This window comes from Zonotrichia leucophrys, chromosome 4 (assembly GCF_028769735.1).
Source record: "Zonotrichia leucophrys gambelii isolate GWCS_2022_RI chromosome 4, RI_Zleu_2.0, whole genome shotgun sequence".
NCBI classification, from domain to species: Eukaryota; Metazoa; Chordata; class Aves; order Passeriformes; family Passerellidae; genus Zonotrichia; species Zonotrichia leucophrys.
This window is the reverse complement of record NC_088173.1, coordinates 7,792,985-7,937,163: the sequence shown is the minus strand read 5'-3', so window position 1 is coordinate 7,937,163 and position 144,179 is coordinate 7,792,985. Positions and strand designations below refer to the sequence as shown.

At 40.0% G+C, this 144,179-nt stretch overlaps 4 protein-coding genes across 19 annotated transcripts; 2 read left to right on the top strand and 2 right to left on the bottom strand.

The window, feature by feature from the left end:
* Nucleotides 1-68,598: 68,598 nt before the first annotated feature.
* Nucleotides 68,599-81,052, bottom strand: SPATA18 (spermatogenesis associated 18). 5 transcript variants are annotated; one of them, XM_064712203.1, is made up of 12 exons: nt 80,079-80,249; nt 79,110-79,216; nt 78,924-79,000; nt 77,399-77,517; nt 75,473-75,595; nt 73,477-74,830; nt 72,816-72,977; nt 72,269-72,444; nt 70,481-70,604; nt 70,063-70,128; nt 69,208-69,247; nt 68,599-68,729 (listed from the first exon to the last, which is right to left on the bottom strand). In XM_064712203.1, the coding sequence occupies exons 4-12, from the start codon at nt 77,407-77,409 to the stop codon at nt 68,719-68,721; spliced, it is 2,067 nt and encodes a 688-aa protein (XP_064568273.1). In that variant the 5' UTR covers nt 77,410-77,517; nt 78,924-79,000; nt 79,110-79,216; nt 80,079-80,249; the 3' UTR covers nt 68,599-68,718. The 5 variants fall into 5 exon arrangements, with proteins under 5 accessions (XP_064568273.1, XP_064568274.1, XP_064568270.1 ...); XM_064712204.1 differs by lacking the exons at nt 78,924-79,000; nt 79,110-79,216; nt 80,079-80,249 and adding an exon at nt 80,800-81,052; XM_064712200.1 differs by lacking the exons at nt 75,473-75,595; nt 78,924-79,000; nt 79,110-79,216; nt 80,079-80,249 and adding an exon at nt 80,800-81,052.
* Nucleotides 81,053-81,148: 96 nt separating this feature from the next.
* On the top strand, nt 81,149-89,072 carry SGCB (sarcoglycan beta). The gene is made up of 6 exons (XM_064710386.1): nt 81,149-81,230; nt 82,703-82,912; nt 83,685-83,870; nt 83,982-84,173; nt 84,664-84,795; nt 86,236-89,072. Exons 1-6 carry the CDS (start codon nt 81,207-81,209, stop codon nt 86,437-86,439), a joined length of 948 nt encoding a protein of 315 aa, XP_064566456.1. The 5' UTR covers nt 81,149-81,206; the 3' UTR covers nt 86,440-89,072.
* A 473-nt stretch (nt 89,073-89,545) lies between these two features.
* LRRC66 (leucine rich repeat containing 66) lies at nt 89,546-98,606 on the top strand. The gene is made up of 6 exons (XM_064712247.1): nt 89,546-90,041; nt 92,421-92,590; nt 93,100-93,430; nt 94,816-96,284; nt 96,558-96,771; nt 97,816-98,606. The coding sequence occupies exons 1-6, from the start codon at nt 89,546-89,548 to the stop codon at nt 98,604-98,606; spliced, it is 3,471 nt and encodes a 1,156-aa protein (XP_064568317.1).
* A 6,991-nt stretch (nt 98,607-105,597) lies between these two features.
* Nucleotides 105,598-143,918, bottom strand: DCUN1D4 (defective in cullin neddylation 1 domain containing 4). 12 transcript variants are annotated; one of them, XM_064710384.1, is made up of 12 exons: nt 143,861-143,918; nt 134,180-134,250; nt 133,196-133,235; nt 127,317-127,346; nt 125,913-126,027; nt 116,487-116,581; nt 114,111-114,181; nt 112,481-112,572; nt 111,483-111,591; nt 107,056-107,160; nt 106,508-106,610; nt 105,598-106,397 (listed from the first exon to the last, which is right to left on the bottom strand). In XM_064710384.1, the coding sequence occupies exons 5-12, from the start codon at nt 125,981-125,983 to the stop codon at nt 106,342-106,344; spliced, it is 702 nt and encodes a 233-aa protein (XP_064566454.1). In that variant the 5' UTR covers nt 125,984-126,027; nt 127,317-127,346; nt 133,196-133,235; nt 134,180-134,250; nt 143,861-143,918; the 3' UTR covers nt 105,598-106,341. The 12 variants fall into 12 exon arrangements, with proteins under 12 accessions (XP_064566454.1, XP_064566444.1, XP_064566455.1 ...); XM_064710374.1 differs by lacking the exon at nt 143,861-143,918 and adding an exon at nt 143,687-143,806; XM_064710385.1 differs by lacking the exon at nt 127,317-127,346.
* Between the last annotated feature and the right edge of the window lie 261 nt (nt 143,919-144,179).

Sequence of the window (144,179 nt, the reverse complement as noted above, 5' to 3'; positions counted from 1 at the left end):
TCCGTTGTCATGGATGTCCTCTACTTTAACTCCAAAGATTCTAAATCCTCATGCAAACCCGTATCTGCAACTCTGTTTGTTGTTGGGGCCCTTGGGTCTTAAAATGTTTACCTAAGGCCCAAAGTCAGGCAAATTTTATCCTTATTTTTCTCAGCCATGTATCCAACTCACTGCTCTTACCTCCTTTCTGTAGAATCAGATGAGTATGTGGTATCACCGATTCCATGTGATAAGGAACCAAAGCATATTATTTTGGGGCCCATGGCATTCATCAAAGCTGTGCTTGTGGCTGGAGACACCAGCAGAGCTGCACACATCACACATGCCATGTGGGCCAGGCAGCCTTGTTGGCATCAATGGTCATTCCACTGCCCTGAAACAACCTGGATCTCACGGTCTTTGTCCAGCTGGGGGCTTGGCTCTGAGTCACTCCTGTCTCATAACAAAATAGTTTCAGGGCTGTAAAGAACCCCTGCCCTTTCTGCTCTGGCTGCCTTGTTGCACCCCTGTCCTTCCTCTGTGCATTTGCAAACAAGCAGCAGACACAGATTACAATTGCCCTAAAGTATTTCTGTACCTTCAGGAGTACTGGTTTGTCACAGGCCTGAGACAAAGCAGATCAACCAGATGATGGAGCACAGCAGGGATTTAGGTCCATCTCCCTAACCCAAAACACTACACAGAGCAAAATGTGCATTTTTATGTTTTCTGGAAGTTCTAGAGCTGTGGAGTTCTTCCCCAGACACATCAGGTCTGCCAGTGTTCTTCCAGTCTTACTCATTGAGTTATTCCTGCTGCTCTCAGGACCTTCAGGATACTTGAAGCTCTGCACTTGAAGAGAGGCTGCTTGAGTTGTTCTCTGCGCATTTAATTTTTACAAGAAATTTAGGGTTGAGGCCAATAATATTATTGGAATCAGCTGAAGATTTCACCAAAAAATTAAATTAGACTATTACTAGAGTACCATGCACTTGCCCAGTGGTGCTTTTCCATTTTCCTTGAAACAAAAGAAGAAAACACCGCCCTTACATCAGATAGAAAGCTAAACAAGTCTAGCAGAGCAGCAAAATATTGCTTCCAACAAATTGCATGGGGTATTTGATGTCCTTGTGCAGTGCCCTGACTGCCTAACCAGTGACACTAAGCACAGCACCATCTGCAGTGCTCCCTGGAAGAGCCCATGGTGCCGTCCTCTGCCTTGCCAATAAGAAATCTTTCCTGAGAGAGCATCGCTGTGGGAGACTGAGGGGCTCTGCTCTCATCACAGCCAGAACTAGAGAGGCAACAGCCCAGGGCTATGCTAAAAGGCTGCTGTGTGTCATATCTGCTGGCTGGGCTGGGCTCACTGAAAACAGCCTGCATTTTGTTCTAATTTAAGTCCACTGGTCTGACTTTGAGGAAGAAAGTTAAAGGGTTTATCAAGTAGTGTCATTCTAGGAATACCATAAAGGTCTAAAGAAATAAATTGGAAAGGAAGATCCTGACTTCTCAATTAAGAACTTGCTTTCCAGGGTGAATAAAATTTGCAGAATTCTCATTGTGCTGCCACAAGCTTATTTCTCCAAAGTCATCACTTGGGACATTTGTTTTAGGAAGGGTTCGCTTTCATATGACACATGATAGGGACAATTTATGAGGAAGAGCTATAGAAAAGTCCAAGGTTTTCAACTATTCCCTCAAATAAAAAATACACCAGATATGACCTTATTTTCCTCAGGAAGGCTACAGGTTTATAAGCCTAAAGAGAAAATGCAGATACATGGGGAAATTATTGAAATTTACTTCAAAGATTCCCATCTGTGTCTCACAGCTGGATCAAAAATACAATGGAAATTGAAAGATACTTATCAAATTCAATATGCTTCAAATACCTGTAAATTTTTTCTAGATAGGAATGCAAATTTGTATAATCAGAATTCTTCCATCCTTTCAGGACAGAATTTCTGCAGAACTTGAGACAGCTTGAGGATAGAAAAGTAAATAGCAAAAAACCTCAAAACAACTGATGCTGCTTCTCCTCAACTAAGACTCTTTAGTCAGTGATTAGGGAACACTACAAATAATTTGCCAAGGAGAATTGAGGAAGGGAAGGTACTTGGGTAAATTTAGGTGCCATTTGAGCACAAAAAATTAGACTGATATGAACACCAGTTCAAAATGAACAAGAAATGGTTAAAATACTTTGCCAAATTATCCTTCAAAGAAAATCCAAAACATAAATTAACATTGATAGAAAAAAATGCCTAATGATGACAGACATTTTATGATGACAGGCATCCTGATGAATTGTATGAGGAGGAAGAACAGAGGGATATTTTTAAAATCTATCATCAATCTGTGCAGGGAGGATTTATTTCCCTCATAAAGACGTGACAAAAATACAGATATGCCTGCAGATTTATGTTTCCTAATCTCCTAATCAAGAAAACACTGAGAGCACAATATTCAAGAATATCAAAGCACAGTTTCAGCTGCACACATAGGTGCTGAAAATACAGGGATCATCCCACAGAGCAGCTGTTACATCAGCAATGCTCACAAAAGTGAGTTCAGGACACACAGGAGTTGAGCCATGAAGCAAAACTCACTGCAGTGTAAGTGCTTTCAACATGTTAATCAAACTGATTACAGTTATCTTAAACCACATAAAAGGAAAGCTCAAAAATGAGGAAACTAATGAAGGTCAGAACCAAGAAAACCAATGGTTTGAACTCTCTGTGGAGCACCAGCAACAGACACAATGCTCACATTCAGGAAGTAAGGGCAGAAGTAAAGTACATGTGCACCGTTAATCTCAGTCCTACTAAAATTATTTGCAGTCCTTATAATCACCACGGTAAGCAAGTACACAATGCACAGCAACACCTCCGATTTGGAACAATTTTTCTGTTTCCAAAATCCATCTACATTTATGGGTTACTACACTGGTCAGTGTACAGAGCAGGGTGGCTGCTCACTACCAGGAAATGATGAGCCACAACCCTGGCACAGGATGTTCCTGGTGCTCTCATTCCCAGTGTCCCTGTGCTGCAGGCTCCCACAGACAGGGCTGGGGTGGCCTCCCCAGCACAGAGGAGCCCTGCATGTCCCAGGAATTCTCAGTGACATGGTCTTTGCAGAGTGACAAATCAACTGCATCTCTGATGAATAGCAACATGCCCTTCCAGAGGTCTGGGCAGTAACTCAGGAGAATGGGTTTCTCCAGAGGAACATTCAAAGGGTGGTTTGATCATGTGAGAAAATAGGACATCCCTGAGGAAAGTGCTTGGCCTCTGATGACATAAAGAATAAAGGTTCTGGATAAAAGACTAAAAGCTTCCAGAGTTTCCAAAATAAAATTATAAAGCAGAGCCAGCTCAAACCTCAGGATCAAATACCAGGTAAGAAGGCTGTGGGGGCTTCAAAATGGGTTCAAACAGCACAATTCATGGAGATTGACTCATTTTAGAGGTTTCAAGTTCTGTGCAGACATGTCTGATCACCACACAAAACCTCATTTTGTTCTGTTTTGATTGACACATTCACAAATTTTTTTTTGTCAGTCTCAAGCAAGGGGTTGAATTGAGCAGGATTAGTACAGTCAGTAAAACTTGGTGGTCTCTGTAATGCATTCTGGACATTTCAGCCCAACCAAGTAAGAGCTATTTCATCAGAACACTCTCCCTTTTGTTCTCAAACAGAGTAACTGCATACAGCTTTACTGGGGATGGATACATGCTACTGAATTTGTATTAAGTAGACACTTTTCCTAAGGGGATGTGTCTAGGTATCAGTCAACTCCATCCCCAAAAACCAAACCTAAAAAACAAAAAACCCCAAAACAGATAAAACAAAACACACTCCCTCCCAAAAAACCCAAAAACAACAACAAAAAAAAAAATCCACTGAAAAAACAATAAAGAAAAAAAGACTAAAACAAATTTTAAAAAATTAAACAAACCACTGAGCAAAGCACTAAGTTAGAAAGAATGGGACTTTTTTAACATGTTGATCTGATGCTTCTTGCCTCTCCTGCTAGGCATCATTTAGCTTGCCCATACAGAAAAGTTCTGCTACATCATTAGTCACCTCCATCTGCCAGCAAATAAATCTGACTCAGCTGTTTGTTGAGCCAGCAGAAATACAGCAGGACTAATGATTTTATTGTTGAAAGAGCCCTGACTGTACCTCCTCATTCAGGCTCCACTTTGTTTGAATGTAAAAGGATTTATCTGGAGAGGAAGTATCCATTTTGTGGCTGCAGATCAGAATTCAAAGACAAGATCTGACAGACAGACTTTTTGAGGCAGGCAAAGTTAGGGATAAAAGTACTAACCACCTAATTCAGACTCAATCTCATTTGTGTAACTGTCTGACCCCTCATATACCCTTTCCCCATGGTTATTATGAACAAGATGCTTGCATGAGTACACAGCAGTAGTTTATGGTGGCACAGATTTTTATTGGTAGTTTTACTTAGGCAACTTGATGTATTGTAATAATGCTAAATTGACTTGATTGTATAAAGCTCAAGTTTTATTGTTTAATTTGTATATATTTTCATCTCTAGTTCTGGTAGGATAATGCATGAAAAAAAATGAGGACAATTTGCCTGTGAAAATCATACAGGATTTAAGCTGAAATTATGACTTTTCATTTCATCATTTTCATTTTTCTAATCAGTAGCTATTTCTTCATCAATTGATATTCTCAAAATTAAATTATCATTAAAGAGTTGTAGTAACGTTAAGCTTAAAGCCCAGGAAAATAAATGTAGTAAACTTACATTAACATGAGAACACTTTAAGCCTGAAAAAATAACCCAGACCCTTAGATTCAGGCCAGTAGTAGTGTTGCATACAAGGATGTATTACAAAGCAATGGAAAAAGATGGCTGTATATCTAACAATGACCAAGCAGAAGAGCGATATTATGCTGTTCTCATTTACCTTGGTGAACACCTGAAAAAAGTTCAGCTACTCTACAAGTTTGCTGATTATATCAGAATTTGGAAGCAGAAACATACTGCAACTCTGTTTCTTTGTAATTTATGTAAAGAACTCCTCTTAAGAGAAAGTAAATAATTTTGTTCCTTTCTGTCAAAAGCAAAGTCCCCAAAATACATTTTAAGGCATGAATTATGGTGCAAGGCAGTTTTCCCCCTATGTTTCTCTTAGTTTATATCCCAGTGGTATAAACTGTTTACAAAGCAAGCAAAATTTGACTAGGTTTCTATCCACCACATAAAATAGCATCTGAAATGTTAGTATACATTATGACCATTATGACATCATTTTTGTAAGGCTTTTCTTTTCAGTAGATCTCTAAAATGACCATTAGATTTGAAGACTAAGTTGTGATGCTCTTCACAGGTTCTCTTTGATTAACATAGTCAGCAAATTGTTTCTCCTCTTTCCCAAAGTTCCTTAGAAAGAAATATCTTACAGAACAAACCTCTATCACCAGCTACATTGTATATTTGAAACCCGTTCAGGACCAAGTTTAATAAATACAATGAATAAAGAAAATGATCCTTTGCAATGAGAAATCCACTTGGCCTGCAGGATGCAATCCTGCCACCCAGCCAAGTACATCCTAGCCCCATGACCTGTTTCTTTCCTCGGCACAAGGAAAAAAATACCTAAAAAACATTTTCCAGAAAAGCTAGGCTTTTCTCATGATTTATTCCACTATTGTTCAAGGCCTTGTCCAGCTGGGAGGTAGCTGGCTGTAATATTTTGAGCTCAGTGAGTGTGAGACATGATACACTCTTTCAGACAAGGACCATCAATCATTCCAACTAAGCAGATATTTTTAGGTTATTAAAGATTGAAAGTTAGACTTTCTGAATATTTAATATTCACCATACCTGGTAAATGGCTGTGCATTTGTTGCTACTATACCTGGCATTTAAACCTTCTTGATTTGAAGATATCAAGCCCATCATTTAAGAGATGTAGACTTTACAACCTTGACAGAGGAGAAAGTGGAAAAAATGTGCTTCAAAAAAAATTGATCACTAATCAAAGTGAATTGTTCCAAGCCCAAGATCTGGAGCACAGAATTAAAACTGACATGCAACACAAATGTAGTTCTAAACTAACAACAAATCTTTTAAGAAGTTTCAAATCTTTAAGAAAAAAAGGGATTTTATATTGGCATAGACCTTAAAATCTTTGATGTCCCTCATTTAAGTGGAAATCCTCATACTTGAATATTACTGGTATTTAATTTCGCTATATTTCCTTTTGTTTAATGGTTGCAAAGATTCTGCTATGCTCTGTGGTATTTTACATGGACATTTCTGTTCCAAGTTTATATTAAGAAGGTATCACACAGAATAATTGTACACAAACTTAAGTGCTGGAGAAGATCCCTTTATTGTCATTCCAGGTAATTTTTATTTTTTCAGCTTAGTTTCCTAAGAAATCCTGTTCTGTTAGCTTGTCTGTCTGTTTCTGTGAGATAACCCTTCCACCTTATCTTATACCAATAGACTTGACCTTGTTAGCCAGTACAAGGATGGTGGTGCTGGTAGCTGTTGGCAGGTGGAAGCCAGCCACAGGATGAAATCCCTCTCTGACCTCTCACAGAGAGAAAAATGAAAGCTGTAAGGATGACCTCCAACATAACCTGGAGCATCCCAACACAAGAAGATTGTTAGAACCAGTCTAACCTCTAACACCTTCGGTCAGGGTTTATATTTTATAACATGAGAACTTCATAACATTATAACTAGAGAATCATTTTTACAAATCAGCAGACAAACCAACTCTTTCAATTTCTCACCCTTATGGGTTTTCCAATGTCTCTGCTCAGTCAGACTGGAATTTTTTCATGTTGCAGTGTTCCTCAAGTCTTGATCCATAGGACTGTGCATATTCCTACTACAGATTCAGCATAATCCCACTGAAATCATGATCCATGAGCACCCTCTGCCCCTCCTTCTATACTGACCTTGGTGTCCGCAGAGTTGACACTGTGCAATTCCTTCAGCACAATAACATTTTTCCCCTTCTTAAATATATTATCCCAGAGGTGCTACCACCATCAGTGATGGGGTCAGCCTTACCCTTGGGAAGTCTGTCTTGGAGCCCCCCGGCATTGCCTCTCTTGGGCACAGGGGGATTTTCTGGCAGTTTTTTAGAGAAGCCTGTAACCCCCCTTCACTATCAAGACCTTGCCATGCAAATCCAATCAAATCCAATGCAAATGGACAACATGAAAAGGAGACAGAAGTGAACTTTACAGAAGCAGAGTCACAAAGGAGCAAGGGCTGGCCAGTGCCACCCCAAGCAAAGGGTATTGGCTGCCAGCACACAACATTCAAAGACAAAGGTCAAGCAGAGGCATGTGAAGTGGGGTTCAAATGGCTTTCTATCTGCAAAGCCTGATTCACCATTCCTGTGCTAAAATGGGAATAATTAAGTTTTGGAAGGATGGCTGCTGGCAAGAGGGAGGAGACCAAATATCTGTTTTTAAAGAGTGAAGGTGGGCTTGAAGGGAAACACACCACATACACACACACTCACCCACACACACCCCCCCAGACAAAGAATAAAAAGCTGCAACAATAGCTCCCCTGTGTAGGAGAGGAGTAAGAACTGGACATGTCATGGGAAGCTGAACAAGCCAAACGGAATGGAGAGATGAATTTGGACAAAAATTAAACTAGCAGACAAAACTCAGAGCTTGTTTTCATCCTCTCTGTATTCATCACAAGTGCTCACGGGGAAATATGCCAAAGAGACCACTGGAAATACTAAGAACAGTATAGGGAGTAAAGAAAGCTGCACTTGTGCAGCAGATTATTTCCTCCTTTTCACCTAAGACAGGGCACCATGGTGAAATAGTTCTCAGGACAGACCAAAAAGCTTCAAAGTGTCAGAAGCCAGAAGCCATCCTCAGAGCCCCATTCTGCAGTCGTTTCAATGCCCCACCACACGTATGGGCAAAATTAGCTGCATCAAAAGGTGATGTCCTCTAAAATAATGCCATGTGTGAACTCAACACTTCTGATATGTTCTGCAAAACAAAAGCTAGTAATTCAGTGGCTCTACAGCAAATAGCCTCTCCCCAGAATGAGCAGTCAGCAAGGCCAGAAAGGTTGTTTGGTGGACAGGACTTAGGACTCGCTGCAGTAAATAAAGGCTGACAGTGAAACTGATAGTGAAAACCCATTATTTTCTTCGAAATTCAGCTTCTCAATAACCATGCCTACTGTAACACCTAGGAATTTTGTCTGCATCCCTTTTCTATGAGAGAAAGGAATAGGTTTCGCTTCTTTTTGAGAGAGCAATAGAGCAGCACTTTGTGCAATTCATTTTCTCCAAACTTACTCATCCAATCTACAACTTCTTTTTTTAAAAAAAATGTCTTCCTCAGCCAAACAAACAAACAAAAAAAAAGAGAATAAAATAAAGCTTATATGCAAAATTAGAGTCTTGCACCCTTACTGGTGTAATTTAGATGCACATAGGTCTGCCAGTCTCTAACATTACAGACCTGGAACTTATAACACTTTCCCAGTATCCATTGAAGTCAGGACATTCCAGTTTCTAACCAAGGGAAGCCTGCTTCTCTATGCCAAAGAGTAAATCTTCATTTTATGAGAACTATACATGAAGGAAATGTGCTACAAAAATAGACTAGAAAGCAGCAGATGTTTGTGGGAAGAAATTAAAGAGGTGCCAAAACTAGAATGCCAGGAATGATAAAAGATAAAGAAAGAAAATATATGGAAAATGAGATGTGAACATCATAGACCTGTTTTCTGAAAATGTATCACCTGTCCTTGCTGATTTTGGAAAGCAATTAATATGGTCTTCTGCTATTACCTTCATTGATTTGTACTGCATCAGCTTTCCTTGTATTTCCCATTGGTCAGCCAACATATATGCTCTTTCACAACATATTGAAAAACCAAGCAAAAAATCTCCCTTCTGTTTTTTGGTTGTTGTTTTTTGCTGTGTTTTTTTTTATTTTTATTTAAAGTGTGTCCTGCCCTCTTCATCAGCGTTGTCTTTCAAATGTGCATGTCAAATGAGCTTCAAAGTCAACACAGGCCAAGAGTAAAAAGTGTGACTAGAATTGTTCCCAGAAAGGAGCTGCAGACCAGATGTGCATCATGCCCCCTATCCAAAACCCACCCCACAGCAGAGGCATTGACTGTTGCTTCACACCACTGCACTTCACAGCTTGCTGCCCCAAAACAGCAGTGCCACTCTAACTCTTGTAAAATAAAGCATCAGTTACGTTAACATTTTACAGGAAAAAGAAAACAAATTTGTTGCAGCCTTTGGAGAGGAGTCCAATGTCATGAGTGATGCTTCACTGCTGACAAAGCTAGTGCCAACCGTTTGGGATGTATTTAAGGAAAAATAGAAATTTGAGACTTTTGTCCGCAGATCAAGCTTTTTTCTTAATAAGGTGTCACTTCCCTTCTCACACAGATTTTTTTTGTTAAAAATCTTTGCTTTTTGCTGAGTGGGAAAAAACCCACAGATTTGCTCCTGTACAGAGGGGAATGCTGCAGGATTTCAGTAGCAGAAGAGTAGGGAATGGCAAAAAAAGCAGTAGTGACTGCCATTATGCATATCACGCATGTTGATAAGGCTGTGGGGCCCACCATGAAAATAAAGCAGGGCCTGAGGGAAGTTTTACAGTCAGTGGTTTGGCAATTGTAGTGGAGAAACAATGAATAAATCCATGGGAGGGGAGAAGTCTGTGGTGGTTCTCAATCTGTTTATAATAAGGGTCTTATTTATAGCATGCACTAGAGAGGTCCTGCTGCCTTGCATAATTACACTGGCAAAAATTTCCAGTGTAGATGCTGTTTTATCTCAGTACCAGTGCTCAGACAAGCATGGCATCCCACCAAAGACTGTGAGAAGGCATAAGAGCTGTTGTAGCTGCACCTGTATAAACTGCCTTATCCACGTGCCACTGGAACAATTCCATGGAAAGGGTCCTGGAGGCCTTGCTTTACTCAGGGCCAAGGGAAATGAAGGATGCAGGTACAGGAAGACAAATGGGTGGAGTCCCACGTGCAGGTGGGACACACACTGAAGCACTTGTGTGAGCATTTTGGCACTGCCCCTATCTGGAATTACACAGCTGATCATGAGTAGGTTGCTGCTTCACCCAAGACCAAGGGGCTGTAAAATCTGAGTGGTTTACAGTGTCTGGTTATACTTGAGGTGATAGTATCCCCCCATGCTACAGCCCAGAAGGCAAGGCCAGGAATGCAGAATGAGTCATAGAGAAAGGGATTGGACACATAGCTATGCCTAGGGGATCTAGATGATTCCACAGCCTAAAATATAACAGAGGGTTTTTAAAGGTAAATATACCGTAAATCCATATAAATCTGCAAACAAAAGCTTTGCAACTACTCCTACCCCACGTGCAGAGCTGCACATTGCACCAAAATTTGATCTGATCCTGGGTTGCTCTTTACCTGAACATTGCATCTGTTGATAAATCTGAGAAATTGAGCAGTCTAGATTAGAGATCTGCTGGAGAACATCTGGTTGACACCAGCATTATTTCTAAAACCAAAAATGTTTTCACAGATTTTCACAGTCAGACCAGAAAATTCGGGTGTGGGCAAAGAACTTGTTTTTCAGTGAGCAGTGCCATGAAGAAAAAGCACCAAGGACAATTTGAAGATTGCAGTCACACTTTCAGCAGTGTTTATGTGGTGGTTAATCAGCCAGGATAGCAAAACTGCAGATGATTTATTACTATTGAGACTCCTTTCTCAGTCTTCCTTTGGCTTTACTCTGTGTCCATATCTAATACATTTCCTTTGGGTGTTATTCAGTGTCCATAATTTTCCCTTCAGCTACATACTAATACAAATTCAGAGAGGGATACAAGGAGGGTTCAGATCTTCATCGCTCCGAGCCCAGCTCTCAGCAGCTGGATGCTCCCTGACCTGGATGCTCACTGGGTGGATCTGCTCTGTGCTCCCACACCACTCATTCTGTGTCCCCAAGAAGGAGGCCAGAAGATGTGCCAAGCTCTGTTCTCAGTTGCTGCTGATGCCAGGAAAGCAGACAAGCTCTAAATAAGAGCAGGGCAGAAAGAGTTCACACAGACAAGGAAACCAAATCTATTTGTTTCCACTGTTTGGCATGTTGGGTGAGATGCATACAATCGTCACCTCACTAGCAGCTGTGGGAGCTCACAAAAATTTTGGGAATGAAAGAGTGAAAAATTAACATTTCAGATGAATCATCCATCAGGGAAAAACCCCCAAAACAAAAGAGACCTCTCAACAGAGTAAAGCAAGTAACTTGAACCAGAACACACTTTCCATTGTCTCTCCTAAAGAAATTTCCTCTCTTTATCTAACATATGCTAGCTTTGGATATCTGAAAAAATTCTAGTCAAGGGCAGAATATAGCCAAATGCTATATCTTGGCAGCAGTTCTTTTTGAACAATAGTGAGACATTTTATTGTATTAAAATATTGTTGTACATATCAGCACCTGCTGCACGTGCATATTTTAAGGTTTATGGTTTTATTGCTTTATTGTGGATTTCCTGCTCTTTCTTTATTGAAAGCAGATAGCTGTGATTTTTCACACCCGTTTTAAAAATAGGTGCAATTATTGTCAAATTTTAGCACTTCAGATGCAAGAATTTCAGCTTCCTGTCTGAAAATCATCCTGAAGATTTTATCACCTTGCAATCCTTTTCATAAGTTTAAAACACAAGTATTCAGCCCAGAGTGGCTGGCAGTTTTTCCTTACAGAGGTTTAAAGAGCCATTGAGCCATGTTGGAGATTTTAATTTTGAGAAACTGCGGTGCATTTTAGCTGTTATTTTTCTTTACATATCTCACTGCTTTCAACAAGAGACTGAAGGAACCCAGGTTGGATATCACTGAGGAGAAACATTACTCCAGAATTAATCAGAATCTGCCATTTTGTCAAAAAGATATGCTGTGATGTATTCCTATTTTAAGATAAATTGACATTGGATTAGCATAATCTAATATTTTAAAATACTAAACTGCTAGATATTTTCTTCACAGCTTTGGCTCCTGTTTAATAGAAAGAGTTGAGCAGATCCATATTCTTTCTAAAATATGGACAGAAAATCTGGTTTTTTTGAAATGGATCATGGGGCTGTTGACATGGTGCCTGTGCCCAAATTACTATCTAGCTGGTAGGCATGTTAAAGATAAATACACGAAACTTTGGCATTAAAAGTAAAATGACCTCATGCAATTTAATACCAAATTGTTAATATCAAAATAACAAGCAAATCTTTACTAATACTCCCAAATTATCTTCAGATAAAACAAACCCACATTCTGTTGATTTCAAATGAATGCTTTAAAAAAAATTAGGCTCTGTAGTAGAAGGCTAAGAAAAATACTACTCTGACTTCTCACAGCTTCTTTTTAGATCAAAATCATCCATGTCGTAATAAAAAAAATTTGTAATGACACCTTTAAAGACACTTCTAACCACTTGTTTCTATCAATGGGCACAGCCTCTTGAGCAAAGCCTCTAACTTCAAGCACAAGGTATTATCCCAACGGTTTGAACCAGCATTTATGAGCTCTCACGTTTGAGTGTGTTGATTTCCAGGTCATAGTTTCTGTCACAGACTGAAAATATTGTCCCAGTGTAGTTCTGATCTGAGATAGAGCTGCTCTCAGTCTTCCCACCAGCAGCAACCTAAAAGAAAAAAAGTAGATGGAAAACCCCATGGTTAAAAAAAATAGGCGTGGCTTTGCTGTTGCTTGTCAGGCTGAGCAGACCCTGGAGAGAGTGGGACAGAAATTCAAACACACTAACTTCCTAATGACTTCTGAGTCCCTTCAGGGTAGCACAGAAAAGAGGAAAAGAAGTGAGGAAGCCAAGCATGGCTGTCCTACATTTTCTGATGGCCCAAAGCAATGGCTGCAGCACTGACTGTGACCCACCATGAAAGCACAGCCACATTCCACCCTCATTCTCCAGCACCAGAGAGTGCAGGAGAAAAGGAAGGAGCAAATTATGCTGCCATGAAGCCTTCTCACAAGCACTCTGGCTGTAATTTGTTGAACTGACCTGCTTTGCCAACGTGGAAGTTTAGGTTTTTACAAGTTACGTGCAACCTGAAGGCAGGAATAGTGCACACCTGTAGGGCAACCTCCTGTCCTTTGGGGTGCTCTCTAAGATAGGACTGCAATCCAGTGAATGCTTCTCTTTTTTTCTTTCCTGTTTTTTATGACTCTAGTTAGGGACTCAGGTCTATACTGTGAGTACAAACATTAAAGACGACAAGAAACTGAACTGGAAAACCAAAAGTCCTACACTTAAAAAAGAACAGTACTGGCTATTCCAAGCAGTCACTTAAAAATACAATTGGGGCAGGAAAGACACAGCATGTGAGTAGACTCTTACAAATGGCTCTACTTAATGCAGGGAAAGAATGAAAAATATAGGTTTTTAAAATAGCCAGGTCAGATATTCCCTTACAGAAAGGATCCCACAGCATGCTCCCAAGATGTCCCATGCCAAGAGCCAGAGCAGGGCTGGTGCTGCCCCTGCAGCCTCTGCTGCGGGAGCTCAGCGCCGTGTCTGGCAAAGCACAGAGTGTGCCATGGGGCTAATGGACTCTACAGCCAGGCAGGGGGCAAGAGGGAGCCAAGCACTCCTAAAGAAAAGAGTACATTTCTGTCTATAGACCCAGAAATTGGGGCAGTCTACCCAAATCCAGTGCCTGTTCTCAGGAAGAAACACTTTCTTTTCTTCTGATTTTACAACCTGCCCATTCTTCCACATGCACTCAAAAAAAGAGAAAACTTGTGGGTGAATGGATGTGGTTTTGTTTCCTAAGCTGGCCTTTGTCTCTTTAATTCCCTTATTTCCTTTTCAGAAAGAAAATTTTCCCTGTGTTACTTAAGACTGGAAAGCATGGAAGAATCTTCATTTCAAACAATACTTTTGGCTACACTACATGTATTTTGTAATTACATTTGTTTTAAATACTGCCCAGCTAATCTGGTTATATCCCGGGGACATTTTCCCTGGTTATAACTCTGAAACAAATGATGATTTATTTTCTGGTTGTTACTTAAGTGCATATAGATGTGATCTTTGAAGGAGCCTCATTTGTCTTTATTCAGGTCATTTGGTAATCAGGCACAAGAAACTAATCAAAGTGACTAAATGATGTCAGCTGACTACAATATTATTTTCCAAAAACTTTTAAGCAGTGCTCTGCAGCTGTATGTAAGTAACCTTTCTGCTGGGAATTGATGTCTTCTAGGGTTCTGTATTTTGGAGGAACATGTGTTCAGGGACCTCACCAGCTGCCTATGGAAACCATTTTGCTCTTAAAGCAAAAACATATGTCAGGCCAAGGTAAGGGAAGCATTTGAAAAGAAGAAAAATGTCTTTAAAAGTGATGCTGAAAAAACTGTCAGACAGCTAGCCATGCACCATGGGATGTGGTAGCACATTAGAGTCCCCCCAGAGCTGCAGGAAGGCAGGGCACTCTGCAAAGGGATTCATTTCCATTGCTAACCTGTGAAGGCAGGAGGCAAGGAAATAGAGCTACAATTAGCAGTTTGGCAGAGGCTCTGTTTTGACTGAACATGGCCCCACAGACTTGTAAGCAGCGTGCCAGCTCAGTCTGCCCACAGGCAGCTTCCCTCGGTGCCACCGGTGTCAGCGCTTCCCGCCGGGCGTGCTCCTGCTCCCAGCAGCCAGCCACGGCTGCTGCCAGCCCCTGCTGCTCCACAGGGCTCCAGCAGCCCCAGGGAGCCCTGCCAAGCCAGCAGAGCATTGCCCTGGGCTGGCAGGGTGCAGTTCTGGTAGCCAGGAGAAGGCTGGCAAACAGACATTAGGAGCTGTAAGACGTGCAGGGTGGCAAAGCAGAACAGAAAAGCCTGGAGGTGTCTTCCCAAAGACCAAGGTCTCAGGAATTGCTGGAACAGCCCTGGGAAACACAACACTGAGCAAGGAGTTTGAGCTTTTAGCACCAACACAAAATAAACACAGCAGAGTGCAGGTGTCCTGAGTAAATGTGGGGGTGGGAGGAGAATCCATGTTGCTATAAATTCACAAAAGCATTTGCAAAGCATGTGCAGTGTCCTGTCCATTCTGCCTCTTGCAATGTGTGCCTGTGTAAACAATACACACACAGATCCCACACACTCTGCTTGTTAACCTTGCTCTTTGGTGATGCTCTTGCAGCAGTGGATATGGTTGCTAGCAGAGGTTAATTATAAGCCAAGTAAGTAATGTATGAATGTAATCTCACACTTCCAAAAGGGGCCAAAACAAGAAAGAAGTTGTTATGGCTGTCATACAAGTCACATACGTGTCAATGATGGAAACAGCAATAAAAAAAACTTAGCTATTGTACCTTCAGGAATACTTATGGACAACCAGTAGTAGGAGAATAATAAATAACAAAAGCAACAATACAGTATCATCCAGATATTGCTGATCAAGCTGACATCAAACAGGGACATGAACTTCTGGAAGGAATATAAATTTGCTCTCCTGAAAAAAATGTATCTACATAGTAGTGCAAGTAGACATTGCACACAGACACACCTCCTTGCACCTGACTTCAAGATCCAGTACCTCCTCAGCACCCTCCCTTCTCCAGCAATTCATCCTAATCACCATGTCCAGCTAGTCCCTTTCTCACCCTACATCCCAGCAAGTCAGCCTCCCCACCTGATTTCAGTCTGTCTGTCTGTATCATTTTTCTTCTTCCAGCCTGCCTGGCTGCACAAGACAAAGGACTCACAAGAAAGACAGGTGTGCCCATCCCTCTTGACCATGTACAGACCAAGCAGTGAGAAATGGGCATCACAGAACCCTTCTGGCAGCATCCCTGAAGCCTGAGCCTGAAGCATGCAATGCCAGGTCTGTCCAGCACAGGAAGCTGTAGACATTCCAACACACCACAAAGATTTTCATTGCTAGATTCTTCTGAGTATGAATAAATTGCAATTTGTCAACTGTTTATGACTTGGCAAAGCATGACTGGGTTTTCCCCAAAGGATTGAAAAACACATCCCTGACAGAAAGGCAGCTCTAGTGCCAAACCAAGAGCTTCTACTGCAAAGCTCCAAGGCACTTGAACTTCCTAAGGAAAAGGTTACTTAACCTTTTTTAGCTTTGGAAACCAGTGCATTGTTTACCCTTTGCCTTTGTTCTCATAAACAGCAGAACTGCTTTGACTGATGTTTTCAGAAACAAAAGCCTGCCCAAGGCATGGAAAAATCTCCTACATGCTGTGGTACACAAAACCCAGAGTTTGACTGTGAGAAATAATAAGCAGCTTGGGTAACAGGGCTGCCATCCCACCTAAAATCCCAGTGAAATACCCAGTGTTACAGTGGCAGGGTAGCTGTACCCCTCTCTGCCTGCTGCTCCTGCACCCAAGCCCAGAGGTTTCCCTGCCCTGGGAGCTGGGATTTGTGCACACAGATTTGCCCTTCCAGCCCCCTCCAGCACAGAGACTGGGACATGTGCACTCAGCAGGCATTGCCTTGGGAGGTGACTGTCACCCACTGCAGAGCATCACATGCTGGTGACACCAGGCCTTGTCTGACAGCTTTCCTTTCCAGCAATCTAATATTTCAAGCCAGCAGCAGGAGGCCAGGAAGGAGCTGGTGTGTCACTGAGGTCCTTGCACTTCCCCCCAGGAGACAGCGCGCACCACGAGCGGCGCGTCCCGACACGACTCACAGAATAAAGAGCTGCACCTCCTCCTTCCCCAGACCTCTCCAGACTCTCAGGGCCATAACACACCTCATCACGGATTCCCACAAAGCCTGCAATAATTCACTTGTCATAATACACCCAGGATACAGGCCAACAAAAGCAGATTTGTGTTTCATCTTACATTCTGATCTCTTAAGTTATGATAAAAGAAAACAAATTGAAATGCAAGGCACTTTTTTTTGGACCTGGTTTCTGGTTTATTATTACAATGAGCTAAACGGGACTAGCAGAAACATTTGATCTACATAGATCAATCTTTCATGTGAGCCAAAAGGCCATTTCTACCACTCAAAAGGATGAATAAGGATCAGGACAGTTCCTAGGGGTGGCAGAGGAAAGATGTAGACCTCAAAGGGTTTGCAAAACCCTCTGCAGGAACAATTAAAAATTCCAAGAACAGTGTCCTCTCCTTTGTTTCCACAAAGGACGCAGTTCAGTAACTTAATTTTCCTTTTCCAAGAAGTAATTAGATCTTAGGTTAAAGTCACATGAGTTAGTATAAAAAACAGTTCACACTATGGAAAAGGTTCTCTTCCATACCAAACAGAAATGCACTTGTGAAAACATATGGCAGGAACAAGTTGGCATATTGGTTCATGCTTACTTATCCTAGCAAAGAGGGGAAGAAGCAAATTATTTATGGTAATTTGTTCTTCATTATAGTGTTTTGCTTTGCATCCCAGATAATTATAATCTATTTTACTTGTTAGCAATTTGCTGAATTCCAACACATAACCTCTTCCTTTGTACCATCCTTTCCACTGTTGGATTCAGGTACATTCTTTACACATACCTTCTGGTTTCCCCTTTTTTTTCCCCTTCATTTTTCAAGTAGTTCTCCTTTACCTATTTTTTAAGCTGGTAGTAACATAGTGTTATTGAACACACCAGCAAGTGTTGTAGCCTGTTAGCAAGGGGTGTTTTCTGAACATGCTGGAGGAGTTGCATTTACATTTCTGTTCACACAGGTGCTTCCACTCCCAATCTCCATGCATGGAACAGCCACATGAACTAAGCCTGAATGCAGCCAATGGAGGCAGCTGCAAGAAGAAAAATATGTCAAAGCTGACAAACAGCCATGCACGGCATCTATAAAAGTATGGCAGGAAGGCAGCAAACCTTATCCACCTCTGCTGGAAGGAAACTGTTCATTGATTTTCCTGGCAGGCTGGGAGAGCTGACTAAGAGAGCTGCTTCCAGCCATGGTGTCTGAGAGCACCCACAAAGTCACACTCACACAGAGGTATCCAAGGAAATGGGCAGGGCAGCCACTCCAGGGAACCTGATAGACATGGTCACTTCTTGGATTTGTTCCTATGCCCCAGCCTACATGTTGGTCTTCATCTTTCATCTTCAACCATAGTGTTTTTTTTCTTTTTTCCTCATCAAAGGAGTGAATGATTTGCTGTCTAAATAGAGATTCAGGTTACAAGAGGGATGGTTACACCAAGTCCTCTTAGCATGTGCAGGATGCATGAGTGCATTTGATGTCTTCACTTCTCTTAGGTTTCCTTCATTCACAAAATTCCTGCAGCTTTATAATTGTAAGGTCTGAGGAAACAGTATTTAGAACATTGTCACGAGTTATTGACTCCATTACATGCCAACATAATGCAAAGACATTGCAGGGGTAAAATTTGCAACTTCCCCACCACTGGTCTCCTTGATAACATGCAGGAAGTTTTTACGTGTTCCTTTCCCATTCCACAATTTAATAATAGCTGACATAATTAAATCCTATAGGTACACAGTTCAGTGAGTGTTCTGCCTAATGGAATTTATAGCAAGTACATATATTACAAGATCTAATTAAATTTTATATGTTGAACAAAGCTTGTGAAAAAATTTTATGTATCTGCCAAAATAAATTTATGTGAGGTGTTCTTCTATACACAGAGACATAAAGGTGAAATTTAGAATTTTGACTTGAGTACAAAATAAGCTGAAGAAAGAAAGTAGCATTCACTTGGTTTTATTCAGGTATTGTTCTTTTTGCAATCATAGCAGAATTTTTTTTCTCTGCGATCTCCAGGGACTGTCTAGAGTTTTAACACAGGAACAGCTACTGGCAGTGTTATTTTCCTGGACTGATTTTATATGCTTTTATAATTCTTCCATCCCTTTAATTAGCATCTTCAGAGGAAGCTGGGGCATGGATCTCACCATTTTGCACTATTTTTCTATTTTCCATAATTTCATTTACAAGACTAACAGTAGTAAGGAATCTGTATTCAATCACTGGCTATTGTGCATCTACAACATCAGAAGATACAGAAGAGAGTAAGTTCAGTGCCAAACAAGACATGTGCATGGTCTCTGGGCCTTTCCCATGAGTACACCTAAGCCTTTATTTATTCCCAGAGAGCCAAATTTTAGGGGAGAATCCTCAAGAAGCCAGCTCCCATAAAAGAATTCAGGGGTAATCTTGCAACTACCAAACCTTAGACTTTACTATACTTGATGGTGGAGATCAACAACCATTGCTGGCTTAAGATTTAGGCATGCTTGTTATTCCCAAAACCTCTTCCTGAAAATTGCTACAGATTGTTGTGCTTATCTTCCATCTATGTGAGTTTGGCTTTTTTGGCTTGGTTTGGAAAAAGTTGCACAATATGTTGTGTGCCTCTTGTCTTGAAAGAGATCACCTTTTTACTGACATCTTTTAACAAAAAGTGCTTATCAATACATTCACATTCTATTTGGGTAACTTAAGGATTCAAGCTACACTTTTCTTCATCCATTCAATCCTTAGACAAAAAATCATGACAAGAATTCAGTTTGTAACTTGAGCTGGAGTATGTTCCTCCTAGATATTCTCAACAGACCTTCTTAATGAATAAAAGTATCACACAAACATTTCCACTAACTTTCCTCCTTTTTCCTATATTAATACAAGGGAACAGTTCATTTCTACTTTAGCCAGGTCACTTTTGCACAATTAAGAGCTAACCAGGAGAAACAACAGGTTTTATGTACAAACAAAAAGTATGCACATGCATGTGTGCATCTATATACAATTACATGTACATTCATACCCCAGAAATGTGACACTTAACTTCTACAAGATTGTTTTCAAAATGAGACCTCACATAACCATCTGCCAACTGGATCTAGATCCTAATAATAGGTTCAGAACACTGTTCTTACAAATAAAAAACTCCCAAGAAGAAACATCTGTTTTAGTGCAAAGTAACTCTAAATGCAAGTTTACTTCCTACCCAGAACACTGCTCTGGTTAGGATTTAATGGGTATAATGGCACAAAAGAAGAAAATCTTTGTTTCCCACAGCATCATGGAATATTACAAATCTTCAAATGAAAATCAGAGCTCTTTGGAATAGAAGCAATTCCACTCTGTCATGGAAGCTACAGTGACACAAGTTTTGAAGCTTTCTCATTTAAACCATGTAGAACATCTCCCTGTGTATTCATCATATAATACATCTGTGGTTCTTAAAAGAAGGCTTTCATATGGCAGGTTTTGGGCAAAACCCAAAGTGTAGAAAGTCTGAATGTGCAAATAGTGAGATGTATTTCTGAGCACTCCAATTAGATGCTTAGATGCTAAAATTTGATTGTATGTCCTATCCCCAAATGCCTCTGTGTAAAATTGCATTTCTAAATATATTGTTGCAAAGCTACTGCAGGTTTCTCACTGAAAAAAAATCTACACAACAGTGGGAAAAAGCCTTCTAGCAAATGTTACAACAGAGCCACAATGACAGTTTTATTAAAACTATATTAAAAAAGTAATAATGTAGGCAAGACATAACAAAAAAAATTAATGAATCAAGCAGTCACTGGAAATCACCAGTGAGAGGATTTTTTTTCCATACAGCAATATCAGGCAGAAAAGACTGCTCCTGTCTGGAGATCACAAGAGCCAGAAGACTGAAATTTTTGTATTAAAATATTATCACATACAATTTCAAATCAAGATATACATTCTGGACTGAATAACTCACTTCGTGCAAAATTTGCTTATAACCTGACAGCTTTGTGTAACAGCCCCAGGCTTAGCAATGCGCCCATCTACACCTCAACAAATTCCTTTCCTTCAACCAGCAGTGGCATGGACAACTCCAGTTCCTCTTGGGTGTGATGCCCAAGTTGATAATGTCTTCCCCTGCTATGCAGCAGACAAGGCAATTATCTGGCTGCAGCTTCTAGCAATGCAAAAGCTGTGCACTGCAAATACATGTGGCACAGGAAAATGTGTTTCTCTGCTTTCTGTGCAACACACAGAGTGTAGCAGAGCGCACGAGGAAAAAAACAAACAAACAAATTCACCTCAAAGTGAGGGGCAGAAGCTTAAATACAATTCTTCTGCCCTAAAATGCAACTCCAAATGTCAGTGTGTGAGACAATAGCTGAGCGTAAATACCACACAGTGCCTCACACAGAGTTTTCAGGGAGGAATAAATGTCAGACAGTCCTAAGGTTGGCTGAGCCTTGACCTCAGCTCTGGCACAATGAAAAGAAAGCCCAAGGAGGAGTCTCCTGGGAAATAACTCCAAGTAGGTTTCAATGCAGTTCATATTTTTTGTGTGGCTACCTGAACTTCAGGCCCAGTGAGACTCCTTGGTCCCAGGTTATGCTTTTGAGGTGATATTTATTCTCCTATACTAAACTAAAGCCAGTCACTTGCTGTTTTCATGCTCCTGGGAAAAAGAAGGGTCCCTGAAGGGGTTTCTGAGATGCACATCCCTCCTGCTGGTTGGCAGCTGCGGCAGGGAAGGTGCAAGACAGCATCTTCTGCCTTCACACTTCTCCTCAGCACTGGCTACTCTATTTTTTCATTTAAATAGAAGATCAACACTGAGCAAATTGGATGTCTCAGACTCTTTTTGGCCTAATATCCTTCTGGTTTTCCTGGAAATGTTCCTTCAAAGGTTACAGTCTGACCCTTAAGTACTGAACGCTGTGTGTGTGTCTAGAAAACATCAAGAGCTTAGAAATATGGAACTGCCTCAAAAATCTTCATGTTTGACAAGCCATATTGTTTTTTCACTTGGAACTTGCTTTTTCTCCCTGAGAGAAATGCACATATTAGAATATAAAATCAGTACAGAGTGTGAACTTCTCTGCTGTTTCCAAAGTGGATTTTAGCTTGTAAAGCATTTTAATATACATATGCATTTATGTGCAAAAAAAGACCTGTCTATTCACATTATAGACAACTCACAAATATAATTTTGACCACTCACTTATGTATTGAATTGCAGCCAGATCTACAAACCAAACTTTGCAGCTGCATCAGTAAAGCAGCAGAACAGTAGCCATAAAGGGGAAACTGTCCTCTTAAGGCTGCACTGTGCTGTGGAGTTAGGGACACAGTTAAAGGTGGATCTGCATGTACTTCATCACAATTCTGTAGGAGGCTTCAGACATTATTCTTCATAATAAATACTTTCAATTTTCATCAGTTTTATCTAAGGGAACTAAGAAGCAAGTATATTCCTACATAGAGAAACATTGCATTTGATGTTTACTCCACATGCACAAGCATCCCAGACACAACAGCTTTTATTTCTGCTGAATCAGGACCAACCCACTCACCCTCCACCACATTTCTGCTAGAGTTGCCTAAATCTCAGACCAGCTTTATACAAAGAATAGAAAACCACAGCACTCTAGATGAGAAGGTTTTGCTGACAAGACTAAAAGCAGTTCTATTTTCCAGGGTGGTATAACTCTTGACAAAAAGTTTATTTCCAGTTTTCTCTGGGGGCAATGAGAGGAGAGTCTGACTCAAAAGCATATTTACTATTTCATGCAAACAAAAATAAACTCAAATGCCTAATTGTTTTCCTTGGGACCTGTCCAAAGTGTTATGCAAGTGCTTAAACAACCAACAAAACCTCTCAGGCTGATCTACTCCAGCTGAACCATGTAGTTTTTCTGACATCTAGTGGCAAGTAACTGCAGAGATTTTTCTTCTTAACAGAAAGTTTAGAATTAATTTACTTCATCCCAGGAATTTTTGGCAGGACTAAGCCTTCAAAACAGCAAATTATATAGGAGAGCCCTAGGCAGCCCCCATGTCCTCCCCTGAAGAACACATTTGCTACAATGGGTACTGAAGACCCATGAGACAAAGCATCAAATCCAGAAGGTATTAGAGTTTGTTCTGCAGGCCTTATGAATGTTTTCTTTCCAGATGCAAGCTCTAACATGGCTTGTGGGCTTCTCCCCCCATCTTTAAGAGATTCTGCAGCTAGTCTCTGCAAGCACCTCACTTAAAAAGCCGTGCTCTTGGTCTGGAGAACTTCTCCTCTGCTGTTGTTGGATGATTAAAGACAAACCTTTCACAGAACTGGCTTCATGTGAGTTGTAAGTTGTTCAAATAATGTGCAATTGTTGCAAAGAAGCTGAGGGAATTTTCCTTTCTCCTGGAAGAACATCTTAAGGCAGTAATGAAGCATTTTAAAATAGTACAGTAATTATTCCTCAGGTTCCTGGAGCTCAGTAATTGCCCGGACATTTTTAAGAAGGAACTATTGAAATGTAGCCCACTAGAAATTCTTGGATTAATTCACTGTATCAAGAGGAGTTTCATGGGGAATGAGAAAATGACCACAAAGTTCTTCATCTTTAAGATTTAACTTTCTGTATTCCACACATTTCCCATGTTTTGAGCCCAGTGACTTCAGTGGGACTTTGCATACATGAGTAGGTAAAGCTGCACTTCAGAAACAGGCCTGTATAAAGGAAAATAGCCAGTCCCAAGGATGTGACATTCATACAATCCCCAGTTCATCAGGGACCACCTCAGAGAAGGTCCAGCTGCACAGACAGGACTGCCACCAGTGGCCACAGCGCAAGAAGTGCTCCCCTCATGCACACTTTCCCACTCCTCCTCCCCAAAGGGATGCAGTTTGCATACTCTGAGGCTAAAATGGTAATGTGGATGTATTTTACTCTACTTTCTTTATGCATGAGTACTTTTCTTTCCTGAATATCACTCATCTGCTTGTAGCACGCCAGGAGGGTGAGCCACCTGTGATCCTCCTGTGCATTTCCTGTCTCTGGTCACACACAGCACTAGCAGCTGCTGGGTCTTCTGCCTCTGTATTGACCTGTTCTGTGAAATGCCTTGAATTCTATGGATTAAAAATATTAGACTGAAGCCATAGCTCTTCAACAGAAACAACAGAAATATTTCTTCCATCAGAAAAAATACCCACTGTGGATAAAGAAACATTGAAAGGCAAAAGTTTTCTGTGAGACTGAACGTTACCAGAAAGATGGCCCTCATTATGCACATGACTGCCAAGCAGTAAGATAAATGGTGACTTTGAATTCCCTGAGCAAAACTGCAGCCCAGGTTTACATGCACTTGTGTCTCATTGTGCCTCTGTCCTATACTCCTCAGGGACCTTGGCAGGACAAACCTCTGCCTTTCCAGCTGCCATTCCTCGCTCCCTGCCCTTTTCTACCAGCTTCACTTTGAGCTTCCTTTACAAAACAAAACAGAGAAGCAATCTGCTCCTCTATTACTCAGCAGTTATTGGTCAAAACTAAGTGGTTTTTGGCAGAATTAAAAATAGATTCTGGGTCTCTTAAGTAGTCCCCCTGTAGTCAACAGAATTGTTAATGCCAAATATTTACAAGATGTAGATGTAGAAACAAAGTCTTATCTTTCAAATACTCTCCCTAATTTCTCTCATTTCTAATGCTGGCTGCTAGTTTTGCACATAATCAACATTGTTTAATTTTTTCTTTGTCTCAACACACAAATACATGACAAACAAATATTAGGGTTCCTTTTCCCCTAAAATGATATTCCATTTGCATCATAATTGTTTTATCATCTAGAAGAACCTTCCACCCATATGCAACTGTGGAATGTGTGACAGACTAACTACAGTATCAGAAATATTTTTCAGAGGAGCAATGCTGATGTGAGGGTTGCAACAGGACAGAGCACCAAGAATCACCTTCTTTCTAAAGAGACAATTTAAAATTACCATTTTGGCAGATGCAAAGCATGGGAGACTTTTCAGCATCCCATCCTCCAACAAAACATGCAGATGGTGCATAGGGAATTAGAAGCTTCAGAATTCAGACATTTTTGTGCACATAAAATACAGAACATAAAGTACTTCATAGTGGGAAGGAAAAGAAATCTCCCTTCCAAAAGAGACCTGTCCCCATGACAAAGATGTATTGCCTGCACTGCATGAATGTATGCAACACCACTTAAATACAGAGCATGTAATGAGTCCTGCAGTCAAACTGAAGGGAACATCCTGGTTTATTTTTCATACAAGGCCTGATTCTGTATTGAAGGCTACAGGGCAATATTCATTGAAATGTTGGGTACCCTTCGCTCATTTGGCTGAATAGGATCTGAGTGTTTCAGGTTTTATGCATGGCCCTTTCCCTAAAGTATACACTCTGCAAGAGAAAGGAAGTTTAAAGCCACCTTACTGCTAAAACCACAGTGCCAAGAAATATGCCTTCCATTAACTTTGGGTCTGTGAAATGACACCTATTTCAAATGGACAGGAAATTTAAACACTTCTTCCAAGAACTTTTTTCCTTAGTATCCTTCTGAGAACAATTTAACCTCAGATGCTGGAAAATCCATGCATTATTACAAACTGGGAATTTTCTTTGCATGATGAGTTGGTTTTGCACACATTAACTGAAATTTCACAATTCCCAGTGTAGCAATAGGATTAAGAAAGCACCTGCACTGCAAAATCTCCAAACCTGACAAAATTTTGCTTGATTTTTGGGTATTGACAATTATTTGAAGTGCAAACTGTGCAATAATCAATTCCACTTAGTTCTGATCCTACTTTTAGGGAGCCAGATATTATTTCAAAGTTCATATTTACAGTATCTCTGAACGGTGTAAGTGCCATCTGGAAGTTAGGAGTCAAAAGTCTTATGTGGACAGGTACAAACTCAACAAATATGCCTTTTAAGAACTTCCTGAAAACACTGGCAAAAAAACCAACAACAAATCGACCTCAGTGCCAATGTAAGGTAATTTAAATAACATCATAAATTTATTTATAAACTTATAATTTTAAACAATATCTTCTAACATGACACCATTTGCAGTAGGTCTGGGACAGTACACCAAATTTTTGTGTAAATAAGATTAACTCCTTTAACCTCACCTCAGTTGTTATCTACTCACACTGGGGCTGAATTTCTCCTGTGGGTTCCTGTTTATTTCTAGGAAATGTATGTACATGCCATGTCCATTCAAAATAAGAGGTTTGCTGGAGCATTATACATCTACCTGAGCAGCTTGTTCCCCATCCTCCATTAGAGCAGGGAAGCAGATTCACACTCAAGGACATATAACTTGCATTTGCTCCTTTTTGCTCATCTGTAGCAAGAACACGCTACCACCAAAGTTTAAGAAACAGTTATGTTGAAAAGGTGCCTATGGCCCATTCCCAGGAAACTGGTGAGTGTTACAAAGACCATACAGCCAGTGTGACTCACAAGGGAGGGCAAGACCCATTTTCCAGCAGAAAAGTGCTACTGAGATCCACACTGTTGCACAGCACTTTGAACCTTGAAGGCATCTTAGAGAATAGTACAAAGATTGTTTTCTATTCTCAGTCTTGCTTTCAGTCAGTCATATCCCCCGGTAAATAATCACTAGTTTTACCTTCCAAAAAGCCAGAGATGAATGTTAGAATGGGCTCTGGATAACACATTACCTAATGTTGTTCAAGACTAGGAGAATTACCTGTTGGAAATTATCTGGAAGGGTCTTAATGAATACCACAAGTTTTCTGCTAAACAGACACTCTTAGCCAGTCTGGAGAGATCCTACCTCGGATCACGATTAATTGCTTGGATTTCATAAGGTGCACCAGATGTCAGGGTCAGCAAGTCCTCTTGCTGTTTCAGGAACACTGCCAAAAATATTGGCTGGCTCTGTTCCAGGGGACTGACTTCATGCAGCAGCAGGATAGCAGTCACTGGTTGTCCTATAAACGTTTAATTTCAATCCTGATTTCTAAATGGTGAGAATCTTAGCTAAACAGGAAACAAGAATTTTTTATGCCTAGAGGAACACACCTACCCAAATTATTTCAAGCATGGCAAAGGACATTTAAGATCCATCATCTAAGGGATGGCATGAATGCTGACCATGAAGAAAAGCAGACAGGAAAGCAAGGAAGCTGTTGTATTTATTCACACTCAGACATGCATTGGTGCTGTTTACTGTCTTTTGTCTGCCTGGAGAGTTCATTTTGGCAATTCCAACATAAAATATTGCAGCCCTTGAACTGTAAGCTCTCCTGCTGCCAGAGGTCAACTCTCATCAAGCTGGTAAGTCTCTGGGAGAGTCAGAGAAAGCTGCCCACCCTTTCCATCTCAGCAAAAGGTGGGGGTGGCTCAAAGCAGAGAAAGGCAGGAGGGCAGGTGATTTCTTATGACAACAGAAATCAGTATTTCCTTTACCTTTCTCACACAAGAATAAGCTTTTGTTTCCCCTTTTTTTTTTTTTACTTTTATCATTCAAAATTTAATGGCTTAGGTCCAAAACTGTCCCTCAGCTTCTGTTTGTGAAGTTTCTGGAGACAGATGCTGTGGATCAGTCTTTCTCTATACCAAAATAAAGTTGTTGGTAATGATGAGAACCAACTTGATGTCAGGTTTTGAGGGCTAAGAGGGGTTAAAGAGGTTAAGAAAGACCTCAGGATTAGTTTAGAGAAAAATGTAGTACCTACAAGCATAAGCTAAGACAGGTGTAGGGAACTAAAACAGTCAAACTATTGTAACAATTGCATAGTGACAGCTTCTTACAGCTTATGAAAGCCTAGAGGGAGAAAGTCTGGAAGGGAAGGCTGCAGATGGCTGCTGATATGCCTGCTAAGTCTTTTTCTGGCAGTGGTCTAAAGCCAAGGAAAAGGGTAACAAGAAACCATGTCCATTGTTACCGTGTGCACAGAAAGCTGAGCTGTAGCTAGACAGCTCTGGTCAGCTGAGACAAAGTGTTCCTCGTAGATCTTCTGATATTTTTCAGCCATCTATTCTCCAAGAGCTTGTCTTTAGTGCTTCAGGCTGGTTTACCCCTGGAGAGCCTCAACCATCTGTAACTAAGTTTGTCATTGGAGAATTTGCTGTAGGTAAAATGAAGGAGGAAAATGCTTGGAGAAAAGTAGAAATGCCCTCACTGGACAGTTTACTTTCACTGGAAAAGTCATCCATTTCCTCTAATGCTCACGAGTCATTTACTAGACTAGATTATTTTTAGTTTGGGTGGTTGTTAAAGATAGGATTATAAATAAATGTATGCCTGAGTGCTATTCCAACCACTTTTCCTTGACTCTGTGAATTGATATTGCAGGCATCATTACATGGTTTGTACTCTGTGGGGTGGGAGGGCTCTGTTAATAAAAGTATGCTTTATACACAGCCTTTATGTTAGTCTTCTTAGACTCAGTTATGACTGACCTTAAGCTAAGAAAATCTCTGGAAAATATTCAAAAATATCCATTGCCTTTTCAGCTGAAACAGGAATCTTCTGTAAATTAGGTCTCTAAGGAAGGAAAAGACCAGGGGAATTGAGTGTGTCATTCTACAGTTACCCAGGCATAACAAGCCTGTCTCAGTAAATAACAGTAGACATCAGCTGATAAGTCTAGTATGAAGGGGACATTAAAATATTAAAGCTAGTAATCCACCCATTTAGAAAGGAAAGGTAAGCAGCACTTAACAGTGCTAAAGATTGTGCTACAATTTATGAGTCAGGATTTTTACCCATTTCAAAATGGGCTTACTGAAGGTTTTCAGTGTGTTATATTAGACTGGTGCTCAGAAAAATAAGGGCATGCATGCTCTACTGAGAGCAAAAATAATAGGAATGATGGTTATCAGGTTGGTACAAATATTCATGAATTTATAGTTAACTTTAATTTCTATTCTCTTGGCTTTCAACTAACTCTTGTTGTTAATGTTTTATTTCATACTTTTTTGCTAATGAATAGTGTCATAGTGGCAAATAAAGATGAAAGAAGATTCTAGAGGTCATCTAAGACATTGACATATTAAGAGAATTGACTGACATTTTGGATTGGGGAGAGCATGATCAATCAAATAGTAGACTGATTTAATCAAATTGATTGACATACCTTATTGTTTAACATTTGCCAGGAAAGATCATTGCATAGTTTACACTAATAAGCTATTTTACAGTCACGTTTTCATTCCTATAAATAAGATTACAAATGCAATTAATCGAAATATTTTAAGAGTGCTCTCAAATCTGCATGTCTGTAATGGTTGATTATGACTGAAGCATTCAATTCACAGCAATGCTTTCATGTACCACCTTTGATACTTCGTGGACCACAAGCCCATGAAAGACACACCATAATTCTAGTCTAATCCATGCTCCTGCAAGACAAAACCAACAGCATGTACACCCCTTCCCAACTTGGTGCAAACATCCTGTTTGTAAATTGATGATTTCAAGTAACACTGCTGTTTGTGTATAAATATTCTTGCTAAACCATTCAGGAGGCTGAAATCTCTCTATAGGGCAAGATCAGTACTTACATCTATAGCTAATCTGGGTACCTCCTGCTAGGTTTCCTAATAACTTCAAACAGCACCCAGAGGCACCATTCTTTCTTCCTGTGACAATCACCTTCAAGACAGCCTGCTCTCAAAACTGATACCAATAGCATTGGTAGAGCTGTATCTGAACATTTATTACTTTTATTGATCATATTGAATCCCTGGATAAAACAGCAACACAAGAAAACCACATTTAATGAAATCTAGGTGATACAATTCAGGCTTTAGAAATGCAGCATTAAGATTCTAAACTTGAGAAACAACTTACCTGGGACACATTCTGATCCCCATGGAGTCCTAGCCTTCAGAACCTGTTTTTATACAGCTAAGAAAGGGGTTTTTTTCCAGATCTGCAGTGTTTAAAGGCAAACAGTTTTGTTCAAGCTTACTCTTGATAATTCTTTTAAAATAAACCAAGGTGTGATCAAAGGGGACTGCAGTGCAAATTTTAATGGACTCTTAACTAAGATGTCTGTTACAAAATTATTGACAGCATAGTGAGGAATATAATACAGCAGAAGAGCTTCTTAGTGGCAACTAAGAGTGAAGGCACAGATTGAAAATCTGATGGAATACTTATCTGGTGGAAGTCTGAAAAGAGTACAGATTCTAAGCTTTTTTTTTTTTGCACAACTTCTTTCATTTGATGAGGTCCATTTTAATAATGAATTAATTTGGTTCAAATTACCTACAACTAAACCCAAGGTCTGGATTGTTCAGTCAATAAAAAGGAAGATTGCCACCACATATCCTACTAGTTAATCCAGAAATGTTACCACAATTTACAACTTATATTGGTTCTGCAGATTGCCACAGGCTCCTGCAGCAGCTCACACAAAAGCTCCTTTGTGTGCTTTTGTGTGAGCTGCTTGTGCTTCTTATCTGGGCACAGATAAGAAGTCATAAGAAATTTAACAAAATGAAAAAATCTCATGCTATGTGAAGGTTGTATCTTACTTAGCAAACTGCTGAGCAAACATTTCTCTTCAATTCAACCAGTAATTGTGACTAGTAGAATTCATATAAATGCTTTTAATAATGAAAAACCAGCTCAGACATTCAGATTTTCTAACAATAGGTAGACATCAATGTTGGAAGTATTTCTGGTTTCTAATATCAGATAATTATTTAAATTTTAGAGAATTCTTTGTCAGAAGAAAAATCAGTAAGTCTCAGTTAAGTTCTCAACAGAGAAGTTTGCGACCAAATATATACCTGAATATCTGCTGCTGAGAGAAACCTTAGGGCTGTACAGTGGCCCACACCACAGTCTGAAATAAGTGTGTGTAAGCCTGAAAAATCAGCTTTAGGCCCATAATGGGGACAGACGTGTACATGGATTCTCACATGGATGGTCTCATGGGCAACAACTTGCCACCAGGAGCGCCTGATCCTTACTGGGTTCAGACCCAGCAAAGCTCAGCTTCGCTTAAATCCTGCTCTGTCCCTGATGCACACCAGCCAAGGACCAACCAGCAGGCCATTTTGGAAACAAATACTTTCCTTACCCCTGGGCCGCTGCTGAAGCAACCCTAGCAAGCTGAGGGGCTGCCTGATACCTTTTACTGTGTTTGCTGAAGGAACTCAGCACCTGATAACTAACAAGACAGGGCAAGAGTCAGCAGCTGCCACTGACATATCCCTCGTGATGTGAGTGCTTTGAACTCATCACAAGAGCAAAGCATGCTGGCAGCTCTGACACAACACAAATGCAGGTAAATTCGACTGTAAATAGAAAAAGAAAAAAAAAATAAAAGCCCTGAAAAGCTCCTTTGCATACTCATAACAGCATGGAAAGAGGAGAAGCAGAAAAAACAGGGCCAGACTCTCAGTCGTGCTGAGCAAGGAGATGGAAGACTTCAAGCCAGCTAATTCTGTAATGTAAAACCACTTGAAAACTTAAAGGATTAATACATTATTACTGATATACTGTTACCTGCAGATTTATGGTCTTCAGTTCTAAACATCTGTAGTCCTCCCTTGCCACAAAAGAACAGATGGGAAAAACAATTGTGACAAACTAGAAGAAGCATCAAAGTGTTAGATATTTATTGTGGTAGGAGGAAAGCCCCTGCTCTTACTTACTTTCTATTCAGGCAAATTTTTTTTGCCTGAAGTTAGAGGTTTGTTGGACAGACAGAAAGAAGATGGATAAATTAGATTTACATTTGTTTTTTAGGTTTTTGGCCTTGGCCAGGATTGTTTGCTGACAACCAAATCCCCTTTGGTAGAATTAGGTAGTTATCATTAATGGTTTAGTCACATCAGGGAGATGGGAGGAAGGAGAGTTACGTAGCTTATCATTTGATGTAGCTGTCTGGCAGGATGACCTCATTTTTCACTGTCAAGAATAGCTTTAAGAATTTGTATTTAATGTTCTCTGCTAATGATGAAGCTGGTTAAGTTTCAAATTAAGGTTAATTGGAGAGGCTACAACTCAGTTCTTGTACACGACATTTGATCAGGACTTCAGGACTGAAAGCAGTTGGTTAATATCTACTATTTCCTCTTCATTTAAACACAGGATTAATTTCTTGTCTGTGCAGTGAAGCTGTTGAGGCTGTCTGTAAATTAAATTCATCAATCTAAAAGAAGCAGCAGCAACTGAACAACTACATCAAACTCAAATATAGCTGACAAAATTAAATGCTAGGTGAATTGCTGTTGAACATAACAATAGTACCCACCAATTTAAGCTTATGGGGAAGGACTCAGGACATCTAAATAACAATTATGACAGGATACATTTCAGTTACTTTTGTCAGCATCCTAAATGACAGGCTGGCCTCTCAAAAAATCCCTGCACAATTGTGGAGGTGACTAAATCCATTAGCTGTCTTACCTGAAGACATTTGCCTATCAGTCCAAGGCAGACAGACCCCTGAGCAACACTTCACTGTGGCCTGGTGATCAGGGCAGCTGGGATGGGACACAGCCTTAATTCATTTTGGGGTCAGCTGAAAGGAGAAACCTGTGCTGGGACCAGTGGAACAATACTCTAGCGACAACAGCAGCCTCACCACCACGTGGACTGGCTCCTATCAGGACAGACATGTGCCACATTTTACAGTTCCCTACACTCTAAATTGAGAGCTAGATCTCTTCTTCAGAAGAGCCAGGGCACCCTCAGGAGGAGTCTCAAACCCAAGTGTTGCCAGGGGAGCAGAAGGCAGGAATCTCTGCAGATCCACACAGGAGACGTGATGTGAGTGTGTGATGGCACATGGCTGGAGCTTGGGAGCATGTGTGTGTGCATGCACTTTGGTTTTTTTTTAAACAAACTCTTCAAATGAAGGAAAAACAAGTTACAAAGTCAAACCTGGGATACACAAAGAAAACCACATGAAGAACTCATATGTGAGACACAGGTGATTGCTGTGCAAGCATTTTTTTCTTGCCTATGGCAAGGAGATGTAGTGAATGAGATTTTGTATCTCCAGATATTAGTACAATCAAGATAAATTTCTGAAACTTGGGACAGCATCCATTGTACACCTGATGACAGCCCAAAAGACAGTGTGAATGGCAAGGAAGTGACAGAGCCCTGGCAGATGTGCTAGACTACCAAGATTGCTTTTGTTTAAATTACAAGCAAGAAGAAGAAAAATATAGAGACTAAAAGTCAAGTCAGCACAGATAACGCAGAAGTTCATACTTGAGGCTAATGATATTGAAGTGTGGTCAAAACAAGCCTCACAAGACAGGTGAAAAAATAGTCACTCTCAAAAGCTGCTGAAGATTTTCTACCCTATGTTATTTCCTAAGATAACGAAGCCAGGTTAATTCAGAAGCTAAGTGAGTTGCCACCAGGACATCAGGTGCTTTTATATGTCTTATTTTCCAACACTTTGCTACATGACCATTTGGGCAGAGAGATTTCATGCAAGTCCCCAAGTACCTAAGTCAGACTGGTTATACGCCTAGAGTCAGAGTCACTAACACTTTATTATGGTTTTGGTTTTGTCTTTTTAAAATACAGGTTACTATGTGTACAATGCACTTATGGAGTCCACAGTACTAAATTAAATATTATTAAATACTATTAATTAAATATTAATATTATATTTGATATTTAATACTAGTTACTTGTACAGTCCTAGTTGGATTCATCCATGAAGGCATCAGTATTTGTTGGGACTGTAAACATTGCAACCTAAACAAGCCATTTGAATTCTCACCCCTTTCCATTTTTGCAACAAGCCTTGCAATGAGGTAGCTGAGTAAAAGTGGTGTGTCAGATACGAAAGCCAAGGTAAGCTGTATTAATAAAGCTGACACTACAGAGATTAATCTTCATTCTCCACTGTATTATAACTCATGACAGACAACATGAGTACTGTCATTGCAGCCAGTTTAACAGCAGCTTCTGCCTTTCAGAAAACTGAGGCTTCTTCTTCTCTAAGTCAAGGTCTTATTTGATTTTTCTTGCATGTTTAAATCTTTTAAGTATAATTTCTTTGGTCAAATAGAGCTTTTCACATCAAAGGGAAAAACCACAATCTTTTCTGCCAAGACCCTACTCTAGTTGCTCCCACTCACTGTAGTTACTTGTCTCCAATTGAGTCTGTAAGAACATTTTCATGGCTCTTCAACTGTAGGAGCATTGATTTCCTTGTAGGGACTGCCTAGCTTGGCTTCCTACTTATCACCTGAGACAACACTGCCATCATCCCAAGAAATACACCTCACCTGAAGGACTTCAATCCATCATGCACAGATCTGGCAAAATCTCCAGATGCCATTGACTTGGACGCATTACTGTTGTTAGCATAAAACACAAGCTGGCCATATGACCATGGGGTAACTTGAGTTGGAAGGACCCACAGGAGGTCTCCAGCCCAGTCCCCTGCACAGGCAGAGCCAGCTGTAAGTTTAGAGCAGACAGCTCAGGGTCTGCTCCTGTTAGGCTTTCTAAACTCCAGTGATAGAGCCTGCCCAGTCCAATACCTTACTGCTCCCATGGGATGTCTTGTATCCCTTCAGCTAACCTCCCCACAGGCACTGTGGTCTGCAGATGGCTCCCTCTGAAACCCCCTCTCCTCCAGGCTGAGCAGGCTCTTGTCTGCCAGAATCCTCTCACAGGGCAAGTGCCCCGCATGACCAGTTTGGTAGCTTTCCCCTGAACTTGTTCCAGCTTGCTAACACTTTTTTCTGTATTGGCTGGGGAGCTGAAAGGAGAAACAAACCCAGAAGTTGTACCCAGATTTGGTCAATAAAGTGCTGAACAGGTGGAACGATCACCTTCCTGGCTTAGGCTATTCTCCTGTTAATGCAGCCCACAATGCTGATGCCCCTCTCTGCTGTGAGAGCACACAACTCCTCACACCCAGCTTGCTCCTCAGCCAGCCAATATTCAGCTTTTAAAATTTAAAAGTTTAGTCCTTCCCAGGGTTTTGGGGGTTGTTTTATTACATTAAATTTATTACACCTCAGCCTTTGCTTGACTTGAATATCTAAACATGTTAAAAAACAAAAACAATTCAACAACAAAATCCAAGCAAACAAAAAACCTCAAACAGCAAAAGCTCCTATTAATTATCCCATTAGGTCACTCAGTGTTGTCATTGTATTGCAAGAGTTCTATTGTCATTACATTGCAAAGGTTCCACATTACTAGAGTTTCATACCTCCTTGATGTTTCTCGTAGGCAGCTCCTCTAGGCACTGACTCTTCCTTATCCTCACAGCCACCAACAAGCTCCAGCTCCCCTCAACCAACCAATCCACTCTTTTATAACACTCTTCTGATTGGCTACAGCTGCAGCCTGTTAAAGTCAGGCCTGCTCCTAATCTTTAATAATTAACCCAGCTGCAACTCTTTAGGGGGTAAGGTTACTTTCTAGACTACCTTTATTTACTTATATTTTATCCCCCTACAACTCAGTAGTGCTGTTTGCATAAGAATAAGTTTTATATGTAGCCTTTTCTCTGAAAAAATAACCATTTACGTAAAAAATCCAATAAACGTAGATGCAAACAGAGGATGGACTTCAGTGGAAATTCTCCTGCTTCAGGCAGACATCCAGCTGCCCCTAGTATGAAGTGTTTTAGTACAAAGTGCTTCCACACCTTCAGCCTAAGGGAAACCAAAGCTGATCCTTAGAGAATGGATAATTGCCTTGAGAACTGATAAGCAAGAGCCCAGTATCTCCTTTATTTCATATCCCAAGAGGCCACACATCCTGAGTGGTACAGTACTTTTTATTTTGCCTTTTGTTCCACATTAAATGTACCATATTGCATACAGCCACAAGTACCTCTCAACATTTGTCTTAGAGAGCTACCAGCTGGTCTGCAGAATTTCAGCTGTGGGGGCAGTTCATACATAACCCTAAGCCAGGGGGAGCCTTGGTGATCCATCCCTTACACACTGAGATACCTTGCTTTTTGTGTAGCCACAAATATGTCACTCCAGACAAAAATCTTACATACAATTCTTTCTCTATACTTTGTGCTAAAAAGGGGTACTAAGGTCCCCTATTTGCCACCCTTCTAGCGGGAAGAAGCATGTGACCTGGTTCAGGCATGACCCCTCAGTGCTGTTATGTACAACTCACAGCTGAATGGCTTCTCCCCATCCTATCCTTACTTTGGCATGACAGGTATGTCATAGAAGGCCCTAGATAACTGAAATAATTTTGCAGCATGAATACCTCTTGCTCCTGGTGTGTCTCATAGGATGCTGAGGTCTGTCATGAAAGTACACCTGAACCAGTGAAGTTTCCAGCAGGATCTGGGCCTCTGCATCTAAATGGCAATGGGGACTGTGTTGAAAAACAGTCAGCCCATTCCAGGAACTCTTCCTCCTACAGAACAGAAGTGCATGGTCCTTGATCAGTGGTACCATTTCACAGACAAGAGTGTTAGTGATTCCTCATGCAGGGCAAGCACATGGTAAGACTTAACAAGCTACATCTGAAACCCAGATGCATTTGCAGGTTGGCTAGATATCATCAATACAAGCAGGCTTTCAAATAACCTTAATCAATTATTAAATATCATTAAATAAGTAATTCACTAGGCACTGGATAGAAGGAGCAGGCAGAAAGGAGTATCCTAATGCTCTGCAGGGCCTTTGTCGTTTTTGATCTCAAGATACTGATCCAGTAGCATGAGATTCTGGCTCACTATATTTAGATAGGGATGGATTGTTTACATAGAGCCACGACTAGGGTTAGAAGCTTCCAGAAATAATTTTCAAGTACAAAGGATATGTGCATTTAATCAGTTCTTCCACATCTGTTTCATAACATTGCATAATTTTTCTGCGTGGCTCCACAGTTTTATTTCTCCTGTTTGTAGCAATTGATCAACCAAGACACTGTCAGGTTAATAACTTCATTTTCTTCTTACCATACCCCATTTTAGTGCTTTGTTTTGACTCCTGTGACTAAGCAAATTAATATTATGATTCTGCTTTGCCCCAGGAAAGTAACCGAGACCTGTAATTCCAGCTTTTGATGAGATTTGTACAAGATGTTTGCAGAAGTCTCCTAGAGAACTGTATCAGACTTAACTTTTCTATTAAGTTCATCATGTTTCAGTTTATCATTCCAAATGCTCAAAATGAAAGTGCCTCTCATTTGTTTACAAAGGCTGCATCCTTTGATGAGAACCAGCAGCTCTTCACAGATACCAGAGCCATGCCCTAGCCAGAAGCCACAGGGCAGGCGGGAATGGAATGGGACTGAGCAGAAACTTCCCTTTTCCAAAGGAGGGAAAGCCAGGCAGACAGCCTGAAGAGAACCAGTCCTCAGGGAAGCAGAGCTCACTTACAGATGCTTGCAGCTTAAGAAATATTACCTTGTCTTTTGTAAAGCCAAGAATAATCCCAGAATCTAACAAAGGAAGATGTAACAAAAGCCACACTGTCAGAAGATCGACTATTTCATGGAATATAATCACTTCAGTATTATCAAGCAGTAACAAGTAGTTGGGAAGGCTGTTTCAGATTAAATTTGCATGTCATGCTTATTAACTTCATTAGTCACAAAATCTCCCTTGGATCTGCATGCAGTTTGACAGCCCATCTGAATGTCATTGGCTGAACAGTTAGAGCCAGCCTTTCAAGCCCCTGACAGATTATGACCACCCCTTCTTTCTGCCAGTGTCTGCTAACATTAAAGAGACAAAACACAAGATAAATTTTGGCTTGCCAGCAAAGCCCCATGAGACGTTTCCTGTCATCTCAATGTATGGCCCTCAGGAAGCAGAAGCAGCACAGTAGTTACAGGGAAGCATTAAAGCAGGCCCAGTACATAGTCCAGCTGGATATCTCCACTCCAATCTTTCATGCTAGGTATGCTTCAAACCCTCCTCTCCTCTTTCTTCCATCTTAATCACATCCTCTCTCTCCCACATCCCCAAAATTAACAACTCTAATAGTACCTCTGCAGGTCTGCAATGTGAAGTGCAACATACTGCTTGGGATTGAGCATCAAAAGTGTTCTTGTACACTTTTAGGTTACTTTTCTGAGGGTTGCTAAAGAACACCTATGAATAAAAGAACCCATTGGCATTTCAGTCAGATGGAAATTGAACAAGAAACAAACAAGTCTGGTTCATACATTGCATAATTCAACTTCAGAATTTGTGGCCAAACAATCAGCAAGATTCAAGAAGATGAATATTTATATGAAAAGCCAGAATTTCCTTTAGCTACTTATTTAGTTAGAGACATTAAATATTTTACTTTATTACATTCTTCATTTCAAGATTTAAGCTAAACATAAAACCAAAATGGAATTAAATAATGCACATCAGCACTTCAAACAGCTTTCAGTAAATCATTTGTATTGGCTTGATCCAGGGATGAAATATTGAATATTATGGACATTTGGTACCATTAGTTCAAACTTCAGGAATTGCCCTGATTTTCTGTACATCAAAACATATTAACAATGTGGAAGGTAGAGGTATTCATTATTACAGTTTTGCATATATGAAAATAATCTACCAAAGAGAAAGAACTTACAGCTTCATGCAGGACATAGCATGAAAGATTTTGTTATCAAACCTCTACTCTAACCATCTCCTAAATGCAATTCCAAACCACAGTGCTGTGATGCACTTTCTTAAAGAAATTGGCTGACACAATGAAGGGTCTATTTTCAGTGTGGTTTATGCTTGGTGTGTGCTGAAGTCAGACTGCTGCAGCTGTCCCTAAACAGGACTACATTTCAATGTGCTTTGCTACCCACAGAATAAACTATCCACCTTATTTCTTAAGCCCTCTCATTACTGTTTCTTCTTGTTACCTTCTAATACCAAATTAAAATACAGCTTCATTATTAACTGTTCCATGTTATGACAGCATTTCTGCTACCTTGTCTTTTCAAAGGGGACAACATTCAGAAAATGCACTGTGAATGTGTTTCAAGCATCACTCCTCTTAAGGCTTTCCAAAGTTATCTGCAAGACATCATGTGAATCTTTCCTGCCTTCACATTGGAAGAGCAGCAGCAAAACTTTGTGGCAGCCCGACAGAGCAGTGTTCAAGTTTTTTCAGCTCAACAAAACACAGTTTACTTGGTCAACCCTGCCCTAAACAACTCATCCAAAGTATTTGATTCTTGTCTCTCTGATGGGATGAATCTGGATCTCAGTTCAGCAGGTCACTCTACACCAGCACTGGATTATAACTGTGACACAAGGTAATGGGCACATCTACTATTCAGGATCCAATGGTGTCCAGGTGTGGTTGGAGGTGACTGCAGAACAGCTGCTAGCCAAAATAAATCTGTGAGGTTTATTTCTCCAAAGAGTTATGGAGACTCCATCCCCTAGAGCTGCAGTTCAAAGCTCAAAACCTCAGATTTGTGAGAAATTACAAACCCTGCTTAAAGAATAATGCTGAGTGATACTAGATAAACCATAATTTCTTGCCTAGCAGCATCTAGAAATATTCCTGCTGCCAGTTGTCTGCAACACTTAGGCTGAAAATTTAACGGAGCAGTACATCCTAAAGAACATGGTGATCACAACATACTATTGTTATTGACAATAGTAAGGAAAAACACACAGCTCTTAAAAGGGAGTTAGGAGAGTGGTAGATGTACCAGTGCCTTGAAAACAGCTTTAAAAATGGATGACAGCTGGCAAACTCCAAGTTGGTTTGTGGTACAGCAATCATAAATCTTTTTTTTTCTTCACCTTTTACAACTTCTAAAGAGCCACAGCTGGCTTCTGAAGCCTTCAAATTGATCCAGTCCCTGAGAATTGAAGCCATTCAAAGGTAAGGTGTATGGACTCAAAGCTTTGATTTCATCTGGCTCAGATCAGGTGTCTTAGTACAGGTTTAATTTGTATGTGAGTTCCTAAGGGAAATAAGGCCCTTTATAGTCTTATTTAACTGAAAACTGCATGCCAGATGCTATGGAAATCCAAATGATCTGTGCCAAAAAATAGGAAAGGAGAATGGAAGAGTAATAATAATTATTATTATTATAACAGGAGTTTCAATAGTATCCTGGAAATTTCTTCTCTTTGGTGATTTAAAAAAAATTAGGTATGCACGCTCAGTTTCATAATAATAATTAGTTACTTTTCACTGATTAAAATTTTTCTTCAAGAGCTAAAGTTTGGCAAGGGCCCAAGCCAGACAGCTACACATGACACATAAGCTTCCAGGACACCATCATGAGGATCAAAGAACCTGTGTCAGATTTTGTCAGCTGGCTCCATATTTCCATTTGGACTTGTAACTGACACTGTATATAGTGCAGAAGTACCCCAAGGGCCCCTGAGCAAGTCACACCATCCAGTTCACGGTCTAAGGGCTCACAGATCCTAAGCAAACAGTCAGGCAGTTCTTGTGTGAGAACACTGAGAGGCAGAGAAGTCTCCCCATCCCCTGTTGGAGCCATGGGCACAAAGGGGCCATGCAGAGGAACCTTGACAGGCTTAAGAGGTGAGCTGGTGCAAACCTCATCAACAACACCACGTACAAAGTCCTGCAACCGGATCAGGGCAAACACAAATACAGATTGTGTGTGGAATGGATTGAGATCACTCCAGAGGAGAAAGATTTGTGGATGTTCATGGACAAGAAGCTTGACATGACCCAGCAATGTGCACTTGAAGCCCACAAAGCCTGGGCTGCATCCAAAGCAGCATGGCCAGCAGGTCAGGAGAGGTCCTCCCTTCGCTATGGTGAGACCCCACCTTGAAGGGTGCACCCAACTTTGGGGCCCTCAGCATAAGAAGGATATAAACCTGCTGGAGTGTGTCCAGGGGAGGTATCAGAGGACTGGAGCACTGCTCCTCTGAAGACAGGATGAGAGAGCTGGGGCTGTTCAGCCTGAAAAGGGGGCTACAAGGAGACCCTACACACCTTTCAATGCCTAAAGGAGACATGTAAGGAAGCCAGAGAGGGACACTTTACAAGTTACGCTGATAAAACAACAGGGGATGGCTTTAAACTAAAAGCAAATGTGTCTAGGTGGGATTTAAGAAGAATTTCTTTACTGTGGGAGTGGTGGGGCATGGGCACAGGTTTCCCAGAGCAGCTGTGGATGTCCCATTCCTGGAAATGTAATGGAATGGGGCTCTGAGTAACCTGCTCTAGTGGAGGATGTCCCTGCCCTTGGAAGTGGGGCTGGAACTAGGCGATCTTTAAGATCCATTCCAACTTTCCTGATTAACAATTGTGGTGACCATTCACTTTTTTTCCCTCCAAAGTGCTATTCCACTTGCAGCACAAGAGAGGAAGCCAGAATCAATTCTTCCATATCACAGGTCTGAGCAGACAGGATGACCACACCTCTTAGCCTTAGTCCTCACCTTTTAGCCACTCAGCTGCTCTCCACCTCAGGGTAATCACTCGTTGCCTCTGTCAAAAATTAGTTAAAGTACCGCACTTATTCATAATAAGGCAACCCTCTTCTCACATATCCATGCTCAGCTGCATACCTATCCCACAGTTTCTCAATCCAGAACACTCTTCCTCCAGGAAGTGGAAGCCCCAGGCAAACACACATAACAACCTTATCCTGCAAAGTATCCTTTCCCTTGTACCCTTCCTAGCAGCTGCCTTCTGTAGCCCCATTTTGACATTAATTAGATCATTCTGGTGCATAACTGTGGTGGAGTAAGGGAGTCCCCAAGAGGCTCAGCTGCTTGCCGAATCAAAATCCCCGTCCTTGCAATGCTGCTAACTGCTAGAAAAATACAAGTGAAGGTGGCTAGTTGATAATAGACATTTGGATGTGGGATGTCTCCTTCATTCATCGGTTCTCTCAAGCTGAAAACCAAGTGTGAGGACTTTGTCCCAGAACTACCACATCGTTCTCTCATAATTAAATTTCTTTTCCAAATTTCAGAAAACAAATGTTTTCAAAAATTATCAGTGCAAGGGTGACTATCCCTGTATAGGAGCAGCAGTTCACTAGTTTACCTCAGCAGTGACAGGTGAATGATGGACAACTGTGATGCTCATGCTGAAGGTAAAGGACTGGCATAGTGACTATGGCACACCAAGTAAAACCATCCATGTCTGGAACACCAAATAGGAAAAATCTGGGTTCTGTGCTGGCCATTACCTTTAAAAGACAAAACAAGAGGTTTTTGTACTTAATGAGCAGTCTTGTAGCATAAGGAATGAGATTTCTGGGTTGTTGGAAATTAAAAACATCTTTAAAGTTTTCCTCCATAACTGGAATGAAGACCCTGAATTTGTTAATTTCTTTCTTATTCTGTTAATAAAAGAAGTGTTTTTTCAGAAAGTATAAAAATGTTTTTGTAGACCTTTTTGAAATCACAGTGATTCGGGTTTCACCTTGAGTCCCTGGGACTTTTCTCAGACCCCTGGGAGATCCATCCCCCAGGCCACATTTCCTGGTGTGGTGAGCTCAAAAACCCATTTTTCCTCTGGAAATTTCTGCCTCTCTTTGGAGAGCTGAGGTCACCTCTGCAGAGCCGTGGTCTCCTATGAGTCACATTAATTGCTCAAAGAATCAACATCCTCCTACACATCTATTTGAGTTCTAGCACTGTAGTTAGGAAAACCTGTTAAGGAGTTATGAGCTGTAACTATATGAATTCTTCTCTCTGCAGCACATGAGGTTATAAATAGAATAGGAAACATATAAGAGTTTCATGTCTTACCCAGGTCCTTTAGCTGGCAAAATTCCATGTCCACAGAACATGTTTCTTCTTTAGTCTTTGACTCTTTCACTGTGTAGCTGACATTTTGGCTCTTGTGCTCTTTGTTCACATTGGCTGACAAGCTCCAAATTGGCCAGAGCAAATTTGATCATATTTTGCTTAAAAAGCTTCCAGTCCATGGCAGCCAGGATGCTGATCACTTCATCAGTCCATCTTGGTGAGCCAGAGGTGTCACAACTGCACTTCTCATCTAGCCAACTGTTCCTTCACAAATAAATGGTTTTATTGTGCCTGGAAGTATTTTATCTGGTCTTTCTGGGGAACCTCCAAAACCCAAAGCTCCTTCAGTCCTGTGAAGGTTTACTCTTCAGTACTAGCCTTAACTACTTTTGCAAAGTTTCAAATAATTCACGTGCTATTTCCATCCCTTAGATCTTCATTGGTTGCTGCAAGCACTCCCAATTTTTGTCCCACCTCATCTGAACAGGAATATCCCAGAAATATCCTAGTTCAATTTCCTTCTCAAATGTCTCCTCTTCCTCCAAAGACACAGCAGTTTATTTAGCTGCCCCTTTCTCCTGGTTCTCTTGCTCATTGTCCCATCGGGCAGGTGTTCTGGGCTGCTGCTTTAGCTCAGCTGTTCAGACATGGTGCTAGTATCACCCAGGTTATGGGACTGGTCCCCAAATGGGCCATTCACTTAAGAAATGGACTCGAGGATCCCTGTGGGTCCCCTTTCAACTCAGAATATTCTGTGATTTTGTGAAAACCATCTTCAGACACAGCAATCTCCTGGCAATCACAGCAAGCCTCCAGTGCTTCCCACCTCTTGGCCAAAAAGATGGGAGATGCTGCATCACACAGGGGCCTGTCCATTCTTTTGCTACCATCCCCAGGACTCCTGTGTTCATGCACCCTTTCAGGGAGACAAAGGCACCTCTTGGAATGAGATTTCCCATCAACAGGGCTGTGCCAGGAACATCTGAACGTTCTGCCTAATGTATTTGCAGGTGTAACCAAGTGAGGGAAGAACACAAAGGAGCTCTGCAGCCAAAGTGTTAGGGGCCAGCTCTCAGCTATTCTGAATCCCAAACCTCCCAGTTCATCCCCCAGTCTCTCAGAGGCTGCCTGCTTCCCACATAAGCTACTCATTTGCCCTTGGAGGTGTGAATATGCTGCCCATGCAGAGGCTGAACACAGCTGAGTTGAACACCTGCAGCCCATAGGCAATAAGGGCATAACACACCTAAACACACCTAGGGAACTCACCCAGAGAACAGATATGTGTTTTAAAGCAGAAAACACCTAGTGCTGGCTGCTGCAAACACCTCTTTATTTTGCTAAATGAGAGCAGCCACAGGGGCCCTGCATAGAAGCTGCTGGGCAAGGCATTAGTCCAGGCAGTCATTCCACACTTTCCAACACTATGGGGAGCACCTGCCTCAGAGACTGGGAAGAAAATGAGTATTGAGTGTCAGCCCTTGCACCAGCACTACTGGTAAACTGCTTGTCCTGTACACTGGAGCCAGGGCTCAAGGCATGGAGTCCTTGGCTGGAGTCACACTTCTTCACCAAAGCTAGATTAGATGCAAATCTAAACACTGAGGTGATGTCTATACAGCTGGGCACATATGCTCACAGCAAGCTCACTTATCTCTGCTGGCCAAAAGAAATAACGTACAGCCTGTCCCAGGGGCAGATCCTTTTAGACAGACCTCTCCCACCCTGGTGGGGCCTCCTGGAACCCCTCTGAGTCTGTCAGCCTTCAAGGACATCCATATGATATGAGATGAGATAAGCCCTCCATATGAGGCAGATAAGCCCGAGAACAACAGCCTATGCGGTGATCTGGCCTTTAAAGGCAGTGGGGACCAAAAGGTGATGGCACAGTGAGCCAGCCCTGAGGTGTTCTGCGGAATTCACAGCATGACACAATTAGCATCAGTCCCCTGGAGCTCACCACAGGATTCATCAAGTCTCTGTCATCACAACATGTACATTTGTGGCTGCGACAGCCCCACCTCACAAAGGCAAAAGCAACGAAAAAAAAAATCACTGCCAGGATCCCCTCTCAGCTTCCACATCCAGCAGCTTCTTCATTACCCAGATCCATTATTGCCAAGGGATATCCTTGGGAGATTACCCTCCAGAAAGGCAGACAACATTGCAGATGTTTCCTCATCCATCTGCTAAAGGTAAATCCATCTGTTGGAACAGCTTAGGAGCCAGTGAACTCAGGGAGCAAGATGGCTAGCTTGCCCAGATGGCTGCTTGGCAAAGACACAGGAATTGTCAGCTTGGTAGCTGGCAATCCCACTGCACCCACAAGCTGCTGAGTGTGCTGACCCCATGCCAGGCTTCTCTGCAGACACACCTGAGGCTCCCATTCCCATTTTCCTTCCAGGCAGCAGCCATCCTAATTTCCTTCTGCAGCAGGAGGGCTGGGAATTGCAGATATTCCATCTGATCCTCTGCCCTGCTCCTCAGGCACATGCAGGAGGGAATGGCCAGCTTGTTGCTCTCCTCCATCCATTCTGACCTGATAGTATCCAGGTGGGCTTACCGGCAGACACAGGCAGCTTCTGTGTGCAGCCTGAGACCCATTCACAGACTGCAAGTGCTGTGTGGTCCAGCAGAAGGGTTCATTCTGGGAAAGGATGTTAGCACAAGCTTGAGAACAAAAGCTGGGCCTAGCATTGTGACCTGGGTTTGCCTCTATCCTACTTGGATAACTGAAGGGCAGGACTCCAGTGGTCCCTCTAATGTTGCACCTCTTTCCTTCAGGTTTAGGAGATCCCAGTAATGACTCAGATAAACCACTCATTGTGCCAGGTCTCCCTCTGACAACATCAGTCTCGAGGAGCACATCACCCACAAAACTCTTGCCATGTATCATGCTGCCACACCAGCAAGGGGACATGACAGGGCTGACAAGCTGGCCACAGTGTCATCCCCACACACACAGCAGTGGCAGCCTGGGACATGCTCAGGAAGGTGAGCTAAACACCAAACACCAGACATGGCCTCTAGGATTCCTGCCCTGGTGCTCTCACCAGCACTGGGACACTGGCAAAACTGCACCTCATGAGAAAACAGGCACAACTGAGGACTGGGCTGAAATAATACTTGATTTAAGCCCAAGTTTGAATAAAGTCTCCACATGCATTTTTTAAATTATAAAATATACCTTTTTCTACAACCTTTTCTGCAAGTTTGAATTTTTCCTTAAAAAAAAAGCCTTGAAATAGTTTTTGTGATATTCATTTTGACCAGAAGATGAGCTGGCATAAGTTACTCAGAAGGAACATGTTTTAGTAAAGGGAACACATAAAAATAAAAAGGCATAGATAAAAGTTTCATGATCTCATTTGGACCATCTTATGTGAGTTACTGCCCTGGAAAGCAGAAAGTCTTTGCTACTGAATGTAGGTGGAAAACATAATTTGCCAAAAAATCCTATTGAAAGATGAAATAAAATTCCTCAAGCTAAAAGAACTCAGATGTTAGAGAATTTGTATGTATTACTTATTTTGGCAAAAATTATATAGCTGACTAAAGCTTTTAAACAAATACTGAAGAAAACAGTGTACGTCTTTATAATACTCCCTTTCATGAACAAAAGGGGATTTGTTCCCATTTGGATCCCAAATAAAGCATTTGCCATTGTTTAGCAAGCACGTTTTCAGCTGCTTTTGAACAAATAGGCATATCCAAGGCGTTTATCCCAGAATCACACAACCACAAGGTAAACCGAGTTGGAAGGCACCCTCAAGGTTCATTAAGTCCAACTCCTAGTCCTGCACAGGACACCCTCAAGAGTCACACCATGTGTCTGAGAGCAAAATCTCCTCGAACTCTGTCAGGCTTGGTGCTGTGACCTCTTCCCTGGGGACCCTTGTCAAATTATGCTTGTCCAAGTTTGCCTCAAACATCTCCCCCCTCCAAAAGTCTCATCATGAGAACTGCAATTTGCTCTACAAGTCCTCCTGGAACTAGCAGAGTTTAGCTTGGTTGTAAGCTCCCATAATCTATTCCCTGCCCTGAGACACTGGAGGTTGCCCCAGCACACACAGAGAAAAGCATTGTAAGCTGCAGTTCTTGGGAACAGGAGGTTAAATCCATTGCCAAAGCAGTCAAATCAGGGAGCAGCACAGGTCCTTGATGGACATCAGAGTCTAAGTGGGGCCTGTTCAGATGGCTGAGACCACTCATGAGATGGAACCAATATCCTATTTTTTCCAAAGTGATTTAACCATAACCAAATATAAATAGGAGTATCTGCTCCTCTCAATCTCAGACATTCTACAGACGATAAAACTTGTCAGACTTCAGTTGTTTTATTTCAGTCACATATGACTCTCGATTTATCTCACAGCCTGAATAATTTCTGATGACTATAACAGGCCTTATGATAAAGACAAAAATAAAAAAGGAAAAAGATAAAATTTTGAATTCCAGTTATGAAAATACTATATTCTCAGTTAATTTCAGGTTTTAAGATTGGTGAAGGAATTTTTGGTTTTATACTGTGATGATCATTTAAAATAATCAATCCAACAAACAACGAGGAATCAAAATACCTTTGAGGGGAAATCTCTCTTGCTTGGCAAGCCACTGTGACATCTCAGTGGTATCATTAACTTACCTCGTTCTTTATACTGCATGCAACATGAGCATGACAAATATCAGCCTCATCAAAATTTTAAACAGCAAAGAACCCCAGCATTTCCTACATCATACTGCACTGTCCATAATGAAACCTAAGCTACAGATTGCTGATTTTTTCTGGGTAAAGATTTTCCTATTTAATCTCTTCTTTCATCACAGAGGTCATTTATGTCTTCGTGGTGTCTCATCTGCAAGACTGGAAAATAATTAACTCCTATTCTGATCACTGCATTTTCTTCACACTCTGTGAATGGAGATTCCTGAGGGCTGTCTTAAGCTGATGTGTCTGCTCACAGTGGAGGCTCTCCTGAAGTGAGAAGGGAATTTCTGGCCATGCTCATCTTCTGCACAGAATACTTCCATAATGATGTCCTGTCTCCCTTCAGCCAGAGTCTCACACTTCATTTTCAGATGTTCACCCTTCCAACCCAAGACCAAATCCTCTGTGGAGAGACCACACAGACAGAAACAGCAGAATTTCCTCCACTGACCATGCCAGGCACAGCTGGTAGACCCAAACTTGGCTTCTAACCTCCAGCTGGGGGTGTGATTAAAGCCAGATGCCCTGCCAAGCACGCTGTCTACATTGAACTGCACTAACCTGCTTCCTGTCCACTTTCCTCTGCCCTCTTTCCAGACAGCAGCAGCAGCTTCCCAGGGGCTTTCTCAGGAGGGATTTGCTGGTAAGGCACAGCTCACACAGATCTCTCAGCTACACAAGGCTGAAAACCCTATTGTTTCCTCCAGATCTTCATGATGGAGAACAGAGTACAGCCTGGGAGCCAATAAGGTATTTCTGGGTTTCAGCTTTCCAGCAATTCACTTTCAGTCAGGGGTTGTGGTAGTGAAGAATACCATATTTTGCTTTCTCTTCTTGATATTTATTTAAGAGAGTTTTGTATTATCCAAAAAATCAGTAATCTGATTCTTGAGAGGCAGTGACCCTCACGGCACTTGTATTGCCTGTCACCATAGAAAATGTAGCCACTGAAGTCTGTGGTGAGTTTTACTTTCAAACATTTTTCAGTCTAAAAGTATAAATAATAACTGCTTCCGGTGTCCTCTGGCATCCATGTGGCCATCCATGAACTGCTTCTTGCACCTGGAACATGTGAAAATCTGATTTCAAAAGTTACTGCTCATGTATGGACTAGGTTGCTGGTCTCAAACTAGTCAGTGGATTGCTTCCAGTCCACCTTTCAGCTAAAAATAAAAAAATGTTCAGAACAAAATTTTCCTCCACTTGCTGTAGATTGCTAAGTAGATGTGCTGAAGTACTATGACTTTCTCTCCAAGACTCACCTGAGAGTGAGAATGAAGTATATGTTAAGCCTTGAGAATGACACCAAAGCATAAGATAGCTTATTATTCTTTAATTTGTTGTAGGACCTTTGAAGGCACCTAACTACATCACTCCCTCTTATTCTGGGACACCTCTCCCCAGGTGAGATAGGCTCACAGCCCTTAGGTGTTAAGCAGAGACATAATCAATGTAGAATTAGAAGAAGAGACAGGAACTTTCTGAGTGTGAAGTTTACTTATCTTTATAAAAAATGCCTTACATAAGCCAGATCTATGCCCAGAGCTGCATCTCAGTTCGTAGTAAGCCCTTAGGAAAGCATATGTGCAGCTAATGGGAAACAAATGTCTATTTTGGCAGGGCCTGCAGCTAACGTCAGTTTTTTTCTCCCTTTGCTAAATAAATAAAAAAATCGTCACAATGAAACAGGCTGACTGAAATACTTTGGTTCTCTCTTAACCGTTTGAGTGCTCCTCTGATACACAACATATGTGACAGACCATATCTCTGTGGTTCACGAAGAGGAAAAAATCCTGAAGAAATCATGTTCATTTTCATTAAAACCTATAATGTCCTCAGGAAGGAAGTTCAGAGTTGAAAACATAGATATGCTTCTTGGCTTGATAGCTCTCAGTAAGGACTGTTTTAATTAGTGTAATTTCTAGACTTTGTTTTGCTGGAGTCTGGCCAAAAACAGAACAAGAGCACCACATAATCTTTAAACTGTTTTCTAAAGAAAACAAAAACCTAGAGAGGGCAGAATTATTAGCTGTGGCTAATACCTCAAAGCAAATTAACATAAAGTATAGCTATTGTTCGTTTCTAGGGCAAGAGCAGTACTGTCAACACAAGCATAGAAACCACCAAAAAGCAATTCATCATCAGGATTATGGTCACTAACTCATAGAAACCATACCAAACCACAACCCAGAACAAAAGTCAGAGTCTGACTTTAGCTCAGTAACAGCGTGAATTGAGGGTCACCAAACAGCCTGTAGGATGCTGGCTCATACCATAGCTGAGAAATCAGTAATATGGAAATACCAGGGCTGGTAGGAAATTCTGTAAATTTTAGCTTTCTTGGGCCTGAAGGATCTGATTTCCCAAAGCTTTGTCTCTTCTGGAACAACAGATCCCAAAGGCTGCAAGGGTTTTCTGAAGAATCACTCCTCTGCCATGCTCCTGTTCTTTAAGAAGCTGCTGGAAGCACGGTTTCAGGGAGACCAGACTGGTCTTGGTTTCACCAAGCCATTGCAGTCTTCCACTCTTCCCCAGGCAGGCAGCTGAGGAGGCTCCCTCCTGAACCCAGGTGCAGCACCTTGCCCTTGGGCTTCCTAATTCTCATGAGATTTCCACACACCCACTTCTTGAGCCTGTCAAACATAACTCAGCCAGAGCCACAGAGTGACACTGGGAGAAAGGCACCAGAGTGTTTTCTGGGATAGGTATTACAAAATGTGTCTTATGACTGTATGAAAATAAACAGTCATCTGTTTTTTGACTACTTTCATGTTAAAGCCAATAAGCCTCTTTGGCCCTTTAAAATAAGGGGATTTCACTAGAGAAAGCAGTAAGGCAAGTAGGCATATCTCTCAGATTTGAGGAGAAATTCAAACCACTGGCATGACCTAACTTCTGAGGAACAGACTTTTCAAGAAACAAAAGAGGCCAGGAGCTTGTAAACTGATCTGGAAGTTGCTAACATGAGTCTTGCTGGAGTGACTGATAGGCAGCCATTTCTCTACCTTCAATACAAGGAGTAGTCTTCCACGAAATAACAACTCACAGCCAGCAATGGCCAAATGAATCTTCTTGTAATAATCTCTCTGTCTGCCCAAAAATTGTCTTTGTTCCGAACTTCCATCTTTTTTCTTCAGCCCAAATGCTTTTGTGCATCAGTTTCCTGGCTCCACTGACTGAGGCTTTGTTTAGCCTTTACTGTAAGGTCTAAGACCCTGGTCTTCAGTCTTAAAGGGGAACACTGAGCTGAAGCAACTCGCTGCCCCTGAGTCTCTGCTGATCTCCCTGCTTCTCTCTTCACTCATTCACAAATTTCACCTCAGATTGCCAGTCTGCTGGGCTTCTCTGCATGTGTGCCAGCCAAGACCTGCCAATAAAATGATTGTTGTAAGATGCGTTAGATCCACAAATAAACCTAATGTTAGGACTTCAGTCAAAATTCACCACCTGGGTAGTGAATTGTACCCACCAGACAACTTTGATACAACAGGAATTTCACAACCTTTTTGTGGCCTATACCGGTTCAGGAAGTGCAGTTCAGATTGCTTCAGTTCAAATAAGAAAAACAACTGTTTAGGAAGACCATTTGCTAAGAAGCCTATTTCTCTCAATTATCCAGCCACATGGATTGTTGGGAAGATGAACAAAAAGGTGTCTCTATCTTGAAAATGACAACTCTGAAAGACATAAAACAATGAAGAATATTCTAGGCTAGAAGCTCCCTGCATTTATTTGGATTCAGTGTGGTTCAGTATAGCATGGGGTGGATCTTAAATTAATGCCTCCAACACAGTTTGAAGATACCTTTTGCTTGGGAAGATTAATTTCTGTCTCAGAAATTATCAGTCATAGAGCATCAGTCCAAAAAAGTCTGATGCAGAGGGAAAAGGCTCTAGAAGCAGCCACTTCATCATTTGGTAATTGCAAAGGACAGAATCATCTTACAAGCCATTAAAGATTGTTCAGATACTTTGGCCATCGCTTAGCAAAAGAAAAAGGCATCAGAGACCGTCTAGATCTGGCCACAGTGGAGTTACCAAAGTCACCATGAAGGAATATCGTATTCCACACACACATCGATGTTATCCCTATCTTGGGTGCAAGAGTGGAGCCAGTAATTTTTCTGTGCTGGATTTTAAGCAAGCAATGACAAATGGGCTCAGAAGATGGGGGAAAGTCTACAGCACAGAGTCTGAGTCAACACAAAAGACTGAGGTTGCAACAGCTTGTAGAACACAGATGATCCTGGAATAGCTGGCAGACCTCTCTAACCATCTTGGCTAAATCTAAATTCCAACATGTTGCATGCTAAAAAAACCCCAAATCAACAGAGAAGCAAAATCAGCAAGGATGGAATTTCCATCAACAAAAACAAAATAAGACATGCAAAACCAGTCAAATTTCCAGCTTTACAGATGTGCAGAGTTCTGTAGGACTTTGCCATGACAGAAAGTACATTTGGAGCTTCTACAGGATCCTGGAAAAGCTCCTCATACCTAATGGAAACAGAAGAATATTTCTCTGGTCACCTGAATGCAATGAAAATTTTCTGGAATTTTAAGAATCCCTCATGACCCCTTTTGTTTTGGTTTTCTTGTATCTCAAAATTCCTCATACTGGACAGAGATGTTACTGCACACAGTTTGGGGACAGCATTATGACACAAGCAGACAAAAAATATCCCATGAAATAATGCTGGTCTGGTACATGATAACTTAAGACCTTACAGATAAACAATTACTTTATCCATTAATATAAATTGTCCTTGGCACAGCTCTCTGGTGTTTTCTAGCAATCACAGCTACTTCAGAAACAAAGTTTCAAACACACAAATTGGGAAATAGAGACACTGTCAGCAGCCAAAATTCTCATTAAGAGACGTTGTGCCTATCCCAGGGTCTTCTGTGCATTCTCCCTTGGACTGTGCATGTGCTTTGCATTAAATATGACCATAGTGATTTAGAAAATCTCACTATTTCTTTTTCCTATAATAATTTTGCCTCAGAAACCTACTAATGTGCCCATAATCCAATGGGAAGTCACTGGAATTCAAATCAGAGTTTTAACTTCCCGTAATAGTGTTTCTCAGGGATTTAGCTCCAATCAACATCCCTGTACAGCTGGCTTGCAATGGATTTGCAAAGTGGTAACAACACCAGGACCTCTTCTGGCTCAGCAAGGACCAAGATCTGATCACCCAAATGATTTTATTTCCTGGAACCTGATAGAGTATGATAGGAAATAACAGTCATTGTAGGAGCTCACGCTCTCCAGTCACCATCTTCCTGGGCTTCTTTGAGTCTTCCTGCATTACCTGGTGAGTGCTTCCAGATGTTCTGCAGACCTCAAGGCAGCATAACCCCAGCATGGAGCGGGTACCAGTGGGAGCACAAGGCAAAATTGCACTCAGCCATGACTGACAGGAGTGCTGAGACACCCCCTGAGTAGCACTTCTGGCTACACCAGACCACATGTTCTGCTGACATTAGCCAAGGTTTTCCGTGTCAACCCAGATTTCTTTCAAACACTGCCCTTGGGCTGGTACCTCTCCTTCCATGTCCAAGTGCAAACAGGTAGAGAGGGGACAGAACTTTTGCTCAGAGAAGAATAATACTGGGAAGGACTAGGTGGTTAAATTTTCTGACTAAGCAAGCAACTCCATTATTCTCAAAATAAGACATGGGAACTTTTTTATGGAGAAGAGCAGATGATTAAAAAACTGCATGCCTCTTCATTTTTTTAATCTGGAAAGTTTTATGGAAAAGGCAAAATCACTTTTTTCATGTTGTTAAAACCAAAAGGTCTTTGTTCTTTTATTCCCCTATCAAAGATAAGACAGAATGTATCAAAAGATCTTTCCATCTTGTCTTCTGCCTCCCACCTCTTTCCCTGCCTATGCGTCTGTGGCCTTGTGGAATCCTGCTAATCCAGCCTTTTGCATGGAGGTGAAGAGATCATTCATAACTGTGCACTTAGAGCAGCACTCAGTTTCCAGCAACCCATCCACTACAGTCCTCTGAAAAAGATGCATTAAATAATCTCTCCATGTTAGTATTATATTATTTATGCCTCATTCCAGCTATCTCCTTATTTCCTGTGGACAGCATGTTGATTTATTCATGCTGTCAGCCAGCCTCCTCTGACTGTGTTTTCAGTAAAAAAAACTGAAAGGGAGATTTAGCCAACTACTCCCCAGATGTGCAGTGGCTCCAGCTCTATGGCATCTGTGTAAACATCAGCAATAAACTTATAATTTAGAGATTAAATATGGAAAGTTTTCCTTTTACCTCACATTCAGGCCCCTTGCATTGAAATATTTTAAAGGCATCTCTGGCATTTTTTGTTATGAAAGCATTTTTCATGCTATTCGTCAAGGAAGTATGTCCCCTGAAAACCATCCACAACTGGGAGACATAAAGTCATAGGACAACCAGTCATGGTGTCAAGGCTGTGATGTTCCCACCAGGGAACATGCAAAGGAAAAGCAGAGCTCTGAGCTGTGCAGGTGTTAGACAGGAATGCCAAGTTTTGGTTGAGCTGTGGAGGTGTCACTGCTGTCACATAAATCAGGATGCTATAAGAGAGCTTGTCCTAGGGTATTTAAATATGATGAAGTTAAGCATGCTATTTAACTAATGATACTATTATTATTATTATTTCTATTTGTTTTTCTTCCTTATTAATGTATAGGAAGAAAAACAAATAGAAAAAAAATATCAGCAACTTGCTGCTTATCAACAACTTGCTGCTTATCAACATAGTGATTAATTCCCTGAAATCAGTGTTCTGTTGAGAATCCTATAGGAATCAAAGCAATGTTCATATTTCGCAAAATACTACAGAAATGGCCTAGAGGAAGGGCACCAGTGGAGCATAGCGGCCGTGAGAAGTGCATCATCTGGAAAGCTCCTTTTCAAATGAGACAAGCTCTGTTCATTACCCTAATGACATATTTTTGTTCTACTCAGCTTGTACAAAACACACCACTGTAGCTGGGTCCACAATTTGCTGGGGGATAGAAGAAGGGCTGGATAAGGACACAGCAGCCTGGTTCACACTGACACCAGCATTTTTTAATTGTAGCTTACTGCAGTGGTGGATTTTGACCTGCAGGACTCTGAAAGGGAAGTGCCCTCTCTTATCTTCCACATCACTCACTTTTGACTAGGTTTACATATGCTGGCAAAGGGGGCTTTGGCTGGGGGCTGCTCTGGTTTTCCTGCTGGTTCAGTGCTTGACTTCTCAAACATGGAAATATTTTAAATATATTTTAATATATAAGAACTGGAGCAGTTTCTCATTAAAACCCACTTAAATTGCCCTCTTCAATGATGAGTTGAATCCTTGAATTATTAATATCCACCAATGAAAGACAGGAGATTGATGTTATTTCCCTGAGTTAGTGATGTTGCTGGAAGAAAACATTACACAAACAGACAACAGACAGAAGACAAAGGGCTGTAGAATTAGCTTATGTGGCTGGTTTTTCAGTTCAGCAACAGCTGATTTCAATCACTTCTAAACAAACTTCTGAAGTGTTTTGTTCAACTGGCTAATGCCTCTATAAATATCTTCTGTTTAATTATGGACAAATTAACTCCCAGCTTGAAAAGCTAACCAAGATTTGTTGAGGGTTTTCTTCATCTGTCTATGACAAATACTTATCAATAACAGACAAACCATTGCTTTGGAGCTCAAGGGAGCTCAGTTGAAACCTGCCATGTGTTCTGTGTAGCTATAGAATACAGAACCACCGTGTCCTATTTATCTTTGTAACTGTGGAAAACTCCTGCAGCCTTACAACTAAACTTCCTGCCTTGTTAGGGGTTACTTTCTGAGTCAAACATCAAAACTCAAAAGCACCCCAAACATCAATGCAATGAGGGGAGTCTTTTGGACTTACTTCACTTTGGAGTGGAGCCTAAGATCCCAGGCAATGCAGGGTCTCCTTGGGCCAGAGCATGTTTTTGGCCAGTGGACTGTCGCGTAGAAGGAGCTGCTGACCATCTGCATCCTATCAAAACCCATTGGAAATTGCTCAAGATAATGTCCCTCTGAGTTAACCTCAGCTTTGTGGAGCTGTCCAGAGAGCTGCTGGGCTAAAGCACAGGCTTCTGGGAGCTTTGGACACTATTTGTCCCTTAGATGTTTTCTGTCTGTCTGTGTGCCCATCCCACGTGTGACCCCAGCACCAGGTGAGCTGTGGACAGGAGTTTCCCTTCAAAGCACCCAACAGGCAGGCCAAAGAAGACAGGGAGCCAGGACTCATCTGGCTGGTGCAGGGCAGGGCTCAGTGGCGAACAGCAATGGTCAGGGATCTCTCACTTTTCACAGCCTCAAACCTGCTGCTTGTGTCATCCTCGGAGGAAGATTCCCACTGGGAAAGGGAAGATGGTATAACACAGGCAATATCCTCCTGCAACCCTTTGCATTCACCTTGGTCCCCTCTTTCCTCTCCTGTGCCAGCAGGCATGAGAACGTAGGTTGGGTTTTCTGACTCAAACACACATTTCTTGCCATGCTTTGTTGTAGGCATTTAAAACTAAGAAGGGCATTTAAAACTATTTTCATAAAAGCTGATTTGGCTGTGAGAGTCATTATATATTTGAGTGAAAGCCATTCTTCCTTTGGTAAACAAAAACCTCCTTAAATATCCTGATGGGAACTACTCTCAGGAAGCTGGTGCATTGTACATACCAGCCAAGGCAGAGAGAGCCTGAACAAGCCCAGCTCTGAACAAATGACTTCTTTCAAATTTTCCACTAGGAACTGTGGGTGTGCCATAAAATGTGGCTCCTGACAAAGGAATTCATCATTCAAAAAAAAAACCCCAAACACCACTGGGGCTTAGGTATGAGACAAAATGAAAGCATTTACATTTCTGTCTTTCATAAATTCAAAATACATAATGTTTTGAAAGCGACATATCAAAATTTAAAGGAATTGTTGAAATCTCGATTTATGCAACTCTTAAACTCAGCTTTGGAACATCTGCTTGTCAATGACTGCATCATTATGAGCAGATGCTGTCTTCAAAGACTCAGACAACACAAGGGGAGGAGATATTTCTTTTTTTCTCTCTCCTGTGTATGTGTATGTACACCCATATACAACAATCCAGAGAAATTGCACTTGAAGAAAAATATGGAGCTACACCACAGCACCCTGGCATAATGAACATATATATGTCTACAGCCATCCATTACACATGACTACTATGGCACAGATCTGTAATTTTATCACCATGCAATTCCCCTTGATTATACTGACAGCTTTAATAAGTTCCAAAGAATTTGGCTTCCATTATATCCTGCAGCTGAAAAAGCTTGGCAAGAAATAACTTAGCAGTAAACTTCACTTTTCCCCTACCTTAAAAAAATTCTTAAAAGAAAAGAAAGATGGAAAAGGAAATTTTTGGTATAATATCCAGGTGTAAAAATAATGGCATAATGGTAGTGAAACCATTTTGCTGTTATCTGCTGGCAATCAGAGAGGTAGCAAAAATACAGTCTGTGTATGTATCACTGTTTTCTTCCTTTTAAAGACATGTAAGACAATCCTCCTAGCAAGATAATAAAGAAAAAATATACCTGAACCACCTCCTTTGCAAGCAGGAAATTGTTATATAGTTGAAAGTCCCTGTGCACATCTATTACTAGAATTTTGCTAATATTATCATTATCTCAGAGTTATCTGGGGAATGCAGTGATTACCAAGCAGCAAGGAACACATCTGGAGTATGTCTACACAAAGGGTCCAAAAAACAGATACCTTGATGCTCTGTGTTCAGAAGAAAACCTTCTCAGTTACTGTTCATTAACAACCTTTTATGAAGAGCACAGTCAGAGGGTTCACATATGAGGTCCTCACTGTGATTTGTGGATGACATGTAGCCAGCACCCCAGTGGTATTTACATCACCACAAGTAATCAGGGGCCATGGAAAAGACTGCCAGCACCACGTGCAAGAAAAGTGGGTTTGGAGTTTGATATTGTGACTCAGAGTTGGTACAACGGGAATGTAGAAGATGATTTACACAAGCAGGAAAAAACATACCCTGACAGGATCTCAAAATCACCTACAAATGAGACAAAGAAATGATTGCTGTTGCTGGCAAGGGGCAAACTGACTCACACTTCATTCATGTGGCTGCACTCTCTTCTGCAGGATCTGGGTTTCCCATGAGAAATAACTGAGTAAAGGAACAGCTAAATACAGCTCAGGAGGTTCTGGTTTTACCAATTTGTGTTGGAACACTGGATGCTGAGAAATTTAAACTTTCTGTTCTGAAAGGCACAGACCCACAAGAGAATACTATATTTGACCTAAGGCCATAGAGAAGGCTTCTAAAATTGAATTATACAACTATGATACAACTAGGATTATGAGTGTGTAGTTTGATTAGAAATGTGTAATATCACATGGTGGAAAACTTAAAGTTTTAGAACATAATATTATATGTGAAACAAGATAGAAGTTTTAAGGCAGTAGCTAGTTCTTCTTTTTCACCTTCTTCATGAGTTTGTGGTGTTTTGTAATTAAACAGAAAAGTCCACATTGCAAGTCACAAGAGATTACTGAGTTAAAAGTAAAAATAATTTAGGTGTCATTTCTTAATTAGATAGTTGCTTAAAAGACCTTGTAGAGAAAAATAGTTAACCATTTTGTAACTTATTAATACTGTGGAACTCACGACTTGTAAGACTGTGATATAGATAAGAAATAACAAACACCTGTGTCTGAACACAAAATACCATCCCTAGTGCTTTCAATCCCAACCTTAACAGAAGTAGAAAAAGAAACCATAAACCAGCTAATTTGATCTTGTGAATTACTATGTCTCTGTCCTTCATGAATGAACTTGCTCTCTCCAAACGACATAGGTCTGCTTTTTTCAATGTAACCTGATTTAATATTATTACTGTGGTTTCCTCTAAGCTGCCACAAGACAAGGCATTCAATTTTAGAAAAAAACCCACTTCCTCCACTGTACACAGAACTTGAATACTCACCATTAATACAAGTGCACAGGCAAAATTTTTTTTATCCTTGCAAGGCAATCTAGATATTGACTCAATTATTTTCTGTATGAAAGTACCTGGAGTGCTCCTTTTTGTTTCCCCTTTACAAAATGAAAGGGCACAAGTCAATGAGGTTCTCTCCGAAGCCAGGTGCATTCACATATAAAATATTCTCCCCTGCACCCATTTTTATGGATAGCCTACCAAGTGTCACTTCTTCAGCATCCATGGAGAATGGCTTTTCTCTTCAAATAGATTTTTAATCTACAGGCTTTTTCCATTACATGAGTCCTCTCAATACAAAATTTGGTGCTCAGATGTAAAATTGTCTTCTGCTGTCCAACATGCCCTGGCCTCTAGAGCAACAGGAAGACACCACAAGTCAGGTTGCAAATCAGTCCCTGGTGACACCCTTCAAATATTGACCAAATTTGTGCATAATCCAGGATTACAGTTTTAATAATAATTTCCTAGAAAAGCGTTCACATTTTATTCCAATCCAGTGCAACAGGCATTATTAAACCCCTTAAAAGCCTTTGTATTAATAGAGTAACACAATTGCTTCTGAGTCATCTTTTCTGTCCACAGTGAAAAGCAGTCTTGCTAAAAAGTCATCCAGAGGGTTCTAATGGTTTCCCCTTCTTCATAAAGAGGTTAAAAACACTCTACCAAATTCTGATACCAAAAATAAAGGTGGTTTTATAAAATGTCAACACGTCCATATTTTTAGAAAATGAAAAGGTAAGTATCCAAAGGAATTTGATTTATACTGACTGCATAGCTGTTCTCATGCCAAAACTGGATAGTACTCACAAAAAATAATAAAAAGATCCTACATAATTTTAAAGCAAGATAATGTTTTGTCTATAATCATCCACCCTTCCAAAAGCAAGTTATGCTTCAATGCATTGTGCTGAGAGATATTAAACTTGGAAAACCTGTCAAATGGCCACAACATATTTTAAAAAAATAAACAACAATAGTGTCTGCAGAGAGCAGTGAAAAATAATTACATCAAACCAAATACATGGGCCATGCAGTTAATACATTTTTCTGTGTGCTACCTTTGTACAAAGTAAAGAGCACAAAAAAAAAAAGGCAAACAACAAAAACAAAAACCACCATAAAATCTCAGTTAAACAGACCCTGAATCAAAATTGCAGATATGAAAACACTGAGCGTCCATGAAAAATCCAAACAGTCTAATCGATGCAGATGAAGTAAAATTTCACTGTTTACTCAGTGAAAGTCACTAGAAGAAGCAACAAACCAAAATTAATTTGGTATCAGTTTTACATCCACCCAAATCACTCTATGGCTATCAAACATGACCATGTAGCACTTGGTGTAACTTGGTGTAATGTCTTGGTCTTGTTACAACTTTCTGTGGGCAATGCCTTCCTGCACTGTGTGGCACATGGACCTCAAATAACACTGAATCCCAAGAGCTCTACTCGATGTGTTCTGCACTATGGTAAAGGACACAAGCATGTTTATTTGACCAGAAATAAAAACCTATTAGTCTGCTAAAAATCTATTAGGCTTGTTTTGAAAGAATCATTTCCTTCCAAATCACTGGGTGACAACAAAGAGGGGATTGCAAAAACCCAAGTCAATAGCCCCTTTGGACAAGAGCTGTGCTTGAAGGAATCTCAGCCCATGGGCTGAAATGTCTCCTCTAGGCGTATTGCAAGAGGTAATTTGGGACTTTTAGGCAAAAGAAATTGTCATCACCCTAAAATCATTAAGGCAATACAGCAGGAGCTAAACTGTGGCTTCAGCATAGAATAGATGATCTATCTCAAAAATCAAAAGGTTTAAGGAAACCAGGTGGACCATATTATACACACTGTGGCCAGTGCAGGCTGTCTGCTACCAGATAAGATTTTCAGTCACGCAACAGTTCAACAGAGAAACTGGAAACACTGAAATCTAAATTAGGCAGGAAAGCTCACAATCTAAAGCTGCCTGATGTCTCTCCAGCTTCAGACAAACTTAAGGTCTCTGTTAGAAGGGGAAGGTTAAACAGACTGACACCTCCTGAATGAGGGTTTTACCATTCCTCCATCTTGGCTCAGTCCTGGAGATTTCCTTCCCCTTCTTCCTTGTTTTGGGCAGAAATGCTTTCTGCTTGCAGCACCTCACCATCTGGTCCAGCCCAAAGGTACATCCCTGCTTTATCAGTTCAGCACCTCTTTTCACAATTTCACTTGAAAATACACAAGCCAGATAAGGAGAAATTACTTCCAGATGTCAGGAACTGAACATGAACTTATACAGAGAGAGGTGATATTATGTGATGAGAACACTGTGGGATGATTAGAAATAGAAAAAAAGTCTTCTTTTAGAGGTCAGTGGTGAGCTGTCTGTCAAAACATTTTAAGTATTTATTGTCTCCGCAGAATCCCCCACTCTAACTATGCTGTCCAGAATTCATCTAAACAAAGACTTGGGAACATTTCAGAAATATGGTCTATGTATGAAGAAAAAAACTTAAAAAGATGATAAAGACAAATCTCCCTTAAATCCAGCTTGGTCCTAGGATTTGTCCTATCCAGCTCCAAGGGAGTGCCTTCCACACCCACAGCTTCCCTAACAGAACTGGGTGCACCCCACCATGAGATATCAACTCAGCATTCCCCACTGTGGGGACAAAAGTGAAGAGACACCCTTTGAGTTGGAGCTACAAACTCCAAGTTACACAAGTGGGGCATTTTCTAGATGCAAGGAATGTTTTCTCAGCTCCTCACCACTACAACTTTCTGTACAATGGGAACAAAACAAATACACCCCTTGTTCCAAAATCCAAGTGTGGTACATGCACATGATTGAATGCTTGCTGCCATAGTAATGGTTTATGACTTACTACATTTAGCCTGGTTCTTTGTAGCTGCATAATATATATTATTTTGCTTCACAAGAAACTAAGTCTGGTTTTGATTAGGCTTGTAGAGAGCTGTCAGAAAGTCAGACTCAAGCAAATAAGCCCCTGTAGGTTCTCTTGGAAAAGCCCATAAAATGTCTGCTGTTCATTTAAATTAGGCTCAGAAAGAAACACAAACCTGAAGGCTGCCAGTGTTTATACATTTGTTTAAGAATTTTTTTTTCTTGTGGGGCAGAGGAGGCTGGGAGAGGAGTTATTCTGGGAATAAGCCTAGTCAGAGAGCAGCCGTGGGCCCAGACCCTCATTGCTGCACACAAAGCAAAGGAAAAACAGGCTTATGCAGGCACCCTGAGCTGTAGCATAAATCCCTCCCGTGAATTTAAGCCCAGCAGTGGAGGAGCAGCACAACTACTTTGCAGACATTTCTGAAACCACTAGGTTGTGGCCATGGTTAAAGCAAGTTCTGAGAATACTTTCCTGTACATGGCTTGCTTAATCACAGTTTTTCTACACATCTCTGAGCCTTAGTTAAGCAAATCTGCCTGGGCCACAGCCCAGATGGCAAGGCAAGATTTCCCTCCACATCTAGCTCAGGCTGCCATGGGGCTGCTGCTCCCAGAATGTGGTGCCTGTCCTACACTTAAATGCCCATACACACAGTAAGATTGCTTAGAATGGGGATGTCAACGGCCCCTTTACCTTGTAGTGTACTTTTATTTTCTTAAGTGCTCACTGGTTTCTATTTCCATGCTTTAGCTGCCAGGGGTGAGGGCTGCAGCACCAGCTGAGATGATGACATTGCTCTGTCATCTTCAACTCTCACTCTGAGCTGTCTGAAACTCTCCTTACAGTTGGGATTACTTTGGAGGCATCGCTTGAGAGCCTGTCTCTGCTGTTTCTGAGCCAAGCAGGCTGGCTGCTCCCTGCCCTTCTCCCCTTCATGCATGCACATGTGGATCATCAGCTCTCCCACACCCCTGACTCATACATTCTCCATATGAAGAAAATAGGCTCAAAACTTCATTTCTTTGCTCTGTCTCATCTGGGTCCCACAGCCTCCAGCACGTCCCTTCCCCATGTGCATATCCATGGCTGTCCTCCAGAGCCTTTCTCCAGGCGCCTGCCTGTACATTTTCCCACCCAGCACCATCCCTCAGGTTTTGGGGTCACATCTCCTACTGCTGGGCTGCCATAAATCCAGCATTGCCTCCCACAGCCTCTGGTTGCATGTTTTTTTCTGGGGCATTCACCTGACCACTGCACTCATGAGCACACACTGGTTTTGTCTGCAGCTCCTGCTTGGCACTTTCTCAACATATTTTTGACTTCCCAAGCCAGAACAGAGGACAGGAACAACCTCTGAGGTCTCTGAGGGTGCAGAGCTTCCCCCAGGACCTCCACCAGCTGCTAGTCCTGACCTCTGCCACTCTACGGGGCAGAGAGCACAGATTTCCTCAGGATTTTGATGACTTCTAATTATATTACAGTTTGAGAAATAAGTTAATCTAAACAGAACTTGGAGGTCCTACACACCTGTCTTTGACCACTCCAGATCAGCACTGAAGTCCCCAGCAGGGAAATTAGTATCTTGGACCCCAGCAGGAGAGAATTCATCTTTCCTTTCTTTTTTCTGTCTGGCCATCCACTCAAATGCTTACAGAGGTGTTCTAGCTGCTGCATCTAAGCTACCAGAACAAGGTCCCTTGCTGCCCACTGCAGGGTCCTGGGGACAGTTTGGGGTTCTCTCAGTACTGAAACTTTCTACTAATTGTTCTTATTGTTGTTAGCAGGAAGGTGAGAAGGCACTGGTTGGCTTAGCAGGGCAAGAGAGAGGTGCTGCCTTCCATTCACTCCAAACCTCTCCTTCCCACCATATCAGGGTCAGGCTGCATTTGGCTGAACACACACATGCTAATTGTAGAAAGAAATTAATAGGCACAAAACATTATCTGTATCTTATCTAGTGTCAGCGTTTGATTAATTGTTCCCAAAGACTGAGGCTTCTCAGACTTTCATTTTAATTAGGAGGAACAGTTGCCAAAAGCAATTTCTCTGAGGCAACTTTCACCATTTGTTGAAGTATTAATTTATGATATTATTCCAAGGCCGGGTTTAAAAAAAAAAGCCAAACCCAAAACAACAACAGCAACAAAAACCACCCTATAAGAACAGCCCATCTATTGAAATTCTGAGAAGTCTCCTAGACAGCAGCTAGGGGGGAAGAGCTGACCTTATGAAAAATCTCCTCTCCTTGGCCCAGCCGAATCTGCCAAGCAGCTTTGCTCCCTGTGTGCACTCCATGCTTTAGGGAGATAAGGAGGAAGCTACTTTTAAGCCTATTCAAAAATAAGGGAAAAGTGTACAATTACCTTCAAGAACACTTAAAGGCCCACATATTTTAGGGGTGACTTAGGAAGGCTCTTATTCTAAGAGCCTTTCTGATCATATTCCCTCTAATCCTTCCTCCCTGTCTTTATTACACATAGGAATTTGTGCATGTAAACATTCATTCGGATGCCTGGGTTGTTTTTATTTATATGAGATGATGGAGCTGCTCTAACTGCGCAATACTTGGGCACAGAGAGTGATTCATGCTGTGCAACAGGAGTGTGGATGGGTCCACAGCTGACTCATGGCTCCAGGGGAGCACGTTGCACCAAGCACTGATATGGTAAGGCTGCATCTGCCTTGCAGACACATCACCTGTGAAACCCAGCCCTGCTGCACAAAAGGTAATAAACTGTTCCTGACCCAAAGATTTTAGTCTGAAAGCTGCACAGTAGATGAACTGTGAAGGAAGAACCATGGGAACAATGACCACATCCTGTGGGTGCACAGAGATTTAGATACATGAACAGGGTATTTCAGTGACAGAGGCACCTGTACATGTTGACTGCTTGCCTGTTACTGTTTGCATGATTCAGACAAGAAGCAATGGCACAAAATAGCCTGGGGAAAGTGCCATTCAACCAAGAGAGCAGACTTCAAAACTCTGGATGACCCAGGACTTACAGATAAACAGCACAAATCCAGAATCATGGCAGAAATTATTTTTAGCAGGGTCATTTTTTCTCTGACAAGTGTTATACATATATTTTGGAGATGCCTAGTAAGGCCCTCATCAAATCTAAGGGGTAGGCAAATACAACTAAGAAAAAAATCATGTCTCATGAAATGAGAGCCATGTCATCAATAAATCAAAAGGCAAGTTTAGATGACTTATAAAATATTTCAATGTTACTTGCTGCAAACCATCAGGTATATAGCTTCTATTCTTTTCATGAGGAATTTCTAGTATTTCATTCTGTTAATATTGACAGAGAGGTGTCCATTGAATGGTCTCCAGTATTTCAACAAGTTTCTAGTGATACTCTTCACATTTATTTCTTCTCTTGTTAAAGTGGACATAAATAGAGTTAAGTAAGATATTTTCTTTTGCATCATCAAGCGCCAAGTAGCTACTCTGAAACTTTGTAAGGCTGGTTACTAAAATCTGTTCAGGCTGCTTAATGCATAGAATCACCCTGCAGTAAGTTTTAGCAATAGAGGAACACACCACGATGCACTGTGGCATTCACATTGTCATGGTATGTGTGCAAATGGATGCCCAAAGCTCCGCATTTCTAAAACAACTGTGCCATTCATATGAAAAGCATTTAGACATCAAGAGTCCGCCAAAAATGTGTGGATGAATTAAGTTCTAGGGGGGAAAGGACTCATCAATTTGAAACAACTGAGGATAATAAAGCTTCTTAACTGATCACAGATAATGAGCCACTTGCCACAGACATGCTACAATGGTACAATGAAAATGATAAGTGTATGATATAAAGCTGTTGTCAGGCCTTATCCTGAATACTGGGCACCATTTCTAGTCATCTGTACTCAAGAAAGAGGAACGAAACAGAAATAAACCCAGAGCCACCCAAAAAGGATAATCAAGGCAATGAAAAACCTCTCTTCAGAGGAGATGGAAAGATTTGGTGGTTTTAGTTCAGAGGAGAAAAGATTATTGCTCTCAACAGTAGGGCAAATACCAAAGGCAGGGAATGAGGACTTCTGAAGATAATCACACTGGCAGAAGAACAAAGAGGTATAGCCTCTTTGGCTATAGGAAATTAATACATTTGGGCGGGATACAGAAGAAAACTTCCAAGCATTAGAGAAATGACACTCTGGACCAACACTGCAATTAAAGATAGAGCATGATGCTAAACAAACTTTCTTTTAAAAAGATAATTAATAAGTTGAAGAACATAATTACCCAAACCAGTCGCTGTGACAGCAGCCTTCCCTCCAGCTGTATCCTGAGGGTTCAGCAGGTGCAATTGACTCTGTCTTTGATTAGAAAATGAACAGAGGTGCAGCTAAAAGCAGGGAGTACCTTCCTGATTCAAAGACTTAGCAGACTTCATTTAAAAGTCTGCAGTGTTCAAAAACATCTATTTCAGTCATAGACAAAGGAAATAGCGAAGCAACTTGCCAGTCAGCCATTGCAACAGAAAAATCACACACAAGATAACAATTTTGCAAGCCGCCATTTTCTTTAACTAGATAGAAAATTTAAAAGAACTAGAGTAATTTTCTTGAACTGAAAGTAATTTTAAAAGAACAAATGTTAAGAGAAGTTAATTTTCAATTTGAATTTCAGTTTGGGATTTGTTTTTATATATGTTCTTTGAGAAGATTGGTCAGAATATAAGCAGATAAAAACCATTCAGTTTGAAAAGACTCATTAAAGTAATTTTGAAAAATTGACCCCTCAACAGGAAAATACCTAAACTCAAACAGTTTCTCCAATAATGTATTGATAGTCATGTTCATCTTACAATACCTAAGGATTTTCATATTCTTATCAGGCAGCAAACTTCAATTGTGCTATCAGCAAGCTAATTTGACATCATAATTCTCCATCTGACGTCTGTTGATATTGCTTCAATCTGTGGCTATTATGCATTTACTGGCAAACCTCATTATGGCAATAGCTGTTAAAACTGCAGTTGAAATTAAAACCCGATTTTTCTGTTCTTAAGGCAATAGTGCCATCTAGTGGGAAATGTTCAGTTTTTTGTCTTGTTCTGGGCAAAGGAGCTCAGAGCCTTTCTTAGACAAACAATTCCTCAAGAAAAAGAGATGTAATTTTTTTTCCCCCCTAAGTTGGCTCCCTCAGGTTAATACATAAACTTTCATCTAAAATGCCCACTATCCCTTTCTAGTCACTCTGGTAAGGTTTCATAAGATTTTTGCTCTGCTCTGAGGTGTTCTACAAACCACAGCCCCTGTCTGGGTGTGTGCCTAGGGACCACAAGTCCTGCATCCTGCCAGGAAGGTCCCATGGGCATGAGGCAGAGCACTCAGCCCAACTGCAAGCAGTGCTACTCTGCATTGTCCAGCAAGAATAGCCTCACCAACCAAGTCCATGCTGTGAGTCCTCGGCTCTGCCGCGCGTTACACACACACAGTGGCCAGTCCTATCTTAACCCTGCCTCTTCTGGCAACCTTTTCAGACTCTTTTATCTGATTTTGTGCCTCCTCTCCTTTTAATGGCTTTTTCCCTCAGTTTCTGCAGAGTCAAAAACATCTCACAAGCCAGAGAGCACCTGACACCTTTTTACATTTAAAATGTCTATCTGTTCTGCAGAGTGTAAACAATGAGGATGTATCTGGTTTTCCCACAAGCAGTTGGTCTTCTTTCTTTCCTTTTTAATAATGGGGGTTATGCTTGCCCTTTTCCAGTCTATGTGAACTTCATGGGACTGCCATGACTTCTCAAACACGATGGATAGTGGCCTATCACTTCCTTGGCTAGTTCCTGTGGATGTTACTCACCACATCAGGGACTTGTGCACCTTCGGGTTCCTGAGATGGTCTCAAACTCATTCTCCTCCTACAGCAGACAGTTCTTTGTGGAATCTCATCCTGCTAAGATCTTTACCTCAGATGCTTTTACAGAGAGTTTTGACCTCAGACCATGGCAGATAGTGTACTGAGGGGGTGACCTAATTAGGTCACAGTGGGAACTATAGGTTCTTGTGAGTAGTATGTAATAGAACCTTCCTATATTTGGTCATTTCCAGTTTTCCTTCTCTGTTGGGTCAGAATTTTTTTCTTATAAGGTCATGTTCTGAGTTCACCTTCCTGATTGGACCTGTGCCCCTATACCTGGCTGCATTTGCCCCATCCAAAAGGTTTTTGGAATCTAGCCTCTGTACCCTGTGCCACCGTTATTTTCATTATTAAAGGTTTAATTTTCCAGGCTATTCCATCATTCCCGTTCCTCTTTATTAGCCAGCTCCTCCCAGCTAAGCCAAGTAGGGGTATCACAGTGGGCTGCAGTGGGCCTCATTGACTCAGTCTTTCTGGCCAAGTGGCCTGCAGCAGTTCCCCACTAATAATGACACCTGTTCCAGCCCTCCCTTTGATCCTTACCCAGTCAGCTCCTCACCCATGCCCAGGCCAAGCTCCATGCACTCCAGCTGGTCGACAGAGAGGACAATACCATTCATCTCCCATGCCTTTCCTTCATAAAGTGCCCCTGCCCTTCCATTCCAGCCCTCCAGACACAGGAACCATCCCACCACTTCTCAGGATGCCAATATGGTCCATAGCCCTGCAGGCTCCTGTTTACTTCCCATCCTACCCGCTTTTTTTAGAATAGAGGATTTAAGCTGGGCCCCTGGTGAAACTCTGACTGCAGTGGCTGGAATTCCTTGGTGCTATTCCTTCAGGTGTTCACTGAACTGCACACCTTCTCCAGGCTCTGGTCATCTCTTTCTGGGTCAGAGAGCCAACTAGTATGAATGGGATGGCATGTCATCCCACATCTTATCACTGTTACATCTCTTCAGGTCTCTCCAATTTTTACACTTAAAGTGCAATAAATGCCTACAGTAAGAAATAACTAGACAGGATTTTTTCACTGTATTCACAATCACTGATCTATCAATACAGTATGAAAGCCCACTAAGTGTGATACTGAAGAGGCCTCACATATTTCAAGCCTACAAATACTCAGTGGCACACTTTCAAAATACTTCTAGTATCAAACTACAAATTTTTATTATAATAATTTCTAAGTTAGAATGTATTTAAACCAGGACTATTACTGGCCTTGCTAAAGAACATGTGAGCATTCATCCATAAATGTCAATAAAGCCCTGGGGATTGCTGGAGTATTGGCAGTTTATGACTGCTCTGTGCAATTTCTGCATTGCAGTTAGAAAATTCACTTTATCACAGGGATCTATTAAAAGGCTGCTGTGTGAGACTGCCACATCCTATGATTATTGCTATTTTCTAAAATTGTAAACAAGAACCAATTAATTACATTGTGTTCAAGTAACAGCTAACCTCAACATTCTGCAACATTCACCATTTAGGTTATATTAAACATCCTATAAAGATGTTTAATATAAGCAAACATTCTAGATGCAATAACTCTATCTCCACCTGCAAGATTACATCATGGCTTCCTGACCGCTTTGCAAATTTTGCCAAATGATCCTGTACTGAATGCACTTTCTTTAAATCAAAAGTGTTTCGTTTCTAAAATGATAAATAAGCCTTCTATAATTCTAAAAATCACACTGAATACAAACTCCATTTGGAGTGACAACCGCCATTTATTGAGAGATTTGAGGTATTTCCGAAGAGAAACGACACCAGCAAAGTTGTTGAATCCAGTTGTGTTGCACTGCAGGAAGATGTCCAGTTAGCAGCGCCCTATGGAAGAAAAAGGTACATTTCAGTGCAACTATATTTTCTAAATCTCTAAGTTGGGTTGGCTTCAAGATAGGCACACACTCATACTGCCTGAAATCCCACACTTCACTGTCACAACTTAGCCATCTCTTTGGAATTTGAAAGGTTGGATGGAAGACAGCAGATGTACAGTAGCAAACTGTCTCTTGTGTAAGGAAGGAAGCAAGTTTTACTTACTACAGCACTGGCCACAGTGAAGGCAACCAGCAGAGAGAAATCATGACAATGGTCCAAGTAGAGTGAAAAAACAAGCTTTCCTCCAAGTAAAAAATCTCAGCCTTTTTCCACCCATAAAAAAAAAAGGGGGGCTATCCAATTTAACACTTCGGCAAGTATTTTAGAATCAGAGACATTCAACATGTAATTTTGTTCTTTTGTTCAGCCCTTCAAGGGCTTGATGTGAAAACCATGAGTCACTAGGAACCAATATGCCACTTACTTCTGACCCTCACTGTTGAAAGACTGCGGCTTCGAGGCACCTGCAAGACAAAGAGAAAAGGAAAATCAGGTGTGCTAAAGAACTGTAACCAAACAAGTCACCTGGGCACCCATCAACATTCAGAAAATCTGCACATCTATCATTGCAGCTCTACTGTTACAAAGTCAAGTTCAACAACTTTCTAGTTTTCTTTCACATCCTGCACACACACAAAAAAGGGAGCCCTACCCAAAGCCTCTCACATTTTCAATATTCATATTTTAAGTTGAGGGCACCTATGTCCATTTAATAAGATGGGCCAACAACTAGAAAAATATACACATTTTTAACAGAAATAATTAAAAAACATTTTGTAACCACACAATATGCAGAACTCTGCTGAAGTTTCACATATCTTATTTGTACCACCTTCCCTTCCTGCTCACCCTACATTTCTTTTTGGCCCCTTTGATGCATTTCATAAATTAGGAGTAAATTCAGGTCAATAAGTCCAGGAGGCAGGAACTATATGTTGTATATGTACTCCAAAATTACTGAAACACTTCCAGATGATGCAATTATTTATTCGGAAGGGCACTAAAGCAGAGTAGGGGCAAACCATTCCAAGATACACAATTGATGCTTCTGAGAATTTAACTATGATCTACTTCTCATACAGTATCTCTACTGATCATTATACCAGGCAATAACTATCTGTCAGTTCAGCTTCACCTCATTCGAGACCATCAAGCAAAGGCACTTATTCCCAGTGTTAAAATGTACATGTGGCACATCAGCATTTTTAACAGGTTGCCTACATTCCTAGTTAAAAATACTTGATGCTGTTAACACTACAAACATTTAGCTGAGGCTTACTTGACCACACAGCAGAGGACGGCCACAGCTGCAGCTTCTGCTTCTAATCCTGCATCTGCGAGGACACTACAAGAGAAAAGTAGGCTCTTGTAAGTAAACCTCTTCTGAGAGAGAAGGCTTAATAAAGACACACTTTGCAAGCCATACTGGAGACAAGGTTTGAAGACAGAGAGGAAACACAGTAAGCTTTCTGCTTAGAACAGGTTCTGACAACAACCATATATCTGCATAATTAATACATGAAGGAAAATGGAACTATTCATCCTATATACAGGATGAGGCACTAAAACCTATTTGATGTTTGATATACTACTCCACCCATATAGGGGACAGTTAAAAACTTATCTTTTTAAATTTTAAAAACAGTGTTGAGATCCACTGACTTTCCCTTAACATTTTTCTTTAACAAAATACGTACCATAACCATTTTTTTAGTGACTACTTCTCCTTTCACAATAACAGTGCCATCTTCTACCAGAGGAGGCCAGACGTGATAGGCCACAAAGGGAGCTGCGAAATCAGAGTCAAAGCTACGATAGTACCTGTTGAAACAAACAGCACAAGAAATGTCTGCATTAAGTGCCTAAAGAGAAATATGTTCCAAATCATCAATGTTGATAAAAAGCAGCTACTAGTATCTTTCCACATCACAAAAATATGTATTCTTTATGTGATCCTGTAAAAGAAATGGACTTGGAAGACAGACTTAGCAGAACATACTGTTTACTTATCCTGACAGACATTCTAATAAAGCCATTTAACACTTCAGAAGGCCACTAGACCTTAATTTTTGCATAAGCCCCACACAAGCCAGGGCCCCTGTGTCCACTGACAGATTAAACCTTCTGAGCAGCAATTTGGCAGACACAGTCATCCCCGCTTCCTGGAATATCTTGCTAGAACAAGCCCCCTATAAGGACAAATAACACATCTGGCTTTATGGATTCAAACTCACAACAAATACCAAATAACATAAATTGTATTAAAAGCAATGCATCTATACTTAAGTAATCTGTTACAATAGTAAGTTATATAAAACAATGTCATAATCTGAGGCACAAAGCAAGGTATAGGGTACAACGATGTTTGGCTGGCTCTTTGTAGAATGCTATCACATGTAATAAACAGATATATTTTAATTTCTACAACTTTTATTTGCTCCATCTCTGTGTACCACATCCAAATCCTATACATGTAAGCACATACATATGCCACATTTATCTAGCTAGATAGACAGATGTACATGTCTCCCACAGCAGCACACAAAAACATAATAAATGTTGTTTCTTAAGGCCATACACACCAAGTAGGTGGAGAAAGCATCTCAAGACTATATTACAGTGTTCATGCTTCCTAATTTAGCCAATAGTTTTGAGTGTCAAAAGCTAACTGTCCTATATTCAGATAGGATCACTGAGTAGTCCTGTATGATTTTGCACTCCCCTGTCGAGAGTCTACTTTCATATTCTCTATTTCTCTCCTTGACTTCTCAAGCTCTTCATGACCTGGGTTCCATTCTATTCTAAATTATTACTAGAAACCCTCTTAGTGATGTAAGGTGTTTTGCTTTTTAGAGCAATTTTTATGACTTATCAATTCCAATTATTTTCTAGACAACATGGAAGCACACTACAGCTCTCTGCTAAAAAAGCAACTTGACCCTATAGAAAAAAGAAAAATTATTAACAAAATTCTCATTTTTAAGAGGCAGTTTTGGTTTTGACCACCTCTAAACCAGAAGAGATGGGAGCATATTAACAGTCGTATGTTGTACAGTAGCCACAGCCTGGAGGTTGCAGCAAACATTGTTGATGACCCTGGTAATGACACCAACTGCAAGATCTCAGTAAATATGACTTTTACAGAACAGGCCAGTAAGGAGGAACAAGATGCAAACATTTTTTAAAAGGTAGATAGAGACTAAGCAGGGAAAGCTGATAATCATTTTCTTCTTAAATAATAAATTAAATATGCTCTTGAGAGTGAAGTTTATCCAGAAAATTGCTCTGCTGTTGACTAAAAAAAAAAATTGCTGACGCTTATGTACATGCTAGTATTTACCTTAAAGACATACCAAATTCACTACAGGCCAGGGGGTTTTGCCCTAAATTCATGTTTAGCAATCGTGAACTGCTATATTAATTAGGAAACAAGTAGACTACAAAACTTTTAATGGTAAGTCTGACTGAATATAGAAATTTCTTACATGTTCCTATTGAAGCATTCTCCATCAACACCATAGGCAATATCAAGAGGAGGAATGAGAGTCTGCATTGAATAAGCCAAACAGCACACCTCTCGAATCAAATTGCTGATCACAACGAAATCCAGTTCTCCTGGACATGGAAGCTTTGGGTTCCTGTTCATGCAGCAAACTACTTCCTGAAAATAAACATATATGAGTAATTTGCACTCACTAACAATTTTTTCACAAGCAACTGCAGAAATCCCCCCTAAATATGCCTCTCAGCTTTCTACATTTAAAAATCAGTATAAAAAACTCATAGTAATGTTGGCCTGGACTATTCCAGAAAACAACAACTTCAGAAAGAATATGCTGCTATGAACAAACCAAGCAAGCCATTACTAAGTCATACATATACTAGTCCTAGCAATGTTGTTCTAGAAAACAAACTGCTACAAGACAAAGTCCATACAGTAACTATTTTCTCCTTCAGGTTACAGTGCATTTCTAATTTACATATTCTGAATTTACTAGCTCCTGAAAGAGATCACCACTGCCCTTGACTTACATGGATACTGCAACAAACGTCATACAGATCCTTGTGGCAAGCTATATAATCCAGGACAGCAACTTCAAGTGACGTAGGTCCCCCTCTGAAACATATACCCAAAGTGTCTTTTACGTTTATTTTCACCCTCCAGAAGGCCATCTTTGCCGCACGGAAAGATTCCTGCAAAAGTAAAGAACATCAAGTTAAATAACAGCAGACCCAGTTTAATCTGATATCTGAGAAAATTAATAATTTAACCCACTATCATCAAAACAAGGAGGTTTTGATACATTGCTGTAGAGGAGAAAATTAACTCATGAGGAAGGAATTCTCTGATTGAGTGTAATTTATTTGCAGAAGGCAATGTTGATCACTGCAGATACCATGTACTTTTCAGACCAAAGCACTTGACCAATTTCAGACTAAATTTCACTCTTTTAGTATGCGTACAATAAATCATTGACCCTGTTCCCATCTTGGGACAGGTCAGGTAGGACACTACATTGAGAGTTCAATGTAGAAATGTGAGGGGAAGAAAGAAAAATCAAAATAAAAAAGAAAGCTTTCTTCTCTGCACTTGACAGAAATGCTAATTTACCCACAATTTAAACCACTGCAGACATAGTATTTTACAACACACAACCAGCCTGTAAAATAAGAAATAATATTTCTTTCTCACCACACATGCAATGTATACTATCCTCTGCACCGTCTCCAAGTTACAGACGTATCGCCTCAAAATGCACTCTGCCTCCAAGCGTTCTTTAGCGTAAATGAAGTTATAGCGAGCTATGAGGCAGGCACGGTGTGAAGCACTGCCCCGCCTGATCCGGGGAGGTGTACAGGGCCTTGGGCAAAGGGCACGGCACTTGGGAGGACAGGGCCTCACGCAGGGTCTCACGCAGGGTCTCACGCAGGGCCTTACGCAGGGCCTCAAACGGCACGGCAGAGGAGAGATACAGGGCCTCACACAGGGCCTGGCACAGGGCCTCATACAGGCCCTTGGACGACATGGTAGGCACGGTGGAGAGAGACACTTCAGACGGCATGGAGAGCCCGCCCGTGGAGCACAGGGTACGCATGGAGAGCAGGCCCTTGGACGGCAGGGTATGCATGGAGAGCAGGCTCTTGGACGGCAGGGTATGCATGGAGAGCAGACCCTTGGACGGCAGGGTATGCATGGAGAGCAGGGCCTTGGACCACAGGGTCCACAGGGACCACAGGGTCCACACGGACCACAGGGTCCGCAGGGACCACAGGGTCCGCAGGGACCACAGGGACCACAGGGTCCGCATGGACCACAGGGTCCACAGGGACCACAGGGTCCGCAGGGACCACAAGGTCCGCATGGACCACAGGGTCCACAGGGACCACAGGGTCCACAGGGACCACAGGGTCCGCAGGGACCACAGGGACCACAGGGTCCACAGGGACTACAGGGTCCACAGGGACCACAGGGTCCACAGGGACCACAGGGACCACAGGGACCGCATGGAGAGCAGGCCCTTGGACGGCAGGGTCCGCATGGAGGGCAGGGTCCGCATGGAGAGCAGGCCCTTGGACGGCAGGGTATGCATGGAGAGCAGGCCCTCGGAAGGCACGGAGAGCAGGCCCTTGGACGGCAGGGTCCGCATGGAGAGCAGCCCCTCACAGGGCATGGAGAGCAGGCCCTCGGAAGGCATGGAGAGCAGGCCCTCGGACGGCAGGGTCCACATGGAGAGCAGCCCCTCACAGGGCATGGTGAGCAGGCCCTTGGACGGCATGGAGAGCAGGCCCTCACAGGGCATGGAGAGCAGGCACTTGGACGGCAGGGTCCGCATGGAGAGCAGGCCCTCACAGGGCATGGAGAGCAGGCCCTCGGAAGGCATGGAGAGCAGCCCCTTGGACGGCATGGAGAGCAGGCCCTAGGAAGGCATGCTGGAGGAGAAATACAGCCCCTTGGAACGCACGGTGGAGGAGAGACACAGCCCCTCAGACGGCACGGTGGAGAGAAACACCTCCGACGGCATGGCGGAGGAGTGCAGCGGGAAAGCCTACGACACACAAGCAAAGAAGCTTCATGTCACTTTACCATCCTCAGATGCTTTCCCTATGGCAGACTTCTTCGTCAATTTCATTTTTACAAGGGTAAGGTGAGTTTTGAGCCAAGTAATTAAAGAAGCTACAGCTGGTTAGTCTAATATGAAGGCATTTTCATAGAATGTTTTATGGCCTACAGCATATACAGTAAAAGAAAAGTTACATGTAAAGCATATAAGGCCAAGCACTTTGTTCCTAGGAAACACACTTTTCACTAGTAATATTTTGGAGATTTGTTCCTCTTTTAGTACCACCGAAGAGTACTGCTGAAGTCAAACAAGTAAAAATTGAATACTACAACTACAGAGCAGAACTCTATAAAAGTACTCATCAACAAAAGAACTATTTCATACAGTTGCCCTCCATGTATTTTGTAAAGGTGCATTATTTGCTGTTTTGTCTGAAACCTAACATAACTGCTTTAAAATAAAATACTTGGGCACTAGAACAAATAACCTAAAGAGTTTATGTTCCTTCATAACAAAGCAAAAAACCTTGGCTTTTGTTTATATTTCAATTTAAATGAGGAAGAAATTCATGCTACCTAACATGACCAATTTCTATGATTCAGTGACTTCTCTGAGTAAGGTCTCTACCTGCTCTGGATAATAGACTTTTTGCAATCCAGCATAGCAATCTCATCCCGCAAGTTCTCAATCTTCTGCTCGTACTCATCTAGTTCCTCTAGCCTCCTTATGTTGCACCGGGAAGCCTTCAGACTTAATGACACAGAACAGTCAGTCACAAGATGTCCTTCTATCAACGTAAACTATCTATCAATTAATCCTCATCATCAAACAAAAGGAGCAAAAAAAATAGGAATATTATTGACCAAGCTCCTTATGCTTGCTGAATAATTTCAGCATGCTTTCCTTATACTGAAATACAGGAAAAATCCAGAGTTTAAAAACAAATGAAACAAAGCAGACCCTTGATCTTACTTTAAATTGTGTAAGTGTATTGTGGCAGGAAAGTGGATATAGCACTGTGTGCTATAGGAACAATTACTGGTTAACATTTGGCATCCTTATACTAGCTCAGATGATCAGGTCTAAAAGAAACTAATTTCATTCTCACATTTAAGACATTAACTAAACCATCTCAGTTTTCTTTCCTATAGATTAAGAACCTATGTATTGTCTCCTACCAGGTTCTTGGGCTCTTTTTCTTTGCAGAAATATATTAGTCAGTCAAAAGACATCAGAGATGCTAGTCAAGTAATACCAAAAGCTAACAATTCCTCTCCTGCTGTCCCCAAAAGCGGGAGTGATTCTTAAAGATTGGCAGACAACCAGTGAAACAAACAAGTTTATCTTCTGTCCTTTACTCTTAGTTAATAATAAAAACTATCCCAAAATCTCTGCTTTCCATCCAAATACCAGTATTACTGTTGCTTTTCTCTTACCAGAAGTGGAAGGCAAAAAGAAAATATGTTTTCTATTTATTTTGAAGGTATTCACTCTGTCCTTCCTTTTCCTTACTGGAGGACCCTGGTGAGATTTTTTTGAGACTCTGAATCAACAAAAGCTCTAACACTTATCAATAGGATTCTTGTTCCACCTTTTTAAGGAACAAGCTGACTGAGATGACCACAGGTAATAAGGCCAGCAACATCTGCTAAGAGGAAAGACTGCCCAGTTCCATCCATCAGCTCCTTCAGGAAGGACTTCTAGCAGAACAGTAGTAAAAGAGGGTTAAAGAATTCTACTACAAAGGACAATTGGGAAAGAAAAGCAGATTTGGGAAGATGAGCTCTAGAAGTAGGCATGGGGGAAATCCAAAATTATATTCTTGGAATCACTTAGTAAGGGCATGAAATTATATCACCTGATGTACTTACCCAAGACTTCCAGAACGTTCATTGTTCTCATGGTAATAGGATGCATGAGAATGTGTCTGCCACTTCGAGCTGCCTCTTAACTGGTAATAACTGCACTAACTTGTATCTGAAGCAATTTTCTAACTTTTATATTATAATGCTCCATAAAATATGTTTTATGCAACTAGACAAAAACTCTTCAGGTCTAGTCACTGATCTGGTGATGATGAGTGACTTCCTCCATCTTATGACAGTGGCTTTTATCTTCTTGGACATTTATGTATCAATTACATTGTATAATTAATTGTGACATGTTGTAGGTCCTTTAATAAATGTTACACTGTAGCTACTCAATTGATTTTTTTTATTTAGGGTTTGCTTAGTATGCAACATTTCATAGACTATAACTCCACAAGGGATTGTCATGGGCTATACAAAACCTTTTTATGTAGAATACTGGCATGTCTTTCAACACCTCTGTCAAAAGCGAAACTTACCAAGTGAATTTATGAATGTGGGTGTGACTGTATCATTTGTACCCCACTTTGGATATATACACACAATACAGAGCTCAATGCATTTTGAAACTCTGGTTTTAGGCCAGAAATAAAACATTTTACAAATCTCCATCAATATTTAGACATCAAGGGAAAAGAAAAAAAAACAAAATTAAACAGAAAAAAATTGCAGTTAATCTCCCTACTCTCGTTCCATCTGGTTGATCTGCACACGAGTTTCACTTAGTTTGTCCTCCAGTTCTTGCAGCTCACACCTTGGTTTGCAGGACAAATCTCTCAGCTGTAGCTCTCCTTCAGCTGACTCCTACCAGGAAATGAAGTCACACTGCTTGAATATTCTACTTTATAAATTCCCTCAGTAAAGTACTAGAGCATAAAGGGCAGATGTATTTCTAAATATTTCAGCAATGACCATTTTTAAAGAAACTGAGAAAAAAAGCTATTGCGTTCTCTCTGAGACATAAGCAATACCCTTCAGGCCAAAGAAAGACTCAGTTATAGAGAGTAAAATATTCACTTATTTTATACTTCATGGTAGAAATTATGGAAGGTCAGCATATGCAGATTTACTGCCCGAATCATCAGAACAAAGCCTTTTGCAGATGTGTTGCATAGTTGGTTTTTTTCAGTTAGTCAACTCCTGATTGACTAAATGACCAACTCAAGTAAACTTTTTGGGAATTCGTGTATACAAAACAACGAAAAGTTATTAGAACACAGAAGGCAAGTATCATTCCAGAAAGCACACTACTATACATGCAGCTGCCTTTAACAACCCATAAAATGGCCAGCTAGTACTGGAATTAAATTAGTAACTGTGCAACGGGCTTTTCTTTAAATTTTGAATGTCACATGCAATTACAAACCTGCAACTGGTATTCCTGGTGTACTGTCATTTAATAACTTTCTTGTTTTATATTTTGGGAGGGTTTCGGCACACCACCACTCCTGATTCATAATAGACTCTAACTCTTAAGGGATATCACTTTTTATTTGTCCTATTTTAATTGTGAAATATTTTGACAGATGAGGTGTAAAAATGAGGAACCAAAGAACATGGAGACATCACTATCAAATCTCAGGATCTTGAAGATCTTCCCCTAGCCTGAATTAGCAAAGTCTCTTATTTTCATTCAAACCATAAAGCCACAACAGATCTGTCTTTTCTGTTAGTATCAAACTGTTAGTATTACAACCCCTTCAGTGAATACCAAATATATATGAACTCCAAATATCATGGCAGGAGCATAGTGCTTTCATGACACACATGAACACTTTTTTTTAAACACTCCAGGATATAATACAATGTTAAGATATCCTTAGAGTTTTTTCCTTAAAAAAAAAAAAAGGAGCTCACAGATTAATGCATGGAGTTTATGCACACCTTCAGCTTACACATGTATTTTCACAGTGCTCTTTTTTTCTAAAAGAGATATGGCATAAATACTGCTATTATGGCTCTGAAATATAAATGTAAATGGCAAATCTGTACCTAGAAAAGGAAAGCAGTACAATAACACAGACTTCTTATACAAAGCAAATCCCTCCATAATAGCATAGTTGTCTCCATAGGTGTCTCCATAAGCAATTAAGGATATATTTCATTATGTAAAATCTGAGGGAGGCTAATATTAACAGAAAGTCATTAAAACGCTTCCGCAGGTATAAATTCACCTAGTTCTATTCCCTTAAAATGAGTTTCTTACACACCTGAGTGAGGTTGTCACTTCCTGAAGCAGTACATATACTTGGCAGGAGACAGCCTTTTAATTTTGCTGCACAATCCTCTAAAAACACAAACATTAAGAAATGCTAAGAACACGTACAGAAAAAGCCAGAGTTGGAAAAAATGGCACATGTGAAATGTGTAAGTAATTGGACAAGGCATCAATTTACCTCCTTGGGATGTTTCATTGAGAATTGAGAAGAGCTGCTTTTGAATTGCCTTGTTCAGGTTCTAACACTTGACAGCATCGGCTCAGATTTTCCTCAGCAGAATTCCCCTGTTAATAATGTGCATTATGACAGCTGTGTGGGCTTTCTCACTTAAAGTTACTCCTGTTACAATCATGGCACATTCTCCCCCATAATTACATCTTCCCAACCTTCTCCTACTGGATCCATTAGAATACTCATTTTTGAATACTCATTTCTAATAGGCCAATGAGCAAAACACGACTTCTATGACCCACTTCATTCACTACTTGAGAAAGCATACTCCTTTTCCATCATAAAGAGGATGCAACCACAAGTTGAGTTAAAATCTTCCAACAGTTATTAAAATAATAATCCAGCAGATTGTTGGATTTTAAAAAATAGCCCAAAATCTGGTTTTCCATATTAGCTGAAATAATACATATAAGGCTCTTATCTTGCTTTGTCTATTCCTAACCAACTTTTGATGGAGAGGTCAGCTCCCACTGCCGCTCGGCCCTCCTAAGGCCTACCTCCAACAACCATGTGCAAGAGTTTGAAATACACGACACTGTTCCTTCTCCGGCCTCCTCTGTGGTAGCTTTACCGGCTACTCCCAACCCCCCTAAAACCGCCCTTTGCCTTGAATCTTGCCGACAGTTACACCGGTTATGTAACTGTAACTCCTATTCAACCATGAAGTAAAAGAAAAAAACTAATTTCCCCTGAAAACACTGCATTTCTTTTCTCACCAGCCACAGCATACACAGTAGGTAGTTACAAGTTCGTGACAAACTAGCTGCATCCTGAAGGTACATCTGGGGATGCCGGACCGAAAATTCTATCAAGATTTTTTTTCCACTGAGCAAAGTCACTGCTGTGAAGTCTCACCTTTCCCTAATTTTACACTTTCTCTACTGCTTCCACTGTTTTTTCACCCCCTCAGCTCACCTCCGGTCACTCCTGGATGGACTCCATCTCACCCCTTCGGCAGCTCTTCTTCAACTAACGGCGCTCCGCCCGTACCGCCTGCCGTTTCTGAAACCGTTTGCCGTCAACGGCCGCTAGCCGGCCGCGCCGCGCGCTGCCCGGTAACCGCCTCTCTCGCGCACAAGCTGCTTCTCCCCCCCCAAAAGAGCCGCGATGCTGGGTAACCCCGTCCCACTTCCAGCAGCCGTTTCCCTCACTCTCACTCCTCACTCAACTCTGGCTTTTTCTGTACGTGTTCTTAGCATTTCTTAATGTTTGTGTTTTCTTAGATGATTGTGCAGCAAAAATAAAAGGCTGTCTGCTGCCGAGTATATGCTGTACTGCTTCAGGAAGTGACAACCTCACTCAGGTGTGTAAGAAACTTATTTTAAGGGAATAGAACTAGGTGAATTTTTTCCAGACTGTTCCTAGGCCCCAACCGTAGTCCTTCCACCGGCCGTTTTTCAACGCTCTCCTCCCTTCTAAGCACAGCCAGTACCGATCAAATCTCACTTTTAACCTCCAACCCTTCTTTTCAGGGAACCTTGCCACGGACAAAAAGCGAAACAACTGAAGCTGTGGGAGTTTAACAGGTCTTAAAAGTGCGCTAACTGGACGCGCGTTCCGGGCAGTGTCCCAGACCGCCCCGTGGACCGCCGAGCGAGGGCGGCTGCCCCTGGCCCCGAGGAGTGGCAGGACTCACCTCAAAGTCCTGCCCTTCCCGAGTGTTTCCCCCGCCCACGAGGCTGTTTAATTCTTTGGCCATGGCTAGATGTCAGCTCGCTCTGCTGTCCCCTCGGCAGAGTATTCTTCGGGCGGCGCAGGTGTAATGGAGATGGTAATGCCAGCCCGGGCCCCTTCCCTGGGCTTGGCCGCGTCCGAGGGCTTCCACAGCCGCGGTGGTGTCTTAACGGCTGGCGCGGCGATGGCGGTGCCACGGGACTGGGGGGGGAGGCGAGGCGCCTCGCGGGGCGCGTGGACGGTTCGCGGCCGCCAGGTGACGCTGCCGGATAACGACGGTGCGCGCGAGCCGCGGGGACCCGGCGCGCGGAGCGGCACGTGGGGGCGCTCGCGGGCCCCGCGCAGCGGCGGCGGCGGCGGCGGGGAAAGATGGCGGCGGCCGCCCCCGAGCAGGTCCGTCCGCAGCGGGACGCGGGCACGGCGAGGCGCGGCGCCGTCTCCGCCGGGGCCAGGGGGGAGCGGGGCCGCGGGGAGCAGGCGGTCCGGCCGGGGGTGCTGCTCGCGGAGGGGAAGCGCGGGCGGGGGCGCCATTTTCTCCGCGGTGGGCGAGGCTGGTGTGGTGCCGGAGTGCTCCGGCTGGGGAGGAGAGAAACGGCGCTCGGGCGGCCCTTCCCGCCTTGTGCCCGGACAGTGTTCGGACGGGACGGGCTCGGGGAGAGACGGCCCGAGCCTGCTGTCCGGGCGGGGCCCGGAGCGGCGCCGTTCTGCCCGCAGGCGTGGGTGTGTGACAGACAGAAACACTTTGTGCTCGGTGTGAGGCGCCTGGCGTTGGAGCGGTGCGCGGACGCCGCCGCCGCGCCTGTCGGGGCGCTTGGCGCTGCCGAGGGGGCGGGAGGCACTGTGGGTGCCTGCGGGGCTCCGCAGCTCCTGTGGCCTCGGCAGGGTCACAGGGAGTCCAGAACATCTCCGAGGCAGCGAAGCCTCCACAGACTCGTCCAGGTCAAGCACCTTTGTCAACACAATCTCTTTCTTCAACAGCAGAAGAAAATACGGTGTTGTTACTCGTTGCATCAGTGTGGATATGTGCAAGTGTAGTTACTTAAGGAGTAGTTTTAGGGTTCATTTCAAGTGAACAAACTTAATTCCATCCAAAAGATCAAACTCCTTCTTTGAAGATGTGAATCCGTAAATAACAAACCGTTCCATTCAAGGGAAGTGGAACAAAATTTTGGACAGCTACGAAAATACATTAAAGGTTTATTTTTACTATGAATACCTACAAGAGTTTCCTCTATTACTTTGTTACGTTGACAGGATATCCCTTACAATCTCATAAATTCAGATTATGAAAGCTTCTCTGGCCAAGTTCTCCATGCCAGGTTTGAAGCCTCACAGTATTTTTATCCATGCTGCATGCAAGCAACAGGAGTTGAACGCAAACCCTGTGATGTCGAACTAATTTAAAAATTCTATCCACCACACTGTTTTTGAATAGTCACTGCGAGTCTGTCACATATGAGCACAACTAAAATCCTCTGTATTGGCAGATGACCTGCCAGTTATGTCCTCTATCATCCCTGAGAGGTAAACAATACCCTGAGAGGTAATTAATTTCTTGGTAGCTGGTTTTAGTTTATTAACTGTAACAATATAATTAATAATTCCTATCTGCCATGATAAAAATGAGATATAAAGCCATATATTGTCTGAAAGTATCTGAATTTTAAACTTAAGTCATTGTGCTAGCAGAGGTTGCTGTGGTTCTAAGTGTTTATTCTGACAGCCAGGTGCCAGACTTAAATCTAATACTGAACGTAATATCCAATATATCCCACTAGTCAATTTACATTTGTTGCATACATATGTGTGTGCCATTGTAGCTAATTTGCATGCCTTTTAAAGCTGACCCGTGCCTTGTGTTACAGCAAAGCTCTAACGGCCCGGTGAAGAAGTCTATGCGAGAGAAGGCTGTGGAACGCAGGAATGTTAATAAGGAGCACAACAGTAACTTCAAAGCAGGATACATCCCAATTGATGAAGACCGTCTCCATAAGACAGGGTTACGTGGCAGGAAAGGCAACTTGGCCATATGTGTGATTGTTGTTCTTTTTATTTTGGCCGTCATCAATCTGATTGTGAGTATAATAGCTATAGTGTGAGCAACATTAGGTCGTATTTCATTTTGACAGTTCAGTAAAAAAAAGTTTCCAGTATGGCTGAGGACTTAAAACATACTGAAGGAGATTCTCATTTTTCTTCTCTCTTTTTAGTTCTTTTTTAGTCTGAGCAAGGTTAGATGGAAGAGTGGTGTAAGTTCAGGCATGAGTATTTAATGGTCACCTCATGAGAAGTGTTATTAGTACATATGCATTCAGGATTATATGGCATATAAAACATGGTTATATTATATGTTACAGAGCTGTATGTGAACATTCAGAATTAACAAGCCACTATACTTTAAAGCTTCATTGTTCTAATCATCACATTTTTATTGCGTGTTCAATGAGAAGTAACAAATTATTTTTCATAATTGCACATCCATCTGGGAGGATGCATTCTTGCAGTTCAACATATTATATATATGCCAAGCTGAACTGTTCAGGAAATTTGTTTAATTAATTATTACCCTTAAACAGAAAAAATATATAAGTATGGATTGATTTAATATTTCATATATATAATATATATATAAATCATTTCAGTTACTGTTTCAAGTAAGTCTAAAACTAATTTAAAATGCTTTTCATAATTAAATGTGTTATGATGTTTTCAGTAGGAACAAACTAAAGTCAACTCACACTTAAAGCTCACTTTAACACTGGCATTAATATTTGTTCAAATAAAACATCTAATTAATAAAATAATTGAACAATCAACATAGTCCTTGAAAATGTGTTTCTCTTTCAGATTACCCTGGTTATCTGGGCAGTGATAAGAATTGGTCCCAATGGTTGTGACAGCATGGAATTCCATGAGAGTGGCCTGCTGCGGTTCAAGCAGGTGTCTGACATGGGCGTTATCCATCCCTTATATAAGAGCACTGTGGGAGGGAGACGGAACGAAGACTTGGTGATCACCGGCAATAATCAGCCTGTAAGTTATACCATGAATTGAAAGTGTGTGAGCAACACTAGAGAATTACACTCACACTGCTGATAAATGTTACATTTGAAACATCATTAAATTCATGCCTTTGTTCTGAAGATTGTATTTCAGCAAGGAACAACCAAGCTTAGCGTGGAAAAAGACAAAACTTCTATCACCAGTGATATTGGCATGGAATTTGTTGACCCACGAACACAAAATACTTTGTTCAGCACCGACTATGAAACTCATGAGTTTCATCTGCCAAATGGAGTTAAAATCTTGAATGTACAAAAGGCCTCTACAGAGAGGGTATGTTTCTTATGTTTTGTAAGTAATGAGAATACAGCCCATTGTTTGTTTGTGTAAGAGTAGAGTTAGTGGTTTTATAGGGGGTTGAGTGTGCCTTTGGAAGCACTGAGCAACCCTGTTGCAGAAAAAACACACACAACTATAAATAGATAGGAGGCACAGATTCAGTGAAAACAGAGGGGTAAATTTACATAATCTGTTTTAGCAGGAAGCCCATATTTGGTACAAGTGTTAGCTGTGTATCCCATAAAATTGTCATATGAATTGTTGTCTTTATACAAAAAATTAATTTTACATACCTTCCAAAAATTCTGTTTTGAAATTCACCATGGAAAATAACAAATATGCAGAAGCTAGTGGGCAGAAGGGAAATTCAAGTTTTTTATTAAATTGCACAGCACTGCTTTCAGGGTAATTAAAGTTACTCAGACAAACACAAGTGGCACATTTTCACTAATCCATAATACAGTTTTTTTGGTTGTGTTCTTAGATTACCAGCAATGCAACCAGTGACCTAAACATAAAGGTTGATGGTCGTGCCATTGTCCGGGGGAATGAAGGTGTTTTCATCACAGGCAAGACAATTGAGTTTCGAATGGGTGGAAACATGGAACTTAAAGCAGTAAGTACTTCAAATCGAAGCAATTTTTTTTTAACAGCTTAGTTTCAAATTTAGGCTGATAGTAAACTGATGTAGCTTTATATGGCTTCAAATTTTATATAAATTACTCATGCATAAAAGTCAGTATATTTAGTAGGATTTAAATAGATGATTTATTACTTTGCTGTTAAGTAGTGGTTGAGTAGCTTCAGGTAACACTGATTTACTACTGTTAAGACACCAAAAACCTACTATGCAGTTAAAGCTAAGCTATTGACATCAATACCAAAGGGAGTAAATCTCCTCTGGAAGCTTAACCGGGATTGACAACCTTTGCCAGATGAGCAGTGCGTATAGTTTGGAGCATTACCTTCTGTGCTGCTGCTCTAAGACTCACTAGCATTCCGTTAAGATTTTTGGAGATTAAGTTGGCAGTATATATGGAGTGATGGAAAAAAATAAAAATAGAGGTATCTGCACTTTCAAGTGTGAATGAATTTCATGTATGAATTTGTGGGATCTCAGCACCTCAAGACTGAGGTGCCGAGTCACCGAGACCACCCTTGGGGGGCTCGAGAGTCCTGGAATGTTGCCAGAAGTGTCTGGTGGCTGGACTTTAATCCTACACAAGAGACGACACCTGTATGAAGATAAGAAGATTTCACCAGAGTGAATAGTGAAGAGATAAGTTAATTAGAGAGTGAAACACAGAGTTTAAGATTTCTGTACAAGAGGGTTTAGAGAAGTAAGATAGAAGAATTGGGGCGTGTCCTGTCCTTCTTCTTCTTCTCCTCCATCTTCTGTGGTGATAGTGGCACTTTAAGATTAGTTATTACTAAAAGTGCACTAGTTAATAAGAGTAAAAAGTATTAGAGAAAAATGATAAATATTGTATACGTAACTTTGAGTATAAAGATAGGTGACCGCCCCAGAGAGCAAAAGAGTGTGCTCATGGCTGGCTGCTGAGCAGACCTCTGTCGGGCCAAAAGAAAATCTTTTAAATAAGCAATTAATAAACACCGAAACCAAGAAAAGATTTGAAGCCTCTTCTCGTCCTTTGAAGCGCGGGCTGCCCCAAAGCCACCCCGAGCCTTTCCAAGCTTTCAAGACAGCCAAGAATCCAACATGAATTCAATTGCCTGTTTCATGTCCATATTTTACATTTACTGCAATTGCTAATAAGAATGTAACGTGAAAAGTCACCCTACTGCTGTCTTTCTCCATATCAATCCACCACTGGAATAGCAAAGTACATTGCTGACTAGAAATCCATAGGCATCACTATAATTTTCATTAAAAAATTAAACATTTGTACACATACCTTTTTTATTATTGTTGATTCTACAGCCATCCTAGAGATGTTACTTCTCCATTAAAGCAGTTTGTCCTTCTCAAAAACAATCTGCCTTATTTACATTAGAAGTTGTAATTCTCCAATGTATTTTTTTTCTCTCCCAATAGGAGAACAGCATCATCCTGAACGGAAGTGTGATGGTCAGCCCGACGCGGCTGCCGAGCTCCTCCTACGGGGATCAGTTCAGCAACGGCAACTGGCTGCGCTTCAAGCTGTGCATGTGCGCCGACGGGACGCTCTTCAAGGTGCAGGTCACCGGGCACAACATGGGCTGCCAGACCTCTGCCAACCCCTGCGGAGCCACGCACTGACACAGCTGCTCCTGGCACAGCCTCGTGGTGTTTGCACACAGCCGTAGGATGTAATTGCATGCCTTCCAGGGTTTCTTTTTTTACAGCGGTTTATACTAACATTTCTTACACAGTATTTTTAAGGAAAGGCTGTTACGATCAGCAGTGTTAGGTCATCGTGCTGTTAGCTGCAGTAGTGGCACTGAATCTGTAAGCTTTCAGTGTACATGCATACTGAAGTACCTTCTTGAATTGGGATCAGTAGAATATATGTAAAGAACATGATCTTGGCAACAGCTCTACTGCCTACAGTTGGCTCTAGAGGAGGTTTTTGTCCTACGTCCCAAGACCTTGCAGACTGCTGAGAATACAACTGCAGTCTCAAGTACTTCCACAGAAATGTCAACTTTTTGTTCGAAATAGATTTTCCTAGGATGGCTGAAGTGGCAGACTTTTCTTTCTTTTTGATACATTGATTTACCCCAAACTTAGGTGGCTTACCAAATGTGTACTAAGAGGGGTAGTGGCAGATTCACTTTAAAATATCGCATTATTTCTGCCATGTATTTGTTCTCACGTTGTTAAAAAATTATGCTATCATAAATAATATTTGCAAAGTAATACAGAGTATGGAAATTTAACTTGCATTTTGAAGTAGTCTTGTGGTTATGGAAGTGTTGCTTGAACTTTCATTCTATCTGTGCAGTTAATGCATTCTGCAGTTGCTTAATTTATGTGAAGTACTTACAAAACGTGTTTATAGTAAAAGTACATTTTTAAAAATGTACTTACAACTTGCTTACTACCCAAAAATAGTGTTTTCCTGGGTGTTCTAATGTGAGTAGTTTCTGAGTCCATTAATCAATAGGTAATAATCTGTGTATAACTGTTGCAGCAGTGTCTGAGATAGATCTCTCCTTCCTCATAAATGTCAGTACTGATGCATTACTGAGAAAATCAAAACTTTAAATTCTGAAGTTAAACTGCAGGTCTGTAATAATAAATGAGGTTGTAGGACCTCATTTATTGTAGGACCTCAGGGTAAATACATGTGTACCAGAATTTGTTAGCAGTGAAACTGTGGTGAACTGGGGCCTATTAGAGTCTTGCAACTGCTTTGGCAGCAGTGAGGTGTTTTGTGCTAAAAATAGACCTGCTATTTATAAGATTCCCTCTTTCCTCACCCCATGTATTTCTTCAGTTTAAAACAACTTTGTTTTACAGTAGCGTCAAGTAACCTTGGAGGTCTCAAAGTGATTTTGTAACAGCTTTTTGACAAGTTTTTTAATAAGCACGCACTTCTTTACCTAAAAATTATGTGTTTTACACATTAACTTCAGAATTGATTATTTGTTATAGGAAGATAAACTATCTACCCACGTTTTACAGCACTCAAAGTACATAGGATTCCATAAATCACAAATCAGCTCCTGCTGTAACAAGAAATTAATATCCAAGGTCCCAGTTTCTGAATTTAGTGGCAGGCAGTAAGCACTCATGCAGAATGTGTATGGGTGGAAGTGATTTTTGGAGTGGTGTTCATCAGTCAGGCATTATGGCACATGGGGGAGGTCAGAGGAGTCATATTTCCCTCACTGCTCAAAGGCAAAGCCAGATTTTGATGCTCAGTAGTTGTTGCATTTTTGGGGCTGGACAGCAGTGGAGCTGTTCTGACAAACAGAATAAGCAGAATATAACGTAGCAAAAACCACGGAGTTCTCACGTTAAAGATTGTGGGGAAGTACTAACATTTTGCATACTTCCATCATGGACCTCATAGTTTTATCAGAGTTAATAGTTACTAAACACTTCAACACTCATTTTGCTGCTTTACACCCACCTCTGCTGCTAAGCAGTGCCTCAATTAGTATCTGTTAGAGTTAGGAGGAGGAAATGAACTAACGTTTTTAGAATTTTCACTCTCATGCTAATGGAAGTTTGTCACTTTATGTATACAAATGCAAACACATATTAAAAAATATGAAGAGCAGTATCCTCAAAGCTGAAGTACAGGTTGAAAATAACAGATACTACCTTGGTCAAGTAGGTTAAACGCATATTAAAGCTCTTCTCTGATTAATACTGACATGCCTATATGCTAGTATTGGATTCTTGTAATTATCAAGAGTTCTTTTTAAAATACTGTGTGCAATGTACAGCTGAAAGATTTGTCACAAAGGTACTCTTAAATCATGATCTGCAGAATTGTTTTTGAAGTGTGGATTTTTTTGGTCAAAATGTAGCAAAACCAATCATAAAAATACCAAATGAAATAAATTATCAAATTTGCTAGCCACTATGTATTGTTAATATATTTTATATTTATATTATACAGTTTGAGAAATGTTGGTACCACACATGCCTCTGTTGAGCATTTACTTGTTTATCTTCTAACTGCCTAAGGTACATTTTTCTATATGTATTTAAAACATTGAGTGGAACACTGTTTATTTCAGTCCCACAGATGCACTTAAGATTCTGCATGTATAAAGTGTATTCTACATGCCTCTGTAAAATGCCATGCTGGGTATGCTGAAACAACTTGCATGTGAAGAGCTCTCACCATCTCAAAGTGTGGTGGTTGTTCCAGTGGGTGAAAGGCAGTAGAATTTCAAATGCTTGTTTTGAAATAAAACAATAAATTCTAAGATGCAGCTGCAGTCCAGAAGTGTTATTTGTAAGAATATAGTTTTTCATTTAAAATACATTGTTGTATTATTGATATGACAGCTGGAAGTATAAAAATTGTTCCACACCTGTTTGTCATAGATTGTACGTGGTGGACTTTGCTCAGAGTAATTGTGTGCAATACCTGAAGCAGAGTTCAAAAGTCTCCACTGTTGTTAGATCTCCAGCTCCCAAGAAGTTGTGTTTCTCGTCCAAAAGGCTGGAAAAGGAAAAAAAGGTTCTAATTGTTTTTTGGGATAGATGGGGGGAGGAGGGAGGTTACCAGTTTATGAATGCTCTTTTTGAAAATAAGACTCCAAAACTGAATGATCAAGGCAGAATGTTGGTAATGCTGTGGTTATTCGGTGTTGATTTTTTTTTTTTAATGTCAAACTCTTTATGCTTTCTATCCTTGTTGTGCTGAATTTAACCATAATTCTACATTTTACATATAGATACTATGGATAACTATCACTTGCATGTCATAGCTGTGGTCCTTTACTTTAATCTTCCTGGATCAGTGGGAGCCAGGTCCCAGCGGATCCTTCCTGCTACACATCGCCGTTCTGAGTGCCGGTGGGATGGGCAGCTCTTGCTCAATTGCTCTTTTACCAGAATGTCTGCTGTTCCAGAAGATACATCACAAACAGCAGTAACAGCTGATTTGAGTTACAATAATATTAAAACTTTTGTGTGCTCTGATGGAAGAAATGAAGAGTGGATGCTAAAACACCTGAACCTCAGTAACAACCTGATTTCTGAACTCACCTTAACTACTTGTACAAATTTACCCAATTTAGAAACTCTAAACCTCAGTGGTAATGCCATCCACACCCTCACACTGGAAATGCCTGCACCTGCACACGGGTCTAAAAAGTACAGCCTTGTTCATCGTCTCCTGCCTGCTTTGAAAGTATTGTCACTTGAAAGAAATAATCTTAATATGGTTCCAAGAGGTAAGCATTTCAAAAATCTTTAAAGACTTGATTTCCAAGGGGTAGGTTGGCTTTGGATATAATTCATACATCTTACTGAATCCAGAATGTGACTTTCTCATTTTATTATACTTCAGGTGAGGGGAAGTTCCACTGGCAAATACAGAGGCGGAAGTAAATCGGTTGTTTGTTTACTTTGTTAGGTTTTTTATTACAGTGTTAGCAACTGTACTGCATTAACAGCAGTCAAATACAACCAGTTTTATCCTGTAAGAGCCCAAGCAGTATTCTTACTTGTTGTATAGAAAGGGGGAGTATGGATCTTTGGAAAGCTACCAGCCTCCACATACCAGTCATGGACTTTAACACCAAAAAAATTACAGATCATTAATTCATACTACCCTTCAGAAGGAAATCAACACTCTTAAATAAAACTTGCTGTAGTTTAGGTATTTCAGAGACAGGAAAACATATTTTGTTTATTACTAACAGTTTTGCTCAGTGCCGTTTAATACTCAATCACAGTGAGTAACAGGAGAGGGCTGCAAGGCTTCGAGAGACTTGGAGAAGGGCTTTGCTGGTCACTGAACTATGCTGGGCAGCTCAGCCTCATCCAGGGATGAGTCACAGTGACCAAACAGTTTAAACGAAGCAGAAGCTACCAGATGAGCAGCCCTGTCCTATACAATATGTAGAATTTATTGATGTCTGATAACACCATCAGATTAATGAGAGTTTGAAAATACAGGAGGACAAGTGATGACAAACAAAAATGCCACTTATCCCACAAAGTCACACAAAGATAATATATTTGCCCCTACACAGGATCATGAAAGTTCAGTTTTTCTCCTTTTCTGCTATTAAATAATTCTCTGGCACACAGGAAACCCATTTCATTTAATGATTTTGTAGTGTCTGTATAGACAAGGTATCTGAATAGACAGTACAGAAAAGCTTACATTTTAAAATATATCTATTAAGATTTGATTTGTTTTAATATAGATAAAAATTTTTTCGTTGGATTTAGATAAATATGACTGCCCATTATAGGATGCCTCAGAAGGTCAGACAGATCAGTCCTCTTCTATAAGAGACTCAGTTTTTTAAGTTCAAAGTGCTATGCATGGTACCACCATATTTCAAGTTATACTTAAATCCTATATTCATTTAAATACATGTTCAGAATCTTATTCTTGTCTAAAGTACTTCACTAAAATTCTGAGGTTTAAGCTCTGGAAAGAAAACACAATATGCAGTTCTATACCAGAGGTTTCCCACAGCAAAACCCTTCCCCTACCTCCCCCCAGGAGTAAGGCTGCTGCCCACTGCTGCCATACCAGTGTATATTTTTGGCACAAACTTAAATTCAGGGAAGTAGCCACAGTACATTTCCTCACGTAGGTACACTGATGAATTTATGAAGTGCCAGAACTTCTGCATGCCTTTCCTATCACCCACCTCTAGTTTAATACCAGGAATGAATCATCCTCTCTGCTTTTCACAATAAACCCAGTTACTCAGCAAACAGAACTGCTGTCTGAGAAAAGAGGTTTCTGGAAAACAAGGTGACACCAAGGGCAAAAGAGTTAAGAACTAGTAGCTTCTCAACAATAGTGTATGATCAAAAATCACTTCAGAGTGGCACTGTGGTGTTGAATATCAGTGGGCATGCTGAGTGTTCAAGGGCCTGCCTTTCCACTGGACCCTGCAGGCTGGAGCTTCAGGGGCTGCCTTCACAGCACCTCAAAACAATTAGGTGTCTCCAGCAAACAAAAGTGTTCCTTATGCAAGGTGGATGTCACTGTAGCTGGGATGCACTGAAGAATTCACTGTCATTCTTCATAATTCACAGGCAGATAGGCATAGACAACAACATGGTTTTGTTTTCATTTGGTTTTACATCCTAGGAATACAGTTCAAGTAATTCCACATATGAAAAACTCCCATGAAACTGCACAGGCAAGTGGATAGGAGATACTGTATCACCTTTTGCATCTCTGTCTTTTACTTGCAATTAGCATATTTGGATCTTGTCAACTCAATATACTCTAGCCTTTTCACACTCCTCTCCTACCTCCAGTTCTCCAGAGAAGCTTGCTCAAAGTACAGAGATCAAAGTCAGAACCATTGTTATAAGAAACGCTAGTGGCTTTTATGAAAATGTCAATTTTTAAGACATCCATTGACTGTGAATGTTTTAATGTGCCAGCTGTTGACGCTATGCAGCTTTTAGAATGGGACAACCCCTGACTAGGAAAGCCATAACACAAAGGCTGCAGCCACTCATTGCAATAGTGAGGAATGGAAGGAATTTTGTGGCAAAGAATTTTATAAAGACACTTGATGCAGTTTAGAAAACAAGAATATGAAATGTAAAATAGGGATTTTTTTTCTTCCTAGGGCTAGGCCTCCTGCAGTCTTTACAAACTGTCCATATGTCATCCAATGCCATAGAACAGATTGACCCAAAGGATTTTCAGAACTGCTCACAGCTGAAGGACATTGACCTGCGAAACAACAAGATAACTAAAATTCATCCAGATGCCTTCAGAGATCTCAACAAATTACAGGTTTTAAAGCAATACAGCTGTTTCAATATTTTATGGTAATCATTACAGATATTATTTACCAACTATTCAGCATGATTATATGGTTCTGATTATAATACTAGTGTAGCATTTAAAAACTAGAGAAAATGGTGAAAATAATATTTTATATATTTCCTTTTTATATGTAGAAAAACACACATGCTGAAATGTAATAGATATAACCATAAAATCACAATTTCTCTATGCCACAAACCAATCCATAACAATACATGTCCTTTTCTACTCCCACTCCTTCCATGGCAAGAGCTCTGCAGCTCCCTATTTAAACAGAGGTAAGTCTACAATGGGAGAAATCTAAACACCACCATTTAAACTTTTCATCTATATTAAAAAGTTTAGAATATTACTGAAATCCTAAGCAGATTCACAGAAATCAGAAGTGCTTGTACACTGAAACACTGTTGTAAGATGTTGCAATAAGAATTCCATTGTAAGCCTTATCAAATTAATTCTGTGTTGTTTCCAAATAGGTCGTGGATCTCCGTGAAAATGCTCTGACAATCCCTCTACCACAGATACTAGTCAGTTTGAACTTTTTTCAACTTGAAGTGTATTTCTCAAAGAATGCCTGGATATTTAACTACAGGCTAAATGCTTTTAAAGAGTTCTTTCATTTTGTCTTTGACTCCACAAGGCAGAAATGGAGCCTTTCCTACAATAAGTCTGCCAACAACTCCCAGAAACCTCTCCTGTATCTTTCAAGTTTCCATTTAAACTGCAGGGACAATGTTTTGCTCAAAAGGGCTACAATCCCAACAGGGAACACATCAGTGCTGACCTGTAACTTGGACAACACAAGGGGTATGTAAATCAGGCACTCCATTCAAATGCTACTAAAATCCAAAAGAATGCAAAATAATCAAATAAATCTGGTTTTAAAAGTGTCTTTCTAAAGACACTGTTTAAAAATAACAGTTTAACATGCAAAAATATTTCATTAGAAAGTAGCATTCTGCTTAGAACATTTGAAATTTAGGTTTCCTGAGTCTTCATCCCCTTCCTTACATTAAAGGAGGAAGTGATGCTGAATTCCATACAAATATGTTTCAGTAAGAAATGCATTGCAAATGTATTGGTTCATTTTGGACTGAAACGAAGGACCAAACAGCAAGGTGGCACTTCTGAGGCATGTAGAAAACCAAGAAGGATGCAATAGTTTTCAGTGTTCAGTTACAGCAAAATTAATTGAAGGTTTATTTGCAGGGAAAAAGATTTCTAGCTCTTCTAAAGAAGTACAGCCACTGTAGCGCACACTTCACTTACATTTAAAATTAATAGAGAACATTGAGAATATAAGCAACAAAATCTAAAGAGCCAAGTCTTACTATGCAGATGGAAAACTAAGACCAAACTCAGAGCAGAAGGTGTATTTGCCATGTGCCATAAGGCAAAATGGTTTAACTCTAATGGCCTAACAGCACTTGGAGGTGGTAAGGCTTTCCCCCTGGGAATAATTCATCCCCAATGAAAATATGCAGGACCTACCAGAAATGCCACCTGCTCTGTTTACAAGAAAAGTCACAGAAACCTGGATTAAATCAACACATTGCATTGCAGCAAAACTCAGCTGGGAACAAAAGCTGATGCAAAGACAAAGCCAAAAATGCAACTTTAAAACAAATTGCTAAAAGACAACAACCAGCCATGGCCCACACAAACTCAAGTTTGGAACAATTGCTCAGTCTGTATAAATTCCCTTGATTTACAGACTTTTTTTGCTGCAGTCAGATGAGGAACTAGAGGAAAATCACAGTGGTTGAAACACTGGCAATTAGGAGGTGATGTTTTATCCCCCAGCTGCACACAGTGACCATGGCCAGGCTGCAGAGCAGCTGGCTGTAGATGTCTCTTCCACAAGGAAGATCAGGAGGTGTTTCTAGAACAACTCTGAACTTGCTTAGATTATTTCAGTGACCTCCTTCCTCACATTACCATTTTTCTGGTAAAGTCTATGATTAAGACCCCACATGTACTGTGTTTTTAGATGGGAGGCAGTTGGGATAGGCCTGTGATATGCTTTAACAGACTTCATACCATGTAAAATTACTTAGGATGGATAAAAGGAAAATGAGGCTTATAATAAACTGTTAAAATTATGAAAGATACTCCAGAGTATATTCTTAACAACATGCCCAAGTATACTATGCTTTTAACAAAGACTGAGTTTGTATTTTCTTTCATTTCAGGCAATGGAGTCTCTTGGTGGACACCTAAGGGCAGAATTTCAAAAACTCACAGTCTTTCTCATATGACACTGGATAAAATGAATAATTTAGTGATATACAATGCTGAGAAAACTGCTGAAGGATTATATTTGTGTCTTTTTAATACAACAAAAGAGAAATATCTGATTTACAATATAGAGGTGAAAGAAGGAGTGTCAGCATTTTTGGTTAGAAAAACCAGGGACACCCTTTTTAGAGAGAAAAATACAGAGCCAAACTTTGCACTGGCTGTCTCCCTCTCTGTGGTCATTACATTTGTTTGTGCTTTTTGTCTGGGTGCTTTTGCTAGACCCTACCTGGAGAGGCTGTGGAGACTCATGCGCAGGAACAAAAATTCAGGTTCAGAACACACGTATTCTAACCAAGCTTTTTCAGATGAAACCTTGAGCAGAGACTCTTCTGCAAGCAAGCCAACAAATATGCAGCGTAATACGTTCAACTGTGATAAGAATTCTTTAAGAAACACGTGGACTTTTCCTACAGAAGCTTCTACTGTGTATGAAAATGTCACTGGCAGTGGTGTACATTCACCAAATCCCAAAGCAGAGTACAAGAAACAAAGCAATACTGAGATCAACATGAAGAAAATGCCAGTGTTTTCAAAAGACCAAACTAGTACTGACAGTAATGAAAGCATAAATGTTTATGATACTGGACTGTTTTTTGTAAGGACGGATTACCAGAACAGCAACGAAATAACACCAAAGAGCAAAGTAAGAAACAACTCTGGTCTGCTGCACTCTGAGATCACAAAAGCTACACCAGATTCTCCAGAAAGAAAAGGTGCTCTTTCACATAAAAAACCCAGGCACGCTAGAAAATTTATGCAGGGAAGGCAAAGTTGTGAAGAACAACTTTGTCCAAATGGCAACAAAAATATACCTAGTGATGTTGGAGATTTTATTTCACCCAGTAGCTTCAGAAGAGATGCAGATATTGAGAAGCTAGACATCTATGAAACTATAGACAACTTTGCCACAACAGAGCATGACTGTAAAAGGACACATTCAGATGAAAAAGATGCTGCAGCTGATATATTTGGTGACAGTTCTTCAGCTGAAGGGGCTCCATTCACAATGAGTGACTGTAGCTCTTTAGCAGACTTTGAAGTGGAACACCCTGGTGTCAGTAACAACCTGCCAGTGTGCCAGTCACCTCTAGATGAAGCCAACACAGACAGTGGAACTGACAAATTTGTAACACCACCAGAGTCTCCAAACAATAGTGCTGAACTTCAGCAGACTGGGAAAAATGAAGATGAGAACAGTGCCTATTTTGAAACCACTATTAATTATGGATCAGACACCACCATGCAGGAAACAGCATCCACTTACACCGATAAAAGCAGTGGCCACGTGAGTGTGTCAGATCCAGATACAGTTAGTTCTTCAAGTCAAGAAATTCCAGTTACATTTGATTATTTTACTAATGCAGAGTCAACAGAAGAAAACTCTATTTCTGATTCTTTCCACAGTCAAAGAACAGATTTTGGTAACATGGTACTTAAATTAAAACCTTCTCCCAAATATGAGACAGAGAAAACTTCTGAAGAGGATGAACTGCAGCTTTCTCTGTTTCCCAGAGAACAGCATTCCCTCACCTTCAGTAACACAGAACAAAAAGAAAATGCACCAGCAGAAAGTACAGATGAGCACACAGCCAGGAACTCCCCTGAAAAGAGTCATGGTGAAGCAGACATTAAGGCAGAGTCAACAGAAGAAAACTCTATTTCTGATTCTTTCCACAGTCAAAGAACAGATTTTGGTAACATGGTACATAAGTTAAAACCTTTTCCCAAATATGAGACAGAAAAAACTTCTATAGAGGACGAACTGCAGCTTTCTCTTCTTCCCAGAGAACCACAGCACTTCCTCAGCTTCAGTCACACAGAACAAAAAGAAAATGCACCAGCAGAAAGTACAGATGAGCACACAGCCAGGAACTCCCCTGAAGAGAGTCATGGTGAAGCAGACATTAAGGCAGAGTCAACAAAAGAAAACTCTATTTCTGATTCTTTCCACAGTCAAAGAACAGATTTTGGTAACATGGTACTTAAGACAGAGAAAACTTCTATAGAGGATGAACTGCAGCTTTCTCTTCTTCCCAGAGAACCACAGCATTCTCCCTTCAGTCACACAGAACAAAAAGAAAATGCACCAGCAGAAAGTACAGATGAGCACACAGCCAGGAACTCCCTTGAAAAGAATCATGGTGAAGCAGACATTAATGCAGAGTCCACTGTTTCTGATTATTTCCACAATCAAAGTAAAGATTTTGGTACCATGGCACCTAAATTAAAACCTTTTCCCAAATATGAGACAGAGAAAACTTCTGAAGAGGATGAACTGCAGCTTTCTCTGCTTCCCAGAGAACAGCATTCCCTCACCTTCAGTCACACAGAACAAAAAGAAAATGCACCAGCAGAAAGTACAGATGAGCACACAGCCAGGAACTCCCCTGAAAAGAGTCATGGTGAAGCAGACATTAAGGCAGAGTCAACAGAAGAAAACTCTATTTCTGATTCTTTCCACAGTCAAAGAACAGATTTTGGTAACATGGTACTTAAGTTAAAAAAACCTTTTCCCAAATATGAGACAGAAAAAACTTCTATAGAGGACGAACTGCAGCTTTCTCTTCTTCCCAGAGAACCACAGCACTTCCTCAGCTTCAGTCACACAGAACAAAAAGAAAATGCACCAGCAGAAAGTACAGATGAGCACACAGCCAGGAACTCCCTTGAAAAGAATCATGGTGAAGCAGACATTAATGCAGAGTCCACTGTTTCTGATTATTTCCACAATCAAAGTAAAGATTTTGGTACCATGGCACCTAAATTAAAACCTTTTCCCAAATATGAGACAGAGAAAACTTCTGAAGAGGATGAACTGCAGCTTTCTCTGCTTCCCAGAGAACAGCATTCCCTCACCTTCAGTCCCACAGAACAAAAAGGAAACGCACCAGCAGGAAGCACAGATGAGCACACAGCCAGGAACTCCCCTGAAAAGAGTCATGGTGAAGCAGACATTACATTACAAAGAAACACGAGTACATCTGAGGACAAAGGCTTTATTTTTGCTCCCATTGATACTGGTTTGAATGAGGTTGTAAGAAAACCATCACTGCTGCATTCCAGCCAAGAATCATCTCTTCAACTGCTGCCTGAACACACAGCTAAAAAACATTTCATGTTTGTTACACAGGAAGATGACTTGCTACCACAAGAGAAGCAGGCTTGTGCAGATGAAATGCAAGGAGGTTCTGATGAGAAAAATTCTGATGGATTCACAGAATTGCAGGAAAGCAGCAATCACAGCCTGCCTGAAGAAAAGCAGTCTTGTAGTCCTACAGCAGTTCTGCTGCATCTTCACAGTTCTGGGAAAACACAATCAGAATTCGCAAAAAATGATCCCTTCCAACTGGATCATGGTGATGAGGATGCATATTCTTTCTCAATTCCACAAGGTTTCTTCAATGAAAGCACACCATACAGCTCATGTTCCTTCCCACAAAAGCCTACAGGAAATACAATCTCTGAAAGCACCGATTCCAGCAAGATGAAGGATCACACTACTTTGTCCGAACTGGAGAACCACTCTGCAATAACTGGAGAACACTTCCAAAATTCCAGTGAAAATCTCAGCCAAAAAAGTCAGACAAATTCGAGACAGGACCAGTTTTTTGTTAAGAAGAAAAGAGCATTTGATGGATTTGCTAATATTTTGCAAAGCAGGAGAACAAACTTCAATAGCTGAAACACAAAATGGTAATACTAAGCTCCCACAGTGTTTATGTCACTACAGCAGGTGCAAACATTTTGTTTTGAAGTGAAATTACTTTTGTTTAGAAAGGTACCCATAAAAAAACCTAATAACAGACTTTATAAAAAGCTACTCCAGAATATTAATAAACCTTTTGCTGAATTATGTTTACTTTCGCATTATTGGTAGTTGATACTACTACATCATTTCCCTTGGAATTTGCTTCAGATACTCAGTTTTGTCTTTTTGTCTAAAATAAATGCAATATGGAAATTTACATTATTACTATTACTGTGCTTTCTTACGGGACTCAAACTATATATACAGTGTGTGTATATATATATATATATATATATATATAGTGAAAGAGTACTACTGTCTTCTGCTTTTTGAGCCAGATTTGTGGATTATCTCTGAATTCCTAGTGTTGCAAAAATAAGTAAAGTCCAAGTAGTATTCAATTACATTTCAAAAATTACATTTTAACTTAGCAAAAGAGAGAAAACCACCTTTCTCAAAGACACAGAATAGAGTTCAATTCTCCAGAAACATCAGTTATAGAAATGTAGCTATAATGAGACATCACCTGAAGTTTGCAGATGTGGCGACACAGGCAGGGTAATTTTAAAAGAGATAAAGTATCCTATATCCATTTGAGAATTTTATTTAAGAGGGGAAAATCAAGAGCAGTTGAAAACTGCTATTTTAAAACATCAGTAGCCAATAGATAGCAATTGTAAGGTAAAATTACCTCTGAATATAGCCCAAGGCCCTATCAACAGACTCAGTACCACTGATGCAGTCCTTGAAGGGAAATGTCATCATAAAAGGGAGCAGACCCAGTCCTGGGAAAACGCAGGATATTGGCTACAACTCTAGAAAAACTCTTTCACAAAGACACAATTAACTCCTAAAAACTCCAAACAGAAGGAACATATTTCAATTCCATCACAAGAGAAGCAAATCCAATGGCACAATACATCACTGAAACTACCTTTAAAGAAAAAACTAAGAACAAAGTGTCACAGCCAGTTTCAGTAAAGCTCATTATCCACACAAGTTCTTTGTGGCCAAAACAACTTTAAAAATACAATGCCTGAAAAAAGCACTGACTCACTCTTTTTGGTATCTGTGGGTCTTCAAACATCATTAACACCTCTCCAAGGCCTGTCACCTTTTGGTTGTTGCAGCTACTAACGTGTTAAGAAATCTAACTATACAAGCAAGGCAATTTTGTGAATCATGGGGGAAAAAACACACTCGAGTGCTCTATTGGTATCTCATACACTGAAATGCTTTGCCATTTGCTCGTGCAACAGTCCAACAGGATTTCAAAATATAAAGTGGAAAATGATTTTCTCATCTTTTTTTCTGACCATGAGAATGCTGTGGTGGTGAGGCAGACAGTACACTCTACATGTGAGAACCTGCAGGATTTCTAAGATTCCCTTTATGCCATAAAGATGTGGAAAAGTTTCTGTTCTTGTCAGACAAAATAAATTCACTCCTTTATAGTGGGATTTTAACATGTGGCAAAGTATTCATTCTACTGCCAAAATATTATGTTTCATCTCAAACTTATCTTTGTATAGCTGCCAAATCTTGCCACTGTCCTTTACTACTCACCTCTCCATTCTTACTATCACATCTTCATTCAAATTCAAACTCAGCTGCTTCTCCTTCATATTAGTTCATTTCATTAGCAATTGCTCTTTAGTACGTCAAATGCAGTAATCAGGATGAAACAAAACTCCCATTTTCAAACATATAATAGTTTGATAATTGTCAAGTTATTTGCTGTGGGTACAAAGCCTGAATATGCTGAAAATTGAGCTGGAAAATAACCCTTAAATATAAGAAGAAGACACACACATTTAACTTACACATGACCAACAAAAGAAACTTTTTTGGATAGTAAATTCTTTATGGTAGAGAAGACTGTGACTCATCCCCTCTGATAAATACAGATAAGCAAGAGCCTACATTCTGAGAATTGGCAAAGCCAATCCCAGCCTTCATCAGAAACATAAACACAATGAAAAACTTCTTCACTATGGGTTCTGCATGACAATATTCTAATTACAATGTAAATACATCCACTTCAAGTAATATTTTAAGTCAAGGTTGGAAGCAATACCTGGAGGTCACCTAGTCCAATGATCCTGGCCAAGCAATGCCACTTAGAGCCAGTTGCTCAGGACACTTTCAGAGGGCTTCTGAGTATCTCAAGGACAGACTCAGTATCAGTGCATGGTGACCCTCACAGCAAAACAGAGAAGTTCCTGATGTGCAGATGGAGCCTCCTAAGTTTCAGTTACTGCCCACTGCCTCTATCCTGTCACTAGGCACTGGCTGAAGAGTCTTTGTCTTCTTTACACCATCCCTTCAGATATTGGAACACTTTAGTAAGACTTCCCATAGAATCTTCTCCAGGCCAAACAGCTGTAAGCCTTTCCTCATGGGACAGAAGTTCCCATCCCTTCATTTCCTTCCTCATTATCTTCACGGCCCTTTACTGGACTGTCTCCAGAATGTCACAGTGTCTCCGGCACTGGGAAGCCCAGAACTGGACACAACAGGTGTGGCCTCATCAGGGCTGTGTAGGAGGGAAGAGTCAACCCTCAGCCTACTGGCAGTACCTGGTCAGAATCAGGCAGGAACCACTCACCTTCTTCACTGCAAGGACTTGTTGCTAGCTCATCTCCGACTCGGTGTCCACCAGGACCTCCAGGCCCTTTTCTGCCAAGCTGCTTCCCAGCTGGGTGGCCCCCAGCAGATACTGGTGCAGGGGGCTGCTCCTCCCCAGCTGCAGGACTTTGCACCTCTCCAGGATGAAGCTATTGTAGTTCCTGTCAGGCCATTTCTCAAGCATGCTGAGATCCTTCTGGAAGGCAGTATGGTCGTCTGTCATATCAGCAAACTTGCTGTGCCCCATCACCCAGGTCAGTAATGAAGCTGTTGAACAGGACTGGACGCAGCTCTGACCCTGGGGCTAGAGCACTAGTTACTGGTCTCCAGTTAGACTTTGCTCTGCAGAGCACCACTCCCTGGGCCCTACAATTTTCAGTTTTCACCCATCTGTTCATCCATTCCATATATCAACAGCTTTTCTATGAGGACCTTGTGGTTCAAAAAGCTGGACCAAGATAAGTGGGTAAGAATTATCCTTCTGTAAAATTTTGTCTTGAGGCATTTCTGCTCAAATTCATTTATTGTTGAAAACTTTCGTTTTAATGTTTTACACCAACACACTCCATTTGAACCATAACCTTTTTGATACATGTACCTGTTCCCAACAGTTTTAAATACAGATTTGCTCCACTATTAGAAACCAGGGGGACAAGATCCTACACACAAATTCCCTGCTAATATTTAATAAAGGCTGCCAGCTGATGTATGTTCAGATATGAGAATTCCTGAACTATGAATCACAGAAAAATCTGAAGTCAGTTTCTGATACCAACACAAATACTGTTTATTTGTGAGATGCCATTTTAGAACAACACCAAGAAAAGACCTAAAAAAAATCAACTGGATTAACTCATGTTAGGTGGCATAATAGTATTTTCATCATATTGTGAGTCACAGGAGTTAGCACACCTTAATTATGTAATATCCAGGTAACTAAGACATAAAGCATTCACAGTTACAGGTTAACTGCTGTTCCTGCCACAGCAGTGTCAGTAGGTGCTATTTGGACACATGTACACATGCACACACACACACACAGTGGGGGAGTGGGTGAGGATTTAAAAAATAAAAACAAACAAACAAAAAAAAAAAAAGCTGAATTTTGGTCTCAATTACAGAAAACAAACCATTCTGTTTGTGGATGGATTCTATATACTTTTACAACAATATGAAAAGACAAAATATAAGGCCTAGAAAGAGGTATGTTAGCAGCTATAAATAAAACCAGGGCACAAGCTAACCTTTAAAGCTGCCTATATAAATTCCAAGAGTATCAAACAATTTGATACTTGTGACTAAGGGTCAACAGAAATCTGGGAAAACCTTAACACAACTGAAGTCCATTTCTTGCCCTTCAAAATAGTTACTTGGGAACATGAATGAAGTAGCAATAAGCCACAACTAATTTTGATTGTGTGAGAATATTTCTGATGAAATAAAACACGTTTGTGGTAAAATGGGAGAAGCCTCTACAGAATTAAAAATGGCAACAGAAAGAGAACCCAAGTAGTTATTGTAGCTTAAAAACAACCTTAAAGAGGTTTTAACTGAAAACTCAAATACATAAATATTTTCAGTAATTTCAATGTTCTTCAGTTTGCTTTCCTTGGAAAAGATAAAAAAGTGAAGAAATAACAGCAATAGAGAATTATATTAGTACTTCAAGTACTTAGTCACTTTGCTTTAGAAGAAAATTTAATTCATGGACTGTTTTGGTTACTAGTATTAATAGAATCATTTAGGTTGAAAAGATTCTTAAGACTACTGAGTGGAAAGAGCTCCAAATGTTTGTCATCTATTAAAGAACATCAACTGCTATAGTCTCTGGACACTGTTTTCCTTTCACTAACTGTCCTTCCAATTTACATCTCCCAAACACCAAAAATGAACTGTAGATTGATCATCAAGTTTCTGCTAAAAGTTCAATCACAGTACACCACTAACATGAGCACAAGACCCATAACACTTCTTCAGGAATGACCTCTCAAGTGTCTTGTCCCAGAAAACAGCATGTTTTCTATATTACTTCTCTTAGGGGTTGGGATGGGAGCCCATAATCAAACAAAAAAAAATCTACATCAGCTATTTGATGGCATAATAAACAAAAAAAGCAAATGCCACACTTGTACTAAATACAAGATTAACTGAGTATGTTAATTAAGTTTCCACAACTATTAAAAGTTTCTCCAGCATACAGGAGTAGGCAATGTTAGGATCTTCTGCTTATCAGCATATTTAGCAAACCCAACAGGATGGATAGCACAGGGAAGCTCATCAAACCACAGGTCCATTTTAGTCCATTTGTTCACTATAAATGTCAGTAAAGCTGTCTCTACTAGCTTTAATTGAATCTGTGGTTTATTTTATGAAGATGCATGTTTATAAACCTGCTGATGGCTACAGATTCATACTGTTTCAAATGGAAGAAAAAATTTGCAGCATCTGATTCATTTCCAAACATCCTTCCTTTCCATCATTCTCAATTACTTTTACCCAATTTAAAAAATCAAGTTTGTTTGCTTACACAGCTCAAGTACTTTCTGAGGTTTCTTTCCCCATTTCTTTGCTTTTAAGTACATTTTTTATTCTGATAAACACTTGCAAAATTGCCAACATTTGGCTGAACCAATTTCTGTCAATCCTGTTATATGAAAGCTATACCTGTAACAGTAATATATTAAAAGTGTCTTTGGCTCTTGCTTCCATTATTGGAAGCTCAGTTATTTGTGACATACAAAACTTTTATACAAACTTGTATTTGTTGCAGGACTCGCACCAATTTGAGCTGAACAGTCTCCTAGAGTCAACAGCTAGCTTAATGTTTTAAGAACAATTACATCTATTTCCCTTAAAATCTTGGCAATCACAATTTGGCCTAATGTTAAAAGTTATATTACTTCTAAGTTCATTCTTTGAAGAACTAAACCAGCAGCTCCACTGGTATTTCATTACAATAATACTATTGTAATGTACACATTTACATCAGAAGTCTTAATAAAAGGTGTGTATTCTTAGGAGGCTTATTGTAAACATTAAATACCACACTCCACTCAATTTCTTGTGCAAACTGGCATCAAACATGGAATTAAGGTTATGTGCATTAGTACATGAGAAAGCACTCAATGTGTATGTTTTACCACTACTAACTTTAAAAAACACTATTTAGTGTTATGGAAATCCAAATGTAGCTATTTCACAGGAAAGGTAGTATTTTCTTCTTAACATCATGAAATTCTAGGTTTTGTATATGCATGTATATTGTATATTTACATATATAGAAATATACACAAACAGACACACAGTTTTTGTCTTTGGCAGCTGAGCTTGAAAAACAAAAACCAAGAAAAACAACAAACAGATCTGAACACAAATGACCACCTGTACCATGACAATTACAACCTCCTGGCCCAGGACAGCAAACTAACCTGCTTTTGCTAAACTAGACTTAATCCTGAAAGGAGTCAAGTCAATGGCAGTTGTTCCTCACTTGATGGCAAGGATAGAACCTTCAATACAGAAGAGAATTTCACCTTCAACTTAAAATGCTTTCCTCCTGTTCCCCTGGATGGCATTCTAGGGAAATAACAAAACTGCCAATACCTTGTAAAATATTTCTACAGAAAAGTAATGTTATTTGTTGTTCCAAAACACCCACTGGCCCTTTGTTGTTAAATGCTCCATGAATGAATAACATTTTAATAAATCCTTAGGGATAAAAGTTTAATAGCACCTGATACTTTAAGGACCTATTTAGAAATATCAACAATGACATTAATGAAGAAGGGTAAGGCAAAGACAACATGACAAAATTACAGAACTTAAACATTATTCCATTCACTCATTTTTTCCCAAAATAATCACTAGAACCATCCCATACAGACAGAGATGAGTGAAACAGGCAGTGGTCCCTACTAAAAAGTACTGTTACTTAATGCTGGTGTCTTACATGCCCATTGCCTGCAATGGACATTCTGCCAGGAAACTTTAATCCCCAACAGGAAAGAAAAAGCAATACTTTCACTATTCACCATCATATTTTTCCCAATATCATATTTTTAAGTACTTAGAAACACGAAGCTCGAGGCCCTTGGAAAGACTAGTGTTACAAACAAAATAATCCCCAAAACCTTTATCGTGTCTGTGCTAGGGGTGAGCATACTTCATTCCCCAAACCACTTTCTTCAGCTAGCACTTTCAATGTTATTGGGTAACTAGATCACAACATAGACCAAACACTCTTGGTACAACAAAAATTAAAAGGAGTATGCCAAAGGCAATTTACAAAAGTCTAAAACCCATTTTTAAAAGGTACTTTAATTTGTTCTTTTGTACCTGTAACAACTACTGCAGTTTTAACATTAAAAAGTCAGTACTTTTTTCTTCAAATGGAAATCATCTGTGGCATGTACAGCTATTACAGTGTTTAAATATTTATATGTATATATATTTTTTAAGACACCAATATTTCATTCCTATAAAGCATTAAGTCAGGTTTGGCAAATTCTGGTGAAGGAAATCACAGCATGTCTTCTCTTCTCAGAAATTGGCATCTCAAATAGTAACATTGAAACCGTAAATAGTTCTTCACATAACTATGTCCAGAAAGACTGAAATGCTACATTTGAGACCAAAAAAAAACCAAAATAACTAAAGTTTCAACAGACATGTAAGTGATGATTAGAAATATGCCACAAAATTATTTTTACAATACATTTCTGCAGAAATAATTCCTAGGTGAAGCCTTTTTTTATACACATATACAAAATTTAGACAGCAATATACACATAATCACAGTGAAGACTCTGGCAAGTTCACCAATTTGTAGTGTAAATACAAAATGCAAAGCAGCCTTTAAAGAGAACAATGCTAAACAGCAAGCATAGCTAGCTTGTTAAATAGCAAACATCAAAAGTTCCTTGCCAAAGGGATGCAGTGCAAGAAAAGCAGCATGCACTTTGATACAAATAGCAGTTTATGGCTAATGGTTGACATAACTGTGGTAACAGTGACTCTTGAGTGGCTGTGCATAGTTAAACTCCTATGTCATCTGTTTTCCTTTATACCACTCCACAAACTCATCCAACAACACTGGCCCTGTGGAGAGATCAAAGAACTGTATTTTACAAAATTTTGTAAAAGAACAACGATTGATTAAGCTCAGAGAAATAAATTATTTTAGAAAATCAACAAATGGTAGTACTTACAGGCTCCATCTTCATCATAGTTACTGAGGTCAAGGTTAATTGTTCTGCTGAATTCAAGAACGTTACACCATTGGTCCTTATTGATAACTTTGTATTTTGATTGCTGCTTGAGGCAAGAAACAGAAATTACTGAAATGTATTTTCAACTGTCTCAAACTCAAGATTTTCGTACAGAAAATTTCAATTTTTTGGTGCCTTTTTGTTTTAATTTGTATGCCATCAAAAATAAAAAGGATTAAACCAGCAAGTATTGAAACTAGTGTTAAATCATGCTTCTGATTAAGTCATCTTTTTGAGGGCAAACATACTGCAATAAAGTTCAAAAGCAAATAAATAACATTCTATAGTTTGTTCTGCATTACACAAATCTTAACAGCATAGGATTTTAGGAAAAAGAAAGAAAGGAAAGATAACCAGCTGTATGTGCTTCTTTGGTGGTTACAATTTCCTAAATCAGAACACAGCATTCTTAGCTGTCCATTCTACCTCAAGTTAAAAGTATCAAAGACAGATTAAAAGCCCCCACAATTCTGTTTCCAATTCCATACCTCTAGAAACTGATGAAACACTGGAAAAAGGGACCATGCTTTTCCTAAAAGAAGGCCCAACATACACTTGGCAGTATTGATATCTAGGCTGCGCTGGTCCTTTTCCTGCACGGAAACGTCAAAAAGGAAAACAGAGCATGAATTCCAGATTTTTCACTTCCCTCACAGCTCACCCATGGACAAAATAAATTACCAAATAAATAATACACAACAGTATCTAACAGTGTTTTTTTAATAATATATAACTTGCCTTTAAAATTTCCTTCCTTATAGGTAATGGTTTATTATATGGAGATGTTGCTTTTTATAGATGTACCCAATAAAAACATCACTGTTATGGCAGATGAGGCATGAGGTTATTTCTGACTGCAGACCTCCCTAGCCAGCAATGGCCACCACATCCCCAGCCAGGCTGGCACTTACCCCTGCACAGCCACACCTCTCAGAATAGCAGTGCTGTCCCACTTCCCAGCCTATCATTACAACTACGTGAGCTGTCAGTAGACACTCAGTGCTAATTGACACCTCCTTCCCTACCCGAGAGTGAGCCAAGGGAGGATCTTTGTTCTGTTATTCTAACTGATTACATGGAATTCAGATTAAATTATCAAATGAGCAGACAGAACATAGTACACTAGCACATTGAGACTCCCCTCTGGACTGTCCAGTTTTAGTTCAATGTAACAACAACATATTTAAGCTTAAGGGTTGGTTTTTTTTTTCAGTTTCTGCTAAGTAAGAGCAGCAACATATGTACCCAGCAAGTTTGTTAATCAGTGGTAAATATTTACATAACTTCTGCACATCTCAAAGTAACATGTATGTGTACGATTCCATTTTTTTAAGGAGTTTATTCATCTACATTTGTTATCATAAAATTAAACCACTTTTGCTGAGAGATGAGACACAACCCCCCACACTTCTATGCCTTGGTTTTAACACTGAGCTACAAATTCACAAGTTAATGAAATCACAAAAAATATATTTCTGTATTAGCTAACATAGACTTGTTCTGTGCATCTACTCATGACAGCAGAGTGCAAAGGCTAAATTAAGAGGCATCACAGAATCATGGAATGGGTAAGAGACCACAGTGGCTCGTCAGGTCCAGCTCCCCTGCTCAAGCAGGGTCACCCTAGAGCACACAGCACAGAACTGCACCCAAGTGGTTCTTGACTATCTCCTGAGAGGGAGACTCCACAGCCTCTCTGGGCAGTCTGTTTCAGTGTGTGGTCACCTGCACAGCAAAAGTTCTCCCCCATATTCAGATGAACTTCCTGTGCATCACTTTCTGCCCACAGCCTCTTGTCCTATTGCTTGGCAGCACTGAAAAAAGCCTGGATCCATTCTCAGACACCCTCCCTGCAGATACTGATAGACACTGCTAAGTTCCTATCCTTTAACCAACCTCATCGCCCTCCACTGGACCTGCTCCAGGCGCTCCATGTCTCTCCTGCCCTGAGGAGCCCAGAGCTGGGCACAGCACTCCTGGTGTGGCCTCACCAGGGCTGAATAGAGGGGCAGGATCACCTCCCTCAGCCTGCTGGCACTGTCCTCCCAGAAAACCACTGGCTTTCCTGGCCACCAGAACACGCTCCTGACTCATGGACAGCTTGTTGTCCACCAGGACATATCCCACACAGGGATATCTGGATGTAGGGACTGTCTAACAGATCATGGCAAGACAGCTAGCTGCCCACCACAAGGGGAATTGTGCCCTACATTTCACCTGCAAAAATGCACAGGTATGTATTACAGAACATGCATCTTTATTTAAAAAAAGCAAGCTCAAATCATAACTGAATTGTTCTATCACACAGGAAGGAACTGGCAGAGCAAGATCCCAGTTCTCAGTCAACAACTGAATGCCCTAGTTACAAGGTTATGTTCATTTCATACTAAATGCTCCTCAGTTCTAAAATTGTATAGACAGAATTTAATGCAGATTTGTTTTGAAAGTAAAGTGGGGAGACCAGCAATTCTAAAAACATGAGAAACTGTTTTGCATTCTGGGCACTACATCCAAGAGGGATTTAGGGGAAAAAAAAGTAAATTCCATGATGAACAACGCTTTTCAATTAGCAATAAAGAAGAAAAAGAAACCTGCAAAGGCATTTTTGTACTAGTATGATATAAATCTTTCATTTATTTCCAACCTCAAAAAGTTCTAAAACCTAATCCTCTTTCCAAAGCCCATCTACACTTCTGTCACAAACACCTTTAAAGCAGAAACAATACTGCTGTCAGAATACATTTTATTTTACCTACTGTTCATACTCTGAATTCTACCCACACGCTCAAGTATTAATGAAATCGGGCTCTATTGCCTTTACTTTGGCCACACTGGTTTTTCATGCCTTATATTGTTACATTTCTACGTTCTCTCTCTCAGACAACTGATCAGAACAAATTGTTCAGATAAGCCCTTTCTACCCACCTCCAACTGCCTAATGGCACATTTGCCATGACAGATGATGCAATTGCATTCTTAGTTTACATTCTAAACACATTCCTTGGATACAGTTAAAGGAATTTATTTAAAAACTTTATTTTATCTGAGTATTTGTTTTACACTAATGATAGACACTCTTCCAGAGATTTTTTTCCCCTAATATTTCACATTAAAGATCAATTTAAGCCATGCAATAGATGCATCTGTATGTTCCAAAACTTGGCAATAACAAGGGCAAACATGGATTGAGGAATGTTATTTGTGCTTAATATCAACATATGGTGTTATAAATTATTTCCCCAAATCTATGCTGACTTAAATCACACATGCCACATGAAACCTTGATGACACATCTTTATTCACAAACTAACTTCAAATGCCAAATCAACAGACTCTTTAAAAACCTTTCCTCTAATAACTTAGGAAGTTTAGACAAGTGGCTTTTTGCCATAGAGTACTCCCTTGAAAGAATTATCCTTAGGACAGAAATTATACAATCAGCTTTTTTCTATCAATCACTTCAGTGACCCTGAAAAAATTTATGCCCAATTTAATCTGCCACCTATAAATATACCTGCCTTTGTTCTTTTCTATTCTTACTGGATGCCATTCTCCTATAGACTTTCCCCAAGTCTGTAGTCTGGAAAGTTCAATAATCATATTAGCCAAATATTCCCCAGTTTATATGTTGTTGACTTCAATTCTATAATCTGCATGGGCTTTTTGTCACAGCACCCGTGTCTAAATGTTTAAATTTCTGAGACCATTGTTTGTCACAGCAGTTTGGTACCTCTTGAAAAGAACACACACACTATCCACCTTTTAAGTATCTGCACTTCTGACAGGCCATCAGCTGGCACAGGTTTGCTCTCTATCCCAAATATTTCATCAGTATCTTGAACTTCTTAGGCAATGCCTTTGCATTTTACATTCAGCAAAAAGTAGCAGAATAAAGCTTCATACAGCAACGGCAGAATTAAGAGGTTGATGTAGCTTTTCTTTTCCTCACATACTAACTAATCCCATGCATTTTTTTCTACTCAATTGCAAGTTTCCTTGTTTAAAAGTGAACAACCATAAATCCAAATGCTGAGATGCAGAAATCACTGAGGTACCAAAAATCTGAGTTGCTAATAGGAGACTATCAGAACTGCTATCAGTTCAATTTCTTCTTATTTTTCTGATTTTGTCATGCTACTTTTTTTTTTTGGTGCAAGTTTTCTTAGTATTTTTAGTTTTCTTGCACTGAAATCTGAGGTTCAGTTTCACCTCTTTATGTTAAATCTTCTGTACACTCTATCACATTAGTAAAACGGATGTCCAAATTCTATTTCAAAATGTTATTTCAGAAAATAAAGTTCTCTTATTACTCCTTCCAAGTATGAAAAGTCTTATGCATATCAGTTCCATTACAGGTAAAATTTCATCAAAGCATGTTTTATAGCAGGAAGACTAATATACTAATATCAGGATATTTTTTAATGAATACTGAAAACATCATTAAAGCCATTCCAACAATCTTCTGAATCAGTATTTATATCATATCCAGCTTTTAGCATGTTATCCATTTTTACCAGCTATAGAAATGTGTGAAGTGTCTTCCTATTTTATATATGTTTATGCTCACAAAATTCAGAGTAAGAAAAACCACAGTAAATTACAGTGTCAGGGGAACTGAGTGATAAAGCTCCAATATATAACAGAACAGGGCCTAAAACATTTCCCTGAAGTCATAAAATAGCTTGAGGCAGAGATGTAATTAACACATGCCACTAAACCACTAAGCATCACACATTCTATATACTTTTCTTTTCCAGTTTTGACATCTTGCATATACTGTTTCAGAACACAAATTGCTCCATTTGTTCAAAGCCATCTTGAGTGGTTCCTTCAAAGAAACAAACTTAGAAGTACACAGTCTTTCAATTATTATTTATGACAGTAAAGCTTGTAATTTCAAATGCACAGTACTTACCCGTGCAAAGTCAAAGGCATATCTATAAATAAGTTTAAAATTGGTAGGCTCATTTAATAAAGATCTCAAGTAATCCAGAGAATTTCTCAATTTTTCTGTAGTATCACACCTACAAAACAAGCACCAAGTGAGTTTAGAGTCTTCATTCTTACTGAGATGTCTGATGTTCTAGGACAGAATCTCTAACAAGTATGCCCATTAACCTGTTCAAAACACATCACTCTGTACAGACACAAATGTTTGAGTATGTCTGCATAAAATGCCTTATTAAACCTGTAGTGTAAAACAAATTTAGATGAAGTAGCAAAGTCTTACACTGGAACTGACTGGCTTTGTAAAAAATGCACTCTCCAACAGATAAAGATAAGAGCTTGTCCATGCATGGCAAACAAGCATCAAATCAAAGCAGTGAAAAATACTTTTAAAGTCTTGCTGGAACTATAAAACTTCCTACATACTTTTAGTAATTCTCTTCTGGAAGGTAAGTCAAAACAGTTCATTCTTTCTCCAACTCTTTGTGAAACAGGATTATTCAACTTTATTTATCTTAATTTTGCCATAAAATTAAGCTCTTAACTGGAGAAAGCAACTTTTAGAGCAATGCAGAGTTACAGAAAGGGTTTGTATTACTTAGTGTTTTAAATCACTCTAACATCATACCAATATCTAAAAGATACATGCAATCCAGCAACAAAGATTGCTGGTGTCCTTGGGGACAGAAAGAGTGTCAAACTTCATCACATTTCTCTTTTATTGAGACTGCAGATCTTTTAACCCAAATATATTTAAATGTGCTACATCAGGTTTCAAGTTGTCTCTAAGTGAGCATATTATCATAAATCAGGCCAAAAATTTGTGACTTCTACTCCATGGCAGAGTTCTTTGCTTTAGGTGTTGAGTGAAAACACTAAAGTGTGTTTTTTCTGAAAAGCTGTGTTTACTATAACAAATATAGTAACTATAGACAAATAACTATAGAGAATTTTCAAGGCACTTACTGTAGTGATGTCATTCCTTTTAACCATTCTTGTAATGTGAAATAGCCCATATTTTGTGCATCCAACTTCCATGCTAGCACAAGCATAACTACCTGTTTTAAAGAGAAAAAAATGGAGACTGAGAATTTAACAAAAAGATCCGTGTGTTCTATAAATAACTACTGTTTAGTACGATACCAATGCTTTTATCTGTATAAGTGGAAACTTCAGAACTTTGCAACACTATTTTATAAGTTTAAAAAACCCTGTAAGTGACAAACCTGTACACAATCCAAATGAAGAGAAGGGAATAGTACAAATACATGGAGTGAACATCTACCCAAGTTATCAGTCATCTCATAAGCAATACAATGGGGAGAAGATGAGTTGGTGTGAAAGCTGCAGAAAAGATTTCCTAAATTAACTACAAAATTTCAGTATCAGTTTGATAAGCTATACCTGACATTTGTTAAACCTTCATCTCAATGAGCATCATCTGCAATCCATGGAACCAATTATTTGAAAGCTAATAATGATCCCACAATTCAAGCAGATAAGTAAATCCAGATGAACTAACAGTAATACACATCAAAACACAGGCTGATACATAATACCTCAGTTTTGCCCAAAAGAAAACAGTCTTTTTCACATCTCACACAGAAGACCAAAGCAAAAAAGAATTTAGATAACGCAATACCATAAGATTATTATTATTTAATTTATCAACTTCAGAAACCACTTTTGACAAATGTGAAAGAAAAACTTGCAGGATAACTGATCCTACCAACCTGGAGAAAAAAATAATCAAGTTATTTAAATTTGCAACTCAGCCATTAACTAGCTATGGTTAGGGCAACCCTATACAGCTTATAATGCGATATCAGAATATCCGCTCATACCTCCAAATGTCTGCATAAATCACAACATTTATTATTATGCTAAACTCTGAAATTAGCAAATTACATCTGATTTTCCAGTACATCTTTCAAAGCCACAATTCTCATTTACTTATATGAAGCTCCATGAATTCTGCGAAAGACAGGACTTGCAAAATGCATTTAAAGAACAAAAATTAGGCACTAGGAAAAAGCCTGTAAAATGCTCAATTATTATTTTAGATTTTATTTATTTTTATATATATATAACTATACACACCTCCCATACAGAATAAGTACCTGTAAATGTATTTATATTCCTTATTTGTTTTTTTGAAACAGTGTAATGGTAGTGCCACCACTGCCCATAATATTTGAGATCTCTTTCTGTCCTAGAAAACCCAAAGGAAACACTACTTGTTTGTTAGCTGATATATTAAATCTTGATGTTATCTCTTTGTTTCAGAGAAGGCAATCATCAGCATTTTTTTTTTTTAAGATCTCTCTTTTTCTGGAGAGCCTGAAGGTTGGTGGTCTTACAGTGAAAGAAGGGGTGGCAGTGAAGACAAATTGAGGTTTTACAGGTTGACAGTCTGGAGTTGAACATAATGGCAAGTTGTTCCCAAATGTGTTTCAAAACCTCCCTGGCTTATATTTCTTGAATTTTTTTAAACTCTCAAGATTTTTTTAAATCTTGGTGAAAAAACAAAAACTGTATGACTAGCTCATGTACACTACAGCAGATGAGGCAATTTTAAAATGGATTCTGAACTTACATTTTCTGGTTCAACTCCAATGTCTTCACAAAATTTCTCCATACCTTCTGGCCCTACAATGTCATCCGTGCCTGCAAACAAAACATATTTTACTTATCTCTAAAAATTAAAATGGCCTGTTCTTTACAGCACAAAAGAAGTGCAATCACATAGTGCAACCTAACTTTCATACAGTTTGTTTGTTTTGGCATTAAATAAATATTTCCACACTTACTATCAGACTTGGATACACTTAAAGATTTATCTCACCTTTGAAAACAGAGAAACCGTAAAACAACTTTTCATCCCTGCCAATCTTTCAACTCGTTTACTGAGATAATCTTGGAAGTGTAAATTAGTAAAATTTTTTCCATAATGCACTTAAGACTAACAGAACACCCAGATAATATTACCAAAATAAATGAGAGGACGATGGCTAGTGAAACTCATGCCCTGGCTGGAATCTCTACTTTATCATAAGCTCAAATCACATACAAACATGATGTACAGCTATACAGGATACAAGGCATTATCATTCCCAGAACCTCATTCCACACTGTCTCATATATTATCTTTACACAATGTTATTCTGCTTATTCATCATATTGCTACACCATGGTCACACATCATCTGTCTAACAGTAAGTGCAACAGGAAGGAAATAATGAATTACAGTTATTTCTTTGCCTACTTAAAAGGAAAAAAAAAGAAGATTCAAAACACAATTGCTATTAAAATGCACCACTAATAAAACATAGTCTTAAATCAAGATATTTACAACTTCTATAATACTCTGAAAAAATTAAACAGACATTAAGAATTGTACTGTGCAATTCTACACTTTAAGTATTTGAACTATTTTGTTAGAATTATTTGACTCATATTTAAAAGGGCTCATTTGAAAAAAAAATACATGCTGAAATGCCTACTTTCCTCCAATATAAAGAGCACGTGTGCAAGAAAAACAGGATTCATAAAGGGAAGATCAATCTGTATTTTATTATTAGGTGATCTATTCTAGAAATAACAAGGTTCAATTATGTCTTTTCCCATCTTCTCATAACAGCCTCTCAGCTCTCAGAGAGTACACAACAGCCTTTAAAAAGACCCATTCTGTTATGCAAAAACACACCAAGGGAGGGAAAAAAACCCAAATGCAGTGTCAACTGTCTGCTTACATAAAGAAGACTTAAGAAGCAAGAACACAGAGATTATTCCTTGAAAATTCAATTTTTAGAATGTTACTCAATACTGTAAACAGAATCGTACTCTCCACTTTTCTGTGTTTTATCTTGGTGTGTGCATCCAGTGGAAACCCCAAAGTTCTTTCACAAACAGCCTTCCTTTCATCCTTTCTTTCCATGAAAGTCTTGACAAAAATGAGTCATGCCTGTTGCTAGAGTAAAAAAATAAATCAAGCTGGTCAGAAAGGCAGACAATCTAACAGGTTAGATTTGGCTTGAATTTGTCTGAATCTCCTCTCACAGACTGCCACAGACAAGTGAGATCTCAAAGTATTTAATTTCATTTATATAATTTTATTAGGAGAAAAAAATGTTTTATTCCATCAAATTAAGTCACTCTTCATTATGTTCAAAAAGCAGACAAAACAGAACAAGTTAGACATGTTATTAAAGACATCACCAGAAAACTGCAAGATGACACAACATATCTATTTAATTTCTTTTTGGTCTTTACAGTCATGAGATCATTTTTCCCCATATGTCAAATTCTTCCTTTCAGAAAACATTTGCAGGAAAACAAATACAGCAACCAACTTCACTAATAAAGCATCATCTGTGACCACAGACCATAATTAACATTCCTAGAAGTAATGCCTGAAGAAAGTTCTCATACACAAGGGCAAGAATAAATAATACAGGCTACCTTCCCTACACCTTGTGATGCAAAACTATTTGATAAAACTAGTCCAGGGTATTTGAATTCATTCACTTCTTTGCTTGAAACCCTAAGCACCAGATTCAGCAGGAACAAAACTAGCATTACTACCTCCCTCACCCTTTGGGTTTTTTCATTAAAGACACACCACTTCTGAGGCTAATTCTGTACTGTACAGCACTAACATGGCAGATGACAGAGAGGTAACAACATTTTCAACAGAAGTACAGCTTTAACTGTAGATTTGAATAGTAATGTATACATGTTCCAAAATATTTCAAATTACACACCTTCTGTATTCTTTTCATAGGATATAGACAAAGACAAAACTGAACCTTGAACTCTTCAACCTCACATCCCACAGGATAAAGGGAAGTTTCTCTAAGACTTTTACAAAACATATTCTATATTCTGTCTTTTGAAAGCTCAGTTAACACAATTTTCATATTCCAATATAAATTTAATTGTTACTGGCAGGAAATTTGCATTTCACACTTACCTGCATATTCATAGAACCATTCTAAGCATCTCTTACTTGAAAAGACTTCTTCTTCCTCTGCTTTTATTCTAGTTGAATCGTATTTTCTATACATACTTAGAAAAAAGAAAGAGAAGCAAGTAATTAATTAATCAACATTTTTTAAAAGCGATCTTTTAGTCAACAGCCATTCTTAGCAGAAACATTATTTCTTTCAGTTTACTCAACATTCTGTCCTCATATCCAGTCATTTGGAACACTGCTTAAGAATCAATGACACTAAATACTTGGTTTGCTCACTCTGTCATATTTCCACTGACTTATAATCATTACCCATGTAATGACCTTCCCCTAAAATGAATATAGGTCAGTTCAAATTCAACCCCAAACTGTTCTGTAAAAGTTCACAGTAAGGCCTTGCCTTACACCACCAGTCACCACAGACAGCTGATGGGCTGCAATCCAGCTGTGGGTCTATGGCCAGAGTAATTCCATGTCACAGTCAACACAGGTCCTACCTCTAGGTGCACTTTGAATTATTAACTAAAGAAAACTGCAAACACTCTTTTTGCTGCCTCGAAAAGATTATACAAAAAGCATAAAGACCAAAAGAGACAAGACCTACACTTACATTATTCTAAAGCCAGTAAGTTGGTAACATGAAAGAATCACAGAAAAAAAAGATTGAAAGTCCTCATAGACAATACCTCAAGGGATGTCATTCATCATGGAATACAGAACCATCTGAAAAGCTGGCTCCTTCCCCTAGAGACTACCAGCAGGGTAATGCTCTTCTCCTTCAACAAGAAGTGTAAGGAATTTTAACTACAGTAAGGAAACAAATTTACTATCTGAAACACCTAAAGCTCAGAGAATATGACAGAATGTGAAGGGTCACTCCCTCAGTTAGACCTTCTGAAACAGGCACAATATCATTTGTGTCTGCTAGAGGAAAGAGACTCAGCAGTCCAAGTAGTTATCCACTGCTGCATTCGCATTCTCTGATCCATTTCCACCACTCTTCAGAGCATGGGCTCAAAGGCTGAAAAGAGCAACAAATAAATGGTTTAGTCTAGAGGAGCTAGCCAAGAACAGCTCTGTAAGTGTTCCAAGCATGCAGACTTTCCTCTCACAATGTCAAATCCTGATGGGGGAAGACAATGAAGTGGCTAACTGGTTCAAGGAGAATTTTGAAACCATTTGAATAATGAAATTAATTTGGAGCTGACTTCATCACTGTTTTGTCCTTCTAGAAAGACATGTAAAAGACACCTAGATTTAGGTGCTTAGAAGACACTGATCTCACTATCCTCCACCTAGCTCAGCTATCAGCTGTGAGGAAGCGTAGCTAGAATTTAACAGCACACAGATCATTCTGACAGGAATTCAAAGAAATATTTCATGTTTACTGTCATAGTTCCCTAAAAGCAGCTAACCTTTAGAAAAGTAATACTAGTCAGAACAAAATGATAAATTGCTAATTGGAAGAAAAATACAAATGAGGCTCTTAAGAAATTTCTTATGAAAAACTGACACTGTACTGAAACACACCGATCTACAACAAACTGGAACACTGCATAGAAATGTCAGCCATATGTGTTCCAAACACATTCATATACTCACAATTTTAGGTTTGGGGTTTTTTCATTTTGAAAACACTCTTTTCCTATTTGAATTATCTATTTTGCATAAGCTTTACTGAAGCTGCAAAGGAAAAGGCTGACAGCATCGCTCAGTAAGAGCTAATCCAGAAGGTATAAGACTGAGTTGGAATAAATTTTTTTAAATAGGTCTGATAACATTTTTACACTTGCAAAATGAACTGTGATTATGAAAGACCTATCCAATAATTTTTAGAGTACTCTGAATTCAGAGCAATCAAGACAAAGAAAGGAGGCATTCTGCCACTTCGGCAAAAGTCTTAATTATTCAGTATCCCCTTTTTTGTCACAAACAAACGTGACAAACACCAAGTAGAATACAAGTTGGAAACTGTAGCAGGAGCTAGTCAACATCTTTATTCTATTCTCTTTATTCAAGAAGTCTGTAAAAGTACTGCTGGGATTGAAGACATGGCAAAGCTAACAAGGTTCACAAAGAAAGTTATTTATCACAAGACTCAATGCTTTTTCTTACAAAGGGATGATAACCAATTGTCTTGCCCTGCTTGTTCATGTAAGTCATCAACACATTAAGCTGTCAGTATGCAAACAGTGCATTTAAGAAGGAACTCTCAAGAAACAGACTTATTGACAGAGCTGTAAGTCATTCAGGTATTTTAGAAAAAAAGGTATCCTGCATCTACAAATGGCAGAGCTAGATACTGCAGCCTGAAACAAGACATCGGTGCCAGCAGTATGGAAACAGGAATGGTGAGCAAGAACAGAAAAAACCAGCCCTTTTTATACATTCTCTGTATCTGCACATAGCAGAAGAATTTCAGACAACTGATATGAGATTGCAAGTCACTTGTCTTAAGGGCTAAGGTCACAGTTCAGGAACTGCAGGAAACAGCAATAATAAATTAAGTCCATGTGCCCAACATACGGCCAAGTAACTCCAATGAAAATGGTCTTGCCTCAAACTTACGATTGTTCAAAAAGCTCAATACCCCACCACTGGAGTTTGATTTTTGAGAAACCAGAACTGACTACAGATATTGCCAGTTGACAAGTTCAGAAACTAAAGTCAAAAGGGATACAATCTTGAAATATTATCCCAATTTCTGCTATAAGCTAATTAGTCAGACATGCATTAACAGTGCAGATGACGCTGTATCACGTTTATAATGAAAACAGACTATGCACAGCCAGAATTAGTGATCTCATGTATAAAGACAAACCCTTTTCTTTCCCTGCTTACTCCAAACATTAAATGAGAGTCTCCCCCCAGCCTAGCCAAGCCAGCTATTCCTACTAGCAAGAGACTCCTAATCTCTGAAGTGCCTAGGGAAACAAGATGAGTGGGGAGATGCAAACAAGTAGACAAGTACCTGAGATTACTCAGCCTAGGACAACTTGGTTCAATCTTGTGGCACAGAGTAAAGCTCTTTTCAAGGACTACATCCCCTGAATTATGATGAATATGGATTTGATTACCTCAAGAACCATATTTACAGAGGAGAAAAACACAAACTTCCAGACACATCTGGCATCCATTTTATATCTTGCAGTATTCCTCATCTCTGTGGAATTTCTCAGTATTTACTGCAAGATGATGTGCCTTGTCTTTGTTCTAATGACAGTATCTCTTGCTATGCAGAAAAACACATTGCCAGAGTGCACAGGGTAGATATCTGAATACTTTGGGAGTACCACACATCTAATGAACAGATCTCACAAACAGCAAGTGGTCAATGGCTCACAGCTTCATCAAGATGACCAGCACCAGTACTTTTAAACAGATGCACAACCATTATGCCAACCCCGTTCTGCTTAGTAATTTGCTTCTATATCAATGGTCTGTAAAAGGAAACTGCCAGTCACGGGAAACTGTCAGCAAAGTGTCAGTCACACACCAGATGTGAAACAACACACTGCTCACAAAAAAATGGAAAAAAAAGGGGGGGGGGCAGGGAAGGGTGAGAGCAGGCAAGGCACAGGGGAAAAGTAAAAAACTCAAAAAGATGCCTTCCATACAGGAAGAGCAAATGAATACACCTGGCACTTTTGGTACTAGAATTTGCACACTGCCAAAGAATGCTGGCACCGAAACAGGATTGCTAAGGGCATTTTCTCCACCATCAGTTAGAAAGGTGCAAGCACAGTTTTATCCCAGAATGTTTGCTACATCCATCACTACCATACAATACCAAACTCAGAACATTTGCCTTTAGAATTACCCTTCCATTTCTGACTCATGACGGGAATATCCATCAGCAACAGGAAAAAAAAAGAAAAGTATTACTTACAGGCTAAGTTTGTATTTACCTCTAAGATGAAACACACATGAAACACACAATAAAAAATTAAAAAATAACTCAGAAAAATCTTCTTGAAAAATAGCTTTTTTTTTTTTTTTTTTAGTTTAGCATGACACTGTGTCAGTGACAGCAATATACAAGTTATTTGTAATAAATATCCCTGTAAGGAGCATTTAGTTTTTTTTTTTTTAATTATTATCTCTTTCTAACAGCCATTTCATCAGCTAGAGAGAGGAAAGAATGTGGGACAGGGCAGGGCAAAAGCAACATGAGATAACCTGTCTAAATTCTGTAAAAGTGATTTCAGTTACTTAACCACATCAAAATGTAATAATTTTCTCAGAGATGCTTGCACCTCCACCGTGACCTAATGGCTGACTCATAACATCCATGTTCAAACATATATATGAAATATTCATGCGAGCTAGGGAACTGTAATATACCAGCAAAAAAGATAAGACAATGTAGTTTATAACTGGAAGTGCTATAGGCAAGCATCAACAACCACCAAAAAAAATTAAAACTGAGTGTCGAGGCCCTTCACACTTTGTGGGAACTTTAAATACATGGTCCACATCTTTTCCAGATTATCTTCTTCTCTTCCTAACTAATTTGGTGGGAAAACAAAAGCATGAAAATTCCATCCAACTTTAATGAGGTGACTAGGCAAGTGACTGTAAAAGTTGATGGCTGCTGCCAGCAAAAAGAACAAGGTAAGGGCAATTCTCTTCAACCCACTGCAGTCCTCAAAGCTGGGTTATCTGCTGCTCTGAGCATGTTTCACTTGTACTGGAGCTGGTTAAAGCTCCAGCCACAGCCCCTGTTAGTGCACCAACTCTGGGCTGTGTACCTCCAGAATATTCCAACCAAGATCAGTGAAAACATGGAGCTTAGGTCACACAAAACATTCTCTTCATGGTGGAAGCTGGTAATAATCCACTGAAGAGGAAAAAGAAGATCAAAAGGGAAGGGGAAAAAAAGCTATGTTTTATTATGGTAAGTCAAAAGTCTCTCATGAAGATGTACAGCCTGGTTATTTCAGAAGGTCAGTGCTTACTGAATGAAGACATCAAGAAATTCACCAACAGAACTTTGTTTCTAAGCAACCAGAACTTAGTCAAAATCTTTACTGAATTTTGTTTGAGTTTTGAGCTAAGTAACTAATTGCTTCCAGATAACTTTTTTTTTCAAAACATGCCAATTTTTGATTGAAGAAGATGCCCCACACTACTTCCATTAATACTAATTAATTTTCAATTTTGGCTGAGAATTTTCATCAATGCAGCACAATGAACATACTTTAATAAAGCCTTATCTATTCACCCACAATTATGATTCTGCAATAGTTTCATAAAATCTGCAGTAGAAACAGAAGGGTGGGAGAAGAGATGTTTTGCAATTTACAAGACATGACAAAAACAGTTTAAAGCAACCCTCAGGACTAACTTGACTGTTAAGTTTTATGAATGAATATACCTTATGTCTCCTTGTTTAAAGACTTACAATCATTCCTAAACTGTTAAATGTTTGGAACTTTATCAGGCTTACTTAATGAGCAGTATGTGTAACAACACACATGCTGATAGTCACATGTCCAGTTTAAGTGAAGTGCACTGAAAAGCTATAGAAAAAGGAAAAATTATGCTTGTGTGTTCCTGAAAACCCCTACTTCAAGCAAAAAGATCTACACATCTATGACAGCTGGGAACACAGGTGGTCTGCATGGGGCAGGACCTAACCAGATAGTAAACAACAGCAGAACAAAAACCAAACCAACTCTCAACACCAAAGGTTTTGAAAACTTTGGAAGTTAGTACATCTTATGTTAATGACACTCTGTTTTCAAAAACTGCATTTTTCCACACAGAATATGGAGTTTACGATTCAATAGAGAAAACCTATTTTTCATGTTAGTAGGCCCTTTTGTGCTTCCTACACACATAAAGGTAAATTCATTGAAAACATTTATCTAATTGTTTGAAAACCTAAATTTTAGGGAAGTAGGTAAATATTCCTAGTTTTCATCCTCCTAAAGTGACAATACCCATTATTTCAAGGCTTTTGCCCTCAGTGTGATTCCAGAATAAGGAGTAGAATTACTTTTTAAATGAGACTGTCAAAACATAAGACATTATATTAAACAGCTCATTTTTCCCTATTTGGCTAGATATGGTGTAACAGATAAGGAGCATAAAACAATTACCCAGTGAGGACTATCATTTTACCTAGCAAGTATATTTACATGAATCTTGCTTTACCTTTCTGAAGATGCTTAACATAGTGATGGAAGAACAATGTACAGAAAATGCAATTTTAACTCCAATTTGAGAATACTCTATACTGTGACAGCTTTAAGTACAATAAAGTCAAGACTGTGATACTGAGATGAAAATACAAACGAAGTCTTCAAGTGATTATGTTCAAGTTAGCACATGCTCAACTGTTTACTTCCAACAGCTATTCTTTAAGGCAAGATAACTCTTACTGTTATCTACAGAGCATTGAGTTCTTTTTATTATTCGTCATCTGGTATAAAAATTTCCTCCCACTGAAACGCTGCATTCATGCATGGTTCATGGTGATGCTAGAAACACTAATTAAGAAAATTCAAGTTCTTATTATGTAAGGGTGCAATACTAATGAACATGCTTGGAGTCTTCTATAATCAGTTTATGCACTAGATCAGCATTTCCAAATAATTTCACAACTAGATTGCTTCCTATAAATGTTTTTCCTTGATTGCCTGTGCATTCCACTAGTACTTCTGAGATGAGGCTGTATTCCTACCAGCTTGAAATTAAGGGTGTAAGACCTGTTTAGGTTTATAACTGGAAGAGTCTTTAGAAACTATCTTCTCTTTCAGCATAGAGGCCTGCTGAAAGAAACTTTATGGAAGAAGGCATATCTAAAAATATTCCTATCAGATTTGAAGAGATTATAGGAATGAATAAAAATTAGTGAAGACTGAAAATATCACCCAACAAAGCACTCCATTACAGATTGAAAAACCCCATATTTTTATAATGGACAAACCAGAAAAAATCATCAACCTTCAGTCTCAGTTGCAGTAACACCATTAATGATGACATCCCTTGAAAATCTTTGGACTACCACCCAGTATTTTTCCACTGAGAACAAACAGGAGACTTTGAATTACTGAATTTGTTAATGTTGACCCTATAAGTATGCCACTGTAGCTGAGAAACACACAAAAATGTATGTCATCCCATTAAGCATTTGAAATGACAACTCACTTCTGTTAGGAAAGAGGGGCTCTTCTGGAGAGGAATGTGTAGCTCTTCAGTGACCTCCTTTCTTCACTTAATACAGAATCCACACAGACTAATGTCCTGTGAAGGCTTATCCTGAGTTACTAGAATGCAGCTTCTAAGAAGTATGTCTCTAAAACAGAAGCTGAGAACTGGGCCTAGGAGACCCTTATTCTATAAACTGGTATTCCACTATACTCTTTTTACTGTATATAGCATTCTCTGCACACAATGTAAGCAGAACTGGCTTTGTAAACTAGGCATGCTACAGAACACTGCTGCAGAGTTTCCTGATTTCAGACTGATTTCTGCTCAGCTAACTGAGATGTCTGATCCAAAAACTAACCTTGGCAGGTATGAACTCCACCTGACCAAAACAAGCATGGAAGTAGGAGACTGTGTTTTGACTAACTCATTCAAGAAGATTACAGGGGTAAAAATTCTTCCTTGAAAGAAAATACAACTTCAAGACCAGGCTGAATGTCCAGCAAATAATTTCATATTGCCAGTCATGCTGAAATAAAAAACTGTTTTCTTGAAGACAAAAACAAAATAAACACTCTGGAAAACAGAGAAAGCTCAAAAACCTTTATAGGAAGTCAGTCAGATAAAAACTGGAACCACATCAGAGGATATTACCCCATGGCTCATGACTAGCAGATCTGGTTTCTCCTCCAATTCTAAAAGCAGGCTGAAATCTTCCCTTTAATAAAGACTGACATGGCAGTAAAATGAAGACTAGATCCATTAGTTATAAACTGAGAGGCAGATAATAACAAATCCTTCAAATTACATTTGCAACAAGCTCTTAAAAATGATGAAATATCCAGTATTCAGAGAGCAAAAAATCAGGTTTTTATAATTTTCTTATGTAATTACACAAACCAGTATTTCTTACTTACATGCAAGCTTACTTTTTAGGGGGTTGCTTTTTTCTATCATCAGTGTCTTGGCTAAGGTAGGTAGAGCCCAGTTTTATGAATCTCTCTATATTCTAGAAAGGGTCTGTCTTTGTATTGCTTCCACATTGTATGCCTATCTGTGAATAACCTGTAATACCCTCTATCAACTATTTACCTTTTACTTTTCATTATTTCTGAAAAGGAACAAAAAATATTAAGGACATGAACAGCTTTTTTGTTCTAGTTAGTGTTACAATGCAATGAAAGAGAGTTGAAATCTCTTTCTTCTGCATCAACAGATCATTTAATAAATTCCAGTGCAGTTACAGTTGTGCAACCCTATTAAACACAATGGAGTTATAGGGGCATGACCAGAGGCCTAATTTGGCTACCAGTATTTTTCTTACTCATGCTAGAGTATAAAAAGGAGAGAACTTAGGCTGATTTCAGGCTGACAGTTTGGAGAAAAATGCCTCTTTTAACCTCCCTGAAGGTACCTGCCATGGAAGTGTGTGTTTTCTGGGATGTCAGTAACACATGAGTATAATAGAGCTCAAATTCTACTGATTGATGCAGTGCCAAGCAAACTTTCCAGTTGTATCAGCCACTATTCAACATCACAGCAGTCCTGCATCTATCATGCAGGAGTGTGCAGTTCTATACAGCCTCAAGTTCTGAATTTAGTCCACATAAATAGTGATTTTTGCACACCCTGAGCACATTCAATGCTTTCTAAATGACTCACTACACTACTGGAAATCCACTACTTGCAGAGATCTCAGCTATCCAATACTTCATGCCAAAAGAGTACACTGCTCATGCACTCTCTTTAACCTGTTTGGCTTCTGCTGTCCAGTGAGAAGCCCCTCAGTAACTGTTGAACCACTGGCTGTCACCTTACCTGGGCAATTTCCCTTCTATGTTCAGTGTTAAATCACAACATAACAGGGAGAGACTAGCAGGACTTTAAGAGCTGAGTGGACTATAACTACATTCCCTTTTTTGACAGGCTAGAGATTGATAACAGCCAATCTAGACCTTATGCACGTAAATGAGAAAATAGTACTGTATCTCTTAGAAGTTGGTTTTGAACAAACAAGTACATATCTTCATAGCTGGCAACTAGAGCAAGGAAAAGTTTCCTACATGTTTCTTGTATGTCTAGATAAAGGTGTGATGCAAACTGAAGCTACATATACTTATCAATATCCCACAGTTCAATCACCAGCTATGGTTCCACACAGAGAAACCAAGTAAATTTCAATATTATTTCCATTAGTATTTAAACACATGATATATCAGCTCTTCAACTTTAGATATTCCATCAGTCTTAGCTCATGGTAAGATGACATACCCATCATGTCTACTTTTCTTAGCAGATAAATCATCTCCTGCTGCAGGTCTCCTCTTTTTCCTTGGAGGCATCACTTTACTAAAGCAGTCTGATGAACTGCAAGACCGAAGACTTCCTACAGAGGGAATTAAAAACACCAGCACAAAGAAATGAAACTGTTGCAGACCAGTTAAACTGTGTCCACTAATAGGCATATTACAAACGAAAAGGGAAGGAAGTTAGGGGATTTAAAAATTAAAAAAGAAACAGTCTCCTTTGAATAGCAAAATCCATCTCAGCTTTACACGGTTTCCTATGACCAGATTTCTATTAAGGTCAAAAGTACTATAGCAAAATGCACAGTAGCACTGGCATTATTTCAGTCTAACAGCAGTCAAGAACTGACACTATCCTAAAGAGGTATTTAGGTCCCCAAAAAGTCATCCTTATTTTTAGTCTTTTATTCAAATCAAAAGTTCTAAGAGCTGATCATTGCTTTTTGAAATACACATATGAGTGAACACCTACCTCTAGAAAACAGAACTTTATTTTCAAGCCTCAAGTTTTTTGTGATACAGAGAGCAAGAGGTAGGAAAGGTTTTGTTTGTTCATTGGTGAGAGGGTTTTTTTCAGGTTTCTTGTGAGTTTTTTGGTTTGTTTTACAGGGCCAGGTAGAGACAGTCAGCAGCCACCAGGGAAAGAAATAAGTGGCTGGCTGTATTATTTGCACTGAACAGTTCTCAAAAAATGAAGGTCCCCAAACAGGAAATAGCCAATTCTTGACACTGATGCCAATCAGGTGGCAGTCTTTCCATCCCCTTCTCTCAGCTACATACTCCTGTCTCTGGTAACTCTTCTGTGTGCCAATTCAGCTCACCAAACCTGTAGATAATTAACCAAGGAAAAAAGAATAACAACTTTCTGTACATTAGCACAAGAAAGAGCACAGGACCATCCCTTTTGACCACACCAAGTCATTAAACTGCTTTTGCTGCCTCATGAAACAGTAGGCTAACACTCCAGGCACAATTTTGTCCTACTTTCATGTGCTGAAGACCACAGTGACACCTGAGAAAGGTGTGTGTAACAGCAGCTCCAAGAGCTATCACACCTCTAAGTGTTACACAGAGAATTTGAAAAGAAAAGGAAGAGAGAAGTGAGGTATAACAATCCAGACACAAAGAGATGCCAAAGAAATTTGCAAGAAAACATTAAGAACTCCAGCATTCCTAAGCTATCTTCTCTTTGCTACAGCAGCATCCAAGTTTAGCTACACTCAGTTAAGATGCCCACAAAATCTTTTCTCTTACAACATCACAGCACAGAAGCAAGCAATAAAACTTTGACTGCTTTTTGACACCAAGGGAACAGACTGAAATCAGAGGCCCAATTCCCACCAAACACTGACAGCAATCTTTTGCTTACCTATTCTTCGAATCTTTGAAAGGCTCTCTCCTGTTATAGGAGAAACACAAGTAAGGAACCTTAGAGCCTCACAGGCTTTGCTACATGTACATTATTTAAATATGCATGGAAATTCTAACCCATAAGAAAGTACATATTTCTCTAGTATTATGTTCATATTTCTCTAGTATTACATAAGATGTTCAACCCAATTTTTACACCAAGATGAACTAATCTGGTTTCAACTAATAAAGCTTTTGCACTAAGTATGCCTTCTTTGGTCTTATCTTTATATTCACTTCTATCTATTAAGAAGAAAATTAATCTCTCTAGTTCAAGAAATAGTCTCCAATTAAAAAAATTCTTCCTATACATATTCTTTTTTTTAACCCTAAAACTCCCTCCCCATTACTGTCCTAGGAGAGTACGGCCATACACTGTCTTTTTGAAAGAGAATTAACAGCATTGTAAATTCAAATTACAATTCAACTAATAATCAAAAAACTTGCAAGTATTATGCTCCATAAACTATTACCACAAAAAAAATCGTAATGGCTGTGTCAGAAGAACATACTTCTAGAAGCACTGTCCAGAACACATTACAAAAGGAAATTAGTGACAATAGTAATTATTTTCTCCTCAACAATATCAGATATATTTGAAACAGGCAAGCCAGAGATCATAAAAAACTCAGAGTACACCCAAGGCATTTTACAAACTAAACAAACTAAGGAACCTGACCTGCTGAATGTCATTTGTTCCATCAAGTTATGCCTCCACATTAATGATACTGTAAAACACTACTCTCATAAGTTATTGAATCTGCAATACTTTATCTTTCAGATCAAATTTCTGAAGACTCTGCCAGTAAGTATTTTTTGAAAGCCTACACAGACTAAAACCCCCTAGGATGACAGCAGAACTAAACAGATGGCTAGAAAGAGCCAACAGACGTAAGACACACAATGAACTTAATAAATGAAAATGTGATAGTGAACACCTCTTTTTGGTAAATATGAATTTACTTAAGTATAACCTGTAGCTATCTCATTCCTTCGAGAGCAAATAGATTGCTTTTAAGTGCCTTTCTTTTAAAAAAGTAAAAATCCATTTGTGATGGACACAGGCACTGGATGCTGGTAAAATGCAAGAAAAAAATACACATCCCCCTCACTCCCCACAAATTTGTGCAGTTTACTGGTCAGTTGATTGTGAAAAGAAATATGCAAGGCCTCTGTGACAAAAGAAGCAGAGCAAAAGAGAAAAAACAAATAAATGTAAAATAAAGCAGTTATAGAACAGAGAAATCATTATGTCAGACCTGCAACCTCATACAAACCAAAGAACTTAACTCAAGAATTCCTGCTTGGACTCTTTGCCTCCTTAAATGACAGGATGTTTTTAAGAAGATTGGTGAACTTGCTTTAAAGGCTTAAACTGATCACAATTCACTACAAAACCCAATTTCTCCAATGATTCCTATGAAAAACTTGTATTCTTTTTGGTTTGAATGTATCTAGTTGCAGCTCTCAAAGGCACAGAAAAGAGAAGAAAAGAGACAGCTCAGAAACTGGTAGGTTGAAATGCACACATACACTGCCCTCACACTGACAGCACACAGACACCAAGTGGACATATTGTAAATGCTTTCCAAGACTTAACATCTTAATAATGGAGGTTTGGAGCAAGTCTTCACTAAACTTCAAATTTTGAATAATCTCTAAACTACTAAAAAACACAGTGTAAGGATTTTACTTTCAAAGTATTTCTTTTGTTACTAAAATTGGTGTATTAAATTTGAAGGGCCGTTATAATTTCTCTGTAACAGCAGCACAATATTTCTTTAATTTTCATATAAAGCTAAAAATTATTAAATTGGATTTTTTTACTTTGAACTCCTGCAATTTCTTAAATTACAATACAGCTCACTAAATAGCAATATTAACCTTTCCTACACAGAGCTTTCTAATTCTAAAAGTAATTTTAGGTCTAGCAGTGCACATTTAATTTCTCTTCCCAAAGGTCTGACCATCTGCAAACAAACATGCAGCTACCTCTGACTACATGTAAATTTGACAGAATTTTACTTACCAAGTGCAGCTTTGCTGATGTGATTATCTTCAAAGTTTCTCACTCCTAGGCCTCAACTCAAGATTGGCAGAACCCTCCTAGTTCTCACTGGTTTTTTGACACTTGAAGCTAGCATTTGCAAGGTAGAGCCTCCAAATGGCTGCTGAATAGACCACCACCAGCCAAAAGTCTGTCAAGTTTAAATGCTGTTTGCCAAACATCCTATTGAATACTTCCAAATTTGCAGGAGACAAAGCTTCCAAATGGAAGTATCAATTCAAGAGCTAAAATTTATCCTAGGAAATTGAAAACAATATATAAAATAAAACCCACAAGAGAGGGACAGCCCTAGAATAGCAACAAAACCAGAATTAAAAAAAAAGAAAAAAAAGTCAATAAAGAAGAACTCTACAAGCTGTGTCCCTACGGAAATTATTTACAGGCATGGCACTTTCACCTTCTCTAGCTAAAGCCCGTGAGGAATCCTGCTCTTCTGATGCTTCAGTAGAAGGATGCTTCAAAGGAAAAATAATTAGAAACTGTGAATGCTGAAGCAATTGGGAAGATACAGCTGATCACTTAATAATGCAACAAAACGACCACAAGCATAGCTACAATCATCAGTTTTCAGATACAAGATGAGAAAGCTAAGATACTCATCAAAACATTAAACAACTTGCAATGCCACTGCAAAAGGAAAAATCATCTTCTCTGTCTTGAATGCTACACTACAGAATTGCTCTGGACTCAAGAGGGGTTTCTTCTCTAACCTAACAAAAGAAAAAACCAGCAGAGACAAAAGCAATTTCTCTCCCTCCAAAGATTAATGAACCACAATGAAGCCTTCTTTTTGTTGAAGAGGGTACCTCCCTGTTTTAAACAAGCCAGGTGACAAGAAGAAGCATATTTTAAAGACTTTTTAGTCTGGATAAGTAAGTCACAATTTAATTACCAAATCATGACTTCAAGCTATTAACAAGCTGCTAGATTTGTAGTTATAACAGAAAAACAACTATTATTTCCAATGTAAGTTTTCCAAGTTAATGCATATACATACTAAAAGAAAAAGAAATTGTTTACAGAATCTGAATGCCTGCTGTTCTTACACCTACAAACAGGTGAAAAGGCAAAGCCCATGACACAGTTGAAGTCTATCTTATTTTTCAGACAGATATGCATACTGAATTATAGCACATGAGACTGCAATCATTGCAGGGGACCAGAATTTTGAAACAAGATTCATTTTAGCTCTCAAATCACTGAAGGAATTCTGAAACTGCCACTTCCCTGTAGTTCACTGGTGTTTTAGGGCCTGGTTTCAGACAGGCAATCTGGCTAATACTTAGAAAAGATACAATTTGCTTCTAAGTAATTTAGACATCCAATACATTTTTTGTTAGCTTACAAAAACTGCTTTGAAGTAAATGTGATACGCATTTAAAACTTAACACTATTATTAATAAATATTAACCTAAAACTAAGATTTTTTAAAATAGCTTTTAGAAATCCCAATCCAATTTACATAAGCACACATTAGGTCATCCCAAAAACAAAGTCCACAACCTAATGACAATAACTCAGATAATAAATGTCAGAAAATGAACAGCAATCTTTAAGAATAAGGCCTGGGTCAGAAGATTTAGGGTTAAAATAATCTCAGAACTATAAAAAACCTTGACATGGGTTTGGCAACACTAAAACCTTTTGCAACAGTTCTTAATCTGACTTTCAAATGAGTTCTAGACACAGAATCTCAAATTTACAGCACCTGTACAGTTCTATAAATTGTGCAACAAAATTAATAGGTCTTGACAACCTCTTACTGGAAAACAGAAGTTCCACAAGTTTAGGCACATTGAAATCAAACATTTTTCAAAAGTAACTTTATAGATTTATGCCAGTCTCTCCAAGTAAGATGTTTGAGAAGTGTCAAGTTCCATACAAAACGGAAACAGAAGACCTCACTGTACTACATTCATGAGGGCCAAAAGAGCTCCTTGCATGTGTATTTGTCCTCATATGAGTAAAAAACCAAACACACATTTCAACTAAACATGCCTGGAACTTATGCAAACATTTGGGCTTCATCTCTTCCTACAAGGAGACATAAAACAGGGCAGAAGCATAAGAAATAGTGGAAATAATCTGAAGATGAGGAGGCAACCTGGCATTATCAATCTTTACTTGTGGTTCTCATATTTGTTTCTGGTTTGAAAGGTTTTACAGTTATTGCAAAAAAACTGCACCCTTTACTGGGATTTTGTGTCCCAACTCATTCAACAGGCACATTTACACTTTTGAAACAGCTTAATTCAAACAACAGTGTGCAGGCAATAGGATACTGGCTTTGATGAACAGTTTTGTACTGACACTGATGGTAATGTGCTCAAGCACCTTCCAATACAGGTAATGAGAGCACCAAGGTTAATTTCTTATACTTTATAACAGAAGTGCTAGGCAAGAGGTAAGACAAATTCCAAACACCTCAAGTACATCAACACTTACTGATTAGTGACAGAAGGGGACTACCTTAATGCTTCACAACAGGTCTTGGTGATCAAAAGTACACAAAGATTATAGAACACATTTCATACAGGAAATCAGTATGAAGCTTGCATATCAGTTTAGAGCACCTGGGACACACAGGAAAAAATTCCAAGTCTCCATCACAAGATGGGAGAGGACATCAGTTCTAAATTATGGACATTAAAATCTCTAACTGTCTTCAACTATTGGTCATAAGCTCTTTTTCAGAGGCTTTTCATTTACATAATGAGTTAATTTCAAGTATCAAATCACTAACCACACTGAAGGAAAGTATTTCAGAGAAGCCTTTTGTGGCTAGGGTAAGAAGAGTTCAAACTTGAAACAAAGTGACCTGCTGCTGTACAGAGGAGGGTGCATAATCCCTAAGTGAGCTCTGTCCAATCCCAAGCAATGCAGTCCTATGCATCTCTTCTCATTGCTCTAGGCTGAGTGTGCTAGATTTGTAAGTGTGTGGCAGAAATCTCCAGGAGGAGCTGACAGCTCTCTCCACTTCGCTAAATGCTCAAGGTAACGCCAGCAAATACAGCCATCACCTCAGGACAGTGAAAAAGCTTTGAGTCAGATGGCTGGATAGACAATGGTCAGTTTTGAAGAACAGTTCTGCTGAGTGAGTGATCAGGGCTTGAAGGCAGTGCAAAAGGAGGTAAGAACCCTTGCAAAACATCAAGTCACAAAGCTCAAATGCTGACAAATCAAGAATGACAGGAAGCTGGTATCAGGCACCTGAGAAGAAGGCCTGAAAAAATGATGACACTTCACAGAACAAAACACAGATATGAACTCAAAAATAGATAGTACTCAGACACTGACTGAAAATCTGCACAAGAAACAGAAATAACCTGCATCAGAACCAGTCAAGAAAAATGCTGGTTGTTTGGAGCACAGCATTTAAACTCAGTCACAGGTATCACAACAACCAGAAGAGGTTTTGCTTCTGCTCTGGTCTCACTAATGCTCTTTCAAGACTCAAAACACTGTAAGAACATAGATATTCTGTGGCCCATCAGGCTGAGTCCCAGGAGTGAGAGGAATATTTTATTAAGTCTTCTAAACTAAGAGACAGTAAAATTACAGATACTGCTGATACCTGTTCAAGTCCTTCATAATTCAATGAATTAAAAGCACAAACACCTATTTTGAAAAAAACTAAGAAACCCAGACACTTGTTTCCTAAAATTCCTTTAGCATTCTAAAACATCATTTTCAGTTATGTTAGAGAGACTTGCTTAATAAAGCATGTTTGAACTGTTTCCATCTATTTTTACTCCATCCCTATTAAATACCTGTCTGGTGATCGTCTTGACCAACGTCCTCTGTCAGATTCTGCAAGAAACAGGAACGACACAGTTAAACAAGACAGTGATCTTCATTCTTCTGTACTATTTTTAACTTTTACTTGACAGTAATATCATCCTAATTACTTAAGGATCATCTACCTAAGATTGTAGACTTCGTGTTTTCAGCTCATATTTACCTAAAAAGTTACACTTGCACATTTATCTAAAAAGTTCAAGTAAATTGAATTTGATTAATATTTTTGAGGTTTTTTTTCAATCAAAACCTTATCAAATTATTTCAAGAGTGGAAACAATTACCCATCAGGTGAGGAATTGGCATTATTTTACTGAATAATTCCTCCAATAAATGCAGCATTAGAAAGACTGAATTTACCACTTAGCACAGAAATGGCTTTGCTTAAGGATAAACATACATATGTGTTCTAAAGGAAACTGATTAAAAACCATCTGAAACATTGGAAATGAATTTACCCCCTTTTTCAGGCAGGGTCTTTTCCACTAAATTTACAGTGTACACACAGAAGCCGCATCACAATTTCCAGCTATAGTTGCAATAAAACAAATGTAAATGCACAGCACATAAGCAGGAAGAGTCTTCACAAAAACCTTGTTTCACTTTTTGCATGGGTGTAAAAGGACAGCTTGCTCATTCAATATGTTTTCCAGAAGAACTGCAAGAAACTGGGTAACTATGATGATTACCATCACTTAATGTATCCAAGAAAGCTTCTTGTATGAGGCAACATCTAAATCCAATGTTCAAAGTTCAAACTCCACTCTGACCTCAGGAGTATAATCTTTCACCTTTTACTAATAGTGCTTATCTCTTCACCAATTCAAACCCAACAGCCTTTCATACAACAAGGCAGTTATAATTTTTAGAAGTGTAATCACTTAATGATTTCAATCATGAAATATTCTGGACCAAAGCCTTAGCTATTCTGCTAAGAGAAAATGGCAAGTCATTACCAGCCTATTGAGGGTGTGGTAAATCTTGTGAATATTTGCCAGTGTTGATAGATGAGAATTCAGTTGAAAATCTAGAGGGGAGGAAAAAAAAAGGGTTTTACATTTCTGATTTCCAAATGCAGCAGTCATGATCTTCCCATATTCTGGCTATTTAATAAAATCATAACAGCACTATAAACTAAAAGTAATCTCAACATTTTCAGCACTAACATTTTCAACACTTGAGTAGAACAATTGAAACCTGCAAAAAGATATCATATGCATCTATATTTCTTAAGATATGGATGACCCTCAGCAGAACAGAAGTATAGCTAACTATAGCTGAATTTAAAAAAATAAATTACAACTTTTTTTCCCTGATATTGGGAATCATTGTAACTTCCATGTTACCCAGTCCTTCTGTTTCATCTATTCCAAAACCAAGTTAAGTACCATACAACATTCTAAAATCATTAATAAAAATCCTAGTTCTTAAAAAAATCTGATTTTATTAACACACATGTACTTGCCTTTATGCTAATTTTCTTGCAAAAATAAGTGACTAGAATACACTCGCACAATTGAAACATGGCTTTTTAATAACAAACCAAAGGTTACAATACAGCACTTGTTAAGACAAGAGACAAAAAAACTGATAATGAAATATTCTGACACCTCTTGGAAGAAGCCATAGCATAGATGCTAATTTTGCTTCCACCCTCCAAATAGAAAACACTTGAGTTTGCTTCAGTTACTAAAGAGCGAGAAACTAATTTTTCTCTATTCTTTTGAATTCCCTATTTTTGCTAGGAATGTGGCAAGAACAAAACTGGAAAGTAACTAATTCACAAGAAAACAAATGAGATCCAGTGAGACAGCAGGCAAACCAAAAAGAATCTCAGAAAATGAACACAAACCAGCTGAGAGGGCTTAAAGACAGCCAACTACTACAGAGTATCTCCATTTAAACTAAAAATAAATTAGCTACCCCACTAGAACTCATGCGCCAAAACACTCTAGAGAAATGTACTGTATGATAAGCAAAGTATTCCAAGCAAACTTCTTCTATATGTGAAAAACTTCTGTATGTGCCTAGCGTCACTACCCAGCTAATGCACTAAAGCATTTCTAATATGAGACATTTAATTTCGCTTTGCCCAGCAGCTGATGCAAGATGCAAGGTCAAAAAAATAATTCCCTTATTTCCATCCAGAGTATTTCAAAGGAATGCTCTCAAGATACACTTAAGATGACCCAGATAAACAAGAGTCATCATTAAACATCCGACTGCCAAGTCAGTGAAGCACACTGCTATGAAGTTAACAAGTGGAACTGAAAAACTGCCTGCTCCAAGTGTACTTGTTACACACATCCCTGTGGAATTCTCTTATCACAGGGAATTAAAAAAAAATAAAAAGATACTTTTAGAAATTATATATTTCATTTATTATGTTAGCCAGAGTATCATCTAATTAATTGCTACCTATTTCTTAATGTGTTGTCCCCAGTCCACCACAGCAACAAAATTGCTCTAAGTCAGAAGCAGCAGAGATGGAATTTCCAACTTCAGCTAACCTTATTCATTCAAAGTCAAAGACAATCTAATCTTACCAAGCTACAATAGGAAACTCTTGAGCCTTGAACAGGGTGCTAGAGTTTTTCCTGCATTAAGAGCTCAATAAAGTTCCATTTTTGCTAGTCAAACAATACTAAGCAGAACCATTCTGCAAGAAAAAAATAATCCTGAGTTTCTTGGTCAATCCTCAATTCAATATAAAGCAATGAGGAAAAAAAAACAGAGGGAGAGGGGGGCAAACAGGGAGGAGGACAACAGGGAACATTAAAGCCATTCTGAGGAGGGCAGGATGAAAAGATAAGATTTGATTTGTTAACAGGCAGATCTGATTAAACTTTCTGGAATATGATTTTTACAGTTTCCCTTGCTCCTTAGCCTAAAATCTACAAAGAACATGAGTGGTTAGAGAAACCAGTTATATCTGGGGGTAAAAAGCTGAGAACACTAAGCAAATATTTATTTATTCTTATCTAATATTAACTTCAGATAGCACTCTTAAAATGGTTGAAAAAGTGCTCTAACATTAGGATTATATATATAGGTATCACCTTTGAAACAAAACATTCCTAGGCACTTTAAAACACACAGTTCATGCCAGTATGTTTTACATGTCCGCTGAAAATATCTGTACAATTTTAAGCTGCTGCTTCAGAAATAGGATCCATAACTATGATGGACTTAGCAGGGTTATACCAATATATTTTCCAGTTCTAATACAAGAGAGATCACACCATCCACCATTTGAATATGGAGGACCAGAGCCCAAAGTTTTTTTACTCTCATGGGGGAAGCTTGCACAGTGTAGGGATATTACCTAAAACAGAAAACAGATTTCTTTTACAGTTATAAAAGCAAACACAAGGATCACCCGTTAAGTTAGGGGAGTTAAATTACAGTTCAGGTTATTCTCTGAATTGGTCAGGGAGTCAGGATTTGCTTTATCTATATTTCAAGAATGATACACAAAGTATCCTATACCACTGTGAAAAAGCCTATTTTGAAAAAGATTTGGGTTTTTCTGAGAAACAAAATCCAAAAAATAATAGTTCCCATGCTCGGACAACACTATCTGAGAAATTAGCAAAAATAGCATCGATCAACAGTGGTCAAGATGGCAAGCAATTGGACAGCTGGTTGCAAATGTATTCTTTAAGGACACACTCTCTCCCCTCCACTTCCCAAACCTTCCACATATGCTTATGCAGCCTCTGAAGTTGTGCCTGCTGATCCCCTTCTTGGTCAGCCCACTACACTTGGAATCTAACCCACAGAATAAATAAACAAACCCTGCCATCCCAGTGCTCTGAATCAGATCACCAAGGAGCTGCAACACAAGCTGAGTTAGAGGAAGAAACAGGAAAGGTCTTCTGAAGTGGGAGCACAACAGCAATGTGTTTGATTAACCCACCTGTACCTCCCAGTGCCACCTCAAAAGGGGCAACACATCACAGGAAGCTCCACAGCTGCTTGGATGAGCCTGACACAAATAATGCCACCATGTCTGAAGCTATTTTTCACCTAAAGACAAGAGTTTCAAAGCACACGAATTGGTCTGAATTTATTTTTTTTCCTACAGAAACTGCATCCAGCTCTGGGGTCCTCAGCACAGGAAAGACATGGACGTGTTGGAGGAAGGTCACAAAGGACAACTGGAGGAACAGCTAACCATGAAGAAAGGCTGAGAGCTAGGCTTGTTCAGTGCAGAGAACAGAAGACTCCAGGGAGATCTCACAGCACTTTTAGTGCACTTACAGTACTTTAAGGGGACTTTCAAGAAAGCTGGAGAGGGACTTTCCAGAAAAGCGTGACAGGACAAGGAGGAATGTCTGCAAACTGACAGTAGGTTTAGATCAGATATTAGTAAGAAATTCTTTACTGTGAGGGTGGTGAGACATTAGCACAGGCTGTCCAAAGAAGCTGTGGAGGCCCCAAGCCTGAAGTGTGAGGCTGGATGGGGCTCTGAGCAACCTGGTCCCGGCAGAAGGCACTGGTGCCCATGGCAGGGGGACTGGAACGAGATTATCTTTCAGGTCCCTTCCAGTTCCAGCCATTCTAAGACAGAACACACAGTTCATTGACCTCCAATCAGAAGAAGGAAATCTGCTTGCTTTGTAAATAGTGAAAGATGATATGTGGAAAGTTTGCTATGACTTTAAGGGGTATATGTCAAACAAGCATATGTATTCTGTTGATTAAATTAGTTTTCATGCAAAAGGTAGCTGATCTTCAGTGAGGTCTGAAGCAATGAAAATTCCAGATGGCATTAAATACTTTGCAGTAATTCAGAATGCAATGGCTAAAAAAAAAATCTGAGTAAAATAATTGCAAATCCCGAACCCAGAAAGGAATGACAGAGACAACCTAGGTTAATGGAATTTAAACATTGTCTGCAGTGTGTGATTAACACAATGTTAAGGGTTAAAGGCTGGGTTAGTCAATTATATATTATTTAAAATTAAAAAGAAAATAGTTTAAAAATAATTTTCAGAATATTGTAGGTTAAGGTTTAAACTATGGACCTGAGAATTACAGAGAGGTAAAAGAAACAAGAGCTACCTGGGCTTGCTTCCATAACAAACTAGAAAAAAAAACCTTCTACACCCTCTCATTAATGCACACATGAAATACAATACAGAAAAACAAAAAACTCAATGTATCTTAAGTATAAGCAAAGTATACAGGTAAACTAGACTCAAATACTCTACTTTCCTATCTGAAATGAAAAAACTTTAGAGATCAAATCCCAATTTTTTCTATTTTTTTATCAGAATGAGCAATGTGTTGCCAAACTATTGAAATGAACATCTGAAAACCAAGGGGGAAATTTAAAGCTTGGACAAAACACAGCTACAAGGTGCAGTAAAATCTATTAAAAACCTAGTAAGAAATTAACAATAGTAGTAAACAAGATCAGCTGACTCCAAGTTTCTTTTAAAAGCTGCTATTTTTTTTAAGCAAATAGAAAATCTATGCAAAATCTCACTTTAACAATAAGTCTAAAATAGTTGTCCCAAATTGATATGCCATATATACAATACTAAAATTTAAATATAGAAATAGCAGTAGTAATAACATAGTAGTAATTCTTATTACTGCTAAAATACAGCTGTAAACGTCTCAGAAAAAAAATTAACAGAAAAAATACCAGGCAAACTCATATCTAAAAATTAAAATAGCATGCTTAGGCTTTTATTCAATTGTTTTCCGTGCTTTCAAGTAACAGAGATAGAAAAAAAAAACTTGTAGTAGTACTAGCAACAGTAGTTCAAAGTTCTATTGTCTGGGTTAGCTTTAAATAAACTTTACTTACTCAAAAAAGAATCATTTAATCTTCTACAAAATATACTATTTTATAGTCTGTAGTCTACTTATGGAATTATCCTAACAGCAATGCAATTTATATTGATTAATGATGAATTGATTAATGATCTGAAACCTACATTTGGTGAAAGCCCTCAACGCTCATGTCCAGGAAGCAAAATTCTTGTATTCATTACTAAATACAGAAGGCAAAAGAAAAATGTACATCAGTCTTATTTACACAAAATCTTAACAACACACCTGAAGACTGAGAGTCCCAAACTGCAGTTCACAGCAGATAGGAGCTGACTCTGCATTCCTGTCAAAGACAGGATTAAAAATCTATTTCAGTGTGTCTGTAGCTGCATCCCTGCAGGCAGTGACACCCTATACCCGGGCCACCCTGCAGAAGAATCCTTTCTCCCACTCCATCATGGGACAAGAAGCCTTGGGTCAAGGGAGGCAGAGAACATGCTGGAAAAGCAGGGTCTCCCTTGATTTGGTGTGGTCAAATAAAGGGCATGATTCAGAAAGTAAGGAAAACAGAAGTGAATTCCAGCTTGCAAAGCAAGGACTGGCAATTAGATGGGATGATCCAAGCTATCTCGAGGAGCATCAGGACCCAGCCATTAAAGCTGAAGACAGGATACTGCAGGATGTTCCTCCTGCCTGCACCCAGAACTGCACCAGGCTCAGAGCTACTGCTGACACCAACAGTATCCAAAACCCACAGTTGCAAATTTGTGTAAATTTTGCAAACACAACAGCCTAAAATGTTCTGAAGCAAAACACAGTTTGACTTAAGCTAGTAAATAAAAAACCCTACAGAAAACCCAAATCCAAGCAAAAAAATACGGTAGGAGTTACTAAACGTACTCTAAAATATTTAAAAAGTAAACATTCACATTCAACTCTTAACATTTGGTATCACCACTCAGAATGACTGCAACAAAATACTTTAAGATCACTGCATGCTGCATAGATAGGAAAAAGCATAATTCTTTTTTGCCCCCATAGGAACAAATCTTTATTCTACCTAGGTGTTTTTGCAGTATCCTAATCTGAAGGCTTGTTTACAAAAAGATCTACAGCAGTTTAACGCTACTTAAGAATTTTAGAGCAATTTAAACAGAGCAAAATTTGTGTAACTGCTACTTTAGCTTGAATACATTTCCATTGACCTTAAATTGAATAAATAAGAGCTAGGCTAATTCTCCTATACTAACATACAGGATAAAGTATTCTGCACAACTGGCTCATGGCAGGATTTGGCTTTGCTTGGAAGGAGGTGATTTTGGTGGGGTGTTTTGTGCTATATAGCAAAGACTAACACTAAGTGAGTTTCTGGTGCAAAACATCTACTTCCATTGATGGCAAGTGTTCATCCAGTCTAACACTTATTCTACCATCAGATTAATTCAAACAAGTGTCAGTGAGCTAGTTTTGCATCATTGGCTGCCATGACCCAAGAGCTGTTTGCAAGCATTACTCTTAACTTCATGCCAGGTGTCACCTGGCACCCTACAAAGGGCACAAGCTAATACAAACTTATCTTGTGCTCTAGCTAATTCTGCAGAAATGCAACCCTGTCAAGCATCTGCTATAGGGTATCCAGCACCGTGCACATCTGGAATGTGGCTCAGGATGGAGCTGCAACAGCCTAGAAACAGCTATGCCAGCCAAAGGCACACTGTCCCGCTGCTTGCTTCTTCCTCCCTGCCAAAACTGACTGACCCCACGGCCCTGCCAGCAGCAAAGGCCATGGCCACGTTCCCTAACCCGCTTCAGGCAAAAAATCAACCTGCCAGTTGAGACAACTTAAGCAAGTGGCAAGAGCTAACCCAGGTACATTTGACTGAGTGGATTAGAGGGCGCTCCTACAAACCACTTTACCAGCAGAGCCGGGAAGCAGCAATCTGCAGCTAATGAGCAGACCCAGTCCCAGTCTGTGCAGCAACACATCTGCATCAAGTGTGCCACACCAGTCAGTTCCTAAGGATGAGCTAAAGCCTCACAGCTCTAACCCTATATAAATATATATAACCATCTACATAGACACAATTTTATATGTATAGACACATGCCCCTCACTGAATGAACGGGTAGTTGTTCCCATCTCTTTATGAGCCAAAAGTAAAAATTCTGTTTAACATCAGACCATGATTGTAATAAAACAATTTAATTGGAAGTACAACAAAAATGCTGGCACATATAAACTAAGGGTTCTGCTTCAAGCCCCTGTTAAGTAGTCTTACTTCCTGTAGAAGAAATAACCACACTATTAAATGCTCTAATATTTAAGCTGGATACAAGAGGTGAACACTTTCACAGGATGTACAGTACTTCCTAATGCTATGCTTTTTGGCAAGCACCAAGACAGACAAATTAAGCGAGTTATCTTCTTCTGCTTGAAGACACAAACAAAACTAGGAACTAATGCTTTGAAAAAGCCCAAAGTCTTTGCTTTCAGTACCTGCAAAGAAAGTGTGGGAGGAGGGAAATTAAAGAAAACACAGGATTAATAATTCACTAAGAGCACAAAAAGTACTCAGACAAAAATAAATTTAAATTAAGTGCTGCAATTACACAAATAAGAGCTCACCCTGATACAACAGAATGAAGAGAAGCAGTAAAACAAAACTTTACCTGCCTAATTCAACCTATTACATGGTCTTATACAGAGAAGGCTTTTCCAATTATAGCCACAGGAGCTACAAGAAACTTTTAAGCAGGCATCTTCAATAGAAAAAAGCAAAGCTGATTTCCTTATATAATGGTGTGTATCCAGAAAGTAAAACTCAGACTGAGCAAAAACATATTAATGGAGTTTACAGCATAAGAACTAAGAAGGATCAAAAAAGTGGCTCAAAATAAACCTTCAGTCAAGAGACTACCATAAGCCAGCTACTGTATGTGCAAAACTATGCTATGAACACTTCTTGCTTCAAGAAGTGCTCATTTAGATCAATGAAAAAAACCCAACCATGATGAAGCTACAGATAATGAAATTAAATTAGAAAAATATATCTATTTAAAATAACACATATGCAATTAAAAAAAAATTTGAGGCACAAGATTTGATAACTCCACAGCACACTGTTAATGAAAAGCCAGTAACAGCTGAGGGCTGAGGAAGACAACTCTTACTGTTTTTTGAAGACAAGTTAAAATTTAAAAAAATTAAAAATCACTATGTCGCCAAATTATCCTACATGAGGGAGCCCTGGAATATTTGTAACTGCAACTCACACGTGTATATAATGAGGACCTGCATTTTTTTTGACAGGGCATATGACAAAAGACACTGAACAGAAGGCATTTTCTAGAATAATTATCCTTCTATTTCTGAGGCAATCATTCCTGTTTTAATGGTAGCCTTCACCACCAACACATAATGACCCCTAAATACAAAGGTAAAATAAACCAGAACCACTAAAAAATGATATAACCTTATGATTTAGAGCCTTTACCAGGCTGCCCCTCTACGAGATCTCATTATAAGAGACACAAGAGGATTCAAGAAAATCCAGGCATTATGCAGCATTTCTTTCCCGCACTGCTTTCAGGACTTTGTCCAAAAGTCGGACAATCATTGCCTAACGCAGGATCAAAGCTTCAATTTTCATTATCTTCCCCACAAGCAAGTTCTACAGTAATAAAGCATCTCAGAGCTGCAAATCCTCTCGCAGTGAGAACACGTTCCCGGGAGGTTTCAGAGGGACGCCGCTGAGCAGGACAGCGGTGTGCTCAGGACGAGCGCCAGGTCTCTGCAGCGGACCGTGCCCGTCCCTGAACCCCGGCCACCCCACGGCCACGCCGATGCGTGACCCCCAGCACCGCGCACCCCGCCTACAGCAGGCGGTCGCTGCTGCTCGGAAAGCGCAGCCAGAAACTCGACTGCGGAGACAAAGCCCCGGCCCCGCTCCTCCAGAACGGGCGGCGCGATGCCCCCGTGCTGCCCAGGGCGGGCGGGGACGGCCCGGCCGGCCGGGGGTCCGCGGGGTGGGGGCAGAGCGCCGCGCCGCCGCAGGGCCCGCTGGGAGTTGTAGTCCGCCAGGCTGCCTCTCGCCGGCCCCGTTGCGTGGGGCCGCCACCGTAGGGACTTCGCCTCCCACCATGCGCCGCGGCTCCAGTCCCCCGCACAAGCAGCACGGTTCTCCCGCACCGGCCCGGCGGAACCCGCAGAATTCACCCCCGTCCCTCTTCCCTTACACACGCAGCTCCGCGGCCCGCGCTCCCCTCGGCAATCCCGGCTCTCTCACAGCCGGCCACGAGGGCCGGCCGCAGCCTCAGCCGCTCACCAGCTGGGATGGGCAAACTGCGTCACACCCTCCGAGCGCCCCCGGCCCTCTCCGGTGCTGCTGCCCCCGCCCGCTCCCGTCCCCGCCCCCCGGGGGAGCGCGCTGAGAGCCGCGGGGCTCCCTCTGACCCGCGAAGGCCCCGCCGCCAGGCACGCACACACCGCCCCGCTCCGCGGCGGTCCCGCACCCGCGGGCCTGAACCCTTCCCCGGCATCGGGAGTCCCGGTGGCGCGCTCGGCCAAGCCTCACGGCTCAGGGGCAAGAGAAGCCGCCCCCAGTCGGGCGGTTCTTTCGGTCGGACAGCGGGGCGAGCGCCGGGCCCGGGCCCGGGCCCGGCCGTGGCACTACTCACTGACAGCGGCGGCATCCGAGTGCATTTTCGTGCAGCGCTGCACACGCTGCCGGCCCGGCCCGGCTCCTGCCCTGCTCCCAATCCAGAGCCTGGGCACGGACACCCCTGTCCCGCCCACCGCCCGCGCCCATTGGCCCGCGCTGCCGGGGGACGCGGCGAGCCTCGTTCTCTTACTGGGTGAGACTGCTGCCACTCTACCCCCGCCTGCCCTGCACCTCCGCCCCGGCCTTCCATTGGGCAGAAGGCCGAGCTGACCACGCCCTTCCCCGCTCTGACTGGGCTCCGGCGCTGCCAGTTTTTCCCGGCCTTTAAAGCGCGTGCAAAGAGCACCACTTTGTGTCACCCGCGGCGCTGATTGGCTATAGGGACCAAGGGCCGCGCCCATGCACTGATGCGATTGGCTGAGCTAGAGAAGAGGGCGTGGCCTGTGGGCCTGCCCCGCCCTCCAGAGCCGCGGGCGGGGCGTGCCCGGGTCGGGGGTGCTGGACTGCGG

Coding starts and splice junctions, on each gene's coding strand:
- SPATA18 (XM_064712204.1), bottom strand. CDS start 80,862: ATGGCCAAAGAATTAAACAGCCTCGTGGGCGGGGGAAACACTCGGGAA. Junction 72,978..73,476: donor TAGTATACATTGCATGTGTG/GTGAGAAAGAAA, acceptor TTACTTTTGCAG/GAATCTTTCCGTGCGGCAAA. Junction 70,605..72,268: donor GAATGCTTCAATAGGAACAT/GTAAGAAATTTC, acceptor TTGTTTCAACAG/GTACTATCGTAGCTTTGACT.
- SGCB (XM_064710386.1), top strand. CDS start 81,207: ATGGCGGCGGCCGCCCCCGAGCAG. Junction 84,174..84,663: donor AAAAGGCCTCTACAGAGAGG/GTATGTTTCTTA, acceptor TTGTGTTCTTAG/ATTACCAGCAATGCAACCAG. Junction 84,796..86,235: donor GAAACATGGAACTTAAAGCA/GTAAGTACTTCA, acceptor CTCTCCCAATAG/GAGAACAGCATCATCCTGAA.
- LRRC66 (XM_064712247.1), top strand. CDS start 89,546: ATGGATAACTATCACTTGCATGTCATAGCTGTGGTCCTTTACTTTAAT. Junction 93,431..94,815: donor TAACTTGGACAACACAAGGG/GTATGTAAATCA, acceptor CTTTCATTTCAG/GCAATGGAGTCTCTTGGTGG. Junction 96,772..97,815: donor AGAAAATGCACCAGCAGAAA/GTACAGATGAGC, acceptor GAAACGCACCAG/CAGGAAGCACAGATGAGCAC.
- DCUN1D4 (XM_064710374.1), bottom strand. CDS start 143,711: ATGCACTCGGATGCCGCCGCTGTCA. Junction 112,573..114,110: donor TTGGAGTTGAACCAGAAAAT/GTAAGTTCAGAA, acceptor TCTTTAAAACAG/GTAGTTATGCTTGTGCTAGC. Junction 106,611..107,055: donor TGTTTCATCAGTTTCTAGAG/GTATGGAATTGG, acceptor TGCCTCAAGCAG/CAATCAAAATACAAAGTTAT.